Source organism: Schistocerca americana, unplaced genomic scaffold (assembly GCF_021461395.2).
Source record: "Schistocerca americana isolate TAMUIC-IGC-003095 unplaced genomic scaffold, iqSchAmer2.1 HiC_scaffold_17, whole genome shotgun sequence".
Taxonomy (NCBI): Eukaryota; Metazoa; Arthropoda; class Insecta; order Orthoptera; family Acrididae; genus Schistocerca; species Schistocerca americana.
The window spans coordinates 6,434,905-6,579,083 of NW_025725790.1; positions in this window are offsets into that span (position 1 = coordinate 6,434,905).

A 144,179-nucleotide genomic window follows, 5' to 3' on the forward strand; every position below is an offset into this window, starting at 1 on the left:
GATGGAATACTCAAACTACGTCGACATTACATACATCGTCCACCCGCCGACTTGTCTCCAATGGGATATTGCTACCTCGGGCACCATGTGGTCCGTCTCCCGTGAGTCCAGATTTTCGAATCCGACGCAAAAATGATAGTTAATTGTAACGTTCAGCGCCTCCTAATGACGATAGAACACTCAAATTGCGTCGAGATTCAATACATCGTCCTCCAGCCGATTTGTCTCCAATTGGATATTACTGCCTTGTGCACCTTATGGTCCGCCTCCTGTGAGTCTATATTTTCGGATCCGACGCATAAGTGATAGTTAATTGTAACGTTCAGCGCCTCCTAATGACGATAGAACACTCAAATTGCGTCGAGATTCAATACATCGTCCTCCAATCGACTTGTCACCAAGGGGATATTGCTGCCTCGGTCACCTTAGGTTCCGCCTCCTGTGAGTCTCGATTTTCGATTCCGACGCAACACTAATAGTTAATTGTAACGTGCAGGGCCTCCTAACGGCGATAGAACACTCAAATTGCGTCGAGATTCAATACGTAGTCCTCCAGCTGACTTGTCTCCAAGGAGATATTGCTGCCTCGGTCACCATATGGTCCGTCTCCTGTGAATCTAGATTTTCGAATCCGACGCAAAACCTGTAGTTAATTGAAACGTTCAGGGCCCCCTAATGACGATGGAACACTCAAATTACGTCGACATTAAATACATCGTCCACCCGCTGACTTGTCTCCAATGGGATATTGCTGCCTCGAGCACCATGTTGTCCGTCACCTGTGAGTCCAGATTTTCGAATCCGACGCGAAACTGATAGTTAATTGTAATGTTCAGGGCCTCGTAATGACGATGGAACACTCAAATTGCTTCGAGATTCAATACATCGTCCTCCAGCCGATTTGTCTCCATGGGTCTACTGCTACCTCGGTCACCTTATGGTCGTTCTCCAGTGAGTCCAGATATTCGAATCCGACGCAAAACGGACTGCTCATTGTAACGTTCAGAGCCTGTTAAAGGTGATGGACCACTCTAATTGCGTCGAGATTCAATACATCGTCCTCAAGCCGACTTGTCTCCAATGGGATATTACTGCCTCTGGCACCATATAGTCCTTCTCCTGTGAGTCTAGAATTTCGAATCCAACGCAAAACTGATGGTTAATTGTAACGTTCAGGGCCTCCTAATGACGATGGATCACTAAAGTTGTGTCGCGATTCAATACAACGTCCTCCAGCCGACTTGTCTCCAAGTGTCAATTGCTGCCTCGGGCACCTTATGGTCGTTCTCCTGTGAGTCTAGATTTTCGGATCCGATGCATAAGTGATAGTTAATTGTAACGTTCAGCGCCTCCTAATGATGATAGAACACTCAAATTGAGTCGAGATTCAATACATCGTCCTCCAGCCGACTTGTCTCCAAGGAGATATTGCTGCCTCGGGCACCATATGGTCCGTCTCCTGTGAGTATAGATTTTCGAATCCGACGCAAAACTTGTAGTTAATTGTTACGTTCAGGGCCTCCTAATGACGATGGAACACTGAAATAGCGTCGAAATTCAATACATCGTCCTTCAGCCGACTTGTCTCCAAGCGTCCATTGCTGCCTCGGGCACCTTATGGTCGTTCTACCCTGAGTCTACATTTTCGATTCCGACACATAACTGATAGTTAGTTCTAACGATCAGGGCCTCCTAATGACGATGGAACACTCAAATTGCGTCGAGATTCAATACATCGTCCTCCAGCCGACTTGTCTCCATGGGTCTACAACTACCTCGTTCACCTTATCTTCGATCTCCTGTGAGGCCAGATATTCGAATCCGACGCAAAACGGACTGCTAATTGTAACGTTCAGAGCCTCCTAATGATGACGGAACACTCTAATTGCGTCGAGATTCAATACATCGTCCTCCAGCCGACTTGTCTCCAAGGGTCAATTGCTGCCTTTAGCACCTAATGGTCTTGCTCCTGTAAATCTAGATTTTCGAATCCGACGCAAAACTGATATTTAATTGTAACGTTCAGGGCCTCCTAATGAGTATGGAACACTCAATTGCGTCGAGATCCAATACATCGATCTCCCGCCGACTTGTCTCCAACGGGATATTGCTGCCTCGGGCACCATGTGGTCCGTCTCCTGTGAGTCTAGATTTTCGAATCCGACGGAAAAACGACTGTTAGTTGTAACGTTCAGCGCCTCCTGATTGCCATAGAACACTCAAATTGTGTCGAGATTCAATACATCATCCTCCAGCCGTTATGTCATCAAGGGTCAATTGCTGCCTTTGGCACCTAATGGTCTTGCTCCTGTGAGTCTAGATTTTCGAATCCGACGCAAAACTGATATCTAATTGTACCGTCAAGGGCCTCCTAATGACGATGGAACACAAATTGCGTCGAGATTCAATACATCGTCCTCCAGCCGACATGTATCCAAGGGGATATTGCTGCCTCGGGCACCATATGGTCCGTCTCCTGTGAGTCTACATTTTCGAATCCGACGCAAATCCTGTAGTTAATTGTAACGTTGAGGGCCTCCTAATCACGATGGAACACCCAATTGCGTCGAGATCCAATTCATCGACCTCCCGCAGACTTGTCTCCAACGGGTTATTGCTGCCTCGGGCACCATGTGGTCCGTCTCCTGTGAATCTAGATTTTCCAATCCGACGCAAAAATGATAGTTAATTGTAACGTTAAGCGCCTCCTAATGACCATAGAACACTCAAATTGCGTCGAGATTCAATACGTCGTCCTTCAGCCGACTTGTCTACAAGGGGAAATTGCTGCCTCTGGGAGCTTATGGTCCGCCTCCTGTGAGTCTAGATTTTCGGATCCGACGCATAAGTGATAGTTAATTGTAATGTTCAGGGCCTCCTAATGACGATGGAACACTCAAATTGCGTCGAGATTCAATAGATCTTCCTCCAATCGACTTGTCACCAAGGTAATATTGCTGCCTCGGGCACCATATGGTCCGTCTCCTGTAGGTCCAGATATTCGAATCCGACGCAAAACGGACTGCCAATTGTAACGTTCAGAGCCTCCTAATGACGATTTAACACCATTAAAATTGCATCAAAATTCAATACATCGTCATACAGCCGACTTGTCTCCAACGGTCTATTGCTGCATCGGGCACCTTATGGTCGTTCTCCTCTGAGTCTACATTTTCGAATCCGACGCAAAACGGATAGTTAATTGCAATGTTCTGGGCCTCCTAAAGACGATGGAACACTAAAATAGCGTCGAAATTCAATAGATCGTCCTTCAGCCGACTTGTGTCCAAGCGTCCATTGCTGCCTCGGGCACCTTATGGTCGTTCTACCCTGAGTCTACATTTTCGATTCCGACACATAACTGATAGTTAGTTGTAACGTTCAGGGCCTCCTAATGACGATGGAACACATAATTGCGTCGAGATCCAATACATCGTCCTCCAGCCGACTAGTCTCCAAAGGGTTATTGCTGTCTCGGGCACCTTATGCTCCGTCTCCTGTGAGTCTAGATTTTCGAAATCGTCGCAAAACTGATGGTTAATTGTAATGTTCAGGGCCACCTAATGACGATGGAACTCTCAAATTGATTCGCGATGTCAATACATCGTCCTCCAGCCGAATTGTCTCCAAGGGGATATTGCTGTCTCGGCCACCTTATGCTCCGTCTCCTGTGAGTCTAGATTTTCGAATCCGACGAAAAACTGATGGTTAATTGTAACGTTCAGGGCCTCCTAATGACGATGGATCACTCAAATTGCGTCGCGATTCAATACATCATCCTCCAGCCGTTATGTCACCAAGTTTCAATTGCTGCTTTTGGCACCTAATGGTCTTGCTCCTGTGAGTCTAGATTTTCGAATCCGACGCAAAACTGATATTTAATTGTACCGTCAAGGGCCTCCTAATGACGATGGAACACAAATTGCGTCGAGATTCAATACATCGTCCTCCAGCCGACATGTATCCAAGGGGATATTGCTGCCTCGGGCACCTTGTGGTCAGTCTCCTGGGAGTCTAGATTTTCGAATCCGACGGATAAACGACAGTTAATTGTAACGTTCAGCGCCTCCTAATTACCATAAAACACTCAAATTGCGTCGAGATTCAATACGTCGTCCTCTAGACGACTTGTCTACTAGGGGATATTGCTGCTTCGGGCACCTTATGGTCCGCCTCCTATGAGTCTAGATTTTCGAATCCGACGCAAAACTGATAGTTAATTGTAACGTTCAGGACCTCCTAATGACGATGGAACACTCAAATTGCGTCGAGATTCAATACATCGTCCTCCAGCCGACTAGTCTCCAAAGGGTTATTGCTGTCTCGGGCACCTTATGCTCCGTCTCCTGTGAGTCTAGATTTTCGAAATCGTCGCAAAACTGATGGTTAATTGTAATGTTCAGGGCCACCTAATGACGATGGAACTCTCAAATTGATTCGCGATGTCAATACATCGTCCTCCAGCCGACATGTATCCAAGGGGATATTGCTGCCACGGGCACCATATGGTCCGTCTCCTGTGAGTCTACATTTTCGAATCCGACGCAAATCCTGTAGTTAATTGTAACGTTGAGGGCCTCCTAATCACGATGGAACACTCAATTGCGTCGAGATCCAATTCATCGATCTCCCGCCGACTTGTCTCCAACGGGTTATTGCTGCCTCGGGCACCATGTGGTCCGTCTCCTGTGACTCTAGATTTTCGAATCCGACGCAAAAATGATAAATAATTGTAACGTTAAGCGCCTCCTAATGACCATAGAACACTCAAATTGCGTCGAAATTCAATAGATCGTCCTTCAGCCGACTTGTCTCCAAGCGTCCATTGCTGCCTCGGGCACCTTATGGTCGTTCTCCTGTGAGTCTACATTTTCGATTCCGACACATAACTGTCAGTTAGTTGTAACGTTCAAGGCCTCCTAATGACGATGGAACACTCAAATTGCGTCGAGATTCAATACATCGTCCTCCAGCCGACTTGTCTCCAAGGGGATATTGCTGCCTTGGAAACCATATAGTCCTTCTCATGTGAGTCTAGAATTTCGAATCCGACGCAAAACTGATAGTTAATTGTAACGTTCAGGACCTCCTAATGACGATGGAACACTCAAATTGCGTCGAGATTCAATACATCGTCCTCTAGCCGACTTGTCTCGAAAGGGTTATTGTTGTCTCGGGCACTTTATCCTCCGTCTCCTGTGAGTCTAGATTTTCAAATCCGACGCAAAACTGACGGTTAATTGTAACGTTCAGGGCCTCCTAATGACGATGGAACTCTCAAATCGCGTCGCTATTCAAAATATCGTCCTCCAGCAGACTTGTCTCCAAAGGTCAATTGCTGCCTATGGCACCTAATGGTGTTGCTCCTGTGAGTCTAGATATTCGAATCCGACGCAAAACTGATATTTAATTCTAACGTTTAGGGCCTCCTAATGACGATGAAACACTCAATTTGCGTCGAGATACAATACATCGTCCTCCAGCCGACTTGTCTCCAAGTGGATATTGCTGACTCGGGCACCATATGTTCCGTCTCAAGTGAGTTTAGATTTTCGAATCCGACGCAAAACTTGTAGTTAATTGTAACGTTCAGGGCCTCCTAATGACGATGGAACACTCAAATTACGTCGACATTAAATACATCGTCCACCCCCCGACTTGTCTCCAACGGGATATTGCTGCCTCGGGCACCATGTGGTCTGTCTCCTGTGAGTCCAGATATTCGCATCCGACGCAAAACGGAATGCTAATTGTAACGTTCAGAGCCTCTTAATGATGATGCAACACTCTAATTGCGTCGAGATTCAATACATCGTCCTCCAGCCGACTTGTCTCCAAGGGGATTTTACTGCCTCGGGCACCATATAGTCCTTCTCCTGTGAGTCTAGAATTTCGAATCCAACGCAAAACTGATGGTTATTTGTAACGTTCAGGGCCTCCTAATGACGACGGAACACTCAAATTGCGTCGCGATTCAATACAAAGTCCTCCATCCGACTTCTCTCCAAGGGTCAATTGCTGCCTCGGGCACCTTATGGTCGTTTTCTTGTGAGTGTAGATTTTTGGATCCGACGCATAAGTGATGGTTAATTGTAACGTTCAGCGCCTCCTAATGACGATAGAACACTCAAATTGCGTCGAGATTCAATACATCGTCCTCCAGCCGACTTGTCTCCATGGGTCTACTGCTACCTCGGTCACCTTATCTTCGTTCTCCTGTGAGTCCAGATATTCGAATCCGACGCAAAACGGACTGCTAAATGTAACGTTCAGAGCCTCCTAATGATGATGGAACACTCTAATTGCGTCGAGATTCAATACATCGTCCTCCAGCCGACTTGTCTCCATGGGTCCACTGCTACCTCGGTCACCTTATCTTCGTTCTCCTGTGAGTCCAGATATTCGACTCCGACGCAAAACGAACTGCTAAATGTGACGTTCAGAGACTCCTAATGATGATGGAACACTCTAATTGCGTCGAGATTCAATACATCGTCCTCCAGCCGACTTGTCTCCAAGTGGACATTGCTGCCTTGGTCACCATATAGTCCTTCTCCTGTGAGTCTAGAATTTCGAATCCGACGCAAAACAGATGGTTAATTGTAACGTTCAGGGCCTCCTAATGACGATGGAGCACTCAAATTGCGTCGCGATTCCATACATCGTCCTCCAGCCGACATGTCTCCAAGGGTCAATTGCTGCCTTTGGCACCTAATGGTCTTGCTCCTGTGAGTCGAGATTTTCGAATCCGACGCAAAACTGATATATAATTGTACCGTTAAGGGCCTCCTAATGACGATGGAACACAATTAAAAATGCGTCGAGATTCAATACATCGTCCTCCAGCCGACTTGTCTCCAAGGGGATATTGCTGCCTCGGGCACCATATGTTCCGTCGCCAGTGAGTCTAGATTTTCGAATCCGACGCAAAACTTGTAGTTAATTATAACGTTGAGGGCCTCCTAATCACGATGGAACACTCAAGTGCGTCGAGATCCAATTCATCGACCTCCCGCCGACTTGTCTCCAACGGGTTATTGCTGCCTCGGGCACCATGTGGTCCGTCTCCTGTGAGTCTACATTTTCGAATCCGACGCAAAAATGATAGTTAATTGTACCGTTCAGCGCCTCCTAATGACCATAGAACACTCAAATTGCGTCGAGACTCAATACGTCGTCCTCCAGCCGACTTGTCTCCAAGGGGATATTGCTCCCTTGGGCACCATATAGTCTTTCTCCTGTGAGTCTAGATTTTCGTATCCGACGCATAAGTGGTAGTAAATTGTAACGTTCAGCGCCTCCTAATGACGATAGAACACTCAAATTGCGTCGAGATTCAATACATCGTCCTCCAGCCGACTTGTCTCCAAGGGTCTATTGCTGCCTCGCGCACCTTATGGTCGTTCTACTCTGAGTCTACATTTACGAATCCGACGCAAAACTGATAGTTAATTGTAACGTTCAGGGCCTCCTAATGACGATGGAACACTGAAATAGCGTCGTAATTCAAAACATCGTCCTTCAGCCGACTTGCCTCCAAGCGTCCATTGCCGCCTCGGGCACCTTGTGGTCGTTCTCCTGTAAGTCTACATTTTCGATTCCGACACATAACTGATAGTTAGTTGTAACGTTCAGGGCCTCCTAATGACGATGGAACACTCAAATTGCGTCGAGATTCAATACATCGTCCTCCAGCCGACTTGTCTCCTTGGGTCTACTACTACCTCGTTCACCTTATCTTCGTTCTCCTGTGAGTCCAGATATTCGAATCCGACGCAAAACGGACTGGTAATTGTAACGTTCAGAGCCTCCTAATGATGATGGAACATTCAAATTGCTTCGAGATTCAATACATCGTCCTCCAGCCGACTTGTCTCCAAGGGGATATTGCTGCCTTGGGCACCATATAGTCCTTCTCCTGTGAGTCTAGAATTTCGAATCCGACGCAAAACTGATAGTTAATTGTAACGTTCAGGACCTCCTAATGACGATGGAACTCTCAAATTGCGTCGCGATTCAATACATCGTCATGCAGCCGACTTGTCTCCAAGGGTCAATTGCTGCCTTTGGCACCTAATGGTCTTGCTCCTGTGAGTCTAGATTTTCGAATCCGACCCAAAACTGATATTTAATTATAACGTTCAGCGCCTCATAATGGCGATAGAACACTCAAATTGCGTCGAGATTCAATTAGTTGTCCTCCAACTGACTTGTCTCCAAGGGGATATTGCTGCCTCGGGCACCATATGGTCCGTCTCTTGTGAGTCTAGAATTTCGAATCCGACGCAAAACTGATAGTTAATTGTAACGTTCAGGGCCTCCTAATGACGATGGAACACTCAAATTACGTCGACATTAAATACATCGTCCTCCAGCCGACTTGTCTGCAAGGGGATATTGCTGCCTCGGGCACCTTATCGTCGTCCCTCTGTGAGTCTAGATTTACGAATGCGAAGCAAAACTAATAATTAATTGTGACGTTCAGGGCCTCCTAATACCGATAGAACACTCAAAATGCGTCGAGATTCAATACGTCGTCCTCCAGCTGCCTTGTCTCCAAGGGGATATTGCTTCCTCGGGCACCATATGATCCGTCTCCTGTGAGTCTAGATTTTCGAATCCGACGCAAAACCTGTAGTTAATTGTAACGTTCAGGTCCTCCTAATGACGATGGAACACTCAAATTACGTCGGCATTAAATACATCGTCCACCCGCCGACTTGTCTCCAATGGGATATTGCTGCCTCGATCACCATGTGGTCCGTCTCCTGTGAGTCTAGATTTTCGAATCCGACGCAAAAACGATAGTTAATTCTAACGTTCAGCGCCTCCTAATGACCATAGAACACTCAAATTGCGTCGAGATTCAATACGTCGACCTCTAGACGACTTGTCTACAAGGGGATATTGTTGCCTCGGGCACATTATGGTCCGCCTCCTGTGAGTCCATATATTCGAATCCGACGCAAAACGGACTGCTAATTCTGACGTTCAGAGCCTCCTAATGACGATGGAACACTCAAATTGCATCAAGATTCAGTATATCGTCATTCAGCCGACTTGTCTCCAACGGTCTATTGCTGCCTCGGGCACCTTATGGTCGTTCTCCTCTGAGTCTACATTTTCGATTCCGACACATAACTGATAGTTAATTGTAACGTTCAGGGCCTCCTAATGACGATGGAACACTCAAATTGCTTCGAGATCCAATACATCGACATCCCGCCGACTTGTCTCCAACGGGATATTGCTGCCTCGGGCACCATGTGGTCCGTCTCCTGTGAGTCTAGATTTTCGAATCCGACGCAAAAACGATACTTAATTGTAACGTTCAGCGCCTCCTAACGACCATAGATCACTCAAATTGCGTCGAGATTCAATACGTCGTCCTCTAGACGACATGTCTACAAGGGGATATTGCTGCCTCGGACACCTTATGGTCAGCCTCCTGTGAGTCTAGATTTTCGAATCCGACGCAAAACCTGTAGTTAATGGTAACGTTAAGGGCCTCCTAATGACGATGGAACACTCAAATTACGTCGACATTAAATACATCGTCCACCCGCCGACTTGTTTCCAATGGGATATTGCTGCCTCGGGCACCATGTGGTCCGTCTCCTGTGAGTGTAGACTTTCGAATCCGACGCGAAAATGATAGTTAATTGTAATGTTCAAGGCCACCTAATGACGATGGAACACTCAAATTGCGTGGAGATTCAATACATCGTACTCCAGCCGACTTGTCTCCATGGGTCTACTGCTACCTCGGTCACCTTATCTTCGTTCTCCTGTGAGTCGAGATATTCGAATCCGACGCAAAACGGACTGCTAATTGTAACGTTCAGAGCCCCCTAATGATGATGGGACACTCTAATTGCGTCGAGATTCAATACATCGTCCTCCAGCCGACATGTCTCCAAGTGGATATTGCTGCCTTAAGCACCATATAGTCCTTCTCCTGTGAGTCTAGAATTTCGAATCCGACGCAAAACAGATAGTTAATTGTAACGTTCAGGACCACCTAATGACGATGGAACATTTAAATTGCGTCGCGATTCAATACATCCTCCTCTAGCCGACATTTTTCCAAGGAATAATTGCTGCCTTTGGCACCTAATGGTCTTGCTCCTGTGAGTCTAGATTTTCGAATCCGACGCAAAACTGATACTTAATTGTAACGTTAAGGGCCTCCTAATGACGATGGAACACTCAAATTGCTTCGAGATTCAATACATCGTCCTAAAGCCGACTTGTCTCCAGAGGGTTATTGCTGTCTCGGGCACCTTATGCACCGTCTCCTGTGAGTCTAGATTTTCGAAGCCGACGCAAAACTGATGGTTAATTCTAACGTTCAGGGCCTCCTAATGACGATGGAACTCTCAAATTGCGTCGCGATTCAATACATTGTCCTCCATCCGACTTGACTCCAAGGGTCAATTGCTGCCTTGGCACCTAATGGTCTTGCTCCTGTGAGTCTAGATTTTCGAATCCGACGCAAAACTGATATTTAATTGTTACGTTAAGGGCCTCCTAATGACGATGGAACACTCAATTGCGTCGAGATCCAATAAATCGACCTCCCGCCGACTTGTCTCCAACGGGATATTGCTGCCTCGGGCACCATGTGGTCCGTCTCCTGTGAGTCTAGATTTTCGATTCCGACGCAAAAATGATATTTAATTATAACGTTCAGCGCCTCCTAATGGCGATAGAACACTCAAATTGCGTCGAGATTTAATACGTTGTCCTCCAATTGACTTGTCTCCAAGGGGATACTGCTGCCTCGGGCACCATATGGTCCGTCTCCTGTGAGTCTAGATTTTCTAATCCGACGCAAAACCTGAAGTTAATTGTAACGTTCAGGGCCTCCTAATGACGATGGAACACTCAAATTACGTCGACATTATATACATCGTCCTCCAGCCGACTTGTCTCCAAGGGTCAATTGCTGCCTAGAGCACCTTATGGTCGTTCTCCTGTGAGTCTAGATTTTCGGATCCGACGCATAACTGATAGTTAGTTGTAACGTTCAGCATCTCCTAATGACGATAGAACAGAATTCAATACATCGTCCTCCAGCCGACTTGTCTCCAAGGGGATATTGCTGCCTCGTGCACCTTATGGTCCGCCTCCTGTGGGTGTAGATTTTTGAATCCGACGCAAAAATGATAGTTAATTGTAACGTTCATGGCCTCCTAATGAGGATGGGACACTCAAAATGCGTCGAGAATCAATACATCGTCCACCAATCGACTTGTCACCAAGGGGATATTGCTGTCTCGGGCACCATATGGTCCGTCTCCTGTAGGTTCAGATATTCGAATCCGACGCAAAACCGGACTGCCAGTTGTAACGTACAGAGCCTCCTAATGACGATGGTTCACTCAAATTGCATCAAGATTCAATACATCTTCATTCAGCCGACTTGTCTCCAAAGGGTTATTGCTGTCTCGTGCACCTTATGCTCCGTCTCCCGTGAGTCTAAATTTTGAATCCGACGCAAAACTGTTGGTTAATTGTAACGTTCAGGGCCTCCTAATGACGATGGAACTCTCAAATTGCGGCGAGATTCAATACATCGTCCTCCAGCCGACTAGTCTCCAAAGGGTTATTGCTGTCTCGGGCTCCTTATGCTCCGTCTCCCGAGAGTCTAGATTTTCGAATCCGACGCAAAACTGATGGTTAATTGTAACGTTCAGGGCCTCCTAATGACGATGGATCTCTCAAATTGCGTCGAGATTCAATACATCGTCCTCCAGCCGACTTGTCTCCATGGGTCTACTGCTACCTCGTTTACCTTATCTTCGTTCTCCTGTGAGTCCAGATATTCGATGCCGACGCAAGACGGACTGCCAATTGTAACATTCAGAGCCTCCTAATGATGATGGACCACTCTAATTGCATCGAGATTCAATACAACGTCCTCCAGCCGACTTGTCTCCAAGGGGATATTGCTGCCTTGGGCACCATATATTCCTTCTCCTGTGAGTCTAGAATTTCGAATCCGACGCAAAACTGATGGTTAATTGTAACGTTCAGGGCCTCCTAATGACGATGGAACTCTCAAATTGCGTCGAGATTCAATACATCGTCCTCCAGCCGACTTGTCTCCATGGGTCTACTACTACCTCGTTTACCTTATCTTCGTTCTCCTGTGAGTCCAGATATTCGATGCCGACGCAAGACGGACTGCTAATTGTAACGTTCAGAGTCTCCTAATGATGATGGACCACTCTAATTGCGTCGAGATTCAATACATCGTCCTCCAACCGACTTGTCTCCAAGGGGATATTGCTGCCTTGGGCACCATATAGTCCTTCTCCTGTTAGTCTAAAATTTCGAATCCGAAGCATAACTGATAGTTAATTGTATCGTTCAGGACCTGCTAATGACGATGGAACACTCAAATTGCGGCGAGATTCAATACATCGTCCTCCAGGCGACTTGTCTCCAAAGGGTTATTGCTGTCTCTGCCACCTTATGCTCCGTCTCCCGTGAGTCTAGATTTTCGAATCCGACGCAAAACTGATGGTTAATTGTAACGTTCAGGGCCTCCTAATGACGATGGAACTCTCAAATTGCGGCGAGATTCAATACATCGTCCTCCAGCTGACTTGCCTCCAAGGGGATATTGCTGCCTTGGGCACCATATATTCTTTCTCCTGTGAGTCTAGAATTTCGAATCCGACGCAAAACTGATGGTTAATTGTATCGTTCAGGACCTCCTAATGACGATGGAACACTCAAATTGCGGCGAGATTCAATACATCGTCCTCCAGCCGACTTGTCTCCATAGGGTTATTGCTGTCTCGGGCACCTTATGCTCCGTCTCCCGTGAGTCTAGATTTTCGAATCCGACGGAAAACTGATGGTTAATTGTAACGTTCAGGGCCTCCTAATGACGACGGAACTCTCAAATTGCGTCGCGATTCAATACATCGTCCTCCAGCCGACTTGTCTCCAATGGTCAATTGCTGCTTTTGGCACCGAATGGTCTGGCTCCTGTGAGTCTAGATTTTCGAGTCCGACGCGCAACTGATATTTAAATGTAACGATAAGGGCCTCCTAATGACGAAGGAACATTCAAATTGCGTCGAGATACAATACATCGTCCTCCAACCGACTTGTCTCCAAGGGGATATTGCTGCCTTGGGCACCATATAGTCCTTCTCCTGTGAGTCTAGAATTTCGAATCCGACGCAAAACAGATAGTTAATTGTAACGTTCAGGACCACCTAATGACGATAGAACACTCAAATTGCGTCGAGACTCAATACATCGTCCTCCAGGCGACTTGTCTCCAAAGGTTTATTGCTGTGGCGGGCACCTTATGCTCCGTCTCCTGTGAGTCTAGATTTTCGAAACTGACCCAAAACGGATGGTTAATTGTAACGTTCAGGGCCTTCTAATGACGATGAAACACTCAAATTGCGTCGCGATTCAATATATCGTCCTCCAGCCGACTTGACTCCAAGGGTCAATTGCTGCCTTGGCACCTAATGTTCTTGCTCCTGTGAGTCTAGATTTTCGAAATGACGCAAAACTGATATTTAATTGTAACGTTATGGGCCTCCTAATGACGATGGAACACTCAAATTGCGTCGAGATACAATACATCGTCCTCCAGCCGACTTGTCTCCAAGGGGATATTGCTGCCTCGGGCACCATATGGTCCGTCTCCTGTGAGTCTACATTTTCGAATCCGACGAAAAACTTGTAGTTAATTGTAAAGTTCAGGGCCTCCTAATGACGATGGAACACTCAATTGCGTCGAGATCCAATACATCGACCTCCCGCCGACTTGTCTCCAACGGGATATTGCTGCCTCGGGCACCATGTGGTCCGTCTCCTGTGAGTCTAGATTTTCGATTCCGACGCAAAAATGATACTTAATTATAACGTTCAGCGCCTCCTAATGGCGATAGAACACTCAAATTGCGTCGAGATTCAATACGTTGTCCTCCAGCTGACTTGTCTTTAAGGGGATGTTGCTGCTTCCGGCACCATGTGGTCCGTCTCGTGTAGGTCCAGATATTCGAATCCGACGCAAGACGGACTGCCAATTGTAACGTTCAGAGCCTCCTAATGACGATGGAACACTGATATTGCACCAAGATTCAATACATCGTCATTCAGCCGACTTGTCTCCAACGGTCTATTGCTGCCTCGGGCACCTTATGGTCGTTCTCCTCTGAGTCTACATTTTAGAATCCGACGTAAAACTGATGGTTAATTGTAACGTTCAGGGCCTCCTAATGACGATGGAACTCTCAAATTGCGTCGAGATACAATACATCGTCCTCCAGCCGACTTGTCTCCATGGGTCTACTGCTACCTCGTTTACCTTATCTTCGTTCTCCTGTGAGTCCAGATATTCGATGCCGGCGCAAGACGGACTGCTAATTGTAACGTTCAGAGCCTCCTAATGATGATGGACCACTCTAATTGCGTCGAGATTCAATACATCGTCCTCCAACCGACTTGTCTCCAAGGGGATATTGCTGCCTTGGGCACCATATAGTCCTTCTCCTGTTAGTCTAAAATTTCGAATCCGAAGCATAACTGATGGTTAATTGTAACGTTCAGGGCCTCCTAATGACGATGGAACTCTCAAATTGCGTCGCGATTCAATACATCGTCCTCCAGCCGACTTGTCTCCAATGGTCAATTGCTGCCTTTGGCACCGAATGGTCTGGCTCCTGTGAGTCTAGATTTTCGAGTCTGACGTACAACTGATATTTAAATGTAACGATAAGGGCCTCCTAATGACGAAGGAACATTCAAATTGCGTCGAGATACAATACATCGTCCACCAGCCGAATTGTCTCCAAGGGGATGTTGCTGCCTTGGGCACCATATTGTCCTTCTCCTGTGAGTCTAGAATTTCGAATCCGACGCAAAACAGGTAGTTAATTGTAACGTTCAGGACCACCTAATGACGATGAAACACTCAAATTGCGTCGAGACTCAATACATCGTCCTCCAGGCGACTTGTCTCCAAAGGTTTATTGCTGTCTCGGGCACCTTATGCTCCGTCTCCTGTGAGTCTAGATTTTCGAATCTGACGCAAAACTTGTAGTTAATTGTAAAGTTCAGGGCCTCCTAATGACGATGGAACACTCAATTGCGTCGAGATCCAATACATCGACCTCCCGCCGACTTGTCTCCAACGGGATATTGCTGCCTCGGGCACCATGTGGTCCGTCTCCTGTGAGTCTAGATTTTCGATTCCGACGCAAAAATGATAGTTAATTATAACGTTCAGCGCCTCCTAATGGCGATAGAACACTCAAATTGCGTCGAGATTCAATACGTTGTCCTCCAGCTGACTTGTCTCCAAGGGGATATTGCTGCCTCGGGAACCATTTGGTCCGTCTCCTGTGAGTCTAGATTTTCGAATCCGACGCAAAACCTGTAGTTAATTGCAACGGTCAGGGCCTCCTAATGACGATGGAACACTCAAATTACGTCGACATTAAATACATCGTCCTCCAGCCGACTTGTCTCCAAGGGTCAATTGCTGCCTAATGCACCTTATGGTCGTTCTCCTGTGAGTTTAGATTTTCGGATCCGACGCATAACTGTTAGTTAATTGTAACGTTCAGCGCCTCCTAATGACGATAGAACACTCAAATTGCGTCGGAATTCAATACATCGTCCTCCAGCCGACTTGTCTACAAGGGGATATTGCTGCCTCGTGCACCTTATGGTCCGCCTGCTGTGAGTCTAGAATTTTGAATCCGACGCAAGACAGATGGTTAATTGTAGCGTTCATGGCCTCCTAATGACGATGGAACACTCAAATTGCGTCGAGAATCAATAGATCGTCCTCCAGTCGACTTGTCACCAAAGGGATATTGCTGCCTCGGGCACCATGTGGTCCGTCTCCTGTTGGTCCAGATATTCGAATCCGACGCAAAACGGACTGCCAATTGTAACGTTCAGAGCCTCCTAATGACGATGGAACACTCAAATTGCATCAAGATTCAATACAACGTCATTCAGCCGACTTGTCTCCAACGGTCTATTGCTGCCTCGGGCACCTTATGGTCGTGCACCTCTGAGTCCACATTTTCGAATCCGACGCAAAACAAATGGTTAATTGTAACGTTCATGGCCTCCTAATGACGATGGAACACTCAAATTGCGTCGAGATTCAATACATCGTCCTCCAGCCGACTTGTCTCCATGGGTCTACTGCTACATCTGTCACCTTATCTTCGTTCTCCTGTGGGTCCAGATATTCGAATCCGACGCTGAACGGACTGCTAATTGTAACGTTCAGAGCTTCCTAATGATGATGGAACGCTCTAATTGCGTCGAGAATCAATACATCGTCCTCCAGCCGACTTGTCTCCAAGGGGATATAGCTGCCTCGGGCACCATATGGTCCGCCTCCAGTGAGTCTAGATTTTCGAATCCGACGCAAAACTGATATTTAATTGTAACGTTAAGGGCCTCCTAATGACGATGGAACACTCAATTTGCGTCGAGATTCAATACATCGTCCTCCAGCCGACTTGTCTCCAAGGGGATATTGCTGCCTCGGGCACCATATGGTCCGTCTCCTGTGAGTCTAGATTTTCGAATCCGACGCAAATCTGCTAGTTAATTGTAACGTTGAGGGCATCCTAATCACGATGGAACACTCATTTGCGTCGAGATCCGATTCATCGACCTCCCGCCGTCTTGTCTCCAGCGGGTTATTGCTGCCTCGGGCACCAAGTGGTCCGTCTCCTATGAGTGTAGATTTTCGAATCCGACGCAAAATTGATAGTTAATTGTAACGTTCAGCGATTCCTAATGACCATAGAATACTCAAATTGCGTCGAGATTCAATACGTCGTCCTCCAGCCGACTTGTCTACAAGGGGATATTGCTGCCTCGGGCAGCTTATTGTCCGCCTCCTGTGAGTCTAGAATTTTGAATCCGACGCAAGACAGATGGTTAATTGTAGCGTTCATGGCCTCCTAATGACGATGGAACACTCAAATTGCATCAAGATTCAATACATCGTCATTCAGCCGACTTGTCTCCAAAGGGTTATTGCTGTCTCGTGCACCTTATGCTCCGTCTCCCGTGAGTCTAAATTTTCGAATCCGACGCAAAACTGTTGGTTAATTGTAACGTTCAGGGCCTCCTAATGACGATGGATCTCTCAAATTGCTTTGAGATTCAATACATCGTCCTCCAGCCGACTTGTCTCCATGGGTCTACTGCTACCTCGTTTACCTTATCTTCGTTCTCCTGTGAGTCCAGATATTCGATGCCGACGCAAGACGGACTGCTAATTGTAACGTTCAGAGCCTCCTAATGATGATGGACCACTCTAATTGCGTCGAGATTCAATACATCGTCCTCCAGCCGACTTGTCTCCAAGGGGATATTGCTGCCTTGGGCACCATATATTCCTTCTCCTGTGAGTCTAGAATTTCGAATCCGACGCAAAACTGATGGTTAATTGTAACGTTCAGGGCCTTCTAATGACGATGGAACTCTCAAATTGCGTCGAGATTCAATACATCGTCCTCCAGCCGACTTGTCTCCATGGGTCTACTGCTACCTCGTTTACCTTATCTTCGTTCTCCTGTGAGTCCAGATATTCGATGCCGACGCAAGACGGACTGCTAATTGTAACGTTCAGAGTCTCCTAATGATGATGGACCACTCTAATTGCGTCGAGATTCAATACATCGTCCTCCAACCGACTTGTCTCCAAGGGGATATTGCTGCCTTGGGCACCATATAGTCCTTCTCCTGTTAGTCTAAAATTTCGAATCCGAAGCATAACTGATAGTTAATTCTATCGTTCAGGACCTCCTAATGACGATGGAACACTCAAATTGCGCGCGAGATTCAATACATCGTCCTCCAGGCGACTTGTCTCCAAAGGGTTATTGCTGTCTCTGCCACCTTACGCTCCGTCTCCCGTGAGTCTAGATTTTCGAATCCGACGCAAAACTGATGGTTAATTGTAACGTTCAGGGCCTCCTAATGACGATGGAACTCTCAAATTGCGGCGAGATTCAATACATCGTCCTCCAGCTGACTTGTCTCCAAGGGGATATTGCTGCCTTGGGCACCATATATTCCTTCTCCTGTGAGTCTAGAATTTCGAATCCGACGCAAAACTGATGGTTAATTGTATCGTTCAGGACCTCCTAATGACGATGGAACACTCAAATTGCGGCGAGATTCAATACATCGTCCTCCAGCCGACTTGTCTCCATAGGGTTATTGCTGTCTCGGGCACCTTATGCTCCGTCTCCCGTTAGTCTAGATTTTCGAATCCGACGCAAAACTGATGGTTAATTGTATCGTTCAGGACCTCCTAATGACGATGGAACACTCAAATTGCGGCGAGATTCAATACATCGTCCTCCAGCCGACTTGTCTCCATAGGGTTATTGCTGTCTCGGGCACCTTATGCTCCGTCTCCCGTGAGTCTAGATTTTCGAGTCCGACGCACAACTGATATTTAAATGTAACGATAAGGGCCTCCTAATGACGAAGGAACATTCAAATTGCGTCGAGATACAATACATCGTCTCCAACCGACTTGTCTCCAAGGGGATATTGCTGCCTTGGGCACCATATAGTCCTTCTCCTGTGAGTCTAGAATTTCGAATCCGACGCAAAACAGATAGTTAATTGTAACGTTCAGGACCACCTAATGACGATAGAACACTCAAATTGCGTCGAGACTCAATACATCGTCCTCCAGGCGACTTGTCTCCAAAGGTTTATTGCTGTCTCGGGCACCTAATGCTCCGTCTCCTGTGAGTCTAGATTTTCGAAACAGACGCAAAACGGATGGTTAATTGTAACGTTCAGGGCCTTCTAATGCCGATGGAACACTCAAATTGCGTCGCGATTCAATATATCGTCCTCCAGCCGACTTGACTCCAAGGGTCAATTGCTGCCTTGGCACCTAATGTTCTTGCTCCTGTGAGTCTAGATTTTCGAATCCGACGCAAAACTGATATTTAATTGTAACGTTATGGGCCCCCTAATGACGATGGACACTCAAATTGCGTTGAGATACAATACATCGTCCTCCAGCCGACTTGTCTCCAAGGGGATATTGCTGCCTCGGGCACCATATGGTCCGTCTCCTGTGAGTCTACATTTTCGAATCCGACGCAAAACTTGTAGTTAATTGAAAAGTTCAGGGCCTCCTAATGACGATGGAACACTCAATTGCGTCGAGATCCAATACATCGACCTCCCGCCGACTTGTCTCCAACGGGATATTGCTGCCTCGGGCACCATGTGGTCCGTCTCCTGTGAGTCTAGATTTTCGATTCCGACGCAAAAATGATAGTTAATTATAACGTTCAGCGCCTCCTAATGGCGATAGAACACTCAAATTGCGTCGAGATTCAATACGTTGTCCTCCAGCTGACTTGTCTCCAAGGGGATATTGCTGCCTCGGGAACCATTTGGTCCGCCTCCTGTGAGTCTAGATTTTCGAATCCGACGCAAAACTGATATTTAATTGTAACGTTAAGGGCCTCCTAATGACGATGGAACACTCAATTTGCGTCGAGATTCAATACATCGTCCTCCAGCCGACTTGTCTGCAAGGGGATATTGCTGCCGCGGGCACCATATGGTCCGTCTTCTGTGAGTCTAGATTTTCGAATCCGACGCAAAACTGATAGTTAATTGTAACGTTCATGGCCTCCTAATGACGATGGAACACTCAAATTGCGTCGAGATTCAATACATCGTCCTCCAGCCGACTTGTCTGCAAGGGGATAATGCTGCCTCGGACACTTTATCGTCGTTCCTCTGTGAGTCTAGATTTACGAATCCGACGCAAAACTAATAGTTAATTGTAACGTTCAGGGCCTCCTAATGGCGATAGAACACTCAAATTGCGTCGAGATTCAATACGTCGTCCTCCAGTCGACTTGTCACCAAAGGGGATATTGTTGCCTCGGGCACCATATGGTCCGTCTCCTGTGAGTCTAGATTTTCGAATCCGACGCAAAACCTGTAGTTAATTGTAACGTTCAGAGCCTCCTAATGACGATGGAACACTCTAATTGCGTCGAGATTTAATACATCGTCCTCCAGCCGACTTTTCTCCAAAGGGATATTACTGCCTCGGGCACCATTAATTCCTTCTCCTGTGAATCTAGAACTTCGAATCGAACGCAAATCTGATGGTTAATTGTAATGTTCAGGGCCACCTAATGACGATAGAACACTCAAATTGCGTCGAGATTCAATACATCATCCTCCAGCCGACTTGACTCCATGGGTCTACTGCTACCTCGGTCACCTTATGCTCGTTCTCCTGTGAGTCCAGATATTAGAATCCGACGCAAAACGGACTGCTAATTGTAACGTTCAGAGCGTCTTAATGATGATGGAACACTCTAATTGCGTCGCGATTCAATACATCGTCCTCCAGCCGACTTGTCTCCAAGGGGATATTACTGCCTCGGGCACCATATTTTCCTCCTCCTGTGAGTCTAGATTTTCGGATCCGACGCATAACTGATAGTTAATTGTAATGTTCAGCGCCTCCTAATGACGATGGAACACTCAAATTGCGTCGGAATTCAATACATCGTCCTCCAGCCGACTTGGCTCGAAGGGGATATTGCTGCCTCGTGCACCTTATGGTCCGCCTCCTGTGAGTCTAGATTTTCGAATCCGACGCAAAACAGATGGTTAATTGTAACGTTCATGGCCTCCTAATGACGATGGAACACTCAAATCGCGTCGAGATTCAATAGATCGTCCTCCAGTCGACTTGTCACCAAGGGGATATTGCTGCCTCGGGCACCATATGGTCCATCTCCTGTAGGTCCAGATATACGAATCCGACGCAAAACGGACTGCCAATTGTAACGTTCAGAGCCTCCTAATGACGATGGAACACTCAAATTGCATCAAGTTTCAATACATCCTCATTTAGCCGACTTGTCTCCAACAATCTATTGCTGCCTCGGGCACCTTATGGTCGTTCACCTCTGAGTCCACATTTTCGAATCAGACGCAAAACTGATAGTTAATTGCAACATTCAGGGCCTCCTAATGACGATGGAACACTGAAATAGCGTCGAAATTCAATACATCGCCCTTCAGCCGACTTGTCTCCAAGTGTCCATTGCTGACTCGGGCACCATATAGTCCTTCTCCTGTGAGTCTAGATTTTCGAATCCGACGCAAAACTGATATTTAATTGTAACGTTAATGGCCTCCTAATGACGATGGAACACTCAATTTGCGTCGAGATTCAATACATCGTCCTCCAGCCGACTTGTCTCCAAGGGGATATTGCTGCCTCGGGCACCATATGGTCCGTCTCCTGTGAGTCTAGATTTTCGAATGCGACGCAAAACTTGTAGTTAATTGTAACGTTGAGGGCCTCCTAATCACGATGGAACACTCAATTGCGTCGAGATCCAATTCATCGACCTCCCGTCGACTTGTCTCCACTGGGTTATTGCTGCCTCGGGCACCATGTGGTCCGTCTCTTGTGTGTCTAGATTTTCGAATCCGACGCAAAAATGATAGTTAATTGTAACGTTCAGCGCCTCCTAATGACCATACAACACACAAATTGCGTCGAGATTCAATACGTCGTCCTCTAGACGACTTGTCTACAAGGGGATATTGCTGCCACGGGTACCATATGGTCAGTCTCCTGTGAGTCTAGATTTTCGAATCCGACGCAAAACTGATAGTTAATTGTAACGTTCATGGCCTCCTAATGACGATGGAACACTCAAATTGCGTCGAGATTCAATACATCGTCCTCCAGCCGACTTGTCTGCAAGTGGATAATGCTGCCTCGGGCACCTTATCGTCGTTCCTCTGTGAGTCTAGATTTACGAATCCGACGCAAAACTAATAGTTAATTGTAATGTTCAGGGCCACCTAATGACGATAGAACACTCAAATTGCGTCGAGATTCAATACATCGTCCTCCAGCCGACTTGACTCCATGGGTCTACAGCTACCTCGGTCACCTTATGGTCGTTCTCCTGTGAGTCCAGATATTCGAATCCGACGCAAAACCGACTGCTAATTGTAACGTTCAGAGCGTCTTAATGATGATGGAACACTCTAATTGCGTCGAGATTCAATACATCGTCCTCCAGCCGACTTGTCTCCAAGGGGATATTGCTGCTTCGTGCACCTTATGGTCCGCCTATTGTGAGTCTAGATTTTCGAATCCGACGCAAAACAGATGGTTAATTAAAACGTTCATGGCCTCCTAATGACGATGGAACACTCAAATTGCGTCGAGATTCAATAGATCGTCCTCCAGTCGACTTGTCACCAAGGGGATATTGCTGCCTCAGGCACCATATGGTCCATCTCCTGTAGGTCCAGATATACGAATCCGACGCAAAACGGACTGCTAATTGTAACGGTCAGAGCCTCCTAATGATGATGGAACACTCTAATTGCGTCGAGAATCAATACGTCGTCCTCCGGCCGACTTGCCTCCAAGTGGATATTGCTGCCTTGGGCACCATATAGTCCTTCTCCTGTGAGTCTAGAATTTCGAATCCGACGCAAAACAGATAGTTAATTGTAACGATCAGGACCACCTATTGACGATGGAACACTCAAATTGCGTCGAGATTCAATACATCTTCCTCCAGCCGAATTGTCTCCAAAGGGTTATTGCTGTCTCGGGCACCTTATGCTCCGTCTCCTGTGAGTCTAGATTTTCGAATCCGACGCAAAAATGATTGTTAATTGTAACGTTCAAGGCCTCCTAATGACCATAGAACACTCAAATTGCGTCGAGATTCAATACGTCGTCCTCTAGACGACTTATCTACCAGGGGATATTGCTGCCTCGGGCACCATATGGTCCGTCTCCTGTAGGTCCAGATATTCGAATCCGACGCAAAATGGACTGCCAATTGTAACGTTCAGTGCCTCCTAATGATGATGGAACACTCTAATTGCGTCGAGAATCAATACTTCGTCCTCCGGCCGACTTGCCTCCAAGTGGATATTGGTGCCTCGGGCACCATATAGTCCTTCGTATGTGAGTCTAGAATTTCGAATCCGACGCAAAACAGATAGTTAATTGTAACGATCAGGACCACCTAATGACGATGGAACACTCAAATTGCGTCGAGATTCAATACATCGTCCTCCAGCCGACTTGTCTGCAAGGGGATATTGCTGCCTTGGGCACCTTATCGTCGATCCTCTGTGAGTCTAGATTATCGAATCCGACGCAAAACTAATAGTTAATTGTAATATTCAGGGCCTCCTAATGGCGATAGAACACTCAAATTGCGTCGAGATTCAATACGTCGTCCTCCAGTCGACTTGTCACCAAGGGGATATTGCAGCCTCGGGCACCATATGGTCCGTCTCCTGTGAGTCTAGATTTTGGAATCCGACGCAAAACCTGTTGTTAATGGTAACGTTCTGGGCCTCCTAATGACGTTGGAACACTCTAATTGCGTCGAGATTCAATACATCGTCCTCCAGCCGACTTGTCTCCAAAGGGATATTACTGCCTCGTGCACCATATAGTCCTTCTCCTGTGAATATAGAATTTCGTTTCCAACGCAAAACTGATGGTTAATTGTAACGTTCAGGGCCTCCTAATGACGATGGAACACTCAAATTGCGTCGCGATTCAATACAACGTCCTCCAGCCGACTTGTCTCCAAGTGTCAATTGCTGCCTCGGGCACCTTATGGTCGTTCTCCTGTGAGTCTAGATTTTCAGATCCGACGCATAAGTGATAGTTAATTGTAACGTTCAGCCCCTCCTAATGACGATAGAACACTCAATTTGCGTCGAGATTCAATACATCGTCCTCCAGCCGACTTGTCTCCAAGGGGATATTGCTGCCACGTGCACCTTATTGTACGCCTAATGTGAGTCTAGATTTTCGAATCCGACGCAAAACAGTTGGTTAATTGTAACGTTCATGGCCTCCTAATGACGATGGAACACTCAAATTGCGTCGACATTCAATACATCGTCCTCCAATCGACTTGTCACCAAGGGGATATTGTTGCCCCGGGCACCATATGGTCCGTCTCCTGAAGGTCCAGATATTCGAATCCGACGCAAAATGGACTGCCAATTGTAACGTTCAGAGCCTCCTAATGACGGTGGAACAGTCAAATTGCATCAAGATTCAATATATCGTCATTCAGCCGACTTGTCTCCAAAGGACTATTGCTGCCTCAGGCACCTTATGGTCGCTCACCTCTGAGTCTACATTTTCGAATCCGACGCAAAACTGATAGTTAATTGTGACGTTCATGGCCTCCTAATGACGATGGAACACTGAAATAGCGTCGAAATTCAATACATCGTCCTTCAGCCAACATGTCTCCAAGCGTCCATTGCTGCCTCGGGCACCTTATGGTCGTTCTATTGTGAGTCTACATTTCCGATTCCGACACATAACTGATAGTTAGTTGTAACGTTCAGGGCCTCCAAATGACGATGGAACACTCAAATTGCGTCGAGATTCAATACATCGTCCTCCAGCCGACTTGTCTCCATGGGTCTACTGCTACCTCGTTCACCTTATCTTCGTTCTCTTGTGAGTCCAGATATTCGAATCCGTCGCAAAACGGACTGCTAATTGTAACGTTCAGAGCCTCCTAATGATGACGGAACAATCTAATTGCGTCGAGATTAGATACATCGTCCTCCAGCCGACTTGTCTCCAAGGGGATATTGCTGCCTTGGGCACCATATAGTTATTCTCCTGTGAGTCTAGAATTTCGAATCCGACGCAAAACTGATAGTTAATTGTTACGTTCAGGACCCCCTAATGACGATGGAACACTCAAATTGCGTCGAGATTCAATACATCGTCCTCCAGCCGACTTGTCTCCATAGGGTTATTGCTGTCTTGGGCACCTAATGCTCCGTCTCCTGTGAGTCTAGATTTTACAATCCGACGCAAAACTGATGGTTAATTGTGTTCAGGGTCTCCTAATGACGATGGAACACTCAAATTGCGTCGCGATTCAATGCATCGTCCTCCAGCCGACTTGTCTCCAAGGGTCAATTGCTGCCTTTGGCACCTAATGGTCTTGCTCCTGTGAGTCTGGATTTTCGAATCCGACGCAAAACTGATATTTAATTGTAACGTTAAGGGCCTCCTAATGACGATGGAACACTGAAATAGCGTCGAAATTCAATACATCGTCCTTCAGCCGACATGTCTCCAAGCGTCCATTGCTGCCTCCTGCACCTTATGGTCGTTCGCCTGTGAGTCTACATTTTCGATTCCGAAACATAACTGATAGTTAGTTGTAACGTTCAGGGCCTCCAAATGACGATGGAACACTCAAATTACTTCGAGATCCAATACATCGTCCTCCAGCCGACTTCTCTCCAAGGGGATCTTGCTGCCTCGGGCACCATGTGGTCCGGCTCCTTTGAGTCTAGATTTTCGAATCCGACGCAAAACCTGTAGTTAATTGTAACGTTCAGGGCCTCCCAATGACGATGGAACACTCAGATTACGTCGACATTAAATACATCGTCCACCCGCCGACTTGTCTCCAATGGGATATTGCTGCCTCGGGCACCATGTGGTCCGTCTCCGGTGAGTCTAGATTTTCGAATCCGACGCGAAACTGATAGTTATTTGTAATGTTCAGGGCCTCGTAATGACGATGGAACACTCAAATTGCGTCGAGATTCAACACATCGTCCTCCAGCCGACTTGTCTCCATGGGTCTACTGCTACCTCGGTCACCTTATGGTCGTTCTCCTGTGAGTCCAGATATTCGAATCCAACGCAAAACGGACTGCTAATTGTAACGTTCAGAGCCTCTTAATGATGATGGAACACTCTAATTGCGTCGAGATTCAGTACATCGTCCTCCAACCGACTTGTCACCTAGTGGATATTACTGCCTCGGGCAGCATATAATCCTTCTCCTGTGAGTCTAGAATTTCGAATCCAACGCAAAACTGATGGTTAATTGAAACGTTCAGCGCCTCCTAATGACGATAGAATACTCAAATTGCGTCGAGATTCAATACATCGTCCTCCAGTCGACTTGTCACCAAGGGGATTTTGCTGCCTCGGGCACCATATGGTACGTCTTCTGTAGGTCCAGATATTCGAATCCGACTCAAAACGGACTGCCTATTGTAACGTTCAGAGGCTCCTAATGACGGTGGAACACTCAAATAGCATCAAGATTCAATACATCGTCATTCAGCCTACTTGTCTCCAAAGGACTATTGCTGCCTCAGGCACCTTATGGTCGTTCTCCTCTGAGTCTACATTTTCGAATCCGACGCAAAACTGATAGTTAATTGTGACGTTCAGGGCCTCCAAATGACGATGGAACACTCAAATTGCGTGGAGATTCAATACATCGTCCTCCAGCCGACTTGTCTCCATGGGTCTACTGCTACCTCGTTCACCTTATCTTCGTTCTCTTGTGAGTCCAGATATTCGAATCCGACGCAAAACGGAATGCTAATTGTAACGATCAGAGCCTCCTAATGATGACGGAACACTCTAATTGCGTCGAGATTCAATACATCGCCCTGCAGCCGACTTGTCTCCAAGGGGATATTGCTGCCTTGGGCACTATATAGTCCTTCTCCTGTGAGTCTAGAATTTCGAATCCGACGCAAAACTGATAGTTAATTGTAACGTTCAGGACCTCCTAATGACGATGGAACACTCAAATTGCGTCGAGATTCAATACATCGTCCTCCAGCCGACTTGTCTCCAAGGGTCAATTGCTGCCTTTGGCACCTAATGGTCTTGTTCCTGTCAGTCTGGATTTTCGAATCCGACGCAAAACTGATATTTAATTGTAACGTTAAGGGCCTCCTATTGACGATGGAACACTCAAATTACGTCGAGATCCAACACATCGTCCTCCAGCCGACTTCTCTCCAAGGGGATATTGCTGCCTCGGGCACCATGTGGTCCGTCTCCTGTGAGTCCAGATTTTCGAATCCGACGCAAAAACGATAGTTAATTGTAACGTTCAGCGCCTCCTAATGACCATAGACCACTCAAATTGCGTCGAGATTCAATACGTCGTCCTCTAGACCACTTGTCTCCAAGGGTCAATTGCTGCCTTTGGCTCCTAATGGTCTTGCTCCTGTGAGTCTAGATTTTCGGATCCGGCAGAAAACTGATATTTAATTGTAACGTTAAGGGCCTCCTAATGACGATGGAACACTCTAATTGCGTCGAGATTCAGTACATCGTCCTCCAACCGACTTGTCACCTAGGGGATATTACTGCCTCGGGCAGCATATAATCCTTCTCCTGTAAGTCTAGAATTTCGAATCCGACGCAAAACTGATGGTTAATTGTAACGTTCAGGGCCTCCTAATTACAATGGAACACTCAAATTGCGTCGCGATTGAATACTTCGTCCCCCAGCCGACTTGCCTCCAAGGGTCAATTGCTGCCTCGGGCACCTTATGGTCGTTCTCCTGTGAGTCCAGATTTTCGGATCCGACGCATAACTAATAGTTAATTGAAACGTTCAGCGCCTCCTAATGACGATAGAATACTCAAATTGCGTCGAGATTCAATACAACGTCCTCCAGTCGTCTTGTCACCAAGGAGATATTGCTGCCTCGGGCACCATATGGTACGTCTCCTGCAGGTCCAGATTTTCGAATCTGACTCAAAACGGACTGCCTATTGTAACGTTCAGAGCCTCCTAATGACGATGGAACACTCAAATTGCATCAACATTCAATACATCGTCATTCAGCCGACTTGTCTTCAACGGTCTATTGCTGCCTGGGGCACCATATGGTCGTTCTCCTCTGAGTCTACATTTTCGAATCCGACGCAAAACTGATAGTTAATTGTAACGTTCAGGGCCTCCTAATGACGATGGAACACTGAAATAGCGTCGAAAGTCAATATATCGACCTTCAGCCGACTTGTCTCCAAGCGTCAATTGCGGACTCGGGCACCTAATGGTCGTTCTCCTGTAAGTCTACATTTTCGATTCCGACACATAACTGATAGTTAATTGTAACGTTCGGGGCCTCCTAAGGTCGATGGAACACTCAAATTTCGTCGAGATTCAATACATCGTCCTCCAGCCGACTTGTCTCCATGGGCCTACTGCTACCTCGGTCACCTTATCTTCGTTCTCCTGTGAGTCCAGATATTCGAATCCAACGCAAACGGACAGCTAATTGTAACGTTCAGAGCCTCCTAATGATGATGGAACACTCTAATTGCGTCGAGATTCAATACATCGTCCTCCTGCCGACTTGTCTCCATGGGGATATTGCTGCCTTGGGCACCATGTGGTCCGTCTCCTGTGAGTCTAGATTTTCGAATCCGTCGCAAAACAGATAGTTAATTGTAACGTTCAGGACCACCTAATGGCGATGGAACACTCAAATTGCGTCGAGATTCAATACATCGTCCTCCAGCCGACTTGTCTCCAAAGGGATATTGCTGCCTCGGGCACCATATGGTCCGTCTCCTGTGAGTCTAGATTTTCGAATCCGACGCGAAACTGATAGTTAATTGTAACGTTCAGCGCCTCCTAATGACGATAGAACACTCAAATTGCGTCGAGATTCAATACGTCGTCCTCCAGCCGACTAGTGTACATGGGGATTTTGCTGCCTCGGGCACCATATGGTCCGTCACCTGTGAGTCTAGATTTTCCAATCCGACGCAAAACTTGTGGTTAATTGTAACGTTCAGGGCCGAATAATGACGATGCAACACTCAAATTACGTCTAGATTCAATACATCGTCCGCCCGCCGACTTGTCTCCAACGAGATATTGCTGCCCGGGCACCATGTGGTCCGTCTCCTGTGAGTCTAGATTTTCGAATCTGACGCGAAACTGATAGTTAATTGTAACGTTCAGGGCCTCCTAATGACGATGGAACACTCACATTGCGTCGAGATTCAATTCATCGACCTCCAGCCGACTTGTCCATATGGGTCTACTGCTACCTCGGTCAACTTATGGTCGTTGTCCTGTGAGTTCAGATATTCGAATCCGACGCAAAACGGACTGCTAATTGTAACGTTCAAAGCCTCCTAATGTTGATGGACAACTCTAATTGCGTCGAGATTCAATACATCGTCCTTCAGCCGACTTGTCTCCAAGGTTATATTGCTGCCTCGGGCACCAAATAGTCCTTCTCCTGTGAGTCTAGAATTTCGAATCCGACGCAAAACTGATGGTTAATTGTAACGTCCAGGGCCACCTAATGACGATGAAACACTCAAATTGCGTCGCGATTCAATACATCTTCCTCCAACCGACTTGACTCCAAGGCTCAATTGCTGCCTCGGGCACCTTATGTTCGTTTTCCTGTGAGTCTAGATTTTCGAATCCGACGCGAAACTGATAGTTAATTGTAACGTTCAGCATCTCCTAATGACGATAGAACACTCAAATTGCGTCGAGATTCAATACGTCGTCCTCCAGCCGACTTGTCTCCAAGGGTCAATTGCTGCTTCGGGCACCTTATGTTCGTTTTCCTGTGAGTCTAGATTTTCGAATCCGAGGCGAAACTGATAGTTAATTGTAACGTTCAGGGCCTCCTAATGACGACGGAACACTCAAATTGCGTCGAGATTCAATACATAGTCCTCCAGCCGACTTGTCTCCAAGGGGCTATTGCTGCCTCGGGCACCATATGTTCCGTCTCCTGTAGGTCACGATATTCGAATCCGACGCAAAACGGACTGCCAATTGTAACGTTCAGAGCCTCCTAATGACGATGGAACACTCAAATTGCATCAAGATTCAATACATCGTCATTCTGACGACTTGTCTCCAAACGACCATTGCTGCCTCGGGCACCTTATGGTCGTTCTCCTGTGAGTCTACTTTTTCGATTCCGACACATAACTGATAGTTAATTGTAACGTTCAGGGCCTCCTAATGACGATGGAACACTCAAATTGCGTCGAGATTCAATACATCGTCCTTCAGCCGTCTTGTCTCCATGGGTCTACTGCTACCTCGGTCACCTTATCTTCGTTCTCCTGTGAGTCCAGATATTCGAATCCGACGCAAAGCAGACTCCTAACTGTAACGTTCAGAGCCACCTAATGACGATGGAACACTCAAATTGCGTCGAGATTCAATACATCGTCCTCCAGCAGACTTGTCTCCAAGGGGATGTTCCTGCCTTGGGCACCATTTAGTCCTTCTCCTGTGAGTCTAGATTTTCGAATCCGACGCATAACTTGTAGTTAATTGTAACGTTCAGGGCCTCTTAATGACGATGGAACACTCAAATTACGTCCAGATTCAATATATCGTCCACACGCCGACTTGTCCCCAACGGGTTATTGCTGCCTTGGGGCACCATGTGGACCGTATCCTGTGAGTCTACATTTTCGAATCCAACGCAAAAATGATAGTTAAATGTAACGTTCAAGACTTCCTAATGACGAAGGAACACTCAAATTGCGTGGAGATTCAATTCATCGTCCTCCAGCCGACTTGTCTCCAAGGTTCTATAGCTGCTTCGGGCACCTTATGGTCGTTCTCCTGTGAGTCTAGATTTTCGGATCCGACGCTTAACTGATAGTTATATGTAACGTTCAGGGCCTCCTAATGTCGATGGAACACTTATATTGCGTCGAGATTCAATACATTGCCCTCCAGGCGACTTGTCTCCAAGGGTATATTGCTGCGTCGGGCACTTTATGGTCGTTCCCCTGTGAGTGTAGATTATCAAATCCGACGCAAAAAAGATAGTTAATAGTAACGTTCAGCGCCTCCTAATGACCATAGAACACTCAAATTGCGTCTAGATTCAATACGTCGTCCTCTGGACTACTTGTCTAAAAGGGGATATTGCTGCCTCGGGCACATTATGGTCCGCCTCCTGTGAGTCTATATTTTCGAATCCGACGCAAAACGGACTGCTAATTGTAACGTTCAGCGCCTGCTAATGACGATAGAATACTCAAATTGCGTCGAGATTCAATACATCGTCCTCCAGCCGACTTGTCTACAAGGGGATATTGCTGCCTCGGGCACCATATAGTCCTTCTCCTGTGAGTCTAGAGATTCAAATCCGACGCAAAACTGGTGGTTAATTGTAACGTTCATGGCCTCCTAATGACGATGGAACACTCAAATTGCGTCGCTATTCAATAAATCGTCCTCCAGCCGACTTGTCTCCAACGGTCTATAGCTGCCTCTGGCACCTTATGGTCGTTCTCCTGTGAGTCTACTTTTTCGATTCCGACACACAACTGATAGTTCATTGTAACGTTCAGGGCCTCCTAATGACGATGGAACACTCAAATTGCGTCGAGATTCAATACATCGTCCTCCAGTCGACTTGTCTCCATGGGTCTACTGCTACCTCGGTCACCTTATGGTCGTTCTCCTGTGAGTCCAGATATTCGAATCCGACGCAAAACGGACTGCTAATTGAAACGTTCAGAGCCTCCTAATGATGATGGTAGACTCTAATTGCGTCGAGATTCAATACATCGTCCTCCAGCACACTTGTCTCCAAGGGGATATTGCTGCCTCGGGCACCATATAGTCCTTCTCCTGTGAGTCTAGAAATTCGAATCCGACGCAAAACTGATGGTTAATTGTAACGTTCAGGGCCTCCTAATCACGATGGAACACTCAAGTTGCGTCGCGATTCAATACATCGCTCTCCAGCCGACTTGCCTCCAAGGGTCAATTGCTGCATTTGGCACCTAATGGCTAACTCCTGTGAGTCTAGATTAGCGTATCCGACGCAAAACTGATATTTAATTGTAACGTTAAGGGCCTCCTATTGACGATGGAACACTCAAATTACGTCGAGATCCAATACATCGTCCTCCAGCCGACTTCTCTCCAAGGGGATATTGCTGCCTCGGGCACCATGTGATCCGTCTCCTGTGAGTCTAGATTTTCGAATCCGCCGCGAAACTGATGGTTAATTGTAACGTTCATGGCCTCCTAATGACGATGGAACACTCAAATTGCGTCGCTATTCAATAAATCGTCCTCCAGCCGACTCGTCTCCAACGGTCTATTGGTGCCTCTGGCACCTTATGGTCGTTCTCCTGTGAGTCTACTTTTTCGATTCCGACACATAACTGATAGTTAATTGTAACGTTCAGGGCCTCCTAATGACGATGGAACACTCAAATTGCGTCGAGATTCAATACATCGTCCTCCAGCCGACTTGTCTCCAAAGGGATATCGCTGTCTCGGGCACCATATAGTCCTTCTCCTGTGAGTCTAGATATTCGAATCCGACGCAAAACTGATGGTTAATTGTAACGTTCAGGGCCTCCTAATGACGATGGAACACTCAAATTGCGTCGGGATTTAATACATCGTCCACCAGCCGACTTGTCTCCATGGGAATATTGCTTACTCGGGCACCATATGGTCCGCCTCCTGTAGGTCCAGATATTCGGATCCGACGCAAAACGGACTGCCAATTGTAATGTTCAGAGCCTCCTAATGACGATGAAACACTCAAATTGCATCAAGGTTCAATACATCGTCCTTCAGTCGACATGTCTCCAACGGTCTATTGCTGCCTCTGGCACCTAATGGTCGTTCTCCTGTGAGTGTAGATTATCGAATCCGACGCAAAACAGATAGTTAATTGTAACGTTCAGGGTCTCCTAATGACGATGGAACACTGAAATTGCGTCGCGATTCAATACATCGTCCTCCAGCCGACCTGTCTCCATGCGTCTATTGCTACATCACTCACTTTATGGTCGTTCTCCTGTGGGTCCAGATAATCGAATCCGAAACAAAAAGGACTGACAATTGTAACGTTCAGAGCCTCCTAATGATGAAAGAACACTCAAATTGCATCGAGATTCAATACATCGTCCTCCAGCCGCCTTGTCTCCAAAGGTCTATTGCTGCCTCGGGCACCTAATGGTCCGTCTCCTGTGAGTCTAGATTTTCGAATCCGACGCAAAAATGATAGTTAATTGTAACGTTGAGGGACTCCAAATGACGATGGAACACTCAAATTGCGTCGAGATTTAATACATCGGCCGCCAGCCGACTTGTCTCCAAGGTGATATTGCTGGCTCGGACACCTTTTGGTCGTTCTCCTGTGAGTCTAGATTTTAGAATCCGACCCATAACCGAATGCTAATTGTAACGTTCATGGCATCCTATTGACGATGGAACTCTCAAATTGCGTCGAAATTCATTACATCGTGCTCCAGCCGACTTGTCTCGTAGGGGATATTCCTGCCTTTGGCACCTTATGGTCGTTCTCCTGTGAGTCTACTTTTTCGATTCCGACACATAACTGATAGTTAATTGTAACGTTCAGGGCCTCCTAATGACGATGGAACACTCAAATTGCGTCGAGATTCAATACATCGACCTCCAGTCGACTTGTCTCCATGGGTCTACTGCTACCTCGGTCACTTTATGGTCGTTCTCCTGTGAGTCCAGGTTTTCGAATCCGACGCAAAACGGACTGCTAATTGTAACGTTCAGAGCCTCCTAATGATGATGGTAGACTCTAATTGCGTCGAGATTCAATACATCATCCTCCAGCACACTTGTCTCCAAGGGGATATTGCTGCCTCGGGCACCATATAGTCCATCTCCAGTGAGTCTAGAAATTAGAATTGTAACGTTCAGGGCCTCTAATTACGATGGAACACTCAAATTGCGTCGCGATTCAAAACGTCGCTCTCCAGCCGACTTGTTTCCAAGGGTCAATTGCTGCCTCGCGCACCTTATGTTCGTTGTCCTGTGAGTCTAGATTTTCGGATCCGACGTATAACTGATAGTTAATTGTAACGTTCAGGACCTCCAAATGGCGATGGAACACTCAAATTGCGTCGAGATTCAATACATCGTCCTCCAGCCGACTTGTCTCCAAAGGGATATTGCCGTCTCGGGCACCTTATGTTCCGTCTCCTGTGAGTCTAGATATTCGAATCCGACGCAAAACTGATGGTTAATTGTAACGTTCAGGGCCTCCTAATGACGATGGAACACTCAAATTGCGTCGCGATTTAATACATCGTCCTCCAGCCGACTTGTCTTTAAGGTCAGTTGCTGCCTTTGGCGCCTAATCGTCTTGCTCCTGTGAGTGTAGATTTTCAAATCCTTCGCAAAACTGATGGTTAATTGTAACGTTCATGGCGTCCTAATGACGATGGAACACTCAAATTGCGTCGAGATTCAATACATCGTCCACCAGCCGACTTGTCTCCATGGGGATGTTGCTTACTCGGGCACCATATGGTCCGCCTCCTGAAGGTCCAGATATTCGAATCCGACGCAAATGGACTGCCAATTGTAATGTTCAGAGCCTCCTAATGACGATGAAACACTCAAATTGCATCAAGGTTCAATACATCGTCCTTCAGTCGACATGTCTCCAACGGTCTATTGCTGCCTCGGGCACCTTATTGTCGTTCTCCTGTGGGTGTAGAATATCGAATCCGACGCAAAACTGATGGTTAATTGTAACGTTCAGGGTCTCGTAATGACGATGGAACACTGAAATTGCGTCGCGATTCAATACATCGTCCTCCAGCCGACCTGTCTCCAAGGTGATATTGCTGGCTCGGACACCTTTTGGTCGTTCTCCTGTGAGTCTAGATTTTAGAATCCGACCCATAACCAAATGCTAATTGTAACGTTCATGGCCTCCTATTGACGATGGAACACTCAAATTGCGTCGAAATTCATTACATCGTCCTCCAGCCGACTTGTCTCGTAGGGGATATTCCTGCCTCGGGCACCTTATGGTCGTTCTCCTGTGAGTCTAGATTTTCAAATCCGACGCAAAACTGATAGTTAATTGTAACATTCAGCGCCTCCTAATGACGATGGAACACTGAAATTGTGTCGAGATTCAATACATCGACCTTCAGCAGATTTGTCTCCAAGCGTCCATTGCTGCCTTGGGCACCTTATGGTCGTTCTCCTGTGAGTCTACATTTTCGATTCCGACACATAACTGTTAGTTAATTGTAACATTCAGGGCCTCCTAATGACGATGAAACACTCAAATTGCGTCGAGATTCAATACATCGTCCTCCAGCCGACTTGTTTCCATGGTTCTACTGCTACCTCGGTCACCTTATGTTCGTTCTCCTGTTAGTCCAGGTATTCGAATCCGACGCAAAACGGACTGCTAATTGTTACGCTCAGTGCCTCCTAATGGTGATAGAACACTCAATTTGCGTCGAGATTCAATACATCGTCCTCCAGCCGACTTGTCTCCAAGGGGATATTGCTGCCTTGGGCACCGTATAGACCTTGTCCTGTGAGTCGAGAATTTCGAATCCGACGCAAAACAGTTAATTGTAACGTTCAGGACCTCCTAATGACGATGGAACACTGAAATTGCGTCGAGATTCAATACATCGTCCTCCAGCCGACTTGTCTCCAAAGGGATATTGCGGTCTCGGACACCTGATGGTCCGCCTCCTGTGAGTCTAGATTTTCGAATCCGACGCAAAACTGATAGTTAATTGTAACGTTTAAGGCCTCCTAATGACGATGGAACACCCTAATTGCGTCGAGATTCAATGCATCGTCCTCCAGCCGACATGTCTGCAAGGGGAATTTGCTGCCTCGGGCACCTTATGGTCGTTCTCCTGTGAGTGAAGATTATCGAATCCGACGCAAAAAAGATAGTTAATTGTAACGTTCAGGGTCTCCTAATGACGATGGAACACTCAAATTGCGTCGCGATTCAATACGTCGTCCTCGAGCCGACTTGTCTTCATGGGTCTATTGCTACCTCGCTCACCTTATGATCGTTTTCCTTTGAGTCCAGATATTCGAATCCGACACAAAACGGACTGCCAATTGTAACGTTCAGAGCCTCCTAATGACGATGGAACACTCAAATTGCATCGAGATTCAATACATCGTCCTCCAGCGGACTTGTCTCTAAGGGCTAATTCCAGCCTCGGGCACCATATATTCCTTCTCCTGTGAGTCTAGAATATCAAATCCGACGCAAAACTGATGGTTAATTGTAACGTTCAGGGCCTCCAAATGACGATGGAACACTTAAATTGCGTCGCGATTCAATACATCGTCCTCCAGCCGACTTGTCTCCAAGGGTCAACTGCTGCCTGGGGCACCTTATGGTCGTTCTCCTGAAAGTCTAGATTTTCGAATCCGACGAAAATCTGATAGTTAATTGTAACGTTCAGGGCCTCCGAATAACGATGGAACACTCAAATTGCGTCGCGATTCAATACATCGTCCTCCAGCCGACTTGTCTCCAAGCGTCCATTGCTGCATCGGGCACCTTATGGTCGTTCTCCTGTGAGTCTAGATTTTCGGATCCGACGCATAACTGATAGTTAATTGTAACGTTCAGCGCCTCCTAATGACGATAGAACACTCAAAATGCGTCGAGATTCAGTACATCGTCCTCCAGCCGACTTGTCTCCAAGGGGATATTGCTGCCTCGGGCTCCATATGTTCCGTCTCCTGTAGCTCGAGATATTCGAATCGGACGCAAAACGGACTGAAAATTGTAACGTTCAGAGCCTCCTAATAACAATGGAACACTCAAATTGCATCAAGATTCATTACATCGTCCAACAGCCGACTTGTCTCCAAGCGTCCATTGCTGCATCGGGCACCTTATGGTCGTTCTCCTGTGAGTCTACATTTTCGATTCCGACACATAACTGATAGTTAATTGTAACCTTCGGAGCCTCCTAATGACGATGGAACACTTATATTGCGTCAGAGATTCAATACATCGTCCTCCTGCCGACTTGCCTCCAGAGGGACATTGCTGTCTCGGGCACCTTATGCTCCGTCTCCTGTGAGTCTAGATTTTCGTATCCGACGCAAAACTGATGGTTAATTGTAACGGTCAGGGCCTCCTAATGACGATGGAACACTCAAATTGCGTCGCGATTCAATACATCGTCCTCCAGTCGACTTATCCCCATGGGTCTAGTGCTACCTCGGTCACTGTATGTTCGTTCTCCTGTGAGTCCAGATATTCGAATCCGTCTCAAAACGGACTGCTAATTGTAACGTTCAAAGTCTCCTAATGATGATGGTAGACTCTAATTGCGTCGAGATTCAATACATCGTCCACCAGCACACTTGTCTCCAAGGAGATATTACTGCCTCGAGCACCATATAGTCCATCTCCTATGAGTCTAGAAAATTGTATCCGACGCAAAACTGATGGTTAATTGTAACGTTTAGGGCCTCCTAATGACGAAGGAACACTCAAATTTCGTCGAGATTCAACACATCGTTCTCCAGCCGACTTGCCTATAAGGGTCAATAGCTGCATTTGGCACCTAATGGCTAACTCCTGTGAGTCTAGATTATCGTATCCGACGCAAAACTGATATTTAATTGTATCGTTAATGGCCTGCTAATGACGAAGAAACACTCAAATTGCGTCGAGATCCAATACATCGTCCTCCCGTCTACTTGTCTCCAACGGGATATCGCTGCCTCGGGCACCATATGGTCCGTCTCCTGTGATTCTAGATATTCGAATCCGACGCAAAACGGACTGCCAATTGTAACGTTCAGAGCCTCCGAATGACGATGGAACACTCAAATTGCATCGACATTCAATACATCGTCCTCCAGCCGACTTGTCTCTAAGGGGATACTGCTGCCTCGGGCACCATATAGTCCTTCTCCTGTGGGTCTAGAATTTCGAATCCTTCGCAAAACTGATGGTTAATTGTAACGTTCAGGGCTTCCTAATGACGATGGAACACTGAAATTGCGTCGCGATTCAATACATCGTCCTCCAGCCGACTTGTCTCCAAGGGTCAATTGCTGCCTCGGGCACCTTATGGTCGTTCTCCTGTGAGTCTAGATTTTAAATTCCGACACATAACTGTTAGTTAATTGTAACGTTCAGGGCCTCCTAATGACGATGGAACACTCAAATTGCGTCGCGATTCAATACATCGTCCTCCCGCCGACTTGTCTCCAGGGGTCTATTGCTGCCTGTGGCACCTAATGGTCTTGCTAGTGTGAGTCTAGATTTTCGAATCCGACGCCAAACTGATATTTAATTGTAACGTTAAGGGCCTCCTAATGACGATGGAACATTCAAATTGAGTCGAGATTCAATACACCGTCCTCCAGCCGACTTGTCTACAAGGGGATATTGATGCCTCGGGCACCTTATCGTCGTTCTTCTGTGAGTCTAGATTTTCGAATCCGACGCAAAATTGAAACGTTCAGGGCCTCCTAATGACGACAGAACACTAAAATTGCGTCGAGATTCAATACGTCGTCCTCCAGCCGACTTGTCTCTAAGGGTCTATTCCTGCCTCGGGCACCTTATGGTCGTTCTACTGTGAGTCTAGATATTCGAATCCAACGCAAAACGGACTGCCAATTGTAACATTCAGAGCCTGCTAATGACGATGGGCCACTCAAATTGCATCGAGATTCAATACGTCGTGCGTCAGCCGACTTGTCTCCAAGGGGATATTGCTGCCACGGGCACCATATGGTCCGACCCTGTGAGTCTAGATTATCGAATCCGACGCAAAACTTGTAGTTAATTGTAACGTTCAGGGCCTCCTAATGACGATGGAACACTCAAATTGCGTCGAGATTCAATACATCGTCCTCCAACCGAATTGTCTACGTGGGTCTATTGCTACCTCGCTCACCTTATGGTCGTTCTCCTGTGAATGCAGATATTCGAATCCAACGCAAAACGGACTGCCAATTGTGACATTCAGAGCCTGCTAATAACGATGGAACACTCAAATTGCATCGAGATTCAATACATCGTCCTCCAGCCGACTTGTCTCCAAGGGGATATTGCTGCCTCGGACACCTTATGGTCGTTCTCCTGTGAGTCTCGATTTTAGAATCCGACGCATAACTGATAGTTAATTGTAACTTTCAGGGCCTCCTAATGTTGATGGAACACTCAAATTGCGTCGAGATTCAATACATCGTCCACCAGCCGACTTGTCTCCACGGGGAATATAGCTGCCTCGAGCACCATATGGTCCTTTCCCTGTGAGTCTAAATTTTTGAATCAAACGCAAAAGTGATAGTTAATTGTAACATTCAGAGCCTCCTAATGACGAAGGAACACTCAAATTGCGTCGAGATTCAATACATCGTCCTCCAGCCGATTTGTCTCCAAGGGTCTATTCCTGCCTCGGGCATCTTATGGTCGTTCTACTGTGAGTCTAGATATTCGAATCCAACACAAAACGGACTGCCAATTGTAATATTCAGAGCCTCCTATTGACGATGGAACACTCAAATTGCATCGAGATTCAATACGTCGCCCTCCAGCCGACTTGTCTCCAAGGGTCTATTGTTGCCACGGGCACCTTATGGTCGTTCTCCTCTGATTCTACATTTTCGAATTCGACGCAAAACTGATAGTTAATTGTAACGTTCAGTGCCTCCTAATGACGATGGATCACTCAAATTGCGTCGAGATTCAATACAGCGGCCTCCAGCGGACTTGTCTCCAAGGGTCTACTGCTGCCTGGGGCACCGCATGGTCGTTCTCCTGTGAGTCTAGATTTTCGAATCCGACGCATAACCGATATTTAATTGTAACGTTCCGGGACTCCAAATAACGATGGAACACTGAAATTGCGTCGAGATTCAATACATCGTCCTTCAGCCGACTTGTCTCCAAGTGTCCATTGCTGCCTCGGGCACCTTATGGTCGTTCTCCTGTGAATCTACATTTTCTCCTCCGACATATAACTGATAGTTAATTGTAACGTTCAGGGCCTCCTAATGACGATGGAACACTCAAATTACGTCGAGATTCAATACATCGTCCTCCAGTCGACTTGTCTACAAGGAGATATTGCTGCCTCAGGGAACCTTATGGTCCGCCTCCTGTGGGTCTAGTTTTTCGAATCCGACGCAAAACTGATGGTTAATTGCAACGTTCATGGCCTCCTAATGACGATGGAACACTCAAATTGCGTCCAGATTCAATACATCGTCCTCCAGCCGATTTGTCTCCAAGGGGTAATTCCTGCCTAGGGCGCCTTATGGTCTTTCTACTGTGAGTCTAGATTTTCGAATACGACGAATAACTGATAGTTAATTGTAACGTTCAGCGCCTCCAAATAACGATTGCGTCGAGATCAATACATCGTCCTCCAGCCGACTTGTCTACAAGGGGATTTTGCTGCCTCGGGCACCTTTTGGTCCGCCTCCTGTGAGTCTAGATTTTCGAATCCGTCGCAAAACAGTTGGTTAATTGTAACGTTCATGGCCTCCTAATGACGATGGAACACTCAAATTGCATCAAGATTCAATATAACGTCATTCAGCCGACTTGTCTCCAAGGGTCTATTGTTGCCACGGGCACCTAATGGTCGTGCTCCTGTGAGTCTAGATTATCGAATCCGACGCAAATCTGATAGTTAATATTACGTTCAGGGCCTCCTAATGACGATGGATCACTCAAATTGCATCGAGATTCAATACATCGTCCTCCAGCCAACTTGTCTCGAAGGTGATATGGCTGCCTCGGGCACCATATGGTCCTTTACCTACGTGTCTAGATTTTCGAATCCGACGCGAAACTGATAGTTAATGTAACATTGAGCGCCTCCTAATGACGATGGAACACTCAAATTGCGTCGAGATTCAATACAGCGGCCTCCAGCGGACTTGTCTCCAAGGGTCTACTGCTGCCTGGGGCACCGTATGGTCGTTCTCCTGTGAGTCTAGATTTTCGAATCCGACGCATAACCGATATTTAATTGTAACGTTCCGGGACTCCAAATAACGATGGAACACTGAAATTGCGTCGAGATTCAATACATCGTCCTTCAGCCGACTTGTCTCCAAGTGTCCATTGCTGCCTCGGGCACCCTATGGTCGTTCTCCTGTGAATCTACATTTTCTATTCCGACATATAAGTGATAGTTAATTGTAACGTTCAGGGCCTCCTAATGACGAAGGAATACTAAAATTGCGTCGAGATTCAAAACATCGTCCTTCAGCCGACTTGTCTCCAAGGTTCTATTTAAGCTTCGAGCTCCTTATGGTCGTTCTCCTGTGAGTCTAGATTTTCGGATCCGTCGCATAACTGATAGTTAATTGTAACGTTCAGCGCCTCCTAACGACGATAGCACACTCAAATTGCGTCGAGATTCAATACATCGTCCTCCAGTCGACTTGTCTACAAGGGGATATTGCTGCCTCAGGGAACCTTATGGTCCGCCTCCTGTGGGTCTAGTTTTTCGAATCCGACGCAAAACTGATGGTTAATTGCAACGTTCATGGCCTCCTAATGACGATGGAACACTCAAATTGCGTCGAGATTCAATACATCGTCCTCTAGCCGACTTGTCTCCAAGGGGATATTGCTGCAACGGGAACCTTATCGTCGTTATTCGGTGAGTCTAGAATTTCGAATCCGACGCAAAACTAAAAGTTCAGGGCCTCCTAATGACGATAAAACACTCAAATTGCGTCGAGATTCAATACGTCGTCCTCCAGCCGACTTGTCTCCAAGGGTCTATTGCTGCCTCGGTCACCATATGGTCCAACTCCTGTGAGTCTAGAATTTCGAATCCTACGCAAAACTGATAGTTAATTGTAACGTTCAGGGCCTCCTAATGACGATGGAAAGTCAAATTGCGTCGAGATCCAATACATCGTGCTCCAGCCCACTTGTCTCCATGGGTCTATTACTACCTCGCTCACCTTATGGTCGTTCTCCTGTGAGTCCAGATATTCGAATCCGACACAAAACGGACTGACAATTGTAACGTTCAGAGCCTCCTAATGACGATGGAACACTCAAATTGCGTCGAGATTTAATAAATCGTCCTCCAGCCGACTTGTCTCCAAGGGTCTATTGCTGCCTGGGGCACCGCATGTTCGTTCACCTGTGAGTCTATATTTTCGATTCCGACACATAACTGTTAGTTAATTGTAACGTTCAGGGCCTCCTAATGACGATGAAACACTCAAATTGCGACGAGATTCAATACATCGTCCTCCAGCCGACTTGTCTCCAAAGGGATATTGCTGTCTCGGGCACCTTATGCTCCGTCTCCTGTATGTCTGAATTTTCGTATCCGACGCAAAACTGATGGTTAATTGTAACGGTCAGGGCCTTCTATTGACGATGGAACACTCAAATTGCGTCGCGATTCAATACATCGTCCTCCAGCCGACATGTCACCAAGGGGATATTGCTGCTACGGCCACTTATCATCGTTCTTCTGTGAGTCTAGATTTTCGAATCCGATTCAAAACTAATAGTTAATTGTAGCGTTCAGGGCCTCCTAATTACGATAGAACACTCAAATTGCGTCGCGATTCAATACATCGTCTTCCAGCCGACTTGCCTCCGAGGGTCTATTGCTGCCTCTGGCACCTAATGGTCTTGCTCCTGTGAGTCTAGATTTTCGAATCCGACGCAAAACGGACTGATAATTGTAACGTTCAGAACCTCCTAATGACGATGGAACACTCAAATCGCATCGAGATTCAATACATCGTCCTCCAGCCGACTTGTCTCCAACGGGAAATTGCTGCCTCGGGCACCATGTCGTCCGTCTCCTGTGAGTCTAGATTCTCGAATCCGACGCAACAAATGATTGTTAATTGTAACGTTCAGGGCCTCCTAATGACGAAGGAACACTCAAATTGCGTCGAAATTCAATACATCCTCCTCCAGCCAACTTGTCTCCAAGGGTGTATTGCTGCCTCGGGAACCTTATGGTCGTTGTCCTGTGAGTCTAGATTTTCGGATCCGACGCATACCTGATAGTTAATTGTAGCGATCAGCGCCTCCTAATGACGATAGAACACTCAAATTGCGTCGAGATTCAATACATCGTCCTCCAGCCGACTTGTCAACAAGGGGATATTGCTGCCTCGTGCACCTTATGGTCCGCCTCCTGTCAGTCTAGATTTTCGAATCCAACGCAAAACTGATGGTTAATTGTAACGTTCATGGCCTCCTAATGACGATGGAACACTCAAATTGCGTCGAGATTCAATAAATCGACCTCCTGCCGACTTGTCTCCAAGGTGATATTGCTGCCTCGGGCACATATCGTCGTTCTCCTGTGAGTCTAGACTTTCGAATCCAACGCAAAACTTGTAGTTAATTGTAACGTTCAGGGCCTCCAAATGACGATGGAACACACAAATTACGTCGAGATTCATTACATCGTCCTCCCGCCGACTTGTCCACAACGGGATATGGCTGCCTCAGGCACCATGTGTTCCGTCTCCTGTGAGTCTAGATTTTCGAATCCGACGCAAGAATGATAGTTAATTGTAAAGTTCAGGGCCTCCTAATGACGAAGGAACACTCAAATTGCGTCGAGATTCAAAACATCGTCCTTCAGCCGACTTGTCTCCAAGGTTCTATTTAAGCTTCGAGCTCTTTATGGTCGTTCTCCTATGAGTCTAGATTTTCGGATCCGTCGCATAACTGATAGTTAATTGTAACGTTTAGCGCCTCCTAACGACGATACAACACTCAAATTGCGTCGAGATTCAATACATCGTCCTACAGTCGACTTGTCTACAAGGGGATATTGCTGCCTCAGGGAACCTTAGGGTCCGCCTCCTGTGGGTCTAGATTTTCGAATCCGACGCAAAACAGTTGGTTAATTGTAACGTTCATGGCCTCCTAATGTCGATGGAACACTCAAATTGCATCAAGATTCAATTTATCGTCATTCAGCCGACTTGTCTCCAAGGGTCTATTGTTGCCACGGGCACCTTATGGTCGTTCTCTTCTGATTCTACATTTTCGATTGCGACGCAAAACTGATAGTTAATTGTAACGTTCAGGGCCTCCTAATGGCGTTGGAATACTCAAATTGCGTCGAGATCCAATATATCGTCCACCAGCTGATTTGTCTCTAAGGGTCTATTCCTGCCTCTGGCACCTTATGGTCGTGCTCCTGTGAGTCTAGATTATCGAATCCGACGCAAATCTGATAGTTGATTGTAACGTTCAGGGCCCCCTAATGATGATGGATCACTCAAATTGCGTCGAGATTCAATACATCGTCCTCCAGCCAACTTGTTTCCAAGGTGATATGGCTGCCTCGGGCAGCATATAGTCCTTTACCTACGTGTCTATATTTTCGAATCCGACGCGAGACTGATAGTTAATGTAACATTCAGCGCCCCCCAATGACGATAGAACACTCAAATTGCGTCGAGATTCAATACATCGTCCTCTAGCCGACTTGTCTCCAAGGGGATATTGCTGCAACGGGAACCTTATCGTCGTTTTTCGGTGAGTCTAGATTTTCGAATCCGACGCAAAACTAATAGTTCAGGGCCTCCTAATGACGATAAAACACTCAAATTGCGTCGAGATTCAATACGTCGTCCTCCAGCCGACTTGTCTCCAAGGGGATATAGCTGCCTCGGGCACCATATGGTCCGTCTCCTGTGAGTCTAGATTTTTGAATCCGACGCGAAACTGATAGTTAATTGTAACGTTCAGGGCCTCCTAATGACGATGGAACACTCAAATTGCGTCGAGATTCAATACATCGTCCTCCAGGCGACTTGTCTCCAAGGGTCTATTGGTGCCTCGGGCACCTTATTGTCGATCTCCTGTGAGTGTAGATTATCGAATCCGACTCAATACTGATAGTTAATTGTAACGTTCGGGGCCTCCTAATGACGATGGAAAGTCAAATTGCGTCGAGATCCAATACATTGTGCTGCAGCCCACTTGTCTCCATGGGTCTATTGCTACCTCGCTCACCTTATGGTCGTTCTCCTGTGAGTCCAGATATTCGAATCCGACACAAAACGGACTGACAATTGTAACGTTCAGAGCCTCCTAATGACGACGGAACACTCAAATTGCGACGAGATTTAATACATCGTCCTCCAGCCGACTTGTTTCGTAGGGGATATTCCTGCCTCGGGCACCTTATGGTCGTTCTCTTGTGAGTCTAGATTTTCGGACCCGACGCAAAACTGATAGTTAATTGTAACATTCAGCGCCTCCTAATGACGATGGAATTCTCAAATTGCGTCGAGATTCGATACATCGTCCTCCAGCCGACTTGTCTCCAAGGGTCTATTGCTGCCTGGGGCACCGCATGATCGTTCTCCTGTGAGTCTAGATTTTCGAATCCGACGGAAAACTGATTTTTAATTGTAACGATAAGGGCCTCCTAATGACGATGGAACACACAAATTGCGTCGAGATTCAATACATCGGCCTCCAGCCGACTTGTCTCCAAAGGGATATTGCTTCCTCGGGCACCATGTGGTCCTTCCCCTGTGAGAATAGATTTTCGAATCAGACGCAAAAATGATAGTTAATTGTAACATTCAGGGCCTCCTGATGACGATGGAACACTCAAATTGCGTCGAGATTCAATACATCGTCCTCCAGCCGACTTATCTCCAAGGGTCTATTGCTGCTTGTGACAACTTATGGTCGTACTCCTGTGAGTCTAGATTTTCGTATCCGACGCGAATCTGATAGTTAATTGTAACGTTCAGGGCCTCCTAATGACGATGGAACACTCAAATTGCGTCGAGATTCAATACATCGTCCTCCAGCCGACTTGTCTCCAAGGGGATATTGCTGCCTCGGACACCTTATGGTCGTTCTCCTGTGAGTCTAGATTTTAGAATCCGACGCATAACTGATAGTTTATTGTAACGTTCAGGGCCTACTAATGACGATGGAACACTCAAATTGCGTCGCGATTCAATACATCGTCCTCCAGCCGACTTGTCTCCAGGGGTCTATTGCTGCCTCTGGCACCTAATGGTCTTGCTCCTGTGAGTCTAGATTTTCGAATCCGACGCAAAACTGATAGTTAATTGTAACATTCAGCGCCTCCTAATGAAGATGGAACACTCAAATTGCGTCGAGATTCAATACATCGTCGTCCAGCCGACTTGTCTCCAAGGGTCTATTGCTGCCTGGGGCACCGCATGGTCGTTCTCCTGTGAGTCTAGATTTTCGAATCCGACGCACAACTGATATTAATTGTAACGTTCAGGGCCTCTTAATGACGATGGAACACTGAATTTACGTCGAGATTCAATACATCGACCTTCATCCGATAAGTCTCCAAGCGTAAATTGCTGCCTCGGGCACCTTATGGTCGTTCTCCTGTAAGTCTATATTTCCGATTCCGACACATAACCGTTAGTTAATTGTAACGTTCAGGGCCTCCTAATGACAATGAAACACTCAAATTGCGACGAGATTCAATACATCGTCCTCTAGCCGACTTGTCTCCAAAGGGATATTGCTGTCTCGGGCACCTTATGCTCCGTCCCTGTGAGTCTAGATTTTCGTATCCGACGCAAAACTGATGGTTAATTGTAACGGTCAGGGCCTCCTAATGACGATGGAACACTCAAATTGCGTCGCGATTCAATACATCGTCCTCCAGCCGACTTGTCTCCAAGGGGATATTGCTGCCTCGGACACCTTATGGTCGTTCTCCTGTGAGTCTAGATTTTAGAATCCGACGCATAACTGATAATTAATTGTAACGTTCAGGGCCTCCTATTGACGATGGAACACTCAAATTGCGTTGAGAATTCAATACATCGTCCTCCAGTCGACTTGTCTCCAGGGGGCTATTGCTGCCTCTGGCACCTATTGGAATTGCTCCTGTGAATCTAGATTTTCGAATCCGACGCAAAAATGATCGTTAATTGTAACGTTCAGGGCGTCCTAACGGCGAAGGAACACTCAAAACGTGTCGAGATACAATTCATCGTCCTCCAGCCGACTTGCCTCCGAGGGTCTATTGCTGCCTCTGGCACCTAATGGTCTTGCTCCTGTGAGTCTAGATTTTCGAATCCGACGCAAAACTGACTTTTAATTGTAACGTTAAGGGCCTCCTAATGACGATGGAGCACTGAAATTCCGTCGAGATTCAATTCATCGTCCTCCAGGCGACTTGTCTCCAAGGGGATATTGCTGCCTCGGGCACCTTATCGTCGTTCTTCTGTGAGGCCAGATTTTCGAATCCGACGCAAACTTGAAACGTTCAGGGCCTCCTAATGACGATAGAACATTAATATTGCGTCGAGATTCAATACGTCGTACTCCAGACGACTTGTCTCCAAGGGGATATTGCTGCCTCGGGCACCATATGGTCCGTCTCCTGTGAGTCTAGATTTTCGAATCCGACGCTAAACCTGTAGTTAATTGTAACGTTTAGGGCCTCCTAATGACGTTGGAACACTCAAATTGCATCAAGATTCATTACAACGTCATTCAGCCGACTTGTCTCCAAGGGTCTATTGCAGCCTCGGGCACCTTATGGTCGTTCACCTATGATTCTACATTTTCGAATCCGACGCAAAACGGATAGTTAATAGCAACGTTCAGGGCCTCCTAATGGCGATGGAACATTAAAATTGCGTCGAGATTCAATACGTCTCTCTCCAGCCGACTTGTCTCCAAGGGGATATTGCTGCTTCTGGCAACTTATGGTCGTGCTCCTTTGAGTCTAGATTTTCGTATCCGACGCGAAACTGATAGTTAATTGTAACGTTCAGGGCGTCCTAATGACGATGGAACACTCAAATTGCGTCGAGATTCAATACATCGTCCTCCAGGCTACTTGTCTACAAGGGGCTATTGCTGCCTCGGGCACCTTCTGGTCGTTCTCCTGTGAGTCTAGATTATCAAATCCGACGCAAATCTGATAGTTAATTATAACGTTCAGGGCCTCCTAATGACGATGGAAGACTCAAATTGCGTTGCGATTCAATACATCGTCTTCCAACCGAATTGTCTCCATGGGTCTATTGCTACCTCGCTCGCCTTATGGTCGTTCTTCTGTGAGTGCAGACATTCGAATCCAACGCAAAGCGGACTGCCAATTGCAACATTCGAAGTCTCCTAATGAAGATGGAACACTGAAATTGCATCGAGATTCAATACATCGTCCTCCAGCCGACTTGTCTCCAACGGGATATTGCTGCCTCGGTCACCATGTCGTCCGTCTCCTGTGAGTCTAGATTTTCGAATCCGACGCAAAAATGATTGTTAATTGTAACGTTCAGGGCCTCCTAATGACGATGGAACACTCAAATTGCGTCGAAATTCAATACATCCTCCTCCAGCCGACTTGTCTCCAAGGGTCTATTGCTGCCTCGGGAACCTTATGGTCGTTGTCCTGTGAGTCTAGATTTTCGGATCCGACGCATACCTGATAGTTAATTGTAACGTTCAGCGCCTCCTAATGACGATAGAACACTCAAATTGCGACGAGATTCAATACATCGTCCTCCAGCCGACTTGTCAACAAGGGGATATTGCTGCCTCGTACACCTTATGGTCCGCCTCCTGTCAGTCTAGATTTTCGAATCCGAAGCAAAACTGATGGTTAATTATAACGTTCATGGCCTCCTAATGACGATGGAACACTCAAATTGCGTCGAGATTCAATAAATCGACCTCCTGCCGACTTGTCTCCAAGGTGATATTGCTGCCTCGGGCACATATCGTCGTTCTCCTGTGAGTCTAGACTTTCGAATCCGACGCAAAACTTGTAGTTAATTGTAACGTTCAGGGCCTCCAAATGACGATGGAACACACAAATTACGTCGAGATTCAATACATCGTCCTCCCGCCGACTTGTCCACAACGGGATATTGCTGCCTCGGGCACCATGTGTTCCGTCTCCTGTGAGTCTAGATTTTCGAATCAGACGCAAGAATGATAGTTAATTGTAGAGTTCAGGGCCTCCTAATGACGAAGGAACACCCAAATTGCGTCGAGATTCAAAACATCGTCCTTCAGCCGACTTGTCTCCAAGGTTCTATTTAAGCTTCGAGATCCTTATGGTCGTTCTCCTGTGAGTCTAGATTTTCGGATCCGTCGGATAACTGATAGTTAATTGTAACGTTTAGCGCCTCCTAACGACGATAGAACACTCAAATTGCGTCGAGATTCAATACATCGTCCTCCAGTCGACTTGTCTACAAGGGGATATTGCTGCCTCAGGGAACCTTATGGTCCGCCTCCTGTGGGTCTAGTTTTTCGAATCCGACGCAAAACTGATGGTTAATTGCAACGTTCATGGCCTCCTAATGACGATGGAACACTCAAATTGCGTCGAGATTCAATACATCGTCCACCAGCCGATTTGTCTCCAAGGGGTAATTATTGCCTAGGGCACCTTATGGTCTATCTACTGTGAGTCTAGATTTTCGAATACGACGAATAACTGATAGTTAATTGTAACGTTCAGCGCCTCCAAATAACGATTGCGTCGAGATCAATACATCGTCCTCCGGCCGACTTGTCTGTAAGGGGCTATTGCTGCCTCGTGCACCTTTTGGTCCGCCTCCTGTGAGTCTAGATTTTCGAATCCGACGCAAAACAGTTGGTTAATTGTAACGTTCATGGCCTCCTAATGTCGTTGGAACACTCAAATTGCATCAAGATTCAATATATCGTCATTCAACCAGCTTGTCTCCAAGGGTCTATTGTTGCCACGGGCACCTTATGGTCGTTCTCCTCTGATTCTACATTTTCGAATGCGACGCTAAACTGATAGTTAATTGTAACGTTCAGGGCCTCCTAATGGCGTTGGAATACTCAAATTGCGTCGAGATTCAATATATCGTCCACCAACCGATTTGTCTCTAAGGGTCTAGTCCTGCCTCTGGCACCTTATGGTCGTGCTCCTGTGAGTCTAGATTATCGAATCCGACGCAAATCTGATAGTTGATTGTAACGTTCAGGGCCTCCTAATGGTGATGGATCGCTCAAATTGCGTCGAGATTCAATACATCGTCCTCCAGCCAACTTGTCTCCAAGGTGATATGGCTGCCTCGGGCACCATATAGTCCTTTACCTACGTGTCTATATTTTCGAATCCGACGCGAGACTGATAGTTAATGTAACATTCAGCGCCTCCTAATGAAGATAGAACACTCAAATTGCGTCGAGATTCAATACATCGTCCTCCAGCCGACTTGTCAACAAGGGGATATTGATGCCTCGTGCACCTTATGGTCCGCCTCCTGTGAGTCTAGATTCTCGAATCCGACGCATAACCGATATTTAATTGTAACGTTCCGGGACTCCAAATAACGATGGAACACTCAAATTGCGTCGAGATTCAATACATCGTCCTCAAGGCGACTTGTCTCCAAGGGTCTATTGGTGCCTCGGGCACCTTATTGTCGATCTCCTGTGAGTGTAGATTATCGAATCCGACTCAAAACTGATAGTTAATTGTAACGTTCGGGGCCTCCTAATGACGATGGAACGTCAAATTGCGTCGAGATCCAATACATCGTGCTCCAGCCCACTTGTCTCCATGGGTCTATTGCTACCTCGCTCACCTTATGGTCGTTCTCCTGTGAGTCCAGATATTCGAATCCGACACAAAACGGACTGACAATTGTAACGTTCAGAGCCTCCTAATGACGATGGAACACTGAAATTGCGTCGAGATTTAATACATCGTCCTCCAGCCGACTTGTTTCGTAGGGGATATTCCTGCCTCGGGCACCTTATGGTCTTTCTCCTGTGAGTCTAGATTTTCGGACCCGACGCAAAACTGATAGTTAATTGTAACATTCAGCGCCTCCTAATGACGATGGAATACTCAAATTGCGTCGAGATTCGATACATCGTCCTCCAGCCGACTTGTCTCCAAGGGTCTATTGCTGCCTGGGGCACCGCATGGTCGTTCTCCTGTGAGTCTAGATTTTCGAATCCGACGCAAAACTGATATTTAAATGTAACGATAAGGGCCTCCTAATAACGATGGAACACACAAATTGCGTCGAGATTCAATACATCGGCCTCCAGCCGACTTGTCTAAAAAGGGATATTGCTTCCTCGGGCACCATGTGGTCCATCCCCTGTGAGAATAGATTTTCGAATCAGACGCAAAAATGATAGTTAATTGTAACATTCAGGGCCTCCTGATGACGATGGAACACTCAAATTGCGTCGAGATTCAATACATCGTCTTCCAGCCGACTTGTCTCCAAGGGTCTATTGCTGCTTCTGGCACCTTATGGTCGTTCTCCTGTGAGTCTAGATTTTCGGACCCGACGCAAAACTGATAGTTAATTGTAACATTCAGCGCCTCCTAATGACGATGGAATACTCAAATTGCGTCGAGATTCGATACATCGTCCTCCAGCCGACTTGTCTCCAAGGGTCTATTGCTGCCTGGGGCACCGCATGGTCGTTCTCCTGTGAGTCTAGATTTTCGAATCCGACGCAAAACGGACTGATAATTGTAACGTTCAGAACCTCCTAATGACGATGGAACACTCAAATCGCATCGAGATTCAATACATCGTCCACCAGCCGACTTGTCTCCAACGGGATATTGCTGCCTCGGTCACCATGTCGTCCGTCTCCTGTGAGTCTAGATTTTCGAATCCGACGCAAAAATGATTGCTAATTGTAACGTTCAGGGCCCCCTAATGACGAAGGAACACTCAAATTGCGTCGAAATTCAATACATCCTCCTCCAGCCGACTTGTCTCCAAGGGTCTATTGCTGCCTCGGGAACCTTATGGTCGTTGTCCTGTGAGTCTAGATTTTCGGATCCAAAGCATACCTGATAGTTAATTGTAACGATCAGCGCCTCCTAATGACGATAGAACAATCAAATTGCGACGAGATTCAATACATCGTCCTCCAGCCGACTTGTCTCCAGGGGTCTTTTGCTGCCTCTGGCACCTAATGGTCTTGCTCCTGTGAGTCTAGATTTTCGAATCCGACGCAAAACTGATAGTTAATTGTAACGTTCATTGCCTCCTAATGACAATGAAACACTCAAATTGCGACGGGATTCAATACATCGTCCTCTAGCCGACTTGTCTCCAAAGTGATATTGCTGTCTCGGGCACCTTATGCTCCGTCCCTGTGAGTCAAGATTTTCGTATCCGACGCAAAACTGATGGTTAATTGTAGCGGTCAGGGCCTCCTAATGACGATGGAACACTCAAATTGCGTCGCGATTCAATACATCGTCCTCCAGCCGACTAGTCTCCAACGGTCTATTGCTGCCTCGGGCACCTTATGGTCGTTCTCCTGTGATTCTACTTTTTCGATTCCGACACATAACTGATAGTTAATTGTAACGTTCAGGGCCTCCTATTGACGATGGAACACTCAAATTGCGTTGAGAATTCAATACATCGTCCTCCAGTCGACTTGTCTCCAGGGGTCTATTGCTGCCTCTGGCACCTTATGGAATTGCTCCTGTGAATCTAGATTTTCGAATCCGACGCAAAAATGATAGTTAATTGTAACGTTCAGGGCGTCCTAACGGCGAAGGAACACTCAAATTGTGTCGAGATGCAATTCATCGTCCTCCAGCCGACATGTCACCCAGGGGATATTGCTGCCACGGGCACTTATCATTGTTCTTCTGTGAGTCCAGATATTCGAATCCGACGCAAAACTAATAGTTAATTGTAACGTTCAGGGTCTCCTAATAACGACAGAACACTCAAATTGCGTCGCGATTCAATACATCGTCCTCCAGCCGACTTGCCTATGAGGGTCTATTGCTGCCTCTGGCACCTAATGGTTTCGCTCCTGTGAGTCTAGATTTTCGAATCCGACGCAAAACTGACTTTTAATTGTAACGTTAAGGGCCTCCTAATGACGATGGAGCACTCAAATTCCGTCGAGATTCATTACAACGTCATTCAGCCAACTTGTCTCCAAGGGTCTATTGCAGCCTCGGGCACCTTATGGTCGTTCACCTATGATTCTACATTTTCGAATCCGACGCAAAACGGATAGTTAATAGCAACGTTCTGGGCCTCCTAATGGAGATGGAACATTAAAATTGCGTCGAGATTCAATACATCTCTCTCCAGCCGACTTGTCTCCAAGGGGATATTGCTGCTTCTGGCAACTTATGGTCGTGCTCCTTTGAATCTAGATTTTCGTATCCGACGCGAAACTGATAGTTAATTGTAACGTTCAGGCCGTCCTAATGACGATGGAACACTCAAATTGCTTCGAGATTCAATACATCGTCCTCCAGCCGACTTGTCTCCAAGGGGATATTGCTGCCTCGGACACCTTATGGTCGTTCTCCTGTGAGTCTAGATTTTAGAATCCGATGTATAACTGATAGTTAATTGTAACGTTCAGGGCCTCATAATGACGATGGAACACTAAAATTGCGTCGAGATTCAATACATCGTCCTCCAGCCACTTGTCTCTAAGGGGAATATAGCTGCCTCGGGCACCATACGGTCCTTCCCCTGTGAGACTAGATTTTCGAATCAGACGCAAAAATGATAGTTAATTGTAACATTCATGGCCTCCTAATGACGAAGGAACACTCAAATTGCGTCGAAATTCAATACATCGTCCTCCAGCCGATTTGTCTCCAATGAGATTTCGCTTCCTCGGGCACCATATGGTCCTTCCCCTGTGAGTCTAGATTTTCGAATCCGACGCAAAAATGATAGTTAATTGTAACATCCAGAGCCTCCTAATAACGATGGTACGCTCTAATTGCCGGCCGCGGTGGTCTCGCGGTTCTAGGCGCGCAGTCCGGAACCGTGCGATTGCTACAGTTGCAATTTCGAATCCTGCCTCGGGCATGGATGTGTGTGATGTCCTTAGGTTAGTTAGGTTTAAGTAGTTCTAAGTTCTAGGGGACTGATAACCACAGCTGTTAAGTCCCATAGTGCTCAGAGCCATTTGAACATTTTTTTGAACACTCTAATTGCGTCGAGCTTCAATACATCGCCCTCCAGCCGACTTGTCTACAAGGGGATATTGCTGCCTCGGGCACCATATGGTCCGTCTCCTGTAGGTCCAGATATTCGAATCCGACGCAAAACGGACTGCCAATTGTAACGTTCAGAGCCTCCTAATGACGATGGAACACTCAAATTGCATCAAGATTCAATATATCGTCATTCAGCAGACTTGTCTCCAAGGGTCTATTGCTGCTTCTGGCAACTTATGGTCGTTCTTCTGTGAGTCTAGATTTTGGAATCCGACGTATAACTGATTGTTAATCGTAACGTTCAGGGCCTCCTAATGACGATGGAACACTCAAATTGCGTCGAAATTCAATACATCGTCCTCCAACGGAATTGTCTACATGGGTCCATTGCTACCTCGCTCACCTTATGTTCGTTCTCCTGTGAGTGCAGATATTCGAATCCAACGCAAAACGGACTGCCAAATGTAACATTCAGAGCCTGCTAATGACGATGGAACACTCAAATTGCATCGAGATTCAATACATCGTCCTCCAGCCGACTTGTCTCCAAGGGGATATTGTTGCCTCGGACACCTTATGGTCGTTCTACTGTGAGTCTAGATTTTCGAATCCGACGCAAAATTGAAACGTTCAGGGCCTCCTAATGACGATAGAACACTAAAACTGCGTCGAGATTCAATTCGTCGTCCTCCAGCCGACATGTCTCCAAGGGGATATTGCTGCCTCTGGCACCATATGGTCCGTCTCCTGTAGATCCAGATATTCGAATCCGACGCAAAACGGACTGCCAATTGTAACGTTCAGAGCCTCCTAATGACGATGGAACACTCTAATTGCATCAAGATTCAATACATCGTCCTCCAGCCGACTTGCCTCCGAGGATCTATTGCTGCCTCTGGCACCTAATGGTCTTGCTCCTGTGAGTCTAGATTTTGGAATCCGACGCAAAACTGGTATTTAATTGTAACGTTAAGGGCCTCCTAATGACGATGGAAGACTCAAATTCCGTCGAGAAATAAATACATCGTCCTCCAGCCGACTTGTCTACAAGGGGATATTGCTGCCTCGGGCACCTTTTGGTCCGCCTCCTGTGAGTCTAGATTTTCGAATCCGACGCATAACCGATAGTTAATTGTAACGTTCCGGGACTCAAAATAACGATGGAACTCTGAAATTGCGTCGAGATTCAATACATCGTCCTCCAGTCGACTTGTCTCCATGGGTCTACTGCTACCTCGGTCCCTTTATGGTCGCTCTCCTGTGAGTCAAGATATTCGAATTCGACGCAAAACGGACTGCCAATTGTAAAGTTCAGAACCTCCTAATGACGATGGAACACTCAAATTGCATCGAGATTCAATACATCGTTCTCCAGCCGACTCGTCTCCAAGGGTCTATTGCTGCCTCGGTTCTCCCCTGATTCTACAGTTTCGAATGCGACGCAAAACTGATAATTGTAACGTTCAGGGCCTCCTAATGGCGATGGAACACTCAAATTGCGTCGAGATTCAATACATCGTCCTCCAGCCGACTTGTCTACAAGGGGATTTTGCTGCCTTGGGCACCTTATCGTCGTTCTTCTGTGAGTCTAGATTTTCGAATCCGACGCAAAACTAATAGTTAATTGTAACGTTCAGGGCCTCCTAATGACGATAGAGCACTCAAATTGCGTCGAGGTTCAATACGTCGTCCTCAAGCCGACTTGTCTCCAAGGGGATATTGCTGCCTCGGGCACCATATGGTCGTTCTCCTGTGAGTCTAGATTATCGCATCCGACGCAAATCTGATAGTTAATTGTAACGTTCAGGGCCTCCTAATGACGATGGAACACTCAAATTGCGTAGCGATTCAATACATCGTCCTCCAGCCGACTTGTCTCCTTGGGTCTATTTCTACCTCGCTCACCTTATGGGCATTCTCCTGTGAGTGCAGATATTCGAATCCGACGCAAAACGGACTGCCATTTATATTGTTCAGTACCTCCTAATGACGATGGAACACGCAAATTGAAACGAGATTCAATTCTCATGCCGACTTGTCTCCGGGGGGCTATTGCTGCCTCGGGCACCTAAAAGTCCGTCTCCTGTAAGGCTAGATTTTCGAATCCGACGTAAAAATGATAGTTAATTGCAACGTTCAGGGACTCGAAATGACGAGTGAACACTCAAATTGCGTCGAGATTTAATACATCGGCCTCCAGCCGACTTGTCTTCAAGGTGATATTGCTGCCTCGGACACCTTATGGTCGATCTCCTGTGAGTCTAGATTTTAGAATCAGACGCATAACTGATAGTTAATTGTAACGTTCACGGCCTCCTAATGACGATGGAACACTCAAATTGCGTAGCGATTCAATACATCGTCCTCCAGCCGACTTGTCTCCATGGATCTATTGCTACCTCTCTCACCTTATGGTCGTTCTCCTGTGAGTGCAGATATTCGATTCCGACGCAAAACGGACTGCCAATTATAACGGTCAGATTATCCTAATGACGATGGAACACTCAAATTGCATCGAGATTCAATACATCGTTCTCCAGCCGACTTGTCTCCAAGGGTCTATTGCTGCCTCGGGCACCTAATGGTCCGTCTCCTCTGAGTCTAGATTCTCGAATCCGACGCTTAAATGATAATTAATTGCAACGTTCAGGGACTCCAAAAGACGATGGAACACTCAAATTCCGTCGAGATTTAATACATCGGCTCCCAGCCGGCTTGTCTTCAAGGTGATATTGCTGCCTCAGACATCTTATGTTCGTTCTACTGTGAGTCTAGATTTTCGAATCCGACGTGAAACTGATAATTAATTGTAACATTCAGCGCCCCCTAATGACGATGGAACACTCAAATTGCATCGAGATTCAATACATCGTTCTCCAGCCGACTTGTCTCCAAGGGTCTATTGCTGCCTCGGGCACCTAATGGTCCGTCTCCTGTGAGTCTAGATTTTCGATTCCGACGTAACAATGATAGTTAATTGCAACGTTCAGGGACTCCAAATGACGATGGAACCCTCAATTTGCGTCGAGATTCAATACATCATCCCCCAGCCCACTTGTCTCCAAGTGTCTATGGCTGCCTCGGGCACCTTATGGTAGTTCTCCTGTGAGTCTAGATTTTCGGATCCGACGCATAACTGATAGTTAATTGTAACGTTCAGTGCCTCCTAATGACGATAGAACACTCATTTTGCGTCGAGATTCAATACATCGTCCTCCAGCCGACCTGTCTCCAAGGGGATATTGCTGCCTCGGGCACTTTATCGTCGTTCTCCTGTGAGTCTACATTTTCGATTTCGACACATAAGTGATAGTTAATTGTAACGTTCAGGGCCTCCTAATGACGATGGGACACTCAAATTGCGTAGCGATTCAATTCATCGTCCTCCAGCCGACTTGTCTCCATGGATCTATTGCTGCCTCTCTCACGTTATGGTCGTTCTCCTGTGAGTGCAGATATTCGATTCCGACGCAAAATGGACTGCCAATTGTAACGTTCAGAACCTCCTAATGACGATGGAACACTCAAATTGCATCGAGATTCAATACATCGTTCTCCAGCCGACTTGTCTCCAAGGGTCTATTGCTGCCTCGGCCACCTAATGGTCCGTCTCCTGTGAGTCTAGATTTTCGAATCCGACGTAAAAATGATAGTTAATTGCAACGTTCAGGGACTCCAAATGACGATGGAACACTCAAATTGCGTCGAGATTTAATACATCGGCCTCCAGCCGACTTGTCTTCAAGGTGATATTGCTGCTTCGGACACCTTATGGTCGATCTCCTGTGAGTCTAGATTTTAGAATCAGACGCATAACTGCTAGTTAATTGCAACGTTCAGGGCCTCCTAATGACGATGGAACACTCAGATTGCGTCGAGATTCAATACATCGTCCTCCGCCGACTTGTCTCCATGGGTCTACTGCTACCTTGGTCACTTTATGGTCGTTCTCCTGTGAGTCTTGATTATCGAACACGACGCAAATCTGATAGTTAATTGTAACGTTCAGGGCCTCCTAATGACGATGGGACACTCAAATTGCGTAGCGATTCAATTCATCGTCCTCCAGCCGACTTGTCTCCATGGATCTATTGCTACCTCTCTCACCTTATGGTCGTTCTCCTGTGAGTGCAGATATTCGATTCCGACGCAATATGGACTGCCAATTGTAACGTTCAGAACCTCCTAATGACGATGGAACACTCAAATTGCATCGAGATTCAATATATCGTTCTCCAGCCGACTTGTCTCCAAGGGTCTACTGCTTCCTTGGTCACTTTATGGTCGTTCTCCTGTGAGTCCAGATATTCGAATCCGACGCAAAACAGACTGCTAATTGTAACGTTCAGAGCCTCCTGATGATGATGAAACGCTCAAATTGTGTCGAGATTCAATACATTGTCCTCCAGCCGATTTGTCTCCAAGGGTCTCTTGCAGCCTGTGGTACCTAATTGTCGTTCTCCTGGGATTCTAGATTTTCGAATCCGACGCAAATATGATAGTTAATTGTAACGTTCACGGCCTCCTAATGACGATGGAACACTCGAATTGCATCGAGAGTAAATACATCGTCCTCAAGGCGACTTGTCTCCAAGGGTCTATTGCTGCCTCGGGCACCTTATCGTCGTTCTTCTGTGAGTCTAGATTTTCGAATGTGACGCAAAACTAATAGTTAATTGATACGTTCAGGGCCTCCTAATGACGATAGAACACTCAAATTGCGTCGAGATTCAATACATCGTCCTCCAGCCGACCTGTCTCCAAGGGGATATTGCTGCCTCGGGCACGTTATCGTCGTTCTCCTGTGAGTCTACATTTTCGATTTCGACACATAATTGATAGTTAATTGTAACGTTCAGGGCCTCCTAATGACGATGGAAGACTCAAATTGCGTCGAGATTCAATACATCGTCCTCCAGCCGATTTGTCTCCAGAGGGGTATTGCTGTCTCGCGCACCTTATGTTCCGTCTCCTGTGAGTCTAGATTTTCGGATTCGACGCAAAACTTATGGTTAATTGTAACGTTCATGGCCTCCAATTGACGATGGAACACTCAAATTGCGTCGAGATTCAATACGTCGTCCTCCAGCCGACTTGTCTCCAAGGGGATATTGCTGCCTCGAGCACCATATTGTCGTTCTCCTATGAGTAGATTATCGCATTCGACGCAAATCTGATAGTTAATTGTAACGTTCAGGGCCTCCTAATGACGATGGAACACGCAAATTGCGTAGCGATTCAATACATCGTGCTCCAGCCGACTTGTGTCCATGGGTCTATTGCTACCTCGCTCACCTTATGGTCGTTCTCCTGTGAGTGCAGATATTCGAATCCGACGCAAAACGGAGTGCCAATTGTAACGTTCAGCACCTCCTAATGACGATGGAACACACAAATTGCAACGAGATTAAATCTCATGCCGACTTGTCTCCAAGGGTCTATTGCTGCCTGTGGCACCTAATTGTCGTTCTCCTGGGAGTCTAGATTTTCGAATCCGACGCAAATATGATAGTTAATTGTAACGTTCAGGGCCTCCTAATGACGATGGAACCCTCGAATTGCATCGAAAGTCAATACATCGTCCTCAATACGACTTGTCTCCAAGGGTCTATTGCTGCCTCGGGCACCTCATGGTCGTTCTCCAGTGCGTCCACATTTTCGAATCGGATGCAAAACTGATAGTTACTTGTAACGTTCAGGGCCTCCTAATGACGATGGAACACTCGAATTGCATCGAGAGTCAATACATCGCCCTCAAGGCGACTTGTCTCCAAGGGTCTATTGCTGCCTCGGTCACCATATGGTTCGTCTCCTGTGAGTCTAGATTTTCGAATCCGACGCAAAACTTGTAGTTAATTGTAACGTTCAGGGCCTCCTGATGACGATGGAACACTCAAATTGTGTCGAGATTCAATACATCGTCCTCTCGCTGACTTGTCTCCAACGGGATATTGCTGCCTCGGGCACCATGTGGTCCGTCTCCTGTGAGTCTAGATTTTCGATTCCGACGCAAAAATGATAGTTAATTGTAACGTTCAGGGTCTCCCAATGACGAAGGAATACTCAAATTGCGTCGAGATTCAATACATCGTCCCCCAACCCACTTGTCTCCAAAGGTCTATTGCTGCCTCGGGCACCTTATGGTCGTTCTCTTGTGAGTCTAGATTTTCGGATCCGACGCATAACTGATAGTTAATTGTAACGTTCAGCGCCTCCTAATGGCGATAGAACACTCAATTTGCGTCGAGATTCAATACATCGTCCTCCAGCCGACTTGTCTACAAGGGGATATTGCTGCCTCGGGCACCTTATGGCCCGCCTCCTGTGAGTCTACATTTTCGAATCCGACGCAAAACTAATTTTTAATTGTAACGTTCATGGCCTCCTAATGAGGATGAAAGACGCAAATTGCGTCGAGATTCAATACATCGTCCTCCAGCCGACTTGTCTCCAAGGGGATATTGCTGCCTGAGACACCTAATTGTCGTTCTCCTGGGAGTCTAGATTTTCGAATCCGACGCAAATATGATAGTTAATTGTAACGTTCAGGGCCACCTAATGACGATGGAACACTCGAATTGCATCGAGAGTCAGTACATCGTCCTCAATACGACTTGTCTCCAAGGGTCTATTGCTGCCTCGGGCACCTTATGGTCGATCTCCAGTGAGTCCAGATTTTCAAATCGGATGCAAAACTGATAGTTAATTGTAACGTTCAGGGCTTCCTAATGACGATGGAACACTCAAATTGCGTCGCGATTCAATACATCGTCCTCCAGACGACTTGTCTCCAAGGGTCTATTGCTGCGTCTGGCACCTAATGGTCATGCTCCTGTGAGTCTAGATTTTCGAATCCGACGCAAAACTGTATTTAATTGTAACGTTAAGGGCCTCCTAATGACGATGGAACACTCAAACCGTGTCGAGATTCAATACATCATCTTCCAGCCGACTTGTCTCCAAGGGGTTATTGCTGCCTCGGTCACCATACGGTTCGTCTCCTGTGAGTCTAGATTTTCGAATCCGACGCAAAACTTGTAGTTAATTGTAACGTTCAGGGCCTCCTAATGACGATGGAACACTCAAATTGTGTCGAGATTCAATACATCCTCCACTCGCCGACTTGTCTCCAACGGGATATTGCTGCTTCGGGCACCATGTGGTCTGTCTCCTGTGAGTCTAGATTTTCGAATCTGACGCAAAAATGATAGTTAATTGTAACGTTCAGGGACTCCTAATGACGAAGGAACACTTAAATTGCGTCGAGATTCAATACATCGTCCTCCAGCCGACTTGTCTACAAGGGGGTATTGCTGCCTCGGGCACCTCATGGCCCGCCGACTGTGAGTCTAGATTTTCGAATCCGACGCATAACTGTATTTAATTGTAACGTTAAGGGCATCCTAATGAGGATGAAAGACTCAAATTGCGTCGAGATTCAATACATCGTCCTCCAGCCGACTTGTCTCCAAGGGGATATCGCTGCCTCGGGCACCTTATCGTCGTATTACTGTGAGTCTAGATTTTCGAATTCGACGCAAAACTAATAGTTAATTGTAACGTTCAGGGCCTCCTAATGACGATAGAACACTCAAATTGCGTCGAGATTCAATACGTCGTCCTCCAGCCGACCTGTCTCCAAGGGGATATTGCTGCCTCGGGCACCATATTGTCCGTCTCCTGTGAGTCTAGATTTTCGAATCCGACACAAAACTGATATTTAATAGTAACGTTAAGCGCTTCCTAATGACGATGGAACACTAAAATTGCGTAAAGATTCAATACATCGTCCCCCAACCCACTTGTCTCCAAGGGTCTATTGCTGCCTCGGGCACCTTATGGTCGTTCTCCTGTGAGTCTAGATTATCGAATCCGACGCAAATCTGATAGTTAATTGTAACGTTCAGGGCCTCCTAATGACGATGGGACACTCAAATTGCGTAGCGATTCAATACATCGCCCTCCAGTCGACTTGTCTCCATGGATCTATTGCTACCTCGCTCATTATATGGTCGTTCTCCTGTGAGTGCAGATATTCGAGTCCGACGCAAAACGGACTGCCAATTGTAACGTTCAGAACCTCCTAATGACGATGGAACACTCAAATTGCAGCGAGATTAAATCTCATGCCGACTTGTCTCCAAGGGTCTATTGCTGCCGCGTTCACCTAATGGTCAGTCTCCTGTGAGTCTAGATTTTCGAATCCGACGTAAAAATGATAGTTAATCGCAACGTTCAGGGACTCCAAATGACGATGGAACACTCAAATTGCGACGATATTCAATACATCGTCCTCCAGCCGACTTGTCTCCAAGGGGATATTGCTGCCTCGGGCACCATATGGTCCGTCTCCTGTAGGTCCAGCTATTCGAATCCTACGCAAAACGGACTGCTAATTGTAACGTTCAGATCCTCCTAATGAAGATGGAACACTCAAATTGCATCAAGATTCAATACATCGTCTTTCAGAAGACTTGTCTCCAACAGTCTATTGCTGCCTCGGGCACCTTATGGTCTAAATTTTCGGATCCGACGCAAAACTGATAGTTAATTGTAACCTTCAGGGCCTCCTAATGACGATGGAACACTCAAATAGCGTCGAGATTCAATACATCGTCCTCCAGCTGTCTTGTCTCCAAGGGGATATTGTTGCCTCGGGCACATATCGTCGTTCTCCTGTGAGTCTAGATTTTCGGATCCGACGCGAAACTGATAGTTAATTGTAACGTTCAGGGCCTCCTAATGACGCTGGAACACTCAAATTGCGTCGAGATTCAATACATCGTCCTCAAGCCGACTTGTCTCCAAGGGGATATTGCTGCCTCGGGCACCATATGGTCCGTCTCCTGTAGGTCCAGCTATTCGAATCCTACGCAAAACGGACTGCTAATTGTAACGTTCAGATCCTCCTAATGAAGATGGAACACTCAAATTGCATCAAGATTCAATACATCGTCTTTCAGAAGACTTGTCTCCAACAGTCTATTGCTGCCTCGGGCACCTTATGGTCTAAATTTTCGGATCCGACGCAAAACTGATAGTTAATTGTAACGTTCAGGGCCTCCTAATGACGATGGAACACTCAAATAGCGTCGAGATTCAATACATCGTCCTCCAGCTGTCTTGTCTCCAAGGGGATATTGTTGCCTCGGGCACATATCGTCGTTCTCCTGTGAGTCTAGATTTTCGAATCCGACGCGAAACTGATAGTTAATTGTAACGTTCAGGGCCTCCTAATGGCAATGGAACACTCAAATTGCGTCGCGATTCAATACATCGTCCTCCAGCCGATTTGTCTTAAATTGTCAATTGCTGCCTTTGGCACCTAATGATCTTGCTCCTGTGAGTCTAGATTTTCGAATCCGACGCAAAACTTATATTTAATTGTAACGTTAGGGGCCTCCTAATGCCGATGGTACCCTCAAATTGCGTCGTTCAGGGCCTCCTAGTGACGATGTAACACTCAAATTGCGTCGAGATCCAATACATCGTCCTCCCGCCGACTTGTCTCCAAGGGTCTATTGCTGCCTCGGGCACCCTATGGTCGTTCTCATGTGAGTCTAGATTTTCGGATCCGACGCATAACTGATAGTTAATTGTAACGTTCAGCGCCTACTAATGACGATAGAACACTCAAATTGCGTCGACATTCAATATATCGTCCTCCAGCCGACTTGTCCACCAGGGGATTTTGCTGCCTCGGGCTCCTTATGGTCCGCCTCCTGTGGGTCTAGATTTTCGAATCCGACGCAAAACTGATAGTTAATTGTAACGTTCATGGCCTCCTAATGACGATGGAACACTCAAATTGCGTCGAGATTCAATACCTCGTCCTCCAGCCGACTTGTCTCCAATTGGATATTGCAGCCTGGGGCACCATGTGGTCCGTCTCCTATGAGTGCAGATTATCGAATCTGACGCAAAAAAGATAGTTAATTGTAACGTTCAGGGTCTCCTAATGACAAAGGAACACTCAAATTGCGTCGAAATTCAATACATCGTCCTCCAGCCGACTTGTCTCCGTGGGTCAATTGCTACCTCGCTCACCTTATGGTCGTTCTCCTGTGAGTCTAGATTTTCGAATCCGACGCAAAACTGATAGTTAATTGTAACGTTCACAGCCTCGTAATGACGATGGAACACTCAAATTGGGTCGAGATTCAATACGTCGTCCTCCAGCCGACTTGATCCAAGGGGAAATTGCTGCTTCGGGCACCATATGGTCCGTCTCCTGTGAGTCAAGGTTTTCGAATCCGACGCAAAACCTGTAGTTAATTGTAACGTTCCGGGCCTCGTAATGGCGATGGAACACTCAAATTACGTCGAGATTCAATACTTCGTCGACCCGCCGACTTGTCTCCAACGAGATATTGCTGCCTCGGGCACCATGTGGTCCCACTCCTGTGAGTCTAGATTTTCGAATCCGACGCGAAACTGATAGATAATTGTAACGTTCAAGGCCTCCTAATGTCGATGGAACACTCAAATTGCGTCGAAATTCAATACATCGTCCTCCAGCCGACTTGTCTCCATGGGTCTTTTGCTACCTCGCTCACCTTATGGTCGTTCTCCCGTGAGTCTAGGTTTTCGAATCCGACGCAAAACTGATGGTTAATTGTAACGTTCATGGCCTCTTAATGACGATGGAACACTCAAATTGCGTCGAGATTCAATACATCGTCCTCAAGCCGACTTGTCTCCAAGGGGATATTGCTGCTTCGGGCACCATATGTTCCGTCTCCTGTAGGTCCAGCTATTCGAATCCGACGCAAAACGGACTGCTAATTGTAACGTTCAGATCCTCCTAATGACGATGGAACACTCAAATTGCATCAAGATTCATTACATCGCCATTCAGAAGACTTGTCTCCAACAGTCTATTGCTGCCTCGGGCACCTTATGGTCTAAATTTTCGAATCCGACTCAAAAGTGATAGTTAATTGTAACGTTCAGGGCCTCCTAATGACGATGGAACACTGAAATAGCGTCGAGATTCAATACATCGTCCTTCAGCTGACTTGTCTCCAAGCGTCCATTGCTGCCTCGGGCACCTTATGGTCGTTCTCCTGTGAGTCTATATTTTCGATTCCGACACATAACTGATACTTAATTGTAACGTTGAGGGCCTCCTAATGACGATGGAACACTCAAATTGCGGCGCGATTCAATACATCGTCCTCCAGGTGTCTTGTATCCAAGGGTCAATTTTTGCTTTTGGTACCTAATGGTCTTGCTCTTGTGAGCCTAGATTTTCGAATCCGACGCAAAACTGATATTTAATTGTAACGTTCAGGGCCTCCTAATGACGATGGAACACTCAAATTGCGTCGAGATTCAATACATCGTCCTCCAGCCGACTTGTCTCCAAGGGGATATTGCTGCCTCGGGCACCATATGGTCCGTCTCCTGTGAGTCTAGATTTTCGGATCCGACGCAAAACTTGTAGTTAATTGTAATGTTCGGGGCCACCTAATGACGATGGAACACTCAAATTGCGTCGAGATCCAATACATCGACCTCCCGTCGACTTGTCTCCAACGGGATATTGCTGCCTCGGGCACCATGTGGTCCGTCTCCTCTGAGTCTAGATTTTCGAATGCGACGCAAAAGTGATAGTTAATTGTAACGTTCAGGGCCTCCTAATGTCGATGGAACACTCAAATTGCGTCGAGATTCAATACATCGTCCTCCAGCCGACTTGTCTCCAAGGGAATATTGCTGCCTCGGGAACATATCGTCGTTCTCCAGTGAGTCTACATTTTTTAATCCGACGCGAAACTCATAGTTAATTGTAATGTTCAGGGCCTCCTAAAGACGATGGAACACTCAAATTGCGTCGCGATTCAATACATCGTCCTCCACCCGACTTGTCTCCAAGGGTCAATTTCTGCCTTTGGCACCTAATGGTCTTGCTCCTGTGAGTCTAGATTTTGGAAACCGACGCAAAACTGATATTTAATTGTAACGTTCAGTGCCTCCTAATGACGATGGATTACTCAAATTGCGTCGAGATTCAATACATCGTCCTCCAGCCGACTTGTCTCCAAGGGGATATTGCTGCCTCGGGCACCATATGTTCCGTCTCCTGTGAGTCTAGATTTTCGAATCCGACGCAAAACTTGTAGTTAATTGTAACGTTCAGGGCCTCCTAATGACGATTGAACACTCAAATTGCGTCGAGATCCAATAAATCAACCTCCCGTCGACTTGTCTCCATGGGTCTATTGCTACCGCGCACACCTTATGGTCGTTCTCCTGTGAGTCTAGAATTTCGAATCCGACGCAAAACTGATGGTTAATTGTAACGATGATGGCCTCCTAACGACGATGGAACACTCAAATTGCGTCGAGATTCAATACATCGTCCTCCAGCCGACTTGTCTCCAAGGGGATATTGCTGCTTCGGGCTCATATCGTCGTTCCCCTGTGAGCCTAGATTTTCGAATGCGACGCGAAACTCATAGTTAATTGTAACGTTCAGGGCGTCCTAAAGGCGATGGAACACTCAAATTGCGTCGAGATTCAATACATCGTCCTGAAGCCGACTTGTCTCCAAGGGGATATTGCTGCCTGGGGCACCCTATGGTCCGTCTCCGGTAGGTCCAGATATTCGAATCCGACGCAAAACGGACTGCCAATTGTAACGTTCAGAGCCCCCTAATGACGATGGAACACTCAAATTGCATCAAGATTCAATACATCGTCATTCAGAAGACTTGACTCCATCAGTCTATTGCTGCCACGGGCACCTTATGGTCGTTCTCCTCTGGGTCTAAATTTTCGAATCCGACGCAAAACTGATATTTAATTGTAACGTTCAGGGCCTCCTAATGACGATGGAACACTGAAATAGCGTCGAGATTCAATACATCGTCCTTCAGCCGACTTGTCTCCAAGCGTCCATTGCTGCCTCGGGCACTTTATGGTCGTTCTCCTGTGAGTCTATGTTTTCGATTACGACACATAACTAATAGTTAATTGTAACGTTCAGGGCCTCCTAATGACGATGGAACACTCAAATTGCGTCGAGATTCAATACTGCCCACTTGTCTCCATCTGTCTACTGCTAACTCGGTCAGCTTATCTTCGTTCTCCGGTGAGTCCAGATATTCGAATCCGACGCAAAACGGACTGCTAATTGTAACGTTCAAGGCCTCCTAATGATGATGGAACACTCAAATTGCGTCGAGATTCAATACATCGTCCTCCAGCCGACTTGTCTCGATGGGGATATTGCTGCCTTGGGCACCATATAGTCCTTCTCCTGTGAGCCTAGAATTTCGAATCCGACGCAAAACTGATAGTTAATTGTAACGTTCAGGACCTCCTAATGAAGATGGAACACTCAAATAACGTCGCGATTCAATACATCGTCCACCAGCCGACTTGTCTCCAAGGGTCAATTGCTGCCTTAGGCACCTAATGGTCTTGCTCCTGTGAGTCTAGATTTTCGAATACGACGCAAAACTGACATTTAATTGTAACGTTCAGGGCCTCCTAATGTCGATGGAACACTCAAATTGCGTCGAGATTCAATACATCGTCCTCCAGCCGACTTGTCTCCAAGGGGATATTGCTGCCTCGGGCACCATATGGTCCGTATCCTGTGAGTCTAGATTTTAGAATCCGACGCAAAACTTGTAGTTAATTGTAACGCTCGGGGCCTCCTAATGACGAAGGAACACTCAAAATGCGTCGCGATTCAACACATCGTCCTCCAGCCGACTTGTCTCCAAGGGTCAATTGCTGCCTTTGGCACCTAATGGTCTTGCTCCTGTGAGTCTAGATTTTCGAATCCGACCCAAAACTGGTGGTTAATTGTTACGTTCAGTGCCTCGTAATGACGATGGTACACTCAAATTGTGTCGCGATTCAATACATCGTCCTCCAGCCGACTTGTCTCAGAGGGTCAATTGCTTCCTTTGGCACCTAATGGTCTTGCTCCTGTGAGTCTAGATTTCCGAATCCGACGCGAAACTTATATTTAATTGTAACGTTCTGGGCCTCCTAATGACGATGGAACACTCAAATTGCGTCGAGATTCAATACATCGTCCTCCAGCCGACTTGTCTCCAAGGGGAAATTGCTGCATCGGGCACCGTATGGTCCGTCTCCTGTGAGTCTAGATTTTCGAATCCGACGCAAAACTTGTGGTTAATTGTAACGTTCGGGGCCTCCAAATGACGATGGAACACTCAAATTGCGTCGAGATCCAATACATCGACTTCCCGTCGACTTGTCTCCAACGGGATATTGCTGCCTCGGGCACCATATGGTCCGTCTCCTGTAGGTACAGATATTCGAATCCGACGCAAAACGGACTGCTAATTGTAACGTTCAGAGCCTCCTAATGACGATGGAACACTCAAATTGCGGTGACATTCAATACATCGTCCTCCAGCCGAATTGTCTCCAACAGTCTATTTCTGCCTCGGGCACCTTACGGTCGTTCTCCTATGAGTCTAAATATCCGAATACGACGCAAAACCGATAGTTAATTGTAACGTTCAGGGCCTCCTAATGAAGATGGAACACTGAAATAGCGTCGAGAATTGTCTTCAACAGTCTATTTCTGCCTCGGGCACCTTACGGTCGTTCTCCTATGAGTCTAAATTTCCGAATACGACGCAAAACCGATAGTTAATTGTAACGTTCAGGGCTTCCTAATGAAGATGGAACACTGAAATAGCGTCGAGATTCAATACATCGTCCTTCAGCCGACTTGTCTCCAAGCGTCCATTGCTGCGTCGGGCACTTTATGCTCGTTCTCCTGTGAGTCTATATTTTCGATTCCGACACATAACTCATAGTTAATTGTAACGTTCAGGGCCTCCTCATGACGATGGAACACTCAAATTGCGTCGAGATTCAATTCATCGTCCTCCAGCCGACTAGTCTCCAACGGGATATTGCAGCCTCGGGCACCATGTGGTCCGTCTCCTGTGAGTCTAGATTTTCGAATCCGACGCAAAAGTGATAGTTAATTGTAACGTTCAGGGCCTCCTAATGACAAAGGAACACTCAGATTGCGTCGAGATTCAATACATCGTCCTCCAGCGGACTTGTCTACAAGGGTCAATTGCAGCCTCGGGCACCTTATGGTCGTTGTCCTGTGAGTCTAGATTTCCGGATCCGACGCCTAACTGATAGTTAATTGTAACGTTCAGCGCCTTCTAATGACGATAGAACACTCAAATTGCGTCGAGATTCAATACGTCGTCCTCCAGCCGACTTGTCTACAAGGGGATATTGCTGCCTCGGGCAGCTTATGGTCCGCCTCCTGTGAGTCTAGATTTTCGGATCCGACGCATAAGTGATAGTTAATTGTAACGTTCAGCGCCTCCTAATGACGATAGAACACTCAAATTGGGTCGAGATTCAATACATCGTCCTCCAGCCGACTTGTCTCCAAGGGGATATTACTGCCTCGTGCACCTTATGGTCCGCCTCCTGTGAGTCTTATTTTCGAATCCGACGCAAAACAGTTGGTTAATTGTAACGTTCATGGCCTCCTAATGACGATGGAACACTCAAATTGCATCAAGATTCAATACATCGTCCTCCAGCCGACTTGTCTCCATGGGTCTACTGCTACCTCGTTCACCTGATCTTCGTTCTCCAGTGAGTCCAGATATTCAAATCCGACGCAAAACTGATAGTTAATTGTAACGTTCAGGACCTCCTAATGACGATGGAACACTCAACTTGCAACGAGATTCAATACATCGTCCTCCAGCCGACTTGTCTCCAAAGGGTTATTGCTGTCTCGGGCACCTTATGCTCCGTCTCCTGTGAGTCTACATTTTCGAATCCGACGCAAAACTGATGGTTAATTGTAATGTTCAGGGCCTCCTAATGACGATGGAACTCTCAAATTGCGTCGCGATCTCAATACATCGTCCTCCAGCCGACTTGTCTCCAAGGGGATATTGCTGCCTCGGGCACCATATGGTCCGTCTCCTGTGAGTATAGATTTTCGAATCCGACGCAAAACTTGTAGTTAATTGTAACGTTCAGGGCCCCCTAATAACGATGGAACACTCAATTGCGTCGAGATCCAATACATCGACCTCCCGCCGACTTGTCTCCAACGGGATATTGCTGCCTCGGGCACCTTATGGTCCGTCTTCTGTGAGTCTATATTTTTGAATCCGACGCATAACCTGTAGTTAATTGTAACGTTCAGGGCCTCTTAATGACGATGGAATACTCAAATTACGTCGACATTAAATACATCGTCCACCCGCCGACTTGTCTCCAAGGGGATATTTTTGCCTCGGGCACCGTATGGTCCGTCTCCTGTGAGTCTAGATTTTCGAATCCGACGCGAAACTGATATTTAATTGTAACGTTCTGGGCCTCCTAATGACGATGGAACACTCAAATTGCGTCGAGATTCAATACATCGTCCTCAAGCCGACTTGTCTCCAAGGGGATATTGCTGCCTCGGGCACCATATGGTCCGCCTCCTGTAGGTACAGATATTCGAATCCGACGCAAAACGGACTGCTAATTGTAACGTTCAGAGCCTCCTAATGACGATGGAACACTCAAATTGCGTCGACATTCAATACATCGTCCTCCAGCCGAATTGTCTCCAACAGTCTATTTCTGCCTCGGGCACCTTACGGTCGTTCTCCTATGAGTCTAAATATCCGAATACGACGCAAAACCGATAGTTAATTGTAACGTTCAGGGCCTCCTAATGAAGATGGAACACTGAAATAGCGTCGAGAATTGTCTTCAACAGTCTATTTCTGCCTCGGGCACCTTACGGTCGTTCTCCTATGAGTCTAAATTTCCGAATACGACGCAAAACCGATAGTTAATTGTAACGTTCAGGGCTTCCTAATGAAGATGGAACACTGAAATAGCGTCGAGATTCAATACATCGTCCTTCAGCCGACTTGTCTCCAAGCGTCCATTGCTGCGTCGGGCACTTTATGCTCGTTCTCCTGTGAGTCTATATTTTCGATTCCGACACATAACTCATAGTTAATTGTAACGTTCAGGGCCTCCTCATGACGATGGAACACTCAAATTGCGTCGAGATTCAATTCATCGTCCTCCAGCCGACTAGTCTCCAACGGGATATTGCAGCCTCGGGCACCATGTGGTCCGTCTCCTGTGAGTCTAGATTTTCGAATCCGACGCAAAAGTGATAGTTAATTGTAACGTTCAGGGCCTCCTAATGACAAAGGAACACTCAGATTGCGTCGAGATTCAATACATCGTCCTCCAGCGGACTTGTCTACAAGGGTCAATTGCTGCCTCGGGCACCTTATGGTCGTTGTCCTGTGAGTCTAGATTTCCGGATCCGACGCCTAACTGATAGTTAATTGTAACGTTCAGCGCCTTCTAATGACGATAGAACACTCAAATTGCGTCGAGATTCAATACGTCGTCCTCCAGCCGACTTGTCTACAAGGGGATATTGCTGCCTCGGGCAGCTTATGGTCCGCCTCCTGTGAGTCTAGATTTTCGGATCCGACGCATAAGTGATAGTTAATTGTAACGTTCAGCGCCTCCTAATGACGATAGAACACTCAAATTGGGTCGAGATTCAATACATCGTCCTCCAGCCGACTTGTCTCCAAGGGGATATTACTGCCTCGTGCACCTTATGGTCCGCCTCCTGTGAGTCTTATTTTCGAATCCGACGCAAAACAGTTGGTTAATTGTAACGTTCATGGCCTCCTAATGACGATGGAACACTCAAATTGCATCAAGATTCAATACATCGTCCTCCAGCCGACTTGTCTCCATGGGTCTACTGCTACCTCGTTCACCTGATCTTCGTTCTCCAGTGAGTCCAGATATTCAAATCCGACGCAAAACTGATAGTTAATTGTAACGTTCAGGACCTCCTAATGACGATGGAACACTCAACTTGCAACGAGATTCAATACATCGTCCTCCAGCCGACTTGTCTCCAAAGGGTTATTGCTGTCTCGGGCACCTTATGCTCCGTCTCCTGTGAGTCTACATTTTCGAATCCGACGCAAAACTGATGGTTAATTGTAATGTTCAGGGCCTCCTAATGACGATGGAACTCTCAAATTGCGTCGCGATCTCAATACATCGTCCTCCAGCCGACTTGTCTCCAAGGGGATATTGCTGCCTCGGGCACCATATGGTCCGTCTCCTGTGAGTATAGATTTTCGAATCCGACGCAAAACTTGTAGTTAATTGTAACGTTCAGGGCCCCCTAATAACGATGGAACACTCAATTGCGTCGAGATCCAATACATCGACCTCCCGCCGACTTGTCTCCAACGGGATATTGCTGCCTCGGGCACCTTATGGTCCGTCTTCTGTGAGTCTATATTTTTGAATCCGACGCATAACCTGTAGTTAATTGTAACGTTCAGGGCCTCTTAATGACGATGGAATACTCAAATTACGTCGACATTAAATACATCGTCCACCCGCCGACTTGTCTCCAAGGGGATATTTTTGCCTCGGGCACCGTATGGTCCGTCTCCTGTGAGTCTAGATTTTCGAATCCGACGCGAAACTGATATTTAATTGTAACGTTCTGGGCCTCCTAATGACGATGGAACACTCAAATTGCGTCGAGATTCAATACATCGTCCTCAAGCCGACTTGTCTCCAAGGGGATATTGCTGCCTCGGGCACCATATGGTCCGCCTCCTGTAGGTACAGATATTCGAATCCGACGCAAAACGGACTGCTAATTGTAACGTTCAGAGCCTCCTAATGACGATGGAACACTCAAATTGCGTCGACATTCAATACATCGTCCTCCAGCCGACTTGTCTACAAGGGGATATTGCTGCCTTGGGCACCATATAGTCCTTCTCCTGTGAGTCTCGAATTTCGAATCCGACGCAAAACTGATAGTTAATTGTAACGTTCAGATCCTCCTCATGACGATGGAACACTCAAATTGGTTCGAGATTCAATACATCGTCCTCCAGCTGACTTGTCTCCAAGGGGATATTGCTGCCTTGAGCACCATATAGTCCTTCTCCTGTTAGTCTAGAATTTCGAATCCTTCGCAAAACTGGTAGTTAATTGTAACGTTCAGGACATCCTGATGACGATGGAACACTCAAATTGCGTCGAGATTCAGCCTACTTGTCTCCAAAGGGATATTGCTGTCTCCGTCACCTTATGCTCCGTCTCCTGTGAGTCTAGATTTTCGAGTCCGACGCAAAACTGATGGTTAATTGTAACGTTCAGCGCCTCCTAATGACGAAGGAGCACTCAAATTGCGTCGCGATTCAATGCATCGCCCTCCAGCCGACATGTCTCCAAGGGTCAATTGCTGCCTTTGGCACCTAATGGTCTTGCTCCTGTGAGTCCAGATTCTCGAATACGACGCAAAACTGATGGTTAATTGTAACATTCAGGGCCTCCTAATGACGATGGAACACTCAAATTGCGTCGCGATTCAATACATCGTCCTCCAGCCGATTTGTCTCCAAGGGTCTATTGCTGCCTTTGGCACCTAATGGTCTTGCTCCTGTGAGTCTAGATTTTCGAATCCGACGCAAAACTGTTATTTAATTGAAACGTTAAGGGCCTCATAATGACGATGGAACACTCAAATTGCGTCGAGATTCAATTCATCGTCCTCCAGCCGACTTGTCTCCAACGGGATATTGCTGCCTCGGGCACCATGTGGTCCGTCTCCTGTGAGTGTAGATTTTCGAATCCGACTCAAAAGTGATAGTTAATTGTAACGTTCAGGGCCTCCTAATGACAAAGGAACACTCAAATTGCGTCGAGATTCAATACATCGTCCTCCAGCCGACTTGTCTCCAAGGGTCTGTTGCTGCCTCGGGCACCTTATGGTCGTTGTCCTGTGAGTCTAGATTTCCGGATCCGACGCTTAACTGATAGTTAATTGTAACGTTCAGCGCCTCCTAGTGACGATAGAACACTCAAATTGCGTCGAGATTCAATACGTCGTCCTCCAGCCGACTTGCCTACAAGGGGATATTGCTGCCTCGGGCAACTTTTGGTCCGCCTCCTGTGAGTCTAGATTCTCGGATCCGATGCATAAGTGGTAGTTAATTGTAACGTTCAGTGCCTCCTAATGACGATAGAACACTCAAATTGGGTCGAGATTCAATACATCGTCCTCCAGCCGACTTGTCTCCAAGGGGATATTACTGCCTCGTGCACCTTATGGTCCGCCTCCTGTGAGTCTTGATTTTCGAATCCGACGCAAAACAGTTGGTTAATTGTAACGTTCATGGCCTCCTAATGACGATGGAACACTCAAATTGCATCAAGATTCAATACATCGTCATTCAGCCGACTTGTCTCCAACGGTCTATTGCTGACTCGGGCACCTTATGGTCGTCCTACTCTGAGTCTACATTTTCGAATCCGGCGCCAAACTGATAGTTAATTGTAACGTTCAGGGCTTCCAAATGACGATGGAACACTGAAATAGCGTCGAAATTCTATACATCGTTCTTCAGCCGACTTGTCTCCAAGCGTCCATTGCTGCCTCGGGCACCTTATGGTCGTTCACCTGTGAGTCTACATTTTCGATTCCGACACATAACTGATATTTAGTTGTAACGTTCAGGGCCTCCTAATGACGATGGATCACTCAAATTGCGTCGATATTCAATACATCGTCCTAGAGCCGACTTGACTCCATGGGTCTACTGCTACATCCTTCACCTTATCTTCGTTCTCCTGTGAGTCCAGATATTCGAATCCGACGCAAATCGGACTGCTAATTCTACCGTTCAGAGCCTCCTAATGATGATGGAACACTCTAATTCGGTCGAGATTCAATACATCGTCCTCCAGCCGACTTGTCTCCAAAGGGTTATAGCTGTCTCGGGCACCTTATGCTCCGTCTCCTGTGAGTCTTGATTTTCGAATCCGACGCAAAACTGATGGTTAATTGTAACGTTCAGGGCCTCCTAATGACGATGGAACTCTCAAATTGCGTCGCGATCTCAATACATCGTCCTCCAGCCGACTTGTCTCCAAGGGGATATTGCTGCCTCGGGCACCATATGGTCCGTCTCCTGTAGGTCCAGATATTCGAATCCGAAGCAAAACGGACTGCTAATTGTAACAATCAGGGCCTCCTAATGACAATGGAACACTGAAATATCGTCGAATTTCAATACATCGTCCATCAGCCGACTTGTCTCCAAGCGTCCATTGCTGCCTCGGGCACCTTATGGTCGTTCTCCTGTGAGTCTACATTTTCGATTCCGACACATAACTGATAGTTAGTTGTAACGTTCAGGGTTTCCTAATGACGATGGAACACTGAAATAGCGTCGAGAATCAATACATCGTCCTTCAGCCGACTTGTCTCCAAGAGTCCATTGCTGACTCGGGCACCTTATGGTCGGTCTCCTATGAGTCTTTATCTTCGAATCCGACACATAACTGATAGTTAATTGTAACGTTCAGGGCCTCCTCATGACGATGGAACACTGAAATGGCGTCGAGATTCAATACATCGTCCTCCAGCCGACTTGTCTCCAAGGGGATATTGCTGCCTTGGGCACCATATTGTCCTTCTCCTGTGAGTCTAGAATTTCGAATCCGACGCAAAACTGATGGTTAATTGTAACATTCAGGGCCTCCTAATGACGAAGGAACACTCAAATTGCGTCGCGATTCAATACATCGTCCTCCAGCCGACTTGTCTCCAAGGGTCAATTGCTGCTTTTTGGCACCTAATGATCTTGCTCCTGTGAGTCTAGATTTTCGAATCCGACGCAAAACTGTTATTTAATTGAAACGTTAAAGGCCTCCTAATGACGATGGAACACTCAAATTGCGTCGGGATTCAATACATCGTCCTCCAGCCGACTTGTCTCCAACGGGATATTGCTGCCTCGGGCACCATGTGGTCCGTCTCCTGTGAGTATAGATTTCCGAATCCGACGCAAAAGTGATAGTTAATTGCAACGTTCAAGGCCTCCTAATGACAAAGGAACACTCAAATTGCGTCGAGAATCAATACATCGTCCTCCAGCCGACTTGCCTCCAAGCATCCATTGCTGCCTCGGGCACCTCAAGTTCGTTGTCCTGTGAGTCTAGATTTTCGGATCCGACGCATAACTGATAGTTAATTGTAACTTTCAGCGCCTCCTAATGACGATAGAACACTCAAATTGCGTCGAGATTCAATACATCGTCCTCCAGCCGACATGTCTCCAAGGGGATAATACTGCCTCGTGCACCTTATGGTCCGCCTCCTGTGAGTCTAGATTTTCGAATCCGACGCAAAACTGATATTTAATTGAAACGTTAAGGGCCTCCTAATGACGATGGAACACTCAAATAACGTCGAGATTCAATACATCGTCCTCCAGCCGACTTATCTTCAGCGGGATATTGCTGCCTCGGGCACCATGTGGACCGTCTCCTGTGTGTCTAGATTTCTGAATCCGACGCAAAAGTGATAATTAATTGTAACGTTCAGGGCTTCTTAATGACAAAGGAACACTCAAATTGCGTCGAGATTCAATACATCGTCCTCCAGCCGACTTGTCTCCAAGGGTCTATTGCTGCCTCGGGCACCTTATGGTCGTTGTCCTGTGGGTCTAGATTTTCGGATCCGACGCATAACTGATAGTTAATTGTAACGTTCAGGGCCTCCTAATGACGATGGAACACTGAAATAGCGTCGAAATTTAATACATCGTCCTTCAGCCGACTTGTCTCCAAGCGTCCATTGCTGCCTCATGCACCTTATGGTCGTTCTAGTGTGAGTCTACTTTTTCGATTCCGACACATATCTGATAGTTAGTTGTAACGTTCAGGGCCTCCTAATGACGATGGAACACTCAAATTGCGTCGAGATTCAATACATCGTCCTCCAGCCGACTTGTCTCCATGGGTCTACTGCTACCTCGTTCACCTTATCTTCGTTCTCCTGTGAGTCCAGATATTCGAATCCGACGCAAAACGGACTGCTAATTCTAACGTTCAGAGCCTCCTAATGATGATGGATCACTCTAATTGCGTCGAGATTCAATACATCGTCCTCCGGCCGACTTGTCTCCAAGGTGATATTGCTGCCTTGTGCACCATATTGTCATTCTCCTGTGAGTCTAGAATTTCGAATCCGACGCAAAACTGATAGTTAATTGTAACGTTCACGACCTCCTAATGACGATGGAACACTCAAATTGCGTCGAGATTCAATACATCGTCCTCCAGCCGACTTGTCTCCAAATGGTTATTGCTGTCTCAGGCACCTTATGCTCAGTCTCCTGTGAGTCTAGATTTTCGAATCCGACGCAAGAGTGATAGGTAATTGTAACGTTCAGGGCCTCCTAATGACAAAGGAGCACTCAAATTGCTTCGAGATTCAATACATCGTCCTCCAGCCGACTTGTCTCCAAGGGGATATTGCTGTCTCGGGCACCATATGGTCCGTCTCCTGTAGGTCCAGATATTCGAATCCGACGCAAATCGGACTGCTAATTGTAACGTTCAGAGCCTCCTAATGACGATGGAACACTCAAATTGAATCAAGATTCAATACATCGTCATTCAGCTGACTTGTCTCCAACGGTCTATTGCTGCCTCGGGCACCCTATGGTCGTTCTCCTCTGAGTCTACATTTTCCGATCCGACGCAAACTGATAGTTAATTGTAACGTTCAGGGCTTCTTAATGACGATGGAACACTGAAATAGCGTCGAGATTCAATACATCGTCCTTCAGCCGACTTGTCTCCAAGCGTCCATTGCTGACTCGGCCACCTTATGGTCGTTCTCCTATGAGTCTATATTTTCGAAACCGACACATAACTGATAGTTAATTGTAACGTTCAGGGCCTCCTCATGACGATGGAACACTCAAATTGCGTCGAGATTCAATACATCGTCCTCCAGCGGACTTGTCTCCAAGGGGATACTACTACCTTGGGCACCATATAGTCCTTCTCCTGTGAGTCTAGAATTTCGAATCCGACGCAAAACTGATGGTTAATTGTAACGTTCAGGACCTCCTGATGACGATGGAACACTCAAATTGCGTCGAGATTCAGCCTACTTTTCTCCATAGGGATATTGCTGTCTCCGTCACCTTATGCTCCGTCTCCTGTGAGTCTAGATTTTCGAATCCGACGCAAAACTGATGGTTAATTAAAACGTTCAGCGCCTCCTAATGACGATGGAACACTCAAATTGCGTCGCGATTCAATGCATCGTCCTCCATTCGACTTGTCTCCAAGGGTCAATAGCTGCCTTTGGCACCTAATGGTCTTGCTCCTGTGAGTCTAGATTTTCGAATCCGACGAAAAACTGATAGTTAATTGTAACATTCAGGGCCTCCTAATGACGATGGAACACTCAAATTGCGTCGCGATTCATTACATCGTCCTCCAGCCGACTTGCCTCCAAGGGTCAATTGAAGCCTTTGGCACCTAATGGTCTTGTTCCTGTGAGACTAGATTTTCGAACTGACGCAAAACTGATATTTAATTGAAACGTTAAGGGCCTCCTAATGACGATCGAACACTCAAATTGCGTCGAGATTCAATACATCGTCCTCCAACCGACTTGTCTCCAACGGGATATTGCTGCCTCGGGCACCATGTGGTCCGTCTCCTGTGAGTCAAGATTTTCGAATCCGACGCAAAAGTGATAGTTAATTGTAACGTTCAGGGCCTCCTAATGACAAAGGAACACTCAAATTGCGTCGAGATTCAATACATCGTCCTCCAGCCGACTTGTCTCCAAGGGGATATTACTGCCTCGGGCACCTTATGGTCCGCCTCCTGTGAGTCTACATTTTCGAATCCGACGCAACACTAATAGTCAATTGTAACGATCAGGGCCTCCTAATGGCGATAGAACACTCAAATTGCGTCGATATTCAATATGTAGTCCTCCAGCCTACTTGGCTCCAAGTGGATATTGCTGCCTCGGGCACCTTATGGTCCGTCTCCTGAGAGTCTAGATTTTCGAATCCGACGCAAAACCTGTAGTTAATTGTAACGTTCAGGGCCTCCTAATGACGATGGAATACTCAAATTACGTCGACATTAAATACATCGTCCACCCGCCGACTTGTCTCCAATGGGATATTGCTGCCTCGGGCACCATGTGGTCCGTCTCCTGTGAGTTCAGATTTTCGAATCCGACGCGAAACTGATAGTTAATTGTAATGTTAAGGGCCTCCTAATGACGACGGAACACTCAAATTGCGTCGATATTCAATACATCGTCCTCCAGCCGACTTGTCTACATAGGTCTACTGCTACCTCGGTCACCTTATGGTCTTTCTCCTGTGAGTCCAGATATTCGAATCCGACGCAAAACGGTCTGCTAATTGTAACGTTCAGAGCCTCTTAATGATGAAGGAACACTCTAATTGCGTCGAGATTCAATACATCGTCCTCCAACCGACTTGTCTCCAATGGGATATTACTGCCTCGGGCACCATATAGTCCTTCTCCTGTGAGTCTAGAATTTCGAATCCAACGCAAAACTGATGGTTAAATGTAACGTTCAGGGCCTCCTAATGACGATGGAACACTCAAATTCTGTCGCGATTCAATACAACGTCCTCCAGCCGACTTGTCTCCAAGGGTCAATTGCTGCCTCGGGCACCTTATGGTCGTTCTCCTGTGAGTCTAGATTTTCGGATCCGACGCCTAAGTGATAGTTAATTGTAACGTTCAGCGCCTCCTAATGACGATAGAACACTCAAATTGTGTCGAGATTCAATACATCGTCCTCCAGCCGACTTGTCTCCAAAGGGAAATTGCTGCCTCTTGCACCTTATGGTCCGCCTCCTGTGAGTCTAGATTTTCGAATCCGACGCAAAACAGTAGGTTAATTGTAACGTTCATGGCCTCCTAATGACGATGGAACACAAATATTGCGTCGGGATTCGATACATCGTCCTCCAATCGACTTGTCACCAAGGGGATATTGCTGCCTCGGGCACCATGTGGTCCGTCTCCTGTGAGTCTAGATTTTCGAACCGACGTAAAAACGATAGTTAATTGTAACGTTCAGTGCCTCCTAATGACCATAGAACACTCAAATTGCGTCGAGATTCAATACCTCGTCCTCTAGACGACTTGTCTACAAGGGGATATTGCTGCCTTAAGCACCTTATGGTCCGCCTCCTATGAGTCTAGATTTTCGAATCCGACGCAAAACTGATAGTTAAATGTAACGTTCACTACCTCCTAATGACGATGGAACACTCAAATTGCGTCGAGATTCAATACATCGTCCTCCAGCCCACTAGTCTCCAAAGGGTTATTGCTGTATCGGGCACAATATGCTCCGTCTCCTGTGAGTCTAGATTTTTGAATCCGACGCAAAACTGATGGCTAATTGTAATGTTCAGGGCCTCCTAATGACGATGGACCTCTCAAATTGCGTCGCGATCTCAATACATCGTCCTCCAGCCGACTTGTCTCCAAGGGGATATTACTGCCTCGGGCACCATATGGTCCGTCTCCTGTGAGTATATATTTTTGAATCCGACGCAATACTTGTAGTTAATTGTTACGTTCAGAGCCTCCTAATGACGATGGAACACTCAAATTGCATCAAGATTCAATACATCGTCATACAGCCGACTTGTCTCCAACGGTCTATTGCTGCATCGGGCACCTTATGGTCGTTTTCCTCTGAGTCTACATTTTCTATTCCGACACATAATTGATAGTTAATTGTAACGTTCAGGGCCTCTTAATGACCTTGGAACACTCAAATTGCGTCGAGATTCAATACATCGTCATCCAGCCGACTTGTCTCCACGGGGATATTATTGCCTCGGGCACCTTATGGTCCGCCTCCTGCGAGTCTACATTTTCGAATCCGACGCAACACTAATAGTTAATTGTAACGATCAGGGCCTCCTAATGGCGATAGAACACTCAAATTGCGTCGATATTCAATATGTAGTCCTCCAGCCTACTTGGCTCCAAGTGGATATTGCTGCCTCGGGCACCTTATGGTCCGTCTCCTGTGAGTCTAGATTTTCGAATCCGACGCAAAACCTGTAGTTAATTGTAACGTTCAGGGCCTCCTAATGACGATGGTATACTCAAATTACGTCGACATTAAATACATCGTCCACCCGCCGACTTGTCTCCAATGGGATATTGCTGCCTCGGGCACCATGTGGTCCGTCTCCTGTGAGTTCAGATTTTCGAATCCGACGCGAAACTGATAGTTATTTGTAATGTTCAGGGCCTCCTAATGACGACGGAACACTCAAATTGCGTCGAGATTCAATACATCGTCCTCCAGCCGACTTGTCTACATAGGTCTACTGCTACCTTGGTCACCTTATGGTCTTTCTCCTGTGAGTCCAGATATTCGAATCCGACGCAAAACGGTCTGCTAATTGTAACGTTCAGAGCCTCTTAATGATGAAGGAACACTCTAATTGCGTCGAGATTCAATACATCGTCCTCCAACCGACTTGTCTCCAATGGGATATTACTGCCTCGGGCACCATATAGTCCTTCTCCTGTGAGTCTAGAGTTTCGAATCCAACGCAAAACTGATGGTTAAATGTAACGTTCAGGGCCTCCTAATGACGATGGAACACTCAAATTCAGTCGCGATTCAATACAACGTCCTCCAGCCGACTTGTCTCCAAGGGTCAATTGCTGCCTCGGGCACCTTATGGTCGTTCTCCTGTGAGTCTAGATTTTCGGATCCGACGCCTAAGTGATAGTTAATTGTAACGTTCAGCGCCTCCTAATGACGATAGAACACTCAAATTGTGTCGAGATTCAATACATCGTCCTCCAGCCGACTTGTCTCCAAAGGGATATTGCTGCCACGTGCACCTTATGGTCCGCCTCCTGTGAGTCTAGATTTTTGAATCCGACGCAAAACAGTAGGTTAATTGTAACGTTCATGGCCTCCTAATGACGATGGAACACAAATATTGCGTCGAGATTCAATACATCGTCCTCCGATCGACTTGTCACCAAGGGGGTTTTGCTGCCTCGGGCACCATATGGTCCGTCTCCTGTAGGTCCAGATATTCGAATCCGACGCAAAACGGACTGCCAATTGTAACGTTCAGAGCCTCCTAATGACGATGGAACACTCAAATTGCATCAAGATTCAATACATCGTCATACAGCCGATTTGTCTCCAACGGTCTATTGCTGCATCGGGCACCTTATGGTCGTTTTCCTCTGAGTCTACATTTTCGATTCCGACACATAATTGATAGTTAATTGTAACGTTCAGGGCCTCTTAATGACGATGGAACACTCAAATTGCGTCGAGATTCAATACATCGTCCTCCAGCCGACTTGTCTCCATGGGTCAATTGCTGCCTTTGGCACCTAATGGTCTTGTTCCTGTGAGTCTACATTTTCGAATCTGACGCAAAACTGATATGTAATTGAAACGTTAAGGGCCTCCTAATGACGATGGAACACTCAAATTGCGTCGAGATTCAATACATCGTCCTCCAACCGACTTGTCTCCAACGGGATATTGCTGCCTCGGGCACCATGTGGTCCGTCTCCTGTGAGTCTAGATTTTCGAATCCGACGCAAAAGTGATAGTTAATTGTAACGTTCAGGGCCTCCTAATGACAAAGGAACACTCAAATTGCGTCGAGATTCAATACATCGTCCTCCAGCCGACTTGTCTCCAAGGGGATATTACTGCCTCAGGCACCTTATGGTCCGCCTCCTGTGAGTCTAAATTTTCGAAACCGACGTAACACTAATAGTTAATTGTAACGATCAGGGCCTCCTAATGGCGATAGAACACTCACATTTCGTCGATATTCAATATGTAGTCCTCCAGCCTACTTGGCTCCAAGTGGATATTGCTGCCTCGGGCACCTTATGGTCCGTCTCCTGTGAGTCTAGATTTTCGAATCCGACGCAAAACCTGTAGTTAATTGTAACGTTCAGGGCCTCCTAATGACGATGCAATACTCAAATTACGTCGACATTAAATACATCGTTCACCCGCCGACTTGTCTCCAATGGGATATTGCTGCCTTGGGCACCATGTGGTCCGTCTCCTGTGAGTCCAGATTTTCGAATCCGACGCGAAACTGATAGTTAATTGTAATGTTCAGCGCCTCGTAATGACGACGGAACACTCAAATTGCGTCGAGATTCAATACATCGTCTTCCAGCCGACTTGTCTACATGGGTCTACTGCTACCTCGGTTACCTTATGGTCGTTCTCCTGTGAGTCCAGAAATTCGAATCCGACGCAAAACGGTCTGCTAATTGTAACGTTCAGAGCCTCTTAATGATGATGGAACACTCTAATTGCGTCGAGATTCAATACATCGTCCTCCAACCGACTTGTCTCCAATGGGATTTTACTGCCTCGGGCACCATATAGTCCTTCTCCTGTGAGTCTAGAATTTCGAATCCAACGCAAAACTGATGGTTAAATGTAACGTTCAGGGCCTCCTAATGACGATGGAACACTCAAATTCTGTCGCGATTCAATACAACGTCCTCCAGCCGACTTGTCTCCAAGGGTCAATTGCTGCCTCGGGCACCTTATGGTCGTTCTCCTGTGAGTCTAGATTTTCGGATCCGACGCCTAAGTGATAGTTATTTGTAACGTTCAGCACCTCCTAATGACGATAGAACACTCAAATTGTGTCGAGATTCAATACATCGTCCTCCAGCCGACTTGTCTCCAAAGGGATATTGCTCCTCGTGCACCTTTTTGGTCCGCCTCCTGTGAGTCTAGATTTTCGAATCCGACGCTAAACTGATTTTTAATTGAAACGTTAAGGGCCTCCTAATTAAGATGGAACACTCAAATTGCTTCGAGATTCAATACATCGTCCTCCAACCGACTTGTCTCCAACGGGATATTGCTGCCTCAGGCACCATGTGGTCCGTCTCCTGTGAGTCTAGATTTTCGAATCCGACGCAAAAGTGATAGTTATTTGTAACGTTCAGGGCCTCCTAATGACAAAGGAACACTCAAATTGCGTCGAGATTCAATACATCGTCCTCCAGCCGACTTGTCTCCAAGGGAATATTACTGCCTCGGGCACCTTATGGTCCGCCTCCTGTGAGTCTACATTTTCGAATCCGACGCAACACTAATAGTTAATTGTAACGATCAGGGCCTCCTAATGGCGATAGAACACTCAAATTGCGTCGATATTCAATATGTAGTCCTCCAGCCTACTTGGCTCCAAGTGGATATTGCTGCCTCGGGCACCTTATGGTCCGTTTCCTGTGAGTCTAGATTTTCGAATCCGACGCAAAACCTGTAGTTAATTGTAACGTTCAGGGCCTCCTAATGACGATGGAATACTCAAATTACGTCGACATTAAATAAATCGTCCACCCACCGACTTGTCTCCAATGGGATATTGCTGCCTCGGGCACCATGTGGTCCGTCTCCTGTGAGTCCAGATTTTCGAATCCGACGCAAAACTGATAGTTAATTGTAACGTTCATGGCCTTCTAATGACGATGGAACACTCAAATTGCGTCGAAATTCAATACATCGTCCTCCAGCTGACTTGCCTACAATGGGATATTGCTGCCTCGGGCACCATGTGGTCCGTCTCCTGTGAGTGTAGATTTTCGAATCCGACGCGAAACTGATAGTTAATTGAAATGTTCAGGGCCTCCTAAGGACGATGGAACACTCAAATTGCTTCGTGATCCAATACATCGTCCTCCAGCCGACTTGTCTCCAAGGGTCATTTGCTGCTTCGGGCACCTTATGGTCGCTATCCTGTGAGTCTAGATTTTCGAATCCGACGCAAAACAGATGGTTAATTATAACGTTCATGGCCTCCTAATGACGATGGAACACTCAAATTGCGTCGAGATTCAATAGATCGCCCTCCAGTCGACTTGTCACCAAGGGGATATGGCTGCCTCGGGCACCATATGGTCCGTCTCCTGTAGGTCCAGATATTCGAATCCGACGCAAAACGGACTGCCAATTGTAACGTTCAGAGCCTCCTAAAGACGATGGAACACTCAAATTGCATCAAGAGTCAATACATCGTCATTCAGCCTACTTGTCTCCAAGTTGATATTGCTGCCTTGGGCACCATATAGTCATTCTCCTGTTAGTCTAGAATTTCGAATCCGACGCAAAACTGATAGTTAATTGCAACGTTCACGACCTCCTAATGACGATGGAACACTCAAATTGCGTCGAGACTCAATGCATCGTCCTCCAGCCGACTTGTCTCCAAAGGGTTATTGCTGTCTCGGGCACCTTATGCTCCGTCTCCTGTGAGTCTAGATTTTCGAATCCGACGCAAAAGTGATAGTTAATTGTAACGTTCAGGGCCTCCTAATGACAAAGGAACACTCAAATTGCGTCGAGATTCAATACATCGTCCTCCAGCCGACTTGCCTCCAAGGGGATATTACTGCCTCGGGCACCTTATGGTCCGCCTCCTGTAGGTCCAGATATTCGAATCCGACGCAAAACGGACTGCCAATTGCAAAGTTCAGGACCTCCTAATGACGATGGAACTCTCAAATTGCGTCGCGATCTCAATACATCGTCCTCCAGCCGACTTGTCTAGAAGGGGATATTGCTGCCTCGGGCACCATATGGTCCGTCTCCTGTGGGTTCAGATATTCGAATCCGACGCAAAACGGACTGCTAATTGTAACGTTCAGAGCCTCCTAATGACGATGGAACACTCAAATTGAATCTAGATTCAATACATCGTCATTCAGCTGACTTGTCTCCAACGGTCTATTGCTGCCTCGTGCACCTTTTGGTCGTTCTCCTCTGAGTCTACATTTTCGAATCCGACGCAAACTGATAGTTAATTGTAACGTTCAGGGCTTCCTAATGACGATGGAACACTGAAATAGCGTCGAGATTCAATACATCGTCCTTCAGCCGACTTGTCTCCAATGCTCTATTGCTGCCTCGGGCACCTTATGGTCGTTCTCCTCTGAGTCTACATTTTCGAATCCGACGCAAAACTGATAGTTAATTGTAACGTTCAGGGCCTCCTAATGACGATGGAACACTGAAATAGCGTCGAAACTCAATACATCGTCCTTCAGCCGACTTGTCTCCGAGCGTCCATTGCTGCCTCGGGCACCTTATGGTCGTCCTCCTGTGAGTCTACATTTTCGATTCCGACACATAACTAATAGTTAGTTGTAACGTTCAGGGCCTCCTAATGACGATGGATCACTAAAATTGCGTCGAAATTCAATACATCGTCCTCCTGCCGACTTGTCTCCATGGGTCTACTGCTACCTCGTTCAGCTTATCTTCGTTCTCCTGTGAGTTCAGATATTCGAATCTGACGCAAAACGGACTGCTAATTGTAACGTTCAGAGCCTCCTAATGATGACGGAACACTCTAATTGCGTCGAGATTCAATACATCGTCCTCCAGCCAACTTGTCTCCAAGGGGATATTGCTGCCTTGGGCACCATATAGTCCTTCTCCTGTGAGTCTAGAATTTCGAATCCGACGCAAAACTGATAGTTAATTGTAACTTTCAGGACCTCCTAATGACGATGGAACACTCAAATTGCGTCGAGATTCAATACATCGTCGTCCAGCCGACTTGTCCCCAAGGGTCAATTGCTGCCTTTGGCTCCTAATGGTCTTGCTCCTGTGAATCTAGATTTTCGAATCCGACGCAAAACTGATATTTAATTGTAACGTTAAGGGCCTCCTAATGACGATGGAACACTCAACTGTGTCGAGATCCAATACGTCGACCTCCCGCCGACTTGTCTCCGACGGGATATTGCTGCCTCGGGCACCAAGTGGTACGTCTCCTGTGAGTCTAGATTTTCGAATCCGACGCAAAAACGATAGTTAATTGTAACGTTCAGCGCTTCCTAATGACCATAGAACACTCAAATTGCGTCGGGATTCAATACGTCGTCCTCTAGACGACTTGTCTACAAGGGGATATTGCTGCCTCGGGCACCTTATGGTCCGCCTCCTATGAGTCTAGATTTTCGAATCCGACGCAAAACTGATAGTTAAATGTAACGTTCAGGACCTCCTAATGACGATGGAACACTCAAATTGCGTCGAGATTCAATACATCGTCCTCCAGACGACTAGTCTCCAAAGGGTTATTGCTGTCTCGGGCACCTTATGCTCCGTCTCCTGTGAGTCTAGATTTTCGAATCCGACGCAAAACTGATGGTTAATTGTAATGTTCAGGGCCACCTAATGACGATGGAACTCTCAAATTGATTCGCGATCTCAATACATCGTCCTCCAGCCGAATTGTCTCCAAGGGGATATTGCTGTCTCGGGCACCATATGTTCCGTCTCCTGTGAGTCCAAATTTTCGAATCCGACGCAAATCTTGTAGTTAATTGTAACGTTGGGGGCCACCTATTTACGATGGAACACTCAATTGCGTCGAGATCCAATTCATCTTCTTCCCGTCGACTTGTCTCCAACGGGTTATTGCTGCCTCGGGCACCATGTGGTCCGTCTCCTGTAGGTCCAGATATTCGAATCCGACGCAAAACGAACTGCCAATTGTAACGTTCAGAGCCTCCTAATGACGATGGAGCACTCAAATTGCATCAAGATTCAATACATCGTCATACAGCCGACTTGTCTCCAACGGTCTATTGCTGCATCGGGCACCTTATGGTCGTTCTCCTCTGAGTCTACATTTTGGATTCCGACACATAATTGATAGTTAATTGTAACGTTCAGGGCCTGTTAATGACGATGGAACACTCAAATTGCGTCGAGATTCAATACATCGTCCTCCAGCCGACTTGTCTCCATGGGTCTACTGCTACCTCGGTCACCTTATCTTCGCTCTCCTGTGAGTCCAGATATTCGAATCCGACGCAAAACGGACTGCTAATTGTAACGTTCAGAGCCTCCTAATGATGATGGAACACTCTAACTGCGTCGAGATTCAATACATCGTCCTCCAATCGACTTGTCACCAAGGGGATATTGCTGCCTTGGGCACCATATAGTCCTTCTCCTGTGTATCTAGAATTTCGAATCCCACGCAAAACAGATAGTTAATTGTAACAATCAGGACCACCTAATGACGATGGAACACTCAAATTGCGTCGAGATTCAATACATCGTCCTCCAGAGGGCTTGTCTCCAAAGGGTTATTGCTGTCTCGGGCACCTTATGCTCCGTCTCCTGTAAGTCTAGATTTTCGAATCCGACGTAAAACTAATGGTTAATTGTAACGTTCAGGTCCTCCTAATGACGATGGATCACTCAAATTGCGTCGCGATTCAATACATCGTCCTCCATCCGACATGACTCCATGGGTCAATTGCTGCCTTTGGCACCTAATGGTCTTGCTCCTGTGAGTCTAGATTTTCGAATTCGACGCAAAACTGATATTAAATTGTACCGTCAAGGGCCTCCTAATGACGATGGAACACAAATTGCGTCGAGATTCAACACATCGTGCTCCAGCCGACTTGTCTCCAAAGGGATATTGCTGCCTCGGGCAGCTTATGGTCCGCCTCCTGTGAGTCTAGATTTTCGGATCCGACGCATAAGTGATAGTTAATTGTAACGTTCAGCGCCTCCTAATGACGATAGAACACTCAAATTGCGTCGAGATTCAATACATCGTCCTCCAATCGACTTGTCACCAAGGGGATATTGCTGCCTCGTTCACCATATGGTCCGTCTCCAGTAGGTCCAGATATTCGAATCCGACGCAAAACGCACTGCCAATTGCATTGTTCAGAGCCTCCTAATGACAATGGAACACTCAAATTGCATCAAGATTCAATTCATCGTCATTCAGCCGACTTGTCTAAAACGGTCTATTGCTGCCTCGGGCACCTTATGGTCGCTCTACTCTGAGTCTATATTTTCGAATACGACGCAAAACTGATAGTTAATTGTAACGTTCAGGGCCTCCTAATGACGATGGAACACTGAAATAGCGTCGAAATTCAATAGATCGTCCTCCAGCCGACTTGTCTCCAAGGGTCAATTGCTGCCTTTAGCACCTAATGGTCTTGCTCCTGTGAGTCTAGATTTTCGAATCCGACGCAAAACTGATATTCAATTGTAACGTTAAGGGCCTCCTAATGACGATGGAACACTCAAATTGCGTCGAGATACAATACATCGTCCTCCAGCCGACTTGTCTCCAAGGGGATATTGCGGCCTCGGGCACCATATGGTCCGTCTCCAGTGAGTCTAGATTTTCGAATCCGACGCAAAACTTGTAGCTAATTGTAACGTTCAGGGCCACCTAATGACGATGGAACACTCAATTGCGTCGAGATCCGATACATCGACCTCCCGCCGACTTGTCTCCAACGGGATATTGCTGCCTCGGGCACCATGTGGTCCGCCTCCTGTGAGTCTAGATTTTCTAATCCGACGCAAAAGTGATAGTTAATTACAACGTTCAGCGCCTCCTAATGACCATAGAACACTCAAATTGCGTCGTGATTCAATAAGTCGTCCTCCAGCCGACTTGTCTCCAATGGGATATTGCTGCCTAGAGCACCATGTGGTCCGTCTCCTGTGAGTCCAGATTTAAGAATCCGACGCGAAACTGATAGTTAATTGTAATGTTCAGGGCCCCCTAATGACGATGGAACACTCAAATTGCGTCGCGATTCAATACATCGTCCTCCAGCCGACTTGTCTACATGGGTCTACTGCTACCTCGGACACCTTATGGTCGTTCTTCTGTGGGTCCAGATAATCGAATCCGACGCAAAACGGACTGATAATTGTAACGTTCAGAGCCTCGTAATAATGATGCAACACTCAAATTACGTCGACATTAAATACATCGTCCACCCGCCGACTTGTCTCCAATGGGATATTGCTGCCTAGAGCACCATGTGGTCCGTCTCCTGTGAGTCCAGATTTTCGAATCCGACGCGAAACTGATAGTTAATTGTAATGTTCAGGGCCCCCTAATGACGATGGAACACTCAAATTGCGTCGCGATTCAATACAACGTCCTCCAGCCGACTTGTCTCCCAGGGTCAATTGCTGCCTCGGGCACGTTATGTCGTTCTACTCAGAGTCTACATTTTCGAATCAGGCGCAAAACTGATAGTTAATTGTAACGTTCTGGGCCTCCTAATGATGATGGAACACTGAAATAGCGTCGAATTTCAATATATCCTCCTTCAGCCGACTTGTCTCCAAGCGTCCATTGCTACCTCGGTCACCTTATCTTCTTTCGCCTGTGAGTCCAGATATTCGAATGCGACGCAAAACGGACTGCTAAATGTAACGTTCAGAGCCTCCTAATGATGATGGAACACTCTAATTGCTTCGAGATTCAATACATCGTCCTCCAGACGATTTGTCTCCAAGGGGATATTACTGCCTTGTGCACCTTATGGTACGCCTCCTGTAGGTCCAGATATTCGAATCCGACGCAAAACGGACTGCCAATTGAAACGTTCAGAGCCTCCTAATGACGATGGAACACTCAAATTGCATCAAGATTCAATACATCGTCATTCAGCCGACTTGTCTAAAACGGTCTATTGCTGCCTCGGGCACCTTATGGTCGTTCTATTCTGAGTTTCCATTTTCGAAACCGACGCAAAACTGATAGTTAATTGTAACGTTCAGGGCCTCCTAATGACGATGGAACACTGAAATAGCGTCGAAATTCAATAGATCGTCCTTCAGCCGACTTGTCTCCAAGCGTGCATAGGTGCCTCGGGCACCTTATGGTCGTTCTCCTGTGAGTCTACATTTTCGATTCGGACACATAACTGTTAGTTAGTTGTAACGTTCAGGGCCTCATAATGACGAAGGAACACTCAAATTGCGTTGAGATTCAATACATCGTCCTCCAGCCGACTTGTCTCCATGGGTCTACTGCTACCTCGTTCACCTTATCTTCGTTCTCCTGTGAGGCCAGATATTCGAATCCGACGCAAAACGGACTGCTAATTGTAACGTTCACAGCCTCCTAATGATGATGGAACACTCTAATAGCGTCGCGCTTGAATACATCGTCCTCCAGCCGACTTGTCTCCAAGGGTCAATTGCTGCCTTTGGCACCTAATGGTCTTGCCGCTGTGAGTCTAGATTTTCGTATCCGACGCAAAACTGATATTTAATTGTAACTTTCAGCACCTCCTAATGACCATAGAAAACTCAAATTGCGTCTAGATTCAATAAGTCGTTCTCTAGACGACATGTCTACAAGGGGATATTGCTGCCTCGGTCACCTTAGGGTCCGCCTCCTGTGAGTCTCGATTTTCGAATCCGACGCAAAACTAATAGTTATTTTGTAACGTTCAGGGCCTCCTAGTAGCGATAGAACACTCAAATTGCGTCGACATTAAATACATCGTCCACCCGCCGACTTGTCTCCAATGGGATATTGCTGCCTCGAGCACCATGTTGTCCGTCTCCTGTGAGTCCAGATTTTCGAATCCGACGCGAAACTGATAGTTAATTGTAATGTTCAGGGCCTCCTAATGACGACGGAACACTCAAATTGCGTCGAGATTTAATACATCGTCCTCCAGCCGACATTTCTACATGGGTCTACTTCTACCTCGGTCACCTTATGGTCGTTCTCCTGTGAGTCCAGATATTCGAATCCGACGCAAAACGGACTGCTAATTGTAACGTTCAGAGCCTGTTAAAGGTGATGGAACACTCTAATTGCGTCGAGATTCAATACATCGTCCTCCAGCCGATTTGTCTCCACTGGGATATTACTGCCTTGGGCACCATATAGTCCTTATCCTGTGAGTCTAGAATTTCGAATCCAACGCAAAACTGATGGTTCATTGTAACGTTCAGGGCCTCCTAATGACGATGGATCACTCAAATTGTGTCGCGATTCAATACAACGTCCTCCAGCCGACTTGTCTGCAAGTGTCAATTGCTGCCTCGGGCACTTTATGGTCGTTTCTCCTGTGAGTCTAGATTTTCGGATCCGACGCATAAGTGATAGTTAATTGTAACTTTCAGCGCCTACTAATGACGATAGAACAATCAAATTGAGTCGAGATTCAATACATCGTCCTCCAGCCGACTTGTCTCCAAGGGGATATTGCTGCCTCGGGCACCATATGGTCCGTCTCCTGTGAGTATAGATTTTCGAATCCGACGCAAAACTTGTAGTTAATTGTTACGATCAGGGCCTCCTAATGACGATGGAACACTGAAATAGCGTCGAAATTCAATACATCGTCCTTCAGCCGACTTGTCTCCAAGCGTCCATTGCTGCCTCGGGCACCTTATGGTCGTTCTACCTTGAGTCTACATTTTCGATTCCGACACATAACTGAAAGTTAGTTGTAACGTTCAGGGCCTCCTAATGACGATGGAACACTCAAATTGCGTCGAGATTCAATACATCGTCCTCCAGCCGACTTGTCTCCATGGATCTACAGCTACCTCGTTCACCTTATTTTCGTTCTCATGTGAGTCCAGATATTCGAATCCGACGCAAAACGGACTGCTAATTGTAACGTTCAGAGCCTCCTAATGATGACGGAACACTCTAATTGCGTCGAGATTCAATACCTCGTCCTCCAGCCGACTTGTCTCCGAGGGGATATTGCTGCCTTGGGCACCTTATAGTCCTTCTCCTGTGAGTCTAGATTTTCGAATCCGACGCAAAACTGATGGTTAATTGTAATGTTCAGGGCCACCTAATGACGATGGAACTCTCAAATTGATTCGCGATCTCAATACATCGTCCTCCAGCCGAATTGTCTCCAAGGGGTTTTTGCTGTCTCGGGCACCTTATGCTCCGTCTCCTGTGAGACTAGATTTTCGAATCCGACGCAAAACTGATGGTTAATTGTAACGTTCAGGGCCTCCTAATGACGATCGATCACTCAAATTGCGTCGCGATTCAATACATCATCCTCCAGCCGTTATGTCACCAAGGGTCAATTGCTGCCTTTGGCACCTAATGGTCTTGCTCCTGTGAGTCTAGATTTTCGAATCCGACGCAAAACTGATATTTAATTGTACCGTCAAGGGCCTCCTAATGACGATGGAACACAAATTGCGTCGAGATTCAATACATCGTCCTCCAGCCGACTTGTCTCCAAGGGGATATTGCTGCCACGGGCACCATATGGTCCGTCTCCTGTGAGTCCAAATTTTCGAATCCGACGCAAATCTTGTAGTTAATTGTAACGTTGGGGGCCTCCTATTTACGATGGAACACTCAATTGCGTCGAGATCCAATTCATCGACCTCCCGTCGACTTGTCTCCAACGGGTTATTGCTGCCTCGGGCACCATGTGGTCCGTCTCCTGTGAGTCTAGATTTTCGAATCCGACTCAAAAATGACAGTTAATTGTAACGTAAAGCGCCTCCTAATGACCATAGAACACTCAAATTGCGTCCGGATTCAATACGTCGTAATTCAGCCGACTTGTCTACAAATGGATATTGCTGCCTCGGGGAGCTTATGGTCCGCCTCCTGTGAGTCTACATTTTCGGATCCGACGCATAAGTGATAGTTAATTGTAATGTTCAGGGCTTCCTAATGACGATGGAACACTCAAATTGCGTCGAGATTCAATAGATCGTCCTCCAATAGACTTGTCACCAAGGTAATATTGCTGCCTCGGGCACCATATGGTCCGTCTCCTGTAGGTCCAGATATACGAATCCTACGCAAAACGGACTGCCAATTGTAACGTTCAGAGCTTCCTAATGACGATGGAACACTCAAATTGCATCAAGATTCAATACATCGTCCTCCAGCCGACTTGTCTCCATGGGTCTACTGCTACCTCGTTCACCTTATCTTCGTTCTCCTGTGAGGCCAGATATTCGAATCCGACGCAAAACGGACTGCTAATTGTAACGTTCACAGCCTCCTAATGATGATGGAACACTCTAATAGCGTCGCGCTTCAATACATCGTCCTCCAGCCGACTTGTCTCCAAGGGTCAATTGCTGCCTTTGGCACCTAATGGTCTTGCCCCTGTGAGTCTAGATTTTCGTATCCGCCGCAAAACTGATATTTAATTGTAACTTTCAGGGCCTCCTAATGACGATGGAACACTCAAATTGCGTCGAGATACAATACATCGTCCTCCAGCCGACTTGTCTCCAAGGGGATATTGCTGCCTCGGGCACCATATGGTCCGTCACCTGTGAGTCTAGATTTTCTAATCCGACGCAAAAATGATAGTTAATTATAACGTTCAGCGCCTCCTAATGACCATAGAACACTCAAATTGCGTCGAGATTCAATAAGTCGTTCTCTAGACGACTTGTCTACATGTGGATATTGCTGCCTCGGTCACCTTAGGGTCCGCCTCCTGTGAGTCTCGATTTTCGAATCCGACGCAAAAGTAATAGTTATTTTGTAACGTTCAGGGCCTCCTAGTAGCGATAGAACACTCAAATTGCGTCGACATTAAATACATCGTCCACCCGCCGACTTGTCTCCAATGGGATATTGCTGCCTCGAGCACCATGTTGTCCGTCTCCTGTGAGTCCAGATTTTCGAATCCGACGCGAAACTGATAGTTAATTGTAATGTTCAGGGCCTCCTAATGACGACGGAACACTCAAATTGCGTCGAGATTTAATACATCGTCCTCCAGCCGACATTTCTACATGGGTCTACTTCTACCTCGGTCACCTTATGGTCGTTCTCCTGTGAGTCCAGATATTCGAATCCGACGCAAAACGGACTGCTAATTGTAACGTTCAGAGCCTGTTAAAGGTGATGGAACACTCTAATTGCGTCGAGATTCAATACATCGTCCTCCAGCCGATTTGTCTCCACTGGGATATTACTGCCTTGGGCACCATATAGTCCTTATCCTGTGAGTCTAGAATTTCGAATCCAACGCAAAACTGATGGTTCATTGTAACGTTCAGGGCCTCCTAATGACGATGGATCACTCAAATTGTGTCGCGATTCAATACAACGTCCTCCAGCCGACTTGTCTGCAAGTGTCAATTGCTGCCTCGGGCACTTTATGGTCGTTCTCCTGTGAGTCTAGATTTTCGGATCCGACGCATAAGTGATAGTTAATTGTAACTTTCAGCGCCTACTAATGACGATAGAACAATCAAATTGAGTCGAGATTCAATACATCGTCCTCCAGCCGACTTGTCTCCAAGGGGATATTGCTGCCTCGGGCACCATATGGTCCGTCACCTGTGAGTATAGATTTTCGAATCCGACGCAAAACTTGTAGTTAATTGTTACGTTCAGGGCCTCCTAATGACGATGGAACACTGAAATAGCGTCGAAATTCAATACATCGTCCTTCAGCCGACTTGTCTCCAAGCGTCCATTGCTGCCTCGGGCACCTTATGGTCGTTCTACCTTGAGTCTACATTTTCGATTCCGACACATAACTGAAAGTTAGTTGTAACGTTCAGGGCCTCCTAATGACGATGGAACACTCAAATTGCGTCGAGATTCAATACATCGTCCTCCAGCCGACTTGTCTCCATGGGTCTACAGCTACCTCGTTCACCTTATTTTCGTTCTCATGTGAGTCCAGATATTCGAATCCGACGCAAAACGGACTGCTAATTGTAACTTTCAGAGCCTCCTAATGATGACGGAACACTCTAATTGCGTCGAGATTCAATACATCGTCCTCCAGCCGACTTGTCTCCGAGGGGTTATTGCTGCCTTGGGCACCTTATAGTCCTTCTCCTGTGAGTCTAGATTTTCGAATCCGACGCAAAACTGATGGTTAATTGTAATGTTCAGGGCCACCTAATGACGATGGAACTCTCAATTTGATTCGCGATCTCAATACATCGTCCTCCAGCCGAATTGTCTCCAAGGGGATATTGCTGTCTCGGGCACCTTATGCTCCGTCTCCTGTGAGACTAGATTTTCGAATCCGACGCAAAACTGATGGTTAATTGTAACGTTCAGGGCCTCCTAATGACGATCGATCACTCAAATTGCGTCGCGATTCAATACATCATCCTCCAGCCGTTATGTCACCAAGGGTCAATTGCTGCCTTTGGCACCTAATGGTCTTGCTCCTGTGAGTCTAGATTTTCGAATCCGACGCAAAACTGATATTTAATTGTACCGTCAAGGGCCTCCTAATGACGATGGAACACAAATTGCGTCGAGATTCAATACATCGTCCTCCAGCCGACTTGTCTGCCACGGGCACCATATGGTCCGTCTCCTGTGAGTCCAAATTTTCGAATCCGACGCAAATCTTGTAGTTAATTGTAACGTTGGGGGCCTCCTATTTACGATGGAACACTCAATTGCGTCGAGATCCAATTCATCGACCTCCCGTCGACTTGTCTCCAACGGGTTATTGCTGCCTCGGGCACCATGTGGTCCGTCTCCTGTGAGTCTAGATTTTCGAATCCGACTCAAAAATGACAGTTAATTGTAACGTAAAGGGCCTCCTAATGACCATAGAACACTCAAATTGCGTCCAGATTCAATACGTCGTAATTCAGCCGACTTGTCTACAAATGGATATTGCTGCCTCGGGGAGCTTATGGTCCGCCTCCTGTGAGTCTACATTTTCGGATCCGACGCATAAGTGATAGTTAATTGCAATGTTCAGGGCCTCCTAATGACGATGGAACACTCAAATTGCGTCGAGATTCAATAGATCGTCCTCCAATCGACTTGTCACCAAGGTAATATTGCTGCCTCGGGCACCATATGGTCCGTCTCCTGTAGGTCCAGATATACGAATCCTACGCAAAACGGACTGCCAATTGTAACGTTCAGAGCTTCCAAATGACGATGGAACACTCAAATTGCATCAAGATTCAATACATCGTCCTCCAGCCGACTTGTCTCCATGGGTCTACTGCTACCTCGTTCACCTTATCTTCGTTCTCCTGTGAGGCCAGATATTCGAATCCGACGCAAAACGGACTGCTAATTGTAACGTTCACAGCCTCCTAATGATGACGGAACACTCTAATAGCGTCGCGCTTCAATACATCGTCCTCCAGCCGACTTGTCTCCAAGGGTCAATTGCTGCCTTTGGCACCTAATGGTCTTGCCCCTGTGAGTCTAGATTTTCGTATCCGACGCAAAACTGATATTTAATTGTAACTTTCAGGGCCTCCTAATGACGATGGAACACTCAATTGCGTCGAGATCCAATACATCGACCTCCCGCCGACTTGTCTCCAACGGGATATTGCTGCCTCGGGCACCATGTGGTCCGTCTCCTGTGAGTCTAGATTTTCTAATCCGACGCAAAAATGATAGTTAATTATAACGTTCAGCGCCTCCTAATGACCATAGAACACTCAAATTGCGTCGAGATTCAATAAGTCGTTCTCTAGACGACTTGTCTACATGGGGATATTGCTGCCTCGGTCACCTTAGGGTCCGCCTCCTGTGAGTCTCGATTTTCGAATCCGACGCAAAACTAATAGTTAATTGTAACGTTCAGGGCCTCCTAGTGGTGACAGAACACTCAAATTGCGTCGAGATTCAATACGTAGTCCTCCAGCTGACTTGTCTCCAAGAAGATATTGCTGCCTCGGTCACCATATGGTCCGTCTCCTGTGAATCTAGATTTTCGAATCCGACGCAAAACCTGTAGTTAATTGAAACGTTCAGGGCCCCTTAATGACGATGGAACACTCAAATTACGTCGACATTAAATACATCGTCCACCCGCCGACTTGTCTCCAATGGGATATTGGTGCCTCGAGCACCATGTTGTCCGTCTCCTGTGAGTCCAGATTTTCGAATCCGACGCGAAACTGATAGTTAATTGTAATGTTCAGGCCCTCCTAATGACGATGGAACACTCAAATTGCGTCACGATTGAATACAACGTCCTCCAGCCGACTTGACTCCAAGGGTCAATTGCTGCCTCGGGCACCTTATGGTCGTTCTCCTGTGAGTCTAGATTTTCGGATCCGACGCATAAGTGATATTTAATTGTTACGTTCAGCGCCTCCTAATGACGATACAACACTCAAATTGCGTCGAGATTCAACGCATCGTCCTCCAGCCGACTTGTCTCCATGGGTCTACTGCTACCTCGGTCACCTTATCTTCGTTGTCCTGTGAGTCCAGATATTCGAATCCGACGCAAAACGGACTGCCAAATGTAACGTTCACAGCCTCCTAATGATGATGGAACACTCTAATTGCGACGAAATTCAATACATCGTCCTCCAGCCGACTTGTCTCCATGGGTCTACTGCTACCTCGGTCACCTTATCTTCGTTCTCCTGTGAGTCCAGATATTAAAATCCGACGCAAAACGGACTGCTAAATGTAACGTTCAGAGCCTCCTAATGACGATGGAGCACTCAAATTGCATCAAGATTCAGTACATCGTCATTCAGCCGACTTGTCTCCAACGGTCTATTGCTGCCTCGGGCACCATATGTCGTTCTACTCTGAGTCTACATCTTCGAATCAGGCGCAAATCTGATAGTTAATTGTAACGTTCTCGGCCTCCTAATGACGATGGAACACTGAAATAGCGTCGAAATTCAATACATCGTCCTTCAGCCGACTTGTCTCCAAGCGTCCATTGCTACCTCGGTCACCTTATTTTCGTTCTCCTGTGAGTCCAGATATTCGAATCCGACGCAAAACGGACTGCTAATTGTAACGTTCAGAGCCTGTTAAAGGTGATGGAACACTCTAATTGCGTCGAGATTCAATACATCGTCCTCCAGCCGACTTGTCTCCAAGTGGATATTGCTGCCTTGGGCACCATATAGTCCTTCTCCTGTGAGTCTAGAATTTCGAATCCCACGCAAAACAGATAGTTAATTGTAACGATCAGGACCACCTAATGACGATGGAACACTCAAATTGCGTCGAGATTCAATACATCGTCCTCCAGAGGGCTTGTCTCCAAAGGGTTATTGCTGTCTCGGGCACCTTATGCTCCGTCTCCTGTGAGTCTAGATTTTCGAATCCGACGCAAAACTGATTGTTAATTGTAACGTTCAGGTCCACCTAATGGCGATGGATCACTCAAATTGCGTCGCCATTCAATACATCGTCCTCCAGCCGACATGACTCCATGGGTCAATTGCTGCCTATGGCACCTAATGGTCTTGCTCCTGTGAGTCTAGATTATCGAATTCGACGCAAAACTGATATTTAATTGTACCGTCAAGGGCCTCCTAATGACGATGGAACACAAATTGCGTCGAGATTCAAAACATCGTGCTCCAGCCGACTTGTCTCCAAAGGGATATTGCTGCCTCGGGCAGCTTATGGTCCGCCTCCTGTGAGTCTAGATTTTCGGATCCGACGCATAAGTGATAGTTAATTGTAACGTTCAGCGCCTCCTAATGACGATAGAACACTCAAATTGCGTCGAGATTCAATACATCGACCTCCAATCGACTTGTCACCAAGGGGATATTGCTACCTCGTTCACCATATGGTCCGTCTCCAGTAGGTCCAGATATTCGAATCCGACGCAAAACGGACTGCCAATTGCAACGTTCAGAGCCTCCTAATGACGATGGAACACTCAAATTGCATCAAGATTCAATTCATCGTCATTCAGCCGACTTGTCTAAATCGGTCTATTGCTGCCTCGGGCACCTTATGGTCGCTCTACTCTGAGTCTACATTTTCGAATCCGACGCAAAACTGATAGTTAATTGTAACGTTCAGGGCCTCCTAATGACGATGGAACACTGAAATAGCGTCGAAATTCATTAGATCGTCCTCCAGCCGACTTGTCTCCAAGGGTCAATTGCTGCCTTTGGCACCTAATGGTCTTGCTCCTGTGAGTTAGATTTTCGAATCCGACGCAAGACTGATATTTAATTGTAACGTTAAGGGCCTCCTAATGACGATGGAACACTCAAATTGCGTCGAGATACAATACATCGTCCTCCATCCGACTTGTCTCCAAGGGGATATTGCGGCCTCGGGCACCATATGGTCCGTCTCCAGTGAGTCTAGATATTCGAATCCGACGCAAAACTTGTAGCTAATTGTAACGTTCAGGGCCACCTAATGACGATGGAACACTCAACTGCGTCGAGATCCGATACATCGACCTCCCGCCGACTTGTCTCCAACGGGATATTGCTGCCTCGGGCACCATGTGGTCCGCCTCCTGTGAGTCTAGATTTTCTAATCCGACGCAAAAGTGATAGTTAATTATAACGTTCAGCGCCTCCTAATGACCATAAAACACTCAAATTGCGTCGAGATTCAATAAGTCGTTCTCTAGACGACTTGTCTACAAGGGGATATTGCTGCCTCGGTCACCTTATGGTCCGCCTCCTGTGAGTCTAGATTTTCGAATCCGACGCAAGACTAATAGTTAATTGTAAAGTTCAGGGCCTCCTAATGCCGATAGAACACTCAAATTGCGTCGAGATTCAATACGTATTCCTCCAGCTGACTTGTCTCCAAGGGGATATTGCTGCCTCGGTCACCATATGGTCCGTCTCCTGTGAATCTAGATTTTCGAATCCGACGCAAAACCTGTAGTTAATTGAAACGTTCAGGGCCCCTAATGACGATGGAACACTCAAATTACGTCGACATTAAATACATCGTCCACCCGCCGACTTGTCTCCAATGGGCTACTGCTGCCTAGAGCACCATGTGGTCCGTCTCCTGTGAGTCCAGATTTTCGAATCCGACGCGAAACTGATAGTTAATTGTAATGTTCAGGGCCCCCTAATGACGATGGAACACTCAAATTGCGTCGCGATTCAATACATCGTCCTCCAGCCGACTTGTCTACATGGGTCTACTGCTACCTCGGACACCTTATGGTCGTTCTTCTGTGGGTCCAGATAATCGAATCCGACGCAAAACGGACTGATAATTGTAACGTTCAGAGCCTCTTAATAATGATGCAACACTCAAATTACGTCGACATTAAATACATCGTCCACCCGCCGACTTGTCTCCAATGGGATATTGCTGCCTAGAGCACCATGTGGTCCGTCTCCTGTGAGTCCAGATTTTCGAATCCGACGCGAAACTGATAGTTAATTGTAATGTTCAGGGCCCCCTAATGACGATGGAACACTCAAATTGCGTCGCGATTCAATACATCGTCCTCCAGCCGACTTGTCTACATGGGTCTACTGCTACCTCGGTCACCTTATCTTCGTTCTCCTGTGAGTCCAGATATTCGAATCCGACGCAAAACGGACTGCTAAAATTAACGTACAGAGCCTCCTAATATCGATGGAACACTCAAATTGCATCAAGATTCAATACATCGTCATTCAGCCGACTTGTCTCCAACGGTCTATTGCTGCCTCGGGCACCATATGTCGTTCTACTCAGAGTCTACATTTTCGAATCAGGCGCAAAACTGATAGTTAATTGTAACGTTCTGGGCCTCCTAATGATGATGGAACACTGAAATAGCGTCGAATTTCAATACATCCTCCTTCAGCCGACTTGTCTCCAAGCGTCCATTGCTACCTCGGTCACCTTATCTTCTTTCTCCTGTGAGTCCAGATATTCGAATGCGACGCAAAACGGACTGCTAAATGTAACGTTCAGAGCCTCCTAATGATGATGGAACACACTAATTGCTTCGAGATTCAATACATCGTCCTCCAGCCGATTTGTCTCCAAGGGGATATTACTGCCTTGTGCACCTTATGGTACGCCTCCTGTGAGTCTAGATTTTCGAATCCGACGCAAAACAGTTGGTTAATTGTAACGTTCATGGCCTACTAATGACGATGGAACACTCAAATTGCTTCGAGTTTCAATACATCGTCCTCCAATCGACTTGTCACCAAGGGGATATTGCTGCCTCGGGCACCATGTGGTCCGCCTCCTGTAGGTCCAGATATTCGTATCCGACGCAAAACGGTCTGCCAATTGAAACGTTCAGAGCCTCCTAATGACGATGGAACACTCAAATTGCATCAAGATTCAATACATCGTCATTCAGCCGATTTGTCTAAAACGGTCTATTGCTGCCTCGGGCACCTTATGGTCGTTCTATTCTGAGTTTACATTTTCGAAATCGACGCAAAACTGATAGTTAATTGTAACATTCAGGGCCTCCTAATGACGATGGAACACTGAAATAGCGTCGAAATTCAATAGGTCGTCCTTCAGCCGACTTGTCTCCAAGCGTGCATAGCTGCCTCGGGCACCTTATGGTCGTTCTCCTGTGAGTCTACATTTTCGATTCCGACACATAACTGTTAGTTAGTTGTAACGTTCAGGGCCTCTTAATGACGAAGGAACACTCAAATTGCGTCGAGATTCAATACATCGTCCTCCAGCCGACTTGTCTCCATGGGTCTACTGCTACCTCGTTCACCTTATCTTCGTTCTCCTGTGAGGCCAGATATTCGAATCCGACGCAAAACGGACTGCTAATTGTAACGTTCACAGCCTCCTAATGATGATGGAACACTCTAATAGCGTCGCTCTTCAATACATCGTCCTCCAGCCGACTTGTCTCCAAGGGTCAATTGCTGCCTTTGGCACCTAATGGTCTTGCCCCTGTGAGTCTAGATTTTCGTATCCGACGCAAAACTGATATTTAATTGTAACTTTCAGGGCTTCCTAATGACGATGGAACACTCAAATTGCGTCGAGATACAATACATCGTCCTCCAGCCGACTTATCTATAAGGGGATATTGCTGCTTCGGGCACCATATGGTCCGTCTCCTGTGAGTCTAGATTTTCGAATCCGACGCAAAACTTGTAGCTAATTGTAACGTTCAGGGCCACCTAATGACGATGGAACACTCAATTGCGTCGAGATCCAATACATCGACCTCCCGCCGACTTGTCTCCAACGGGATATTGCTGCCTCGGGCACCATGTGGTCCGTCTCCTGTGAGTCTAGATTTTCTAATCCGACGCAAAAATGATAGTTAATTATAACGTTCAGCGCCTCCTAATTACCATAGAACACTCAAATTGCGTCGAGATTCAATAAGTCGTTCTCTAGACGACTTGTCTACAAGGGGATATTGCTGCCTCGGTCACCTTAGGGTCCGCCTCCTGTGAGTCTCGATTTTCGAATCCGACGCATAACTAATAGTTAATTGTAACGTTCAGGGCCTCCTAGTGGCGATAGAACACTCAAATTGCGTCGAGATTCAATACGTAGTCCTCCAGCTGACTTGTCTCCAAGAAGATATTGCTGCCTCGGTCACCATATGGTCCGTCTCCTGTGAATCTAGATTTTCGAATCCGACGCAAAACCTGTAGTTAATTGAAACGTTCAGGGCCCCCTAATGACGATGGAACACTCAAATTACGTCGACATTAAATACATCGTCATCCCGCCGACTTGTCTCCAATGGGATATTGCTGCCTCGAGCACCATGTTGTCCGCTTCCTGTGAGTCCAGATTTTCGAATCCGACGCGAAACTGATAGTTAATTGTAATGTTCAGGGCCTCCTAATGACGATGGAACACTCAAATTGCGTCGCGATTCAATACAACTTCCTCCAGCCGACTTGTCTCCAAGGGTCAATTGCTGCCTCGGGCACCTTATGGTCGTTCTCCTGTGAGTCTAGATTTTCGGATCCGACGCATAAGTGATATTTAATTGTAACGTTCAGCGCCTCCTAATGACGATAAAACACTCAAATTGCGTCGAGATTCAACGCATCGTCCTCCAGCCGTCTTGTCTCCATGGGTCTACTGCTACCTCGGTCACCTTATCTTCGTTGTCCTGTGAGTCCAGATATTCGAATCCGACGCAAAACGGACTGCCAAATGTAACGTTCACAGCCTCCTAATGATGATGGAACACTCTAATTGCGTCGAAATTCAATACATCGTCCTCCAGCCGACTTGTCTCCATGGGTCTACTGCTACCTCGGTCACCTTATCTTCGTTCTCCTGTGAGTCCAGATATTAAAATCCGACGCAAAACGGACTGTTAAATGTAACGTTCAGAGCCTCCTAATGACGATGGAGCACTCAAATTGCATCAAGATTCAGTGCATCGTCATTCAGCCGACTTGTCTCCAACGGTCTATTGCTGCCTCATGCACCTAATGTCGTTCTACTCTGAGTCTACATCTTCGAATCAGGCGCAAAACTGATAGTTAATTGTAACGTTCTCGGCCTCCTAATGACGATGGAACACTGAAATAGCGTCGAAATTCAATACATCGTCCTTCAGCCGACTTGTCTCCAAGCGTCCATTGCTACCTCGGTCACCTTATTTTCGTTCTCCTGTGAGTCCAGATATTCGAATCCGACGCAAAACGGACTGCTAAATGTAACGTTCAGAGCCTCCTAATGACGATGGAACACTCAAATGGCGTCGCGATTCAATACATCGTCCTCCAGCCGACTTGTCTACATGGGTCTACTGCTACCTCGGACACCTTATGGTCGTTCTTCTGTGGGTCCAGATAATCGAATCCGACGCAAAACGGACTGATAATTGTAACGTTCAGAGCCTCTTAATAATGATGCAACACTCAAATTACGTCGACATTAAATACATCGTCCACCCGCCGACTTGTCTCCAATGGGATATTGCTGCCTAGGGCACCATGTGGTCCGTCTCCTGTGAGTCCAGATTTTCGAATCCGACGCGAAACTGATAGTTAATTGTAATGTTCAGGGCCCCCTAATGACGATGGAACACTCAAATTGCGTCGCGATTCAATACATCGTCCTCCAGCCGACTTGTCTACATGGGTCTACTGCTACCTCGGTCACCTTATCTTCGTTCTCCTGTGAGTCCAGATATTCGAATCCGACGCAAAACGGACTTCTAAAATTAACGTACAGAGCCTCCTAATATCGATGGAACACTCAAATTGCATCAAGATTCAATACATCGTCATTCAGCCGACTTGTCTCCAACGGTCTATTGCTGCCTCGGGCACCATATGTCGTTCTACTCAGAGTCTACATTTTCGAATCAGGCGCAAAACTGATAGTTAATTGTAACGTTCTGGGCCTCCTAATGATGGTGGAACACTGAAATAGCGTCGAATTTCAATACATCCTCCTTCAGCCGACTTGTCTCCAAGCGTCCATTGCTACCTCGGTCACCTTATCTTCTTTCTCCTGTGAGTCCAGATATTCGAATGCGACGCAAAACGGACTGCTAAGTGTAACGTTCAGAGCCTCCTAATGATGATGGAACACACTAATTGCTTCGAGATTCAACACATCGTCCTCCAGCCGATTTGTCTCCAAGGGGATATTACTGCCTTGTGCACCTTATGGTACGCCTCCTGTGAGTCTAGATTTTCGAATCCGACGCAAAACAGTTGGTTAATTGTAACGTTCATGGCCTACTAATGACGATGGAACACTCAAATTGCTTCGAGTTTCAATACATCGTCCTCCAATCGACTTGTCACCAAGGGGATATTGCTGCCTCGGGCACCATATGGTCCGCCTCCTGTAGGTCCAGATATTCGAATCCGACGCAAAACGGTCTGCCAATTGAAACGTTCAGAGCCTCCTAATGACGATGGAACACTCAAATTGCATCAAGATTCAATACATCGTCATTCAGCCGATTTGTCTAAAACGGTCTATTGCTGCCTCGGGCACCTTATGGTCGTTCTATTCTGAGTTTACATTTTCGAAATCGACGCAAAACTGATAGTTAATTGTAACATTCAGGGCCTCCTAATGACGATGGAACACTGAAATAGCGTCGAAATTCAATAGGTCGTCCTTCAGCCGACTTGTCTCCAAGCGTGCATAGCTGCCTCGGGCACCTTATGGTCGTTCTCCTGTGAGTCTACATTTTCGATTCCGACACATAACTGTTAGTTAGTTGTAACGTTCAGGGCCTCTTAATGACGAAGGAACACTCAAATTGCGTCGAGATTCAATACATCGTCCTCCAGCCGACTTGTCTCCATGGGTCTACTGCTACCTCGTTCACCTGTGAGGCCAGATATTCGAATCCGACGCAAAACGGACTGCTAATTGTAACGTTCACAGCCTCCTAATGATGATGGAACACTCTAATAGCGTCGCTCTTCAATACATCGTCCTCCAGCCGACTTGTCTCCAAGGGTCAATTGCTGCCTTTGGCACCTAATGGTCTTGCCCCTGTGAGTCTAGATTTTCGTATCCGACGCAAAACTGATATTTAATTGTAACTTTCAGGGCTTCCTAATGACGATGGAACACTCAAATTGCGTCGAGATACAATACATCGTCCTCCAGCCGACTTATCTATAAGGGGATATTGCTGCCTCGGGCACCATGTGGTCCGTCTCCTGTGAGTCTAGATTTTCTAATCCGACGCAAAAATGATAGTTAATTATAACGTTCAGCGCCTCCTAATTACCATAGAACACTCAAATTGCGTCGAGATTCAATAAGTCGTTCTCTAGACGACTTGTCTACAAGGGGATATTGCTGCCTCGGTCACCTTAGGGTCCGCCTCCTGTGAGTCTCGATTTTCGAATCCGACGCATAACTAATAGTTAATTGTAACGTTCAGGGCCTCCTAGTGGCGATAGAACACTCAAATTGCGTCGAGATTCAATACGTAGTCCTCCAGCTGACTTGTCTCCAAGAAGATATTGCTGCCTCGGTCACCATATGGTCCGTCTCCTGTGAATCTAGATTTTCGAATCCGACGCAAAACCTGTAGTTAATTGAAACGTTCAGGGCCCCCTAATGACGATGGAACACTCAAATTACGTCGACATTAAATACATCGTCCACCCGCCGACTTGTCTCCAATGGGATATTGCTGCCTCGAGCACCATGTTGTCCGTCTCCTGTGAGTCCAGATTTTCGAATCCGACGCGAAACTGATAGTTAATTGTAATGTTCAGGGCCTCCTAATGACGATGGAACACTCAAATTGCGTCGCGATTCAATACAACTTCCTCCAGCCGACTTGTCTCCAAGGGTCAATTGCTGCCTCGGGCACCTTATGGTCGTTCTCCTGTGAGTCTAGATTTTCGAATCCGACGCAAAACTTGTAGTTAATTGTTACGTTCAGGGCCTCCTAATGACGATGGAACACTGAAATAGCGTCGAAATTCAATACATCGTCCTTCAGCCGACTTGTCTCCAAGCGTCCATTGCTGCCTCGGGCACCTTATGGTCGTTCTACCTTGAGTCTACATTTTCGATTCCGACACATAACTGAAAGTAAGTTGTAACGTTCAGGGCCTCCTAATGACGATGGAACACTCAAATTGCGTCGAGATTCAATACATCGTCCTCCAGCCGACTTGTCTCCATGGGTCTACAGCTACCTCGTTCACCTTATCTTCGTTCTCATGTGAGTCCAGATATTCGAATCCGACGCAAAACGGACTGCTAATTGTAACGTTCAGAGCCTCCTAATGATGACGGAACACTCTAATTGCGTCGAGATTCAATACATCGTCCTCCAGCCGACTTGTCTCCGAGGGGATATTGCTGCCTTGGGCACCTTATAGTCCTTCTCCTGTGAGTCTAGATTTTCGAATCCGACGCAAAACTGATAGTTAATTGTAACGTAAAGCGCCTCCTAATGACCATAGAACACTCAAATTGCGTCCAGATTCAATACGTCGTAATTCAGCCGACTTGTCTACAAATGGATATTGCTGCCTCGGGGAGCTTATGGTCCGCCTCCTGTGAGTCTACATATTCGGATCCGACGCAAAACTGATAGTTAATTGTAATGTTCAGGGCCTCCTAATGACGATGGAACACTCAAATTGCGTCGAGATTCAATAGATCGTCCTCCAATCGACTTGTCACCAAGGTAATATTGCTGCCTCGGGCACCATATGGTCCGTCTCCTGTAGGTCCAGATATACGAATCCGACGCAAAACGGACTGCCAATTGTAACGTTCAGAGCTTCCTAATGACGATGGAACACTCAAATTGCATCAAGATTCAATACATCGTCAAACAGCCGACTTGTCTCCAACGGTCTATTGCTGCATCGGGCACGTTATGGTCGTTCTCCTCTGAGTCTACATTTTCGAATCCGACGCAAAACTGATAGTTAATTGTAATGTTCTGGGCCTCCTAATGACGATGGAACACTAAAATAGCGTCGAAATTCAATAGATCGTCCTTCAGCCGACTTGTCTCCAAGCGTCCATTGCTGCCTCGGGCACCTTATGGTCGTTCTCCTATGAGTCTACATTTTCGATTCCGACACATAACTATCAGTTAGTTGTAACGTTCAGGGCCTCCTAATGACGATGGAACACTCAAATTCCGTCGAGATTCAATACATCGTCCTCCAGCCGACTTGTCTCCAAGGGGATATTGCTGCCTTGGGCACCATATAGTCCTTCTCATGTGAGTCTAGAATTTCGAATCCGAAGCAAAACTGATAGTTAATTGTAACGTTCAGGCCCTCCTAATGACGATGGAACACTCAAATTGCGTCGAGATTCAATTCATCGTCCTCCAGCCGACTTGTCTCCAAAGGGTTATTGTTGTCTCGGGCACTTTATACTCCGTCTCCTGTGAGTCTACATTTTCGAATCCGACGCAAAACTGACGGTTAATTGTAACGTTCAGGGCATCCTAATGACGATGGAACTCTCAAATTGCGTCGCTATTCAATACATCGTCCTCCAGCCGACTTGTCTCCAAGGGTCAATTGCTGCCTTTGGCACCTAATGGTGTTGCTCCTGTGAGTCTAGATATTCGAATCCGACGCAAAACTGATATTTAATTCTAACGTTCAGGGCCTCCTAATGACGGTGGAACACTCAATTTGCGTCAAGATACAATACATCGTCCTCCAGCCGATTTGTCTCCAAGTGGATATTGCTGCCTCGGGCACACTATGGTCCGTCTCCTGTGAGTCTAGATTTTCGAATCCGACCCAAAAATGATAGTTAATTATAACGTTAAGCGGCTCCTAATGACCATGGAACACTCAAATTGCGTCGAGATTAAATACGTCGTCCTCTAGACGACTTGTCTACAAGGGAATATTGCTGCCCCGGTCACCTCATGGTCCGTCTCCTGTGAGTCTAGATTTTCGAATCCGACGCAAAACTAATAGTTAATTGTAACGTTCAGGGCCTCCTAATGGCGATAGAACACTCAAATTGCGTCGAGATTCAATACGTAGTCCTCCAGCTGACTTGTCTCCAAGGGGATATTGCTGCCTCAGGCACCATATGATCCGTCTCCTGTGAGTCTAGATTTTCGAATCCGACGCAAAACCTGTAGTTAATTGTAACGTTCAGGGCCCCCTAATGACGATGGAACAGTCAAATTACGTCGACATTAAATACATCGTCCACCCCCCGACTTGTCTCCAACGGGATATTGCTGCCTCGGGCACCATGTGGTCCGTCTCCTTTGAGTTAAGATATTCGCATCCGACGCAAAACGGAATGCTAATTGTAACGTTCAGAGCCACTTAATGATGATGCAACACTCTAATTGCGTCGAGATTCAATACATCGTCCTCCAGCCGACTTGTCTCCAAGGGGATTTTACTGCCTCGGGCACCATATAGTCCTCCTCCTGTGAGTCTAGAATTTCGAATCCAACGCAAAGCTGATGGTTATTTGTATCGTTCAGGGCCTCCTAATGACGACGGAACACTCAAATTGCGTCGCGATTCAATACAACGTCCTCCATCCGTCTTGTCTCCAAGGGTCAATTGCTGCCTCGGGCACCTTATGGTCGTTTTCCTGTGAGTCTAGATTTTTCGATCCGACGCATAAGCGATAGTTAATTGTAACGTTCAGCGCCTCCTAATGACGATAGAACACTCAAATTGCGTCGAGATTCAATACATCGTCCTCCAGCGGACTTGTCTCCAAGGGGATATTGCTGCCTCGAGCACCTTATGGTCCGTCTCCTGTGAGTCTAGATTTTCGATACCGACGCAAAACTTGTAGTTAATTATAACGTTGAGGGCCTCCTAATCACGATGGAACACTCAAGTGCGTCGAGATCCAATTCATCGACCTCCCGCCGACTTGTCTCCAACGGGTTATTGCTGCCTCGGGCACCATGTGGTCCGTCTCCTGTGAGTCTAGATTTTCGAATCCGACGCAAAAATGATAGTTAATTGTAACGTTCAGCGCCTCCTAATGACCATAGATCACTCAAATTGCGTCGAGACTCAATACGTCGTCCTCCAGCCGACTTGTCTACAGGGGATATTGCTGCATAGGGCAGCTAATGGTCCGCCTCCTGTGAGTCTAGATTTTCGTATCCGACGCATAAGTGATAGTTAATTGTAACGTTCAGCGCCTCCTAATGACGATAGAACACTCAAATTGCGTCGAGATTCAATACATCGTCCTCCAGCCGACTTGTCTCCAAGGGGATATTACTGCCTCGTGCACCTTATGGTCCGCCTCCTGTGAGTCTAGATTCTCGAATCCGACGCAAAACAGTTGGTTAATTGTAACGTTCATGGCCTCCTAATAACGATGGAACACTCAAATTGCGTCGAGATTCAATACATCGTCATTCAGCCGACTTGTCTCCAACGGTCTATTGCTGCCTCGGGCACCTTATGGTCGTTCTACTCTGAGTCTATATTTTCGAATCCGACGCAAAACTGATAGTTAATGGTAACGTTCAGGGGCTCCTAATGACGATGGAACACTGAAATAGCGTCGAAATTCAATACATCGTCCTTCAGCCGACTTGCCTCCAAGCGTCCATTGCTGCCTCGGGCACCTTATGGTCGTTCTCCTGTAAGTCTACATTTTCGATTCCGACACATAACTGATAGTTAGTTGTAACGTTCAGGGCCTCCTAATGTCGATGGAACACTCAAATTGCGTCGAGATTCAATACATCGTCCTCCAGCCGACTTGTCTCCTTGGGTCTACTACTACCTCGTTCACCTTATCTTCGTTCTCCTGTGAGTCCAGATATTCGAATCCGACGCAAAACGGACTGTTAATTGTAACGTTCAGAGCCTCCTAATGATGATGGAACATTCAAATTGCGTCGAGATTCAATACATCGTCCTCCAGCCGACTTGTCTCCAAGGGGATATTGCTGCCTTGGGCACCATATAGTCCTTCTCCTGTGAGTCTAGAATATCGAATCCGACCCAAAACTGATATTTAATGGTAAGGTTAAGGGCCTCCTAATGACGATGGAACACTCAAATTGCGTCGAGATACAATACATCGTCGTCCAGCCGACTTGTCTCCAAGGGGATATTGCTGCCTCGGGCACCATATGGTCCGTCTCCTGTGAGTCTACATTTTCGAATCCGACGAAAAACTTGTAGTTAATTGTAACGTTCAGGGCCTCCTATTGACGATGGAGCACTCAATTGCGTCGAGATCAAATACATCGACCTCCCCCCGACTTGTCTCCTACAGGATGTTGCTGCCTCCGGCACCATGTGGTCCGTCACCTGTGAGTCTTGATTTTCGATTCCGACGCAAAAACTATAGTTAATTATAACTATCTGCGCATCCTAATGGCGATATAACACTCAAATTGCGTCGAGATTCAATTAGTTGTCCATTAACTGACTTGTCTCCAAGGGGATATTGCTGCCTCGGGCACCATATGGTCCGGCTCCTGTGAGTCTAGATTTTCGAATCCGAAGCAAAACCTGTAGTTTCTTGTAACGTTCAGGGCCTCCTAATGACGATGGAACACTCAAATTACGTCGACATTAAATACATCGTCCTCCAGCCGACTTGGCTGCAAGGGGATATTGCTGCCTCGGGCACCTTACCGTCGTTCCTCTGTGAGTCTAGATTTACGAATCCGAAGCAAAACTAATAGTTAATTGTAACGTTCAGGGCCTCCTAATATCGATAGAACACTCAAATTGCGTCGAGATTCAATACGTCGTCCTCCAGCTGTCTTGTCTCCAAGGGGATATTGCTGCCTCGGGCACCATATGGTCCGTCTCCTGTGAGTCTAGATTTTCGAATCCGACGCTAAACCTGTAGTTAATTGTAACGTTCAGGGCCTCCTAATGACGATGGAACACTCAAATTACGTCGACATTAAATACATCGTCCACCCGCCGACTTGTGTCCAATGGGATATTGCTGCCTCGGGCACCATGTGGTCCGTCTCCTGTGAGTCTAGATTTTCGCATCCGACGCGAAACTGATAGTTAATTGTTATGTTCAGGGCCTCCTAATGACGATGGAACACTCAAATTGCGTCGAGATTCAATATACCGTCCTCAAGCCGACTTGAATCCATGGGTCTACTGCTACCTCGGTCACCTTACGGTCGTTCTCCAGTGAGTCAAGATATTCGAATCCGACGCTAAACGGACTGCTAATTGTATCGTTCAGAGCCTCTTAATGATGATGGAAAACTCTAATTGCGTCGAGATTCAATACATCGTCATTCAGCCGACTTGTCTCCGACGGTCTATTGCTGCCTCGGGCACCCAATGGTCATTCTCCTCTGAGTCTACATTTTCGAATCCGACGCAAAACTGATAGTTAATTGTAACGTTCAGGGCCTCCCAATGACGATGCAACACTGAAATGGCGTCGAAATTCAATACATCGTCCTTCAGCCGACTTGTCTCCAAGCGTCCATTGCTGACTCGGGCACCTTATGGTCGTTCTCCTGTGAGTCTACATTTTCGATTCCGACACATAACTGATAGTTATTTGTAACGTTCAGGGCCTCCTAATGACGATGGAACACTCAAATTGCGTGGAGATTCAATACATCGTCCTCCAGCGGACATGTCTCCATGGGTCTACTGCTACCTCGGTCACCTTATCTTCGTTCTCCTGTGAGTCCAGATATTCGAATCCGACGCAAAACGGACTGCTAATTATATCGTTCAGAGCCTCTTAATGATGATGGAAAACTCTAATTGCGTCGAGATTCAATACATCGTCATTCAGCCGACTTGTCTCCGACGGTCTATTGCTGCCTAGGGCACCTTATGGTCATTCTCCTCTGAGTCTACATTTTCGAATCCGACGAAAAACTTGTAGTTAATTGTAACGTTCAAGGCCTCCTAATGACGATGGAATACTCAAATGCGTCGAGATACAATACATCGACCTCCCGCTGACTTGTCTCCAACGGGATATTGCTGCCTCGGGCACCATGTGGTTCGTCTCCTGTGAGTCTAGATTTTCGAATCCGACGCAATAACGATAGTTAATTCTAACGTTCAGCGCCTCCTAATGACCATAGAACACTCAAATTGCGTCGAGATTCAATACGTAGACCTCTAGACGACTTGTCTACAAGGGGATATTGCTGCCTCGGGCACCTTATGGTCCGCCTCCTGTGAGTCTAGATTTTCGAATCCGACGCAAAACTGATAGTTAATTGTAACGTTCAGCGCCTCCTAATGGCGATAGAACACTCAAATTGCGTCGAGATTCAATACGTTGTCCTCCAGTTGACTTGTCTCCAAGGGGATACTGCTGCCTCGGGCACCATGTGGTCCGGCACCTGTAGGTCCAGATATTCGAATCCGACGTAGAACGGACTGCCAATTGTAACGTTCAGAGCCTCCTAATGACGATGGAACACTCAAATTGCATCAAGATTCAATACATCGTCATTCAGCAGACTTGTCTCCAACGGTCTATTGCTGCCTCGGGCACCTTATGGTCGTTCTCCTCTGAGTCTAGATTTTCGAATCCGACACAAAACTTGCAGTTAATTGTAAAGATCAGGGCCTCCTAATGACGATGGAACACTCAATTGCGTCGAGATCCAATACATCGACCTCCCGCCGACTTGTCTCCAACGGGATATTGCTGCCTCGGGCACCATGTGGTCCGTCTCCTGTGAGTCTAGATTTTCGAATCCGACGCGAAACTGATAGTTAATTGTAATGTTCAGGGCCCAATAATGGCGATGGAGCACTCAAATTGCGTCGAGATTCAATACATCGTCCTCCAGCCGACTTGACTCCATGGGTCTATTGCTACCTCGGTCACCTTATAGTCGTTCTCCTGTGAGTAAATATATTCGAATCCGACGCAAAACGGACTGCTAATTCTAACGTTCAGAGCCTCCTAATGACGATGGAACACTCAAATTGCATCAAGATTCAATATATCGTCATTCAGCCGACGTGTCTCCAACGGTCTATTGCTGCCTCGGGCACCTTATGCTCGTTCTCCTCCGAGTCTAGATTTTCGAATCCGACACAAAACTTGTAGTTAATTGTAAAGATCAGGGCCTCCTAATGACGATGGAACACTCAATTGCGTCGAGATCCAATACATCGACCTCCCGCCGACTTGTCTCCAACGGGATATTGCTGCCTCGGGCACCATGTGGTCCGTCTCCTGTGAGTCTAGATTTTCGATTCCGACGCAAAAATGATAGTTAATTATAACGTTCAGCGCCTCCTAATGGCGATAGAACACTCAAATTGCGTCGAGATTCAATACGTTGTCCTCCAGTTGACTTGTCTCCAAGGGGATACTGCTGCCTCGGGCACCATGTGGTCCGTCTCCTGTAGGTCCAGATATTCGAACCCGACGTAGAACGGACTGCCAATTGTAACGTTCAGAGCCTCCTAATGACGATGGAACACTCAAATTGCATGAAGATTCAATACATCGTCATTCAGCAGACTTGTCTCCAACGGTCTATTGCTGCCTCAGGCACTTTATGGTCGTTTTCCTCTGAGTCTACATTTTCGAATCCGACGCAAAACTGATAGTTAATTGTAACGTTCAGGCTCCTAATGACAATGGAACACTGAAATAGCGTCGAAATTCAATAGATTGTCCTTCAGCCGACTTGTCTCCAAGCGTCCATCGCTGACTCGGGCACCTTATGGTCGTTCTCCTGTGAGTCTACATTTTCGATTCCGACACATAACTGATAGTCAATTGCAACGTTCAGGGCCTCCTAATGACGATGGAACACTCAAATTGCGTGGAGATTCAATACATCGTCCTCCAGCCGACTTGTCTCCATGGGTCTACTTCTACCTCGGTCACCTTATCTTCGTTCTCCTGTGAGTCCAGATATTCGAATCCGACGCAAAACAGACTGCTAATTTTAACGTTCAGAGCCCCCTAATGATGATGGAACACTCTAATTGCGTCGAGATTCTATACATCGTCCTCCAGCCGACTTGTCTTCAAGCGGATATTGCTGCCTTGGGCACCATATAGTCCTTCTCCTGTGAGTCTAGAATTTCGAATCCGACGCAAAACAGATACTTAATTGTAACATTCAGGACCACCTATGACGATGGAACACTCAAATTGGGTCGAGATTCAATACATCGTCCTCCAGGCGACTTGTCTCCGAGGGGATATTGCTGCCTCGGGCACCATATGGTCCGTCTCCTGTGAGTCAACATTTTCGAATCCGACGCAAGACTTGTAGTTAATTGTAAAGTTCAGGGCCTCCTAATGACGATGGAACACTCAATTGCGTCGAGTTCCAATACTTCGACCTCCCGCCGACCTGTCTCCAACGGGATTATTGCTGCCTCGGGCACCATGTGGTCCGTCTGCTGTGAGTCTAGATTTTCGAATCCGACGCAAAACTGATAGTTAATTGTAACGTTCAGGGCTCCTAATGACGATGGAACACTGAAATAGCGTCGAAATTCAATAGATCGTCCTTCAAACGACTTGTCTCCAAGCGTCCATTGCTGACTCGGGCACCTTATGGTCGTTCTCCTGTGAGTCTACATTTTGGATTCCGACACATAACTGATAGTTAATTGTAACGTTCAGGGCGTCCTAATGACGATGGAACACTCAAATTGCGTCGAGATTCAATACTTCGTCCTCCAGCCGACTTGTCTCCAAGGGGATATTACTGCCTCGTGCACCTTATGGTCCGCCTCCTGTGAGTCTAGATTTTCGAATACGTCGCAAAACAGTTGGTTAATTGTAACGTTCATGGCCTCCTAATGACGATGGAACACTCAAATTGCGTCGAGATTCAATACATCGTCCACCAATCGACATGTCACCAAGGGGATATTGCTGTCTCGGGCACCATATGGCCCGTCTCCTGTAGGTCCAGATATTCGAATCCGACGCAAAACCGGACTGCCAGTTGTAACGTTCAGAGCCTCCTAATGACGATGGATCACTCAAATTGCATCAAGATTCAATACATCGTCATTCAGCCGACTTGTCTCCAAAGGGTTATTGCTGTCTCGGGCACCTTATGCTCCGTCTCCCGTGAGTCTAAATTTTCGAATCCGACGCAAAACTGATTGTTAATTGTAACGTTCAGGGCCTCCTAATGACGATGGAACACTCAAATTGCGTCGAGATTCAAAACATCGTCCTCCTGCCGACTTGTATCCAAGGGGATATTGCTGTCTCGGGCATCAAATGATCCTTTTCCTGTGAGTCTAGATTTTCGAATCTGACGCCAAAATGATAGTGAATTGTAACGTTCAGCGCTTCCTAACGACGATAGAAAAAACAAATTGCGTCGAGATTCAATACATCGGTCTCCAGCCGACTTGTCTCCAAGGGGATATTGCTGTCTCGGGCACCAAATGATCCTTCCCTGTGAGTCTAGATTTTCGAATCCGACGCAAAAATAATAGTGCGATGTAACGATCAGCGCCTGCTAATTATGATGGAGCACTCAAATTGCGTCGAGATTCAATACATCGTCCTCCAGCCGACTTGTCTCCATGGAGAAATTGCTGCCTCGGGCTCCATACGGTCCGTCTCCTGTGATTCTAGATTTTTGAATCCAAAGCGAAACTGATAGTTAATTGTGACGTTCAGGACTCCTAATTACGATGTAACACTCAAATTGCGTCGAGATTCAATTTATCGTCCTCCAGCCGACTTGTTTCCAAGTAGCTGCCTCGGGCACCATATGGTCCGTCTCCTGTGAGTCTAGATTTTTGAATCCGACGCGAAACTGATAGTAAATTGTAAGGTTCAACGCCTCCTAATGACGATGGAACAGTCAAATTGCGTCGAGACTCAATACACCGTCCTTCAGCCGACTTGTCTCCAAGGGTCTATTACTGCCGCGGGCACCTTATGGTCGTTCTCCTGTGAGTCAAGATTTTGGATTCCGACGCAAAAGTGATTGTTATTTGTACCGTTCAGGGCCTCCTAATGACGATGTAACACTCAAATTGCGTCGAGATTCAATACATCGTCCTCCAGCCGACTTGTTTCCAAGTAGCTGCCTCGGGCACCATATGGTCCGTCTCCTGTGAGTCTAGATTTTTGAATCCGACGCGAAACTGATAGTAAATTGTAACATTCAACGCCTCCTAATGACGATGGAACAGTCAAATTGCGTCGAGTTTCAATACATCGTCCTTCAGCCGACTTGTCTCCAAGGGTCTATTACTGCCGCGGGCACCTTATGGTCGTTCTGCTGCGAGTTTAGATCTTCGAATCCGACGCGAAACTGATTGTTAATTGTAACGTTCAGGGCTTCCTGATTACGATGGAACACTCAAATTGCGTCGAGATTCAATACATCGTCATTCAGCCGACTTGTCTGCGGGGGTCTATTGCCGCCTCGGGCACCTGTGAGTCTAGATTTTAGAATCCGACGCAAAACTGATAATTAATTGTACCGTTCAGGGCCACCTAATGACGATTGAACACTCAAATTGCGTCGAGATTCAATACATCGGCCTCCAGCTGACTTGTCTCCAAGGGGATATTCCTGTCTCGGGCACCAAATGATCCTTCCCTGTGCGTCTAGATTTTTGAATCCGACGCAAAAATAATAGTGAGATGTAAAATCAGCGCCTCCTAATGACGATGGAACACTCAAATTGCGTCGGGATTCAATACAACGTCCTACAGCCGACTTGTCTCCAAGGGGATATTGTTGCCTCGGGCTCCATATGGTCCGTCTACTGTGAGTCTAGATTTTTGAATCCGAAGCGAAACTGATAGTTAATTGTTACGTTCAGGGCCTCCTAATGACGATGGAACACTCAAATTGCGTCGAGATTCAATACATCGTCTTTGAACCGACTTGTTTCCAAGGGTCTATTGCTGCCTCAGGCACCTTATGGTCGTTCTCCTGTGAGTCTAGATTTTGGAATCCGACGCAAAACTGATTGTTAATTGTAACGTTCAGGGCCTCCTAATAACGATGGAACACTCAAATTGCGTCGAGATTCAAAACATCGTCCTCCTGCCGACATGTAGCCAGGGGGATATTGCTGTCTCGGGCATCAAATGTTCCTTTTCCTGTGAGTCTAGATTTTCGAATCTGACGCCAAAATGATAGTGACTTGTAACGTTCAGCGCTTCCTAACGACGATAGAAAAATCAAATTGCGTCAAGATTCAATACATCGGTCTCCAGCCGACTTGTCTCCAAGGGGATATTGCTGCCTCGGGCACCATACGGTCCGTCTCCTGTGAGTCTAGATTTTTGAATCCAAAGCGAAACTGATAGTTAATTGTGACGTTCAGGGACTCCTAATGAGGATGGAACACCCAAATTGCGTCGAGATTCAATACATCGTCCTTCAGCCGACTTGTCTCCAAGGGTCTATTACTGCCGCGGGCACCTTATGGTCGTTCTCCTGTGAGTCTAGATTTTGGATTCCGACGCAAAAGTTATTGTTATTTGTACCGTTCAGGGCTTCCTAATGACGATGTAACACTCAAATTGCGTCGAGATTCAATACATCGTCCTCCAGCCGACTTGTTTCCAAATAGCTGCCTCGGGCACCATATGGTCCGTCTCCAGTGAGTCTAGATTTTCGAATCCCACGAAAAACCGATAGTTAATTTAACATTCAGGGCATTCTAATGACGATGGAACACTCAAATTGCGTCACGAACCAATGCATCGTTCTCCTGCCGACTTGTCTCCAAGGGTCTATTGCTGCCTCGGGCACCTTATGATCGTCTTCCTGCGAGTCTAGATTTTTGATCCCGACGCCAAACTGATAGTCAATTGTAACATTCAGGGCCTCCTAATGGCGATGGAACACTCAAATTGAGTCGAGACACAATACATCGTCCTCCAGCCGACTTGTCTCCATGGGGATATTGCTGCCTCGGGCACCATATGGTCCGTCCCCTGTGAGACTAGATTTTCGATTCCGACGCAAAAATGATAGTGAGATGTAACGATCAGCGCCTGCTAATGATGATGGAACACTCAAATTGAGTCGAGATTCAATACATCGTCCTCCAGCCGACTTGTCGCCAAGGGCATATTGCTGCCTCGGGTTCCATATGGTCCGTCTCCTGTGAGCCTAGATTTTTGAATCCGACGCGAAACCGATAGTTAATAGTAACGGTCAGGGCCTCCTAATGACGATGTAACACTCAAATGGCGTAGAGATTCAATACATCGGCCTCCAGCCGAATTGTCTCCATGGGGATAATGCTGCCTCGGGCACCTTATGGTCGTTCTCCAGTGAGTCTAGAATATCGAATCCGACGCGAAACTGATTGTTAATTGTAACGTTCAGGGCTTCCTGATTACGATGCAACACTCAAATTGCGTCGAGATTCAATACATCGTCATTCAGCCGACTTGTCTGCAGGGGTCTATTGTTGCCTCGGGCACCTTATGGTCGTTCTGCTGTGAGTTTAGATTTTAGAATCCGACGCAAAACTGATAAATAATTGTACCGTTCAGGGCCAACTAATGACGATGGAACACTCAAATTGCGTCGAGTTTCAATACATCGTCCTCCAGCCGACTTGTCTCCAAGGGGATATTGTTGCCTCGGGCTCCATATGGTCCGTCTCCTGTGAGTCTAGATTTTTGAATCCGAAGCGAAACTGATAGTTAATTGTTACGTTCAGGGCTTCCTAATGACGATGGAACACTCAAATTGCGTCGAGATTCAATACATCGTCTTTCAACCGACTTGTCTCCGAGGGTCTATTGCTGCCTCGGGCACCTTATGGTCGTTCTCCTGTGAGACTAGATTTTGGAATCCGACGCAAAACTGATTGTTATTTGTACCGTTCAGCGCCTCCTAATGACCATGGAACACTCAAATTGCGTCGAGATTCAATACATCGCCCTCCAGCCGACTTGTCTCCAAATAGCTGCATCTGGCACCATATGGTCCGTCTCCTGTGAGTCTAGATTTTTGAATCCGACGCGAAACTGATAGTTAATTGTATTGTTCAACGCCTCTTAAGGACGATGGAACAGTCAAATTGCGTCGAGACTCAATACATCGTCCATCAGCCGACTTGTCTCCAAGGGGAGATTGCTGCCTCAAGCATCTTATGGTCCGTCTCCAGTGAGTCCAGATTTTTGAATCCGACGAAAAACTGATAGTTAATTGTAACATTCAGGGCCTCCTAATGACGATGGAACACTCAAATTGCGTCACGAACCAATGCATCGTTCTCCAGCCAACTTGTCTCCAAGAGTCTATTGCTGCCTCGGGCACCTTATGATCGTTTCCCTGCGAGTCTAGATTTTCGATCCCGACGCCAAACTGATAGTCAATTGTAACATTCACGGCCTCCTATTGACGATGGAACACTCAAATTGAGTCGAGACACAATACATCGTCCTCCAGCCGACTTGTCTAAAAATAGCTGCCTCGGGCACCATATGGTCCGTCCCCTGTGAGTCTAGATTTTTGAATCCGACGCGAAACTGATTGTTAATTGTAACGTTCAGGGCTTCCTAATTACGATGGAACACTCAAATTGCATCGAGATTCAATACATCGTCCTCCAGCCGACTTGTCTCCATGGGGATATTGCTGCCTCGGGCACCTTAAGGTCGTTCTGCTGTGAGTTTAGATTTTCGAATCCGACGCGAAACTGATTGTTAATTGTAAAGATCAGGGCTTCCAAGTGACGATGGAACACTTAAAATTGCGTCAAGATTCAATACATCGTCATTCAGCCGACTTGTCTCCAAGGGTCTATTGCCGCCTCGGGCACCTTATGGTCGTTCTCCTGTGAGTATCGATTTTCGATTCCGACGCAAAACTGATAGTTAATTGTAACGTTCAGGGCCTCCTAATGACGATGGAACACTCAAATTGCGTCGAGGTTGAGTACAGCGTCCTCCAACCGACGTGCCTCCAAGGGGATATTGCTGCCTCGGGCACCATATGGTCCGTCCCCTGTGAGACTAGATTTTCGATTCCGACGCAAAAATGATAGTGAGATGTAACGATCAGCGCCTCCTAATGATGATGGAACACTCAAATTGAGTCGAGATTCAATACATCGTCCTCCAGCCGACTTGTCGCCAAGGGCATATTGCTGCCTCGGGTTCCATATGGTCCGTCTCCTGTGAGCCTAGATTTTTGAATCCGACGCGAAACCGATAGTTAATAGTAACGGTCAGGGCCTCCTAATGACGATGTAACACTCAAATTGCGTAGAGATTCAATACATCGGCCTCCAGCCGAATTGTCTCTAAGGGGATATTGCTGCCTGAGGTACCATATGGTCCGTCTCCTGTGAGCCTAGGTTTTTGAATCCGACGCGAAAATGATAGTTAATTGTAACGGTCAGGGCCTCCTAATGACGATGTAACACTCAAATTGCGTCAATATTCAATACATCGTCCTCCAGCCGACTTGTCTCCAAATAGCTGCCTCGGGCACCATATGGTCCGTCCCCTGTGAGACTAGATTTTTGAATCCGACGCGAAACTGATTGTTAATTGTAAAGTTCAGGGCTTCCTAATTACGATGGAACACTCAAATTGCATCGAGATTCAATACACCGTCCTCCAGCCGACTTGTCTCCATGGCGATATTGCTGCCTCGGGCACCTTATGGTCGTTCTCCAGAGAGTCTAGATTTTCGAATCCGACGCGAAACTGATTGTTAATTGTAACGTTCAGGGCTTCCTAATTACGATGGAACACTCAAATTGCATCGACATTCAATACATCGTCATTTAGCCGACTTGTCTGCAGGGGTCTATTGCTGTCCCGGGCACCAAATGATCCTTCCCTGTGAGTCTAGATTTTCGAATCCGACGCAAAAATAATAGTGCGATGCAACGATCAGCGCCACCTAAATATGATGGAGCACTCAAATTGCGTCGAGATTCAATACATCGTCATCCAGCCGACTTGTCTCCAAGGGGATATTGCTGCCTCGGGCTGCATATGGTCCGTCTCCTGTGAGTTTAGATTTTCGAATCCGACGAAAAATTGATAGTTAATTGTAACATTGAGGGCCTCCTAATGACGATGGAACAGTCAAATTGCGTCGAGACTCAATACATCGCCCTCCGGCCGACTTGTCTCCAAGGGGAGATTGCTGCCTCAAGCACCTTATGGTCCGTCTCCAGTGAGTCTAGATTTTCGAATCCGACGAAAAACTGATAGTTAATTGTAACATTCAGGGCCTCCTAATGACGATGGAACACTCAAATTGCGTCGAGATACAATACATCGTCGTCCAGCCGACTTGTCTCCATGGGGACATTGCTGCCTCGGGAACCTTAAGGTCGCTCTGCAGTGAGTTTAGATTTTCGAATCCGACGCGAAACTGATTGTTAATTGTAACGATCAGGGCTTACTAATGACGATGGAACACCAAATTGCGTCGAGATTCAATACTTCGTCATTCAGCCGACTTGTCTCCAAGGGTTCATTGCCGCCTCATGCACCTTATGGTCGTTCTCCTGTGAGTCTCGATTTTCGAGTCCGACGCAAGACTGATAGTTAATTGTAACGTTAAGGGCCTCCTAATGACGATGGAACACTCAAATTGCGTCGAGATTCAATACATCGATATTCAACTGACTTGTCTGCAGGTGTCTATTGCTGCCTCGGGCACCTTATGGTCGTTCTCCTGTGAGTCTACATTTTAGAATACGACGCAAAACTGATATTTAATTGTAACGTTCAGGGCCACCTAATGAAATTTGGAACACTCAAATTGCGTCGAGATTCAATACATCGGCCTCCAGCCGACTTGTCTCCAAGTGGATATTGCTGCCTCGCGATCCATGTGGTCCGTCTCCTGTGAGACTAGATTTTCGATTCCGACGCAAAAATGATAGTGAGATGTAACGATCAGCGCCTCCTAATGATGATGGAACACTCAAATTGCGTCGAGATTCAATACATCGTCCTGCAGCCGACTTGTATCCAAGGGGATATTGCTGTCTCGGGCACCATATCATCCTTATCTTGAGAGTAGATTTTCGAATCCGACGCTAAATTGATAGTTAATTGTAACGTTCAGCGCCTCCTAATGACGATGGAACACTCAAATTGCGTCGAGGGTGAATACATCGTCCTCCAGCCGCCTTGTCTACAAGGGGAAATTGCTCCCTCGCGCTCCATGTGGTCCGTCTCCTGTTAGTCTAGATTTTCGAATCCGACGCAAAATTGATAGTTAATTGTAAAGTTCAGGGCCTCCTACTGACGATGGAACACTCTAATTGCGTCGAGATTAAATACATCGTCTTCCAGCCGACATGTCTCCAAGGGGCTATCGCTGCCTCGGGCACCAGATGGTCCGTCTCCGGTGCTTCTACATTTTCGAATCGGACGCAAAACTGATAGTTAATTGTAACATTCAGGGCCTCCTAATGGCGATGGAACACTCAAATTGCGTCGCGAAACAATACATCGATCTCCAACCGACTTGTCTCCAAGGGTCTATTTCTGCTCGGGCACCTTATGATCGTTCTCCTGTGAGTCTAGATTTTCGAACCCGACGCCAAACTGATAGTTAATTGTAACATTGAGGTCCTCCTAATGACGATTGAAAACTCAAATTGCGTCGAGATTCAATACATCGTCATTCAGCCGACTTGTCTGCAGAGGTCTATTGCTGCCTCGGGCACCTTATAGTCGTTCTCCTGTGAGTCTAGTTTTCGAATCCGACGCGAAACTGATAGTTAATTGTAACGTTCAGGGCCACCTAATGACGATGGAACACTCTAATTGCGTCGAGATTCAATACATCGTCCTCCAGCCGACTTGTATCCAAGGGGATATTGCTGTCTCGGGCATAAAATGAACCTTTTCCTGTGAGTCTAGATTTTCGAATCTGACGCCAAAATGATAGAGAATTGGAACGTTCAGCGCTTCATAACGACGATAGAAAAAACAAATTGCGTCGAGATTCAATACATCGGTCTCCAGCCGACTTGTCTCCAAGGGGATATTGCTGTCTCGGGCACCAAATGATCCTTCCCTGTGAGTCTAGATTTTCGAATCCGACGCAAAAATAATAGTGCGATGTAACGATCAGCGCCTCCTAATTATGATGGAGCACTCAAATTGCGTCGAGATTCAATACATCATCCTCCAGCCGACTTGTCTCCAAGGGGATATTGCTGCCTCGGGCTCCATACGGTCCGTCTCCTGTGAGTTTAGGTTTTTGAATCCAAAGCGAAACTGACAGTTAATTGCGACGTTCAGGGCCTCCTAATGACGATGGAACACTCAAATTGCGTCCAGATTCAATACATCGTCCTTCAGCCGATTTGTCTCCAAGGGTCTATTACTGCCGCGGGCACCTTATGGTCGTTCTCCTGTGACTCTAGATTTTGGATTCCGACGCAAAAGTGATTGTTATTTGTACCGTTCAGCGCCTCCTAATGACGATGTAACACTCAAATTGCGTCGAGATTCAATACATCGCCCTCCAGCCGACTTGTCTCCAAATAGCTGCATCTGGCACCATATGGTCCGTCTCCTGTGAGTCTAGATTTTTGAATCCGACGCGAAACTGATAGTTAATTGTAACGTTCAACGCCTCTTAATGACGATGGAACAGTCAAATTGCGTCGAGACTCAATACATCGTCCTTCAGCCGACTTGTCTCCAAGGGGAGATTTCTGCCTCAAGCACCTTATGGTCCGTCTCCAGTGCATCTAGATTTTCGAATCCGACGAAAAACTGATAGTTAATTGTAACATTCAGGGCCTCCTAATGACGATGGAACACTCAAATTACGTCACGAACCGATGCATCGTTCTCCAGCCAACTTGTCTCCAAGGGTCTATTGCTCCCTCGGGCACCTTATGATCGTTTCCCTGCGAGTCTTGATTTTCGATCCCGACGCCAAACTGATAGTCAATTGTAACATTCAGTGCCTCCTATTGACGATGGAACACTCAAATTGAGTCGAGACGCAATACATCGTCCTCCAGCCGACATGTCTCCATGGGGATATTGTTGCCTCAGGCACCTTAAGGTCGTTCTGCTGTGAGTTTAGATATTCGAATCCGACGCGAAACTGATTGTTAATTGTAACGATCAGGGCTTCCAAATGACGATGGAACACTCAAATTGCGTCAAGATTCAATACATCGTCATTCAGCCGACTTGTCTCCAAGGGTCTAATGCGCCCCGGGCACCTTATGGTCGTTCTCTTGTGAGTATCGATTTTCGAATCCGACGCAAAACTGATAGTTAATTGTAACGTTCAGGGCCTCCTAATGACGATGGAATACTCAAATTGCGTCGAGGTTAAGTACATCGTCCTCCAGCCGACGTGCCTCCAAGGGGATATTGCTGCCTCGGGCACCATTTGGTCCGTCTCCTCTGAGACTACATTTTCGATTCCGACGCAAAAATGATAGTGAGATGTAACGATCAGCGCCTCCTAATGATGATGGAACACTCAAATTGCGTCGAGATTCAATACATCGTCCTCCAGCCGCCTTGTCTGCAAGTGGATATTGCTCCCTGGGGCTTCATGTGGTCCGTCTCCTGTTAGTCTAGATTTTCGAATCCGACTCAAAATTGATAGTTAATTGTAAAGTTCAGAGCCTCCTACTGACGATGGAACACTCAAATTGCGTCGAGATTCATTACATCGTCTTCAAGCCGACATGTCTCCAAGGGGATATCGCTGCCTCGGGCACCAGATGGTACGTCTCCGGTGCTTCTACATTTTCGAATCGGACGCAAAACTGATAGTTAATTGTAACATTCAGGGCCTCCTAATGACGATGGAACACTCAAATTACGTCACGAACCAATGCATCGTTCTCCAGCCAACTTGTCTCCAAGTGTCTATTGCTGCCTCAGCACCTTATGATCGTTTCCCTGCGAGTCTTGATTTTCGATCCCGACGCCAAACTGATAGTCAATTGTAACATTCAGGGCCTCCTATTGACGATGGAACACTCAAATTGAGTCGAGACCCAATACATCGTCCTGCAGCCGACTTGTCTCCATGGGGATATTGCTGCCTCGGGCACCTTAAGGTCGTTCTGCTGTGAGTTTAGATATTCGAATCCGACTCGAAACTGATTGTTAATTGTAACGATCAGGGCTTCCAAATGACGATGGAACACTCAAATTGCGTCAAGATTCAATACATCGTCATTCAGCCGACTTGTCTCCAAGGGTCTAATGCGCCTCTGGCACCTTATGGTCGTTCTCTTGTGAGTATCGATTTTCGAATCCGACGCAAAACTGATAGTTAATTGTAACGTTCAGGGCCTCCTAATGACGATGGAATACTCAAATTGCGTCGAGGTTGAGTACATCGTCCTCCAGTCGACGTGCTTCCAAGGAGATATTGCTGCCTCGGGCTCCATATGGTCCGTCTCCTGTGAGCCTAGATTTTCGATTCCGACGCTAAAATGATAGTGAGGTGTAACGATCAGCGCCTCCTAATGATGATGGAACACTCAAATTGCGTCGAGATTCAATACATCGTCCTCCAGCCGACTTGTCTCTAAGGGGATATTGCTGCCTGGGGTTCCATATGGTCCGTCTCCTGTGAGCCTAGATTTTTGAATCCGACTCGAAACTGATAGTTAATTGTAACGGTCAGGGCCTTCTAATGACGATGTAACACTCAAATTGCGTCGATATTCAATACATCGTCCTCCAGCCGACTTGTCTCCAAATAGCTGCCTCGGGCACCATATGGTCCGTCTCCTGTGAGCCTAGATTTTCGATTCCGACGCTAAAATGATAGTGAGGTGTAACGTTCAACGCCTCCTATTGTCGATGGAACACTCAAATTGCGTCGCTAACCAATACATCGTTCTCCAGCCGACTTGTCTCCAAGGGTCTATTGCTGCCCCGGGCACCTTATGGTCGTTCTCCTGTGAGTCTAGATTTTCGAATCCGACGCAAAAATAATAGTGCGATGCAACGATCAGCGCCTCCTAAATATGATGGAGCACTCAAATTGCGTCGAGATTCAATACATCGTCCTCCAGCAGACTTGTCTCCAAGGGGATATTGCTGCCTCGGCCACCATATGGTCCGTCTCCTGTGAGACTAGATTTTCGATTCCGACGCAAAAATGATAGTGAGATGTAACGATCAACGCCCCCTAATGATGATGGAACACTCAAATTGCGTCGAGATTCAATACATCGTCCTCCAGCCGACTTGTATCCAAGGGGATATTGCTGTCTCGGGCACTATATCATCCTTATCTTGAGAATAAATTTTCGAATCCGACGCTAAGATGATAGTTAATTGTAACGTTCAGCGCCTCCTAATGACGATGGAAAACTCAAATTGCGTGGAAGGTCAATACATCGTCCTCCACCCGACTTGTCTACAAGGGGATATTGCTCCCTCGGGCACCTTATGGTCGTTCTCCTGTGAGTCTAGATTTTCGAATCCGACGCAAAACTGATAATTAATTGTAACGTTCAGGGCCACCTAATGACGATGGAACACTCAAATTGCGTCGAGATTCAATACATCGGCCTCCAGCCGACTTGTCTCCAAGGGGATATTGCTGCCTCGGGCACCTTATGGTCGTTCTCCTGTGAGTCTAGTTTTCGAATCCGAGGCGAAACTGATAGTTAATTGTAACGTTCAGGCCCTCCTAATGACGATTGAACTCACAAATTGCTTCGAGACTCAATACATCGCCCTCCAGCCGACATGTCTGCAAGGTGCTATTGTTGCCTCGGGCACCTTATGGTCGTTCTCCTATGAGTATACATTTTCTAATCCGAAGCAAAAGTGATTGTTATTTGTAACGTTCAGGGCCTGCTAATGACGATGGAACACTCAAATTGCGTCGCGATTCAAGACATCGTCCTCCAGTGGACTGGTCTCCAAGGGGATATTGCTGCCTCGGCCACCTTATGGTCCGTCTCCAGTGAGTCTAGATTTTCGAATGCGAGGAAAAACTGATAGATAATTGTAACATTCAGGGCCTCCTATCGACGATGGAACACTCAAATTGCGTATAGATTCAATACATCGTCATTCGGCCGACTTGTCTCCAGCGGTCTATTGCTGCCTCGGGCACCTTATGGTCGTTCTCCTGTGAGTCTAGATTTTCGATTCCGACGCAAAAATGATAGTGAGATGTAACGATCAGCGCCCCCTAATGATGATGGTACACTCAAATTGCGTCGAGATTCAATACATCGTCCTCCAGCCGACTTGTCTCCAAGGGGATATTGCTGCCTCGGCCACCATATGGTCCGTCTCCTGTGAGTCTAGATTTTCGATTCCGATGCGAAACTGATAGTTAATTGTAACGTTCATTGCCTCCTAATGACGATGGAAAACTCATATTGCGTCAAGATTCAATACATCGTCCTCCAGCCGACTTGTATCCCAGTGGATATTGCTGTCACTTGCACCATCCTTCTCTTGAGAGTAGATTTTCGAATCCGACGCAAAAATGATAGTTAATTGTAACGTTCAGCGCCTCGTAATGACGATGGAAAACTCAAATTGCGTCGCGATTCAATACATCGTTCTCCAGCGGACTGGTCTCCAAGGGGATATTGCTGCTTCATGCACCTTATGGTCCGTCTCCAGTGAGTCTAGATTTTCGAAACCGACGAAAAACTGATAGTTAATTGTAACATTCAAGGCCTCCTAGTTACGATGGAACACTGAAATTGCGTCGCGATCCAATACATCGTCCTCCAGCCGACTTGTCTGCAAGGGTCTATTGCTGCCTGGGGCACCATATGATCGTTCTCCTGTGAATCTAGATTTTCTAATCCGACGCAAAACTGATAGTTAATGGTAACGTTCTGGGCCTCCTAATGTCGATGGAACACTCAAATTGCGTCGAGGTTCAATACATCGTCCACCAGAGTACTGGTCTCCAAGGGGATATTGCTGCTTCGGGTTCCATATGGTCTGTCTCCTGTGAGTCTAGATTTTGGAATCCGACGCAAAAGTCATTGTTATTTGTACCGTTCAGGGCCTCCTAATGACGATATAACACTCAAATTGCGTCGAGATTCAACACAACGTCTTTCAGCCGACGTTTCACCAAGGGTAGCCTCAGGCAACTTATGGTCGTTCCCTTGTGAGTCTAGATTTTCGAATCCGACGCAAAACTGATTGTTAATAGTAACGTTCAGGGCCTCCTATTGACGATGGAACACTCAAATTGCGTCGAGATTCAATACATCGTCCTCCAGCCGACCTGTCTCCATGAGGCTGCCTCCGGCACCTTATGGTCGATCTCCAGTGAGTCCAGATTTTCGAATCCGACGCATAACTGATAGTTCATTGTAACGTTCAGGGCCTCCTAATGTCGATAGAACACTCAAAATGCGTCGAGATTCATTACATCGTCCTCCAGCCGACTTGTATCTCAGGGGATATTGCTGTCTCGTGCACAATATGATCATTCTCTTGAGAGTAGATTTTAGAATCCGACCCAAGAATGATAGTTAATTGTAACGTTCAGCGCCTCCTAATGACGATGGAACACTCAAATTGCGTCGAGATTCAGTACATCGTCCTCCAGCCGACTTGTCTCCAAGGGGATATCGCTGCCTCGGCCACCATACGGTCCTTCTCCTGTGAGTCTAGATTTTCGAATCCGACGCAAAACTGATAGCTAATTGTAACGTTCAGCGCCTCCTAATGACGATGGAACACTCAAATTGCGTCGAGGTTCAATATCTCGTCCTCCAGCCGGCTTGTCTCCAAGGGGATATTGCTGCCTCGGGCACCTTATGGTCGTTCTCCTGTGAGTCCAGATTTTCGAATCCGACGCATAACTGATAGTTCATTGTAACGTTCAGGGCCTCCTAATGTCGATAGAACACTCAAATTGCGTCGAGATTCATTACATCGGCCTCGAGACGACTTGTCTCCAAGGGTCTATTGCTGCCTCGGGCTGCTTATGGTCGCTCCCCTGTGAGTCTAGATTTTCGAATTCGACGCAAAACAGATAGTTAATTGTAACGTTCACGGCCTCATATTGACGAACGAACACTCAAACTGCGTCGAGATTCACTACATCGTCCTCGAGCCGACTTGTCTCCAAGGGGATATTGGTGCCTCGGGCAGCTTATGGTCGTTCTCCTGTGAGTCCAGATTTTCGAATCCGACGCATAACTGATAGTTCATTGTAACGTTCAGGGCCTCCTAATGTCGATAGAACACTTAAAATGCGTCGAGATTCATTACATCGTCCTCCAGCCGACTTGTCTCCATTGGCATATTGCTGCCTCTGGCTCCTTATGGTCGCTCTCTTGTGAGATTAGATTTTCGAGTCCGACGCGAAACTGATTGTTATATGTAACGTTCAGGGCCCTCTAATAACGTTGGAACACTCAAATTGCGTCGACATTCTATACATCGGCCTCCAGCCGACTTGTCTCCAAGGGTCTATTGCTGCCTGGGGCACCTTATGAACTTCTCCTGTGAGTAGATTTTCGAATCCGACGCTAAAATGCTAGTTAATTGTAACGTTCAGCGCCTCTTAATGACGATGGAACACTCAAATTTCGTCGAAAGTCATTACATCGTTCTCCAGCCGACTTGTCTCCAAGGGTCTATTGTTGCCTCGGGCATCTTATAATCGTTCTCCTGTGAGTCTATATTTTCGAACGCGACGCAAAACCGATAGTTAATTGTAACGTTCAGGGCCACCTAATGACGATGGAACACTCAAGTTGCGTCGAGATTCACTACATCGTCCTCCAGCCGACGTGTCTCCAAGGGGATATCGCTGCCTCGGGCACCACATGTTCCGTCTCCGGTGATTCTACGTTTTCGAATTCGACGCAAAACTGATAGTTAATTGTAACGTTCAGTGCGTCCTAATGACGATGGAGCACTCAAATTGCGTCGCGATTCAAAGCATCGTCCTCCAGCGGACTGGTCTCCAAGGGGATATTTCTGACTCGGGCACCTTATGGTCCGTCTTCAGTGAGTCGAGATTTTCGAATCCGACGAAAAACTGATAGTTAATTGTAACATTCAGGGCCTCATAATGACGATGGAACACTCAAATTGCGTCGCGATCCAATGCATCGTCCTCCAGCCGACTTGTCACCATGGGGATATTGCTGCCTCGGGCTCCTTATGGTCGCTCTCCTGTGACTCTAGATTTTAGAATCCGACGCGAAACTGATTTTTAATTGTAACGTTCAGGGGTTCCTAATGACGATGGAACACTCAAATTGCGTCGTGATTCAATACATCGTCATCCAGCCGACTTGTATCCAAGGGGATATTGTTGTATCGGGCACTATATGATCCTTCTACTGTGAGTAGATTTTCGAATCCGACGCTAAAATGATAATTAATTGTAACGTTCAGCACCTCCTAATGACGATGGAACACTCAAATTTCGTCGAGATTCTATACATCGTCCTCCAGCCGACTTGTCTCGATGGGGATATTGCTGCCTCGGGCACCATATGGTCCTTCTCCTGTGAGTCTAGATTTTCGAATCCGGCGCGAAACTGATAGTTAATTGTAACGTTCAGGGCCTCCTAATGGCGATGGAACACTCAAATTACGTCGAGATTCACTACATCGTCCTCCAGCCGACGTGTCTCCAAGGGGATATCTCTGCCTCGGGCACCACATGTTCCGTCTCCGGTGATTCAACGTTTTCGAATTCGACGCAAAACTGATAGTTAATTGTAACCTTCAGTGCGTCCTAATGACGATGGAGCACTCAAATTGCGTCGCGATTCAAAGCATCTTCCTCCAGCGGACTGGTCTCCAAGGGGATATTTCTGACTCGGGCACCTTATGGTCCGTCTTCAGTGAGTCGAGATTTTCGAATCCGACGAAAAACTGATAGTTAATTGTAACATTCAGCGCCTCATAATGACGATGGAACACTCAAATTGCGTCGCGATCCAATGCATCGTCCTCCAGCCGACTTGTCACCATGGGGATATTGCTGCCTCGGGCTCCTTATGGTCGCTCTCCTGTGAGTCTAGATATTTGAATCCGACGCAAAACTGATTGTTAATTGTAACGTTCAGGGCTTCCTAATGACGATGGAACACTCTAATTGCGTCGAGATTCAATACATCGTCCTTCAGCCGACTTGTCTCCAAGGGTCTATTGCTGCCTCGGGCACCTTATGGTCGTTCTCGTGTGAGTCTAGATTTTCTAATCCGACGCAAAACTGATTGTTAATTGTATCGTTCAGGGCCTCCTAATGACGATGGAATACTCAAATTGCATCGAGATTCCATACATCATCCTCCAGCCGACTTGTCTCGAAGGGGATATTGCTGCCTCGGGCACCATATGGTCCTTCTCCTGTGAGTCTACATCTTTGAATCCGACGCGAAACTGATAGTTAATTGTAACGTTCAGGGCCTCCTAATGACGATGAAGCACTCAAATTGCGTCGCAATTCAATACATCTTCCTCTAGCGGACTGGTCTCCAAGGGTATATTGCTGCTTCTGGCACCTTATGATTCGTCTCCAGTGAGTCTAGATTTTCAAATCCGACGAAAAACTGATTGTTAATTGTAACGTTCATGGCTTCCTAATGACGATGGAACTCTGAAATTGCGTCGGGATTCAATACCTCGTCAGTCAGCCGATTTGTCTCCAAGGGTCTATTGCTGCCTTGGGCACCTTATGGTCGCTCCCCTGTGAGTCTAGATTTTCGAATCAGACGGGAAACTGATTGTTAATTGTAACGTTCAGGGCTTCCTAATGACGACGGAACACTCAAATTGCGCCGAGATTCAATACATGGGCCTCGAGCCAACTTGTCTCCATGGGGATTTTGCTGCCTCGGGCTCCTTAAGGTCGCTCTCCTGTGAGTCTAGAGTATCGAATCCGACGCGAAACTGATTGTTAATTGTAACCTTCAAGTTTTCCTAATGACGATGGAACACTCAAATTGCGTCGAGATTCAATACATCGTCCTTCAGCCGACTTGTCTCCAAGAGTCTATTGCTGCATCGGGCACCTTATGTTCGTTCTCCTGTGAGTCTAGATTTTCGAATCCGTCGCAAAACATATAGTTAATTGTATCGTTCAGATCCTCCTATTGACGATGGAACACTCAAATTGCGTCGAGATTCACTACATCGTCCTCCAGCCGACTTGTCTCCAAGATGATATCGCTGCCTCGGGCACCACATGGTCCGTCTCCGGTGATTCTACGATTTCGAATTCGACGCAAAACTGATAGTTCATTGTAACGTTCAGGGCCTCCTAATGACGATGGAGCACTCAAATTGCGTCGCGATTCAAAACATCGTCCTCCAGCGGACTGGTCTCCAAGGGGAAATTTCTGCCTCGGGCACCTTATAGTCCGTCTCCAGTGAGTCGAGATTTTCGAATCCGACAAAAACTGATAGTTAATTGTAACATTATGGGCCTCCTAACGACGATGGAACTCAAATTGCGTCGCGATCCAATACATCGTCCTCCAGCCGACTCTACTCCATGGGGATACTGCTGCCTCGTGCTCCTTATGATCGCTCTCCTGTGAGTCTAGATTTTGGAATCCGACGCGAAACTGATTGTTAATTGTAACGTTCAGGGCTACCTAATGACGATGGAACACTCAAATTGCGTAGAGATTCAATACATCGGCATTCAGCCGATTTGTCTCAAAGGGTCTATTGCAGCCTTGGGCACCTTATGGTCGTACCCCTGTGAGCCTAGATTTTAGAATCTGACGCAAAACTGATAGTTAATTGTAATGTTCAGGGCCTCCTAATGACGATGGAACACTCAATTTGCGTCAAGATTCAGTCCATCGGCCTCCAGCCGATTTGTCTCCAAGGGGATATTGCTGCCTCGGGCACCATATGGTCCGCCTCCGGTGAGTCTAGATTTTCGAATCCGGCGCAAAACAGATAGTTAATTGTAACGTTCAGGGCCTCCTATTGACGATGGAACACTCAAATTGCGTCGAGATTCAATACATCGGCCTCCAGCCGACTTGTCTCCAAGGGGAAATTCTGCCTCGGGCACCTTATGGTCCGTCTCCTGTGAGTCTAGATTTTGGAATTCGACGCAAATATGATAGTTAATTGTAACGTTCAGCGCCTCCTAATAACGATGGAACACTCAAATTGCGTCGAGAGTCAATACATCGACCTGCAGCCGACTTATCTCCAAGGGGATATTGCTGCCTCGGGCACCATATGGTCCGTCTCCGGTGAGTCTATATTTTCGAATCCGACGCGAAACTGACTGTTATTTGTAACGACTAGGGCTTCCAAACGACGATGGAACACTCAAATTGCGTCGAGATTCAATACATCGGCATTCAGCCGATTTGTCTCCAAGGGTCTATTGCTGCCTCGAACACCTTATGGTCGTTCCCCTGTGAGTCTACATTTTAGAATCCGACGCAAAACAGATAGTTAATTGTAATGTTCAGGGCCTCCCAATGACGATGGAACACTCAAATTGCGTCGAGAGTCAATCCATCGGCCTCCAGCCGACTTGTCTCCAAGGGGATATTCCTGCCTCGGGCACCATATGGTTCGTCTCCTGTGAGTCTAGATTTCGAATCCGACGCAAAAATGATAGTTCATTGTAACGTTCAGCGCCTCATAATGACGCTGGAACACTCAAATTGCGACGAGATTCAATACATCGTCCTTCAGCCGACTTGGCTCCAGGGGTCTATTGCTGCCTCGGACACCTTATGGTCGTTCTCCTGTGAGTCTAGATTTTCGAATCCGACGCAAAGCTGATAGTTAATTGTAACGTCAGGGCCGCCTAATGACGATGGAACACTCAAATTGCGTCGAGATTCAATACATCGTCCCCCAGCCGACTTCTCTCCATGGGGATATTGCTGCCTCGGGCACCTTATGGTCGCTCTCCTGTGAGTCTAGATTTTCGAATCCGACGCGAAACTGATTGTTAATTGTAACGTTCGTGGCTTCCTAATGACGATGGAACACTGAAATTGCGTCGAGATTCAATACCTCGTCATTCAGCCGATTTGTCTCCAAGGGTCTATTGCTGCCTCGGGCACCTTATGGTCGATCCCCTGTGAGTCTAGATTTTCGAATCCATCGCGAAACTGATTGTTAATTGTAACGGTCAGGGCTTCCTAATGACGATGGAACACTCAGATTGCGTCGAGATTCAATACATCGTCATTCAGCCGACTTGACTCCAAGGGTCTGTTGCTGCCTCGGGCACCTTATGGTCGATCCCCTGTGAGTCTAGATTTTCGAATCCGACGCAAAACTGATAGTTAATTGTAACGTTCAGGGCCTCCTAATGACGATGGAACACTCAAATTGCGTCGAGATTCAATACTTCTGCTTCCAGCCGACTTGTCTCCAAGGGGACATTGCTGCCTCGGGCACCATATGGTCCGTCTCCGGTGAGTCTAGATTTTCGATTCCGATGCGGAACTGATAGTTAATTGTAACGTTCAGGGCCTCCTCAAGACGACGGAATACTCAAATTGCGTCGAGATTGAATACATCGGCCTCCAGCCGACTTGTCTTCAAATGTCTATTGCTGCCTCGGGCACCTTGTGGTCGTTCTCCTGTGAGTCTAGATTTTCGAATCCGACGCAAAAATAATAGTTAATTACAACGTTCAGCGCCTCCTAATGGCGATGGAACACTCAAATTGCGTCGAGAGTTAATGCATCGTCCTCCAGCCGACTTGTCTACAAGGGAATATTGCTGCCTCGGGCTCCATGTGGTCCGTCTCCTGTGAGTCTAGATTTTCGAATCCGACGCAAAACTCATAGTTAATTGTATCGTTCAGGGCCTCCTAATGACGATGGGGCACTCAAATGGCGTCGCGATTCAATACATCGTCCTCCAGCGGACTGGTCTCCAAGGGGATATTGCTGCCTCGGGCACCTTATGGTCCGTCTCTAGTGAGTCCACATTTTCGAATCCGAAGAAAAACTGATAGTTAATTGTAACATTCAGGGCCTCCTAATGACGATGGGGCACTCAAATTGCGTCGAGTTGCAATACATCGTCCTTCAGCCGACTTCTCTCCAAGGTTCTATTGCTGCCTCGGGCACCTTATTGTCGTTCCCTTGTGTGTCTCGATTTTCGAATCCGACGCAAAACTGATAGTTAATTGCAACGTTCAGGGATTCCTAATGACGATGGAACATTAGAATTGCGTCGAACTTCAATACATCGGCCTCCAGCCGACTTGTCTCCAAATGTCTATTGCTACCTAGGGCACCTTGTGTTCGTTCTCCTGTGAGTCTAGATTTTCGAATCCGACGCATAACTGATAGTTAATTGTAAAGTTCAGGGCCTCCTAATGTCGATGGAACAATCAAATTGCATCGAGATTCAATACATCGTCCTCCAGCCGACTTGTCACCAAGGGTCTATTGCTTCCTCGGGCACCATATGGTCGTTCTCCTGTGAGTCTAGATTTTCGAATCCGACGCAAAAATGGTAGTTAATTGCAACGTTCAGCGCCTCCTAATGACGGTGGAACTCTCAAATTGCGTCGAGAGCCAATATATCGTCCTCCAGCCGACTTGTCTACAAGGGGATATTGCTGCCTCGAGCTCCATGTTGTCCGTGTCCTGTGAGTCTAGATTTTCGAATCCGACGCGAATCTGATAGTTAATTGTAACGCTCAGGGCCTCCTAATGAAGACGGAACACTCAAATTGCGTCGAGATTCAATACAACGGTCTCCAGCCGACTTGTCTTAGAGGGTCTATTGCTGCCTCGTGCACCTTATGGTCCGTCTCCAGTGAGTCTAGATTTTCGAATCCGACGAAAAACTGATAGTTAATTGTAACATTCACGGTCTAATAAAGACGATGGAACATTCCAATTGCGTCACGATCCAATACATCGTCCTCCAGCCGACTTATCTCCAAGGGTTTATTGCTGCCTCGGGCACCTTATGATCGTTCTCCTGTGAGTCTAGATTCTCGAACCGGATGCAAAACTGACATTTAATTGTAACGTTCAGGGCCACCTAATGACGATGGAACACTCAAATTGCGTCGAGATTCAATACATCGTCCTCCAGCCGACTTGCCACCAAGGGGATATTACTGTCTCGGGCACCATGTGATCCTTCTCCTGTGAGTCTAGATTTTAGAATCCGACGCGAAACTGATAGTTAATTGTAACGTTCAGGGCCTCCAAATGATGATGGAACACTCAAATTGCGTCGAGATTCAATACATCGGCCTCCAGCCGACTTGTCTCCAAGGGGAAATTCTGCCTCGGGCACCTTATGGTCCGTCTCCTGTGGGTCTAGATTTTCGAATCCGACGCAAATTTGATAGTTAATTGTAACGTTCAGCGCCTCCTAATGACGATGGACACTCAAATTGCGTCGAGAGTCAATACATCGACCTCCAGCTGACTTGTCTCCAAGGGGATATTGCTGCCTCGGGCACCATATGGTCCGTCTCCGGTGAGTCTACATTTTCGAATCCGACGGGAAACTGACTGTTATTTGTAACGACTAGGGCTTCCAAATGACGATGGAACACTCAAATTGCGTCGAGATTCAATACATCTGCATTCAGCCGATTTGTCTCCAAGGGTCTATTGCTGCCTCGAACACCTTATGATCGTTCCCCTGTGAGTCTAGATTTTCGAATCCGACGCGAAACTGATTGTTAATTGTAACGTTCATGGCTTCCTAATGACGATGGAACATTGAAATTGCGTCGAGATTCAATACCTCGTCATTCAGCCGATTTGTCTCCCAGGGTCTATTGCTGCCTCGGGCACCTTATGGTCGTTCCCCTGTGAGTCTAGATTTTCAAATCCATCGCGAAACTGATTGTTAATTGTAACGTTCAGGGCTTCCTAATGACGATGGAACACTCAGATTGCGTCGAGATTCAATACATCGTCATTCAGCCGACTTGACTCCAAGGGTCTATTGCTGCCTCGGGCACCTTATGGTCGTTCCCCTGTGAGTCTAGATTTTCGAATCCGACGCAAAACTGATAGTTAGTTGTAACGTTTAGGGCCTCCTAATGACGATGGAACACTCAAATTGCGACGAGATTCAATACTTGTGCTTCCAGCGGACTTGTCTCCAACGGGACATTGTTGCCTCTAGCACCATATGGTCCGTCTCCGGTGAGTTTAGATTTTCGATTCCGATGAGAAACTGATAGTTAATTGTATCATTCAGGGCCTCCTAATGCCGATGGAACACTCAAATTGCGTCGAGATTCAAGACATCGGCCTCCAGCCGACTTGTCTTCAAATGTCTATTGCTGCCTCGGGCACCTTGTGGTCGTTCTCCTGTGAGTCTAGATTTTCGAACCCGACGCAAAACTGACAGTTAATTGTAAGTTTCAGGGCCTCCTAATGACGATGGAATACTCAAATTGCGTCGAGATTAAATACATCGCCCTCCAGCCGACTTCTCTCCATGGGGATATTGCTGCCTCGGGCACCTCATGGTCGTTCTCCTGTGAGTCTAGATTTTCGATTCCGACGGAAAACTGATAGTTAATTGTAACGTTCAGGGCCTCCTAATGACGATGGAACGCTCAAATTGCGTCGAGATTCAATACTTCTGCTTCCAGCCGACTTGTCTCCAAGGGGACATTGCTGCCTCGGGAAATATATGGTCCGTCTCCGGTGAGTCTAGATTTTCGATTCCGATGCGAAACTGATAGTTAATTGTAACGTTCAGGGGCTCCTAATGACGACGGAATGCTCAAATTGCGTCGAGATTGAATACATCGGCCTCCAGCCGACTTGTCTCCAAGAGTCTATTGCTGCCTCAGGCACCTTATGGTCGTTCCCCTGTGAGTCTAGGTTTTCGAATCCGACGAAAAAATGATAGTGAATTGTTACGTTCAGGGCCGCCTAATGACGATGGAGCACTCAAATTGCGTCGCGATTCAATACATCCTCCTCCAGCCGACTGGTCTCCAAGGGGATATTGCTGCCTCGTGCACCTTATGGTCCGTCTCCAGTGATTTTAGATTTTCGAATCCGACGAAAAACTGATAGTTAATTGTAACATTCAGATCCTCCAAATTACGATGGAACACTCAAATTGCTCCGCGATCCAATTCATCGTCCTCCAGCCGACTTGTCTCCATGGGGATATTGCTGCCTCGGGCACCTTATGGTCGTTTCCCTGTGAGTCTATATTTTAGAATCCGGCGCAAAATTGATAGTTAATTGTAATGTTCAGGGCCTCCTAATGACGATGGAACACTCAAATTGCGTCGAGATTCAATACATCGTCCTTCAGCCGACTTGTCTCCAAGAGTCTATTGCTGCTTCAGGCACCTTATGGTCGTTCCCCTGTGAGTCTAGATCATAGAATCCGACGCAAAATTGATAGTTAATTGTAATGTTCAGGGCCTCCTAATGACGATGGAACACTAAAATTGCGTCGAGATTCAATACATCGGCCTCCAGCCGACTTGTCTCCAAGGGTCTATTGCTGCCTCGGGCACCTTATGGTCGTTCCCCTGTGAGTCTATATTTTAGAATCCAGCGCAAAATTGATAGTTAATTGTAATGTTCAGGGCCTCCTAATGACGATGGAACACTCAAATTGCGTCGAGAGTCAATCCATCGGCCTCAAGCCGACTTGTCTCCAAGGGGACATTGCTGTCTCGGGCACCATATGATCCCTCTCCTGTGAATAGATTTTCGAGTCCGACGCTAAAATGATACTTAATTGTAACGTTCAGCGCCTCCTAATGACGATGGAACACTCAAATTGCGTCGAGAGTCAATCCATCGTCCTCCAGCCGACTTGTGTCCATGGGGATATTGCTGCCTCGGGCACCTTATGGTCGTTGTCCTGTGAGTCTAGATTTTCGAATCCGACGCAAAACAGATAGTTAATTGTAACGTTCAGGGCCTCCTAATGACGAAGGAACACTCAAATTGCGTTGAGATTCACTACATCGTCTTCCATCCGACTTGTCTCCAAGGGGATATTGCTGCCTCGGGCACCACATGGTCCGTCTCCGGTGATTCTACGTTTTCGAATCCGACGCAAAACTGAAAGTTAATTGTAACGTTCAGGGCCTCCAAATGACGATGGAACACTCAAATTGCGTCGAGATTCAATACATCGTCCTTCAGCCGACTTGTCTCCAAGGGAATATTGCTGTCTCGGGCACCTTATGGTCCGCCTCCTGTGAGTCTAGATTTTCGAATCCGACGCCAAAATGATAGTTAATTGTAACGATCAGCGCTTCCTAATGGCGATGGAACACTCAAATTGCGTCGAGAGACAATACATCGACCTCCAGCCGACATGTCTACAAGGGGATATTGCTGCCTCGGGCTCCATGTGGTCCGTCTCCTGTGAGTATAGATTTTCGAATCCGACGCGAAACTGATAGTTAATTGTAACGTTCAGGGCCTCCTAATGACGATAAAACACTCAAATTGCGTCGAGATTAACTACAACGTCCTCCTTCGGACTTGTCTCCTAGCGGATATCGCTGCCTCGGGCACCACATGGTCCGTCTCCGGTGATTCTACGTTTTCGTATCCGAGGCTAAACTGATAGTTATTGTATCGTTCAGGGTCTCCTAATGACGATGGAACACTCAAATTGCGTCGAGAGTCAATACATCGACCTCCAGCCGACTCCTCTACAAGGGGATATTGCTGCCTCGGGCTCCATGTGGTCCGTCTCCTGTGAGTCTAGACCTTCGAATCCGACGCGAAACTGATTGTTATTTGTAACGTCTAGGGCTTCCAAATGACGATGGAACACTCAAATTGCGCCGAGAATCAATACCACGTCATTCAGCCGATTTGTCTCCAAGGGTCAATTGCTGCCTCGGGCACCTAATGGTCGTTCCCCTGTGAGTCTAGATTTTCGAATCCGACGGGATACTGATTGTTAATTGTAAATTTCAGGGCCTCCTAATGACGATGGAACACTCAAATTACGTCGAGATTCAATACATCGTCCTTCTGCCGACTTGTCTCCAGGGATCTATTGCTGCCTCGGGCACCTTATGGTCGTTCCCCTGTGAGTCTAGATTTTAGAATCCGACGCAAAACTGATAGTTAATTGTAATGTTCAGGGCCTCCTAATGGCGATGGATCACTCAAATTGCGTCGAGAGTCAATACATCGTCCTGCAGCCGACTTGTCTCCAAGGGTCTATTGCTGCCTCGGGCACCTTATGGTCGTTCTCCTCTGAGTCTAGATATTCGAATCCGACGCAAAACTTATAGTTAATTGTAACGTTCACGGCCTCCTAATGACGATGGAACACACAACTTGCGTCAAGATTCAATACATCGTCTTTCAGCCGACTTGTACCCAAGGGGATATTGCTGTCTCGGGCACCATATGATCCTTCTCCTGTGACTAAATTTTCGAATCCGACGCATAAATGATAGTTAATTGTAACGTTCAGCGCCTCCTAATGACGATGGAACACTCAAATTGCATCGAGAGTCAATACATCGTCCTCCAGCCGACTTGTCTCCATGGGGATATTGGTGCCTCGAGTTCCTTATGATCGCTCTCCTGTAAGTCTAGATTTTCGAATCCGACGCATAACTGATACTTAATTGTAACGTTCAGGAGCTGCTAATGACGATGGAACACTCAAATTGCGTGGAGATTCAATACATCGTCCTAAAGCGTACTTGTCTCCAAGGGGATATCGCTGCCTCGGGCACCACATGGTCCGTCTCCGGTGATTCTACATTTTCAAATCCGACGCAAAACTCATAGTTAATTGTAAGGTTCAGGGCCTCCTAATGACGATGGAACACTCAAATTGTGTCGAGATTCAATACGTCGCTTCCAGCCGACTTTGTTTCCAATTGGACATAGCTGCCTCGGGCACCATATGGTCCGTCGCCTGTGAGTCTAGATTTTCGATTCCGATGCGAAACTGATAGTTAATTGTAACGTTCAGGACCTCCTAATGACGAAGGAACACTCAAATTGCGTCGAGATTCACTCCATCGTCCTCCAGCCGACTTGTCTCCAAAGGGATATTGCTGCCTCGGTCACCACATGGTCAGTCTCCGGTGATTCTACGTTTTCGAATCTGACGCAAAACTGAAAGTTAATTGTAACGTTCAGGGCCTCCTAATGACGATGGAACACTCAAATTGCGTCGAGATTCAATACATCGTCCTTCAGCCGACTTGTCTCCAAGGGGATATTGCTGCCTCGGGCACCTTATGGTCCGTCTCCTGTGAGTCTAGATTTTCGAATCCGACGCAAAAATGTCAGTTAATTGTAACGTTCAGCGCCTCCTATTGACGATGGAACACTTAAATCGCGTCGAGAGACAATACATCGACCTCCAGCCGAGTGGTTTACAAGGGGATATTGTTGCCTCGGGCTCCATGTGGTCCGTCTCCTGTGAGTCTAGATTTTCGAATCCGACGCTAAAATGTTAGTTAATTGTAACTTTCAGCTCCTCCTAACGACGATGGAACACTCCAATTGGGTCGACATTCAATACGTCGCTTCCAGCCGACTTCTTTCCAAGGGGACATTGCAGCCTCGGGCACCATATGGTCCGTCTCCTGTGAGTCTAGATTTTCGATTCCGATGCGAAACTGATAGTTAAATGTAACGTTCAGGGCCTCCTAATGACGATGGAACACTCAAATTGCGTCGAGATTCAATACATCGTCCTTCAGCCGACTTGTACCCAAGGGGATATTGCTGTCTCCGGTACCATATGATCCTTCTCCTGTGAGTCTAGATTTTCGAATCCGACGCAAACTTGATTGTTAATTGTAACGTTCAGGGCATCCTAATGTCGATGGAACACTGAAATTGCGTCGAGATTCTATACCTCGTCATTCAGCCGATTTGTCTCCAAGGGTCTATTGCTGCCCCGGGCACCTTATGGTCGTTCCCCTGTGAGTCTAGATTTTCGAATCCGACGCGAAACTGATTGTTAATTGTAATTTTCAGGGCCTCCTAATGACGATGGAACACTCAAATTGCGTGGAGATTCAATACATCGTCCTAAAGCCGACTTGTCTCCAAGGGGATATCGCTGCCTCGGGCACCACATGGTGTGTCTCCGGTGCTTCTACATTTTCGAATCCGACGCAAAACTCGTAGTTAATTGTAACGTTCAGGGCCTCCTAATGATGATGGAACACTCAAATTGTGTCGAGATTCAATACTTCGCTTCCAGCCGACTTGTTTCCAAGGGGACATTGCTGCCTCGGGCACCATATGGTCCGTCTCCTGTCAGTCTAGATTTTCGATTCCGATGCGAAACTGATTGTTAATTGTAACGTCTAGGGCTTCCAAATGACGATGGAACACTCAAATTGCGTCGAGATTTACTACATCGTCCTCCAGCCGACTTGTCTCCAATGGGATATTGCTGCCTCGGGCACCACATGGTCCGTCTCCTGTGATTCTACGTTTTCGAATCCGACGCAAAACCGAAAGTTAATTGTAACGTTCAGGGCCTCCTAATGACGATGGAACACTCAAATTGCGTTTAGATTCAATACATCGTCCTTCAGTCGACTTGTCTCCAAGGGGATTTTGCTGCCTCGGGCACCTTATGGGCCGTCTCCTGTGAGTCTAGACTTTCGAATCCGACGCAAAAATGATAGTTAATTGTAACGTTCAGCGCTTCCTAATGACGATGGAACACTCAAATTGTCTCCAGGGGTCTATTGCTGCCTCGGGCACCTTGTGGTCGTTCCCCTGTGAGTCTAGATTTTAGAATCCGACGCAAAACTGATAGTTAATTGTAATGATCAGGGCATCCTAATGGCGATGGAACACTCAAATTGCGTCGAGAATCAATACATCGTCCTTCAGCCGACTGGTCTCCAAGGGTCTATTCCTGCCTCGGGCACCCTATGGTCGTTCTCCTCTGAGTCTAGATTTTCGAATCCGACGCAAAGCTGATAGTTAATTGTAACGTTCAGGGCCTCCTAGTGACGATGGAACACTCAAATTGCGTCGAGATTCAATACATCGTCCTCCAACCGACTTGTCTCCATGGGGTATTGCTGCCTCGAGTTCCTTATGGTCGCTCTCCTGTGAGTCTTGATTTTCGAATCCGACGCATAACTGATACTTAATTGTAAAGTTCAGGAGCTGCTAATGACGATGGAACACTCAACTGGCGTGGAGATTCAATACATCGTCCTAAAGCTGACTTGTCTCCAAGGGGATATCGCTCCCTCGGGCACCACATGGTCCGTCTCCGGTGATACTACATTTTCGAATCCGACGCAAAACTCATAGTTAATTGTAACGTTCAGGGCCTCCTAGTGACGATGGAACACTCAAATTGTGTCGAGATTCAATACTTCGCTTCCAGCCGACTTGTTTCCAAGGGGACATTGCTGCCTCGGGCACCATATGGTCCGTCTCCTGTGAGTCTAGATTTTCGATTCCGATGCGAAACTGATAGTTAATTGTAACGTTCAGGGCCTCTTAATGACGAAGGAACACTGAAATTGCGTCGAGATTCATTACATCGTCCTCCAGCCGACTTGTCTCCAAAGGGATATTGCTGCCTCGGTCACCACATGGTCAGTCTCCGGTGATACTACGTTTTCGAATCCGACGCAAAACTGAAAGTTAATTGTAACGTTCAGGGCCTCCTAATGACGATGGAACACACAAATTGCGTCGAGATTCAATACATCTTTCTTCAGCCGACTTGTCTCCAAGGGGATATTGCTGCCTCGGTCACCACATGGTCAGTCTCCGGTGATACTACGTTTTCGAATCCGACGCAAAACTGATAGTTAATTG